The sequence below is a fragment of the Heptranchias perlo genome, chromosome 19 (assembly GCF_035084215.1).
Source record: "Heptranchias perlo isolate sHepPer1 chromosome 19, sHepPer1.hap1, whole genome shotgun sequence".
Taxonomy (NCBI): domain Eukaryota; kingdom Metazoa; phylum Chordata; class Chondrichthyes; order Hexanchiformes; family Hexanchidae; genus Heptranchias; species Heptranchias perlo.
Window position 1 is genome coordinate 15767681 of NC_090343.1, and position 144179 is coordinate 15911859.

At 41.7% G+C, this 144179-nt stretch overlaps 3 protein-coding genes across 6 annotated transcripts; 1 reads left to right on the forward strand and 2 right to left on the reverse strand.

Annotated features, from left to right (window-relative positions):
• Positions 1-702: 702 nt before the first annotated feature.
• On the reverse strand, positions 703-45574 carry manbal (mannosidase beta like). Of its 2 annotated transcripts, none has more exons than XM_068000377.1 (3): positions 45474-45574; positions 33896-34143; positions 703-4059 (listed from the first exon to the last, which is right to left on the reverse strand). In XM_068000377.1, exons 2-3 carry the CDS (start codon positions 34046-34048, stop codon positions 3952-3954), a joined length of 261 nt encoding a protein of 86 aa, XP_067856478.1. In that variant the 5' UTR covers positions 34049-34143; positions 45474-45574; the 3' UTR covers positions 703-3951. The 2 variants fall into 2 exon arrangements, with proteins under 2 accessions (XP_067856478.1, XP_067856479.1); XM_068000378.1 differs by having other exon boundaries at positions 45462-45565.
• Positions 45575-51269: 5695 nt separating this feature from the next.
• On the forward strand, positions 51270-67245 carry LOC137335188 (glucagon family neuropeptides-like). 2 transcript variants are annotated; one of them, XM_068000381.1, is made up of 7 exons: positions 51270-51383; positions 51554-51639; positions 52525-52644; positions 53482-53586; positions 59634-59759; positions 64285-64367; positions 66189-67245. In XM_068000381.1, the coding sequence occupies exons 2-7, from the start codon at positions 51560-51562 to the stop codon at positions 66194-66196; spliced, it is 522 nt and encodes a 173-aa protein (XP_067856482.1). In that variant the 5' UTR covers positions 51270-51383; positions 51554-51559; the 3' UTR covers positions 66197-67245. The 2 variants fall into 2 exon arrangements, with proteins under 2 accessions (XP_067856482.1, XP_067856480.1); XM_068000379.1 differs by having other exon boundaries at positions 51274-51383; positions 59631-59759.
• Positions 67246-90759: 23514 nt separating this feature from the next.
• On the reverse strand, positions 90760-140402 carry rpn2 (ribophorin II). Of its 2 annotated transcripts, XM_068000382.1 has the most exons (18): positions 140303-140402; positions 131968-132155; positions 130383-130478; positions 129535-129710; positions 127281-127356; positions 123663-123797; positions 122147-122323; positions 119052-119170; positions 117816-117921; positions 116598-116689; positions 116330-116444; positions 113766-113960; positions 110927-111013; positions 108473-108568; positions 104490-104565; positions 100458-100587; positions 94048-94125; positions 90760-91053 (listed from the first exon to the last, which is right to left on the reverse strand). In XM_068000382.1, exons 1-17 carry the CDS (start codon positions 140313-140315, stop codon positions 94074-94076), a joined length of 1929 nt encoding a protein of 642 aa, XP_067856483.1. In that variant the 5' UTR covers positions 140316-140402; the 3' UTR covers positions 90760-91053; positions 94048-94073. The 2 variants fall into 2 exon arrangements, with proteins under 2 accessions (XP_067856483.1, XP_067856484.1); XM_068000383.1 differs by lacking the exon at positions 94048-94125.
• Positions 140403-144179: the final 3777 nt, after the last annotated feature.

A 144179-nucleotide genomic window follows, 5' to 3' on the forward strand; every position in this document is an offset into this window, starting at 1 on the left:
TCTGGAGGAGCTGCTGGAGCCTCTGTATACCACTACACATTTAAACAATGGAAGTAAACATTTTTTTCCCTGGAATTTATAAAACTGCTGCTGCTAATGAAATAACCAAAGGTATGGCACAAAACAGGGCCATATATCAATCAGAGTTAGAGAAGGCTACATGATCAACAACAGTACTGTGGCACAACTTTCTTGAAGGAAGAATGATTTGTTGGTAGACAATGGAAGAATGAGAGGTGATCTCATTGAAATATATAAGATTCTAAGAGGGCTTGACAGGATAAATCCTGAGAGGATGTTTCCCCTGGCTGGAGAAGCTAGAACTGGGGAACATAGTCCTAAATGTCTGACCCTTTATCCTGAGATGAGGAGGAATTTCTTCACTCAGAGGGTCGTGAATATCTGGAGGGCTGTGGCTGCTCAGTCGTTGAGTATATTCAAGACTGGAGAGCAATAGATTTTTGGACTCTAGGAATAAAGGGATATGGGGATCAGGTGGGAAAGTGGAGTTGAGGTACAAGATCAGCCATGATCTTATTGAAAGGCGGAGCGGGCTCGAGGAGCCATGGCCTACTCCTGCTCCTATTTCTTATGTTCTTAGAAAATCCAGCTTCATATCCCCAGATGCTTTTTTGTTCTCTCTAATTTAACAATCTACAATATCTGCACATGGAGGGTGAATAAAATAAACAACTTTGCCATTTAATATCATTCATTCCAGTCGTTTATTTTACATAATTGAACGCAGATGGGAAACAAACCATCAAAATAAAACATTTTAAAATCATTCCTCGCAATGTTAACTCATTGCTTGGTAACAATTCATTTCAGCACAAACTTCCTCCAATTTTAACTAGTCAAGAGCAAAAAAAAACATTTTACAAATAAGTTTCCATACAATAATTTACATTTCCAAAGATTAAGTGTTTTGTTATAAAATGGTTTTCTTGATTAGTTTAAGAAAAACAGAGTCTCCTACAAAGCCACAGATTCAATTCTTACTCATCTCTAGTCAGCCTGCTACCATTCATACCATGCAACATCACACAATGGGGCAGAATTTACTGTACCTGGTGAATGAACGGTGCCCACCATTAGTTAGACATGCCCTTGCCTATTTAATCTCCATGAAATCTTACACTGGAAGTTGCTATAAGTGGGAGAGGGAAATGGCGCGCCTCCCTCTACAGGGCATCTGGGGTCTGTGTGAACAGGGCAAGCAACTGTGTATCTCCTTCACCAGATTGAAGGATTGTTAAATGAACAGCACAGAGTCTGAACCAGGAAGTGTAAGTTAGAATAGTGAATTCAAAGTCAAATCAGGTATAGAAATAGAAATAAAGAGGGAAAGAAAGATTGGATTAAGAGTGAGAAAGGAAAAAAAAATAAAATTGAATTTAAATTTTTTCAAATCTCCAACAACAATTAAAACCTGAAGGAATGAGACTCCGCACTTGTAATAATTAATTTTCAGTGCCAGACAGGTTGATTGGCAGTAATTAAAAAGGGTACTTAGACTGAAATGGACACGGCCTAACTTTCTGCAGCGAGTTTAGTCCGTATCTACCGTGCAAATACAGGAATGTCACACCATTCAATGTATTTGATTGGCGAGTCAGACAGCGAGATGCCGTTTTCGCGAAGCTAACAGTGGAACAGCACATCTTGGACAGGAACTTCCAGATTTTCACATTTAACCTCGCATCTGCTCTCACTTGAAATGCTGTGCAATTTGCGCATAAATAATGGTGAGCACCGTTTACCTCACCATTATTTTGACAGGAAACTCGGGGCCATTATATTTCATACAGATTCATGAATATATTTACAAGTGCATCTATCAATTTGTTTCCGCTTCTCTTGACAACTTGAAAGGAGAAAGCTAAGATTAATAAAATAAAGCATGACAAAAATGTAATTAAAGATCTATTCTGAAGCATTTTTTTAACAATATAATGATAGATATGGTGCAGATTAATACCACTTTTGCACAGATATGAAACAATTTGAGTGTGCATCAGTGCAAATTTGGTACTTAGGTCCTGATCTGACCCCCGCCCCACAAAAGCCAAATGGTTGAAACTGTTTCTTGGGGGCCAATTAACACCAGTTTGAGTTCTCAGGTGCAATATAATTCCAGCTGCATTTTATAAACTTACTTTTCATTTATTTTAAATGTTAGGAGAAAGAAATCTTTTTGCCTGTTCTCATACAACAGAGCAAAGCCCTGCACATCTGTACAGGCACTCGTGCACAGAGCTTCTTGACCCCATTGTGACCCGCAGTCAGCAACATTACTCAGAACTACAGATTGCACACCAAAGTCCACAGATATCAATTTGAGACTGCTAGCTGCAATACAACTGCAACCTTAAGCTCCTGGTCCAAATGTTCCAGATCAGATGTGAAACATTCTCAAACAACTTGTATTAATTTGCATTTGTAGTTACATTTGGCTATTGCTTTAGACAATAAAAGCACATTTTGTACCTCAAATAGCTTTGTGCAACATTTTAAGCTAGTGTTAAGCAAGTGTTTCCATTATTAATATAAAGAAAAAAATCTTACAATGCAGAATAAAAACTAAATAAATAAAGTGTACTTTTCAGATATGAAAAATGTTCAGGTGACAATGACAAATTAGTTCCAATACATCTAATTGCTGGGAACAATATTTTTAATTCTAAAAGCAACCATGTCTTCATAAAATGAATGGACTATTTTGATAGATCAGTAAATTAATTCAATAATTAATTAATGGAGTAAACATTAGTGGAAGAGAAATTCTTCACTTTTATTAGTTTCCACAATTGTAAAGGAGAGCTATCCAGTCACCTGGCGATGTATGACATCTGCAGAATTTCCATGTTTGAAGTAGTTATAATTTATGATATGAACTTCTGCCATGAAATAAATGTGAAATCTCAAACACAGTATCAGTGAAAATGTAAATGCAAGAAGAGACAAACTACCCAACAGGTTTTTGCCTTTAAAGGCTTAGTTGGGAGGCTTTTTTTAAAAAGGGATAGAGATATTTCAACAGATTACAGTTCTATAGATCAAAACAGAAAACATACAAAATATATTAACAGGATGGAAGATTCTGGTAGACCAAGTTCAGCCAATACGTTTTTCTTCTTCTGAGCAAAGGTATCAAATGTTGGGCTGCTTAACGCATATTTGCAAACTAATTTCAAGGCGTTTTATGTTATGGTTGTGCTGTTAATTCCCGACAGGTCGGTCTCACTCAGCCAGCGGCACAACTGAAGATAAAATTCTCAATTCTGCTAGCGGCAGAGACCCGGGCTCTGAAATCCCCAGAGAAGGAACGCTAAAAAAAACAAAAATGGCCGTTTATGTTGCTTCCCTGGGGGTCTGCTAGTCTCCTGAAGTTACACAGGAGACCGAGAGAGCCTCCGTGGAATTTCAGAGTCTCAGTTTCCTCTGAGTTTTTGCAGCTCCAGTGCCAGCATTATAAAAATGCCAAGTCATATCTGGTGCATTCGTGCACATGGTGACATCACAATGTACTATTTGGTCCCTGAACATTACGGATAACGTAACATCAATGCTCACACTTACACAGTGGCCAAAGTGTTACAGCCACTTATGCCTTTTTACGATTCAGGAACCATATGAAACAAAGAAGAGCTCCACTGTAGTGTGTAAGCATGGGGGAGTGCTGCATGCAAGTTCCTCTCCAGAGACCAAAGTCCACTGCAATATAGAAGAACCTTTAGATTCATGTGTAGCTATTTTCAAGTATAGGTGAGGTGACTAACACTATTAAGCTGGTTACAAATTGGTAACCTTTCAAATTTTGTGAAAGGCCATTCTACAAATCATACATAAAAACAGCATTGAATTTTTAAAAAGTTAATACATTTTTAGGGACGACAAATACAAAACCAGAACCCCCAGACATTTCCATTTCATTCTTCTTCCAGTTACTTATCTCTTTTTCTTGCTCTCTTTCTTTGCTTTCTTGCCTGATGAAGGAGTTGTAGGCTTCTGCTTTTTAGTGACGTCTGAAGGCTTCGATTCAGTTTGTTCCCATTCCTGACGAGGTTAAAGATTCGGATGAAAACAAACATTTTTAAAAAGTCATGTAAAAATTACTGATCTTAGTTTCAACTTCCTAATATTTGGCACATTGCAATGCTGAAAAAGGTTTTAACATGAACATTTAAGAGGGACCCAATGCAAAGACATTTCTTACAAATCAGCAGCTATTAAAAATTATGCAAGCAAGTGAAGAACAGAAATCATTCAAGTTTTAAAGCGATACTACAAGCTTGCTGTTTCTAAAGAAAAACTTGTTTTACTAAAAAAGTACATTCTGTACTGTTTCCTTTCAACTTTAAAACCCATTTTACTGGTGGCCATACAAAGTTTCCTTCCTTACTGGGGCATTTTCAGAAATCAGACCAAATCACTGGCTCTCAAACCAGAAGGCACAGTGAAACTGTAGCACCTTATACTTTAGATTTCCTTCCTCTCCTCACACACACTGTATATCAGGACTACACCACTGCAATGTGAAGGTATAGTATCTATTTACCCTCTTCATGTTTGTACTTCAAATTGGCTATGGTATTAAGCAACATGGCACTCAACTATATTTCTTTATGTAGTTGAAACTGCCCTCTACTTTCCAGAGTGGTTTGTGTTGTAACAATGACAGTGACAAAAGAGTGTTTATTTTGAACACGGAGATTGAACTTACATTTACATAGCATATCCGATGTTTCAAAATACTTTCCATCCAATGAGTTACTTTTGGAAGTGTAGTCAATACAAGCTGCCAGTGTGAGGTTTGGCAATATTAATGGCGGGGGAAAAATACTTTTCAAAGCCCCATAGAGGCTGGTAATGCTTGCTTCTAAATCAGATTAATTTTGAGTCAAGGGGAAAGCATTTCTGTTAAAATGATCAGGGAGCTCTGAAATGTAATGGCTCAGTAAGTAAATGCAACACTACCAGGTGTGGAACTGAGGTATGCAAACCCACGTTTGGTCCTTGGTCTATGCTACACTAGCTGATCTTAGTTGAGGCAGTGGTGGGTTGTGATAGAATCCCCAGTTACAGGTGACTCCTCCTGGATAGGGCATATGTTGGGCAAAAACAGGATCAGCTCTGTTGCGATCTTTCTACCCCTTCCACCATGGTTAAATAATGTGCAAAAATCTCACCATCTATGCTCACACATAAAATGATTACTTAGATGAAGTACCAGAGGACTGCAGGCAACCTTAGCACAGCACGCCCCATTCCCATGAGGCATCGTATTCAGGGCAGGAAATATCAAGGAACATGAGAATTGCGAGACAAAAAGACACCAAGATCCATCTAGTTCACCTTCTACCTTCCTGGTAGTCGCATGATACAACAATGATGGAGTTGTTGACTAATCGTGGCAATCAATCCTATCAATTAGTGTATAACAGATCCAGGCATGGAGTGAGGAAAACCCTCAATGGAGGAGAGCTTTGGGAACCATAGGTCCGATGTCACCGCCCTTCTGAAGCACGCTAGACTTACCATATATCATGTCTCATATTACACACACATTTATTGCATCCCAAAATATTATTTTCTGAAAGAAATCCATCTAAATTTACATTTGAATGAATCAACACTATCTGCTTCCACTGTGACCCTAAAGGAGCCTGTCCCATAGATTTACCACTCACATACTGATATAATGGGGTCGATATTAACCCAACGACGGGCGGGAGAGGGTCAAGGATTAAAAATGTTCTTAAAAATCACACAACCCGAACCGCTGTGTATGCACCCGCTGCCTTCTTACGGCAGTAGATTGCGAGGCGTGTCTGTGTCCCGCTCGAGAGGCGGGACAGTTTATTATAATATTTAAATCAAGCTCCCACAGTGCAGTTAGGAGCCCGATTTAAATTTAATGGGTGGCTGGCCAGGCTTCCCAGGGCTCGGGAAACCAGGCAGCAAAATGGAGACCAGAGCAGCCGGATCAAGTGCTCTTCCAGCACTGCTTTTAAGCCAGGAGGAGAAGGAGTGCTTCCCCCCAAGCCCCTCAAGCAAACCTTCTGCTGATCGCGGCCTCTCCTCACTGTTGTGCTCAGCCGCACCCCCCTTCAAGATCCTGAGCCTTCTGCCCCGTGATCTGCCACCGCCCCCTCCTTATGCCCCGCAATCTTTCCTTCCCTTCCGATTGCCGGTCCGACCCCCCCCCTCCCCCCCATCTACCCGATTCTTTCCCGGTTGTCGGGGACTGACCCCAACAGTCCCTGGCTGTGGCCTTCTGCCGCAGGCTTTCCCGCCTGACAGGTGGCCAGTTTGTCAATCTGGCTGGTTGCCGGGCAGGAAGCTGAATAAAAAAAAAAGTTACTACGGTCCCGCCATTAATTCGGATGGACCTGTGCATTCCTGGTATTTCCCCGCCCCCCCCCCCACCGCAAATATCGGGGCCAATGCCTTCAAGCGTAGGCAATGTTCTCTGGTTCTACTGTTCTGGACAAGATGAAACAGCTTGTCTACATTATCTAGTCCCTTTAGAATCCTCAAAACAGAATCCTCAAAACAGAAATCTTATCACCTCTTAACCTCTTTCAGTAAGACCATGCCATATTTATGTAATCGCTCATCATAATCCAATCCTTCCACCCCTCAATCATTCTGGTTGTCCTCTTCTGTATCCTTTCAATAGCTGCAATATCCTTTTGGGTCACACCAATGATTTATAAAGAGCCTAGATTACCTTACTATTTTGGCTTAATATTGAGCTTTTCCTATAACCCAACACCTGATTTGCTTTACTCACTGCTACTGAGCATTGTTGCCGTGGCTTCAATTTATTGTCAATCACAACCCCCAGATCTCTTTCATTTTCCACACACATTATTTTCTTTCCATTTAAGTAATAGTCCCGCCTGCATTTTTTTGTCCCCTATATGAAGTACTTTCTATTTCTCTTCATTGAATTTCATCTGCCACCTTTCTGCCCAATTTCCAAATCCTCCTGTCAGTTATCCTGAGCAGCTTTGCAGTCTGCCACCTTCATTAGCTTTGTATAATCTGCAAATTTAGCCACTATGTTTGCGACTCCTAGCTCCAGATCATTATGAAGATATTAAACAAAGATGAGGTTGCAAAACAGACCCCTGTGGGACCCCACTGATAGCTTTCTCCCAGGCTGATGACAATCCCTGCACCACCACCCAATGGGTTTTATTGGTCAACCAATTAAGTATCTATTGTAAAATATTTCCACTGATTATGCTTTCTTCATAATCAATACCAGCCTTTCCAAAGGAATTGTATTAGAGGCCTCACTGAAATTTAAGTACACCACATCCACTGCCAAGCTCCTTTATAAAACCATCAAAGAAAACCAGTAAATTAGATTGGCAAGAACCCCCCCCCACACTTCATGAACAAAATATTGGCTACTTTTTACATTTTTATTTCTATCCAGATGCTCCACGATCTTACCTTCAATAAAGGCTTGCATAACTTTATCCACAATTGATGCCAAATTCAATCTGTAATATCCTAGGTCACTTCTGCTACCTTTTAAGAGTGCCATCTGCTTTTTTCCAGTTGGCAGGCACCTTGCCAGTATTCAGTGATTTCTGTTAGATTTGTGCCAGAGTTCCTGCAATTTTCTCCCTTAATTCCTTAAAGATCCCCAGATGCATCTTATCTGGCCCCCGAGATTTGTTTACCTTAAGTTTGCACAGCTGTTTGGCAACCATGCTGGTAGTAATGTGTATTGTAAACAATTTTACAACACCAAGTTATAGTCCAGCAATTTTATTTTAAATTCACAAGCTTTCGGAGGCTACCTCCTTCCTCAGGTGAACGATGTGGAAATCAATGTGAACAGTGTCACAACTCACTTCTGCAATACCCTCTAGTTCCCTTTCCAGATCAAATAAGTTACCCGTTTCCTCCTTGGTAAAAACAGAGGCAAAAAAAAACTCATTTAGTACTTTTGTAGCCTGTATAGCATCAGTTGTCATGTTCTCACCCGATCCCACTTTCACTGGCCTCACTCCATCCATCATTTTTCTTATTCTCTTAATATACTAAACGCTTATTATCCTTCATTTCTCTTGGCATATTCATTCAATTCAAAAATGTTCTTTTGTCATTCTGATGCATTTTTTTTTCCATGAACACTCCTGGCTGACCTTTTGGAATTGAATCTGTCTTAATTCTGTGCCATTTTCTTTTATGGCCCTAAATGGCTTTTTTTTCTTCTTTGAGTTGCTTGATAGTCCCATTCAACCAGGCAACCGCGCCTTTAAGCTTGGTACCTTTGCTTTGCAAGGGTACACATTGGTCCATTGCATTCAGAATCACCGCCTTGAAGGAACTCTATAGTTCCTCCACTCCCCTAGCCATATTCAAACCTTCCAGGCCTACTCTGACAAGACTTCTCAAGTGCATAAAGTTGGTCCTCTTAAAATTTGGCAATTTTGTGTGTGTTTTTATAACTGATCCAATCTTTAAAATGTCAAATGTGATCACATTATGATCACTTATACTTAAAGCCAACATCTTTGTGTTGGAGATTTGATCAAATCAAAAAAAGTTTTATCCCTTTGAGGGCCTTTACAAATTGAGTCATAAAACAATCCTCCATGAACTCTAGAAATCCCTTCCATGTCTTAATTGGTCTATACTATAGTTGATCCCTTACTAGTGGTCTTCCTTATCTCATCCCACAGTTTCAGATCAAGGCTGTCACCTTAGCCTGGGGGGTCTATAGCATACCCCCAGTAATAATTCACCTGAGATAGTTGAGGAAAAATTTAAAGGTGTAAGATTACCGTACATGAAACACATCTCCTGAATGAAACACAGGGAAATGAGTACGGTTGCAGACAGAGTTATTGTTTCAACACAACTGACAAGATAACATGAAATAATTGGCCTTTTTCATCACACTGGTTTGTTACATTAATTAGCAGCAAATCAAAGAGCTAGAAGTAAAGTTTGTACATGGTGATTACAATTAAAAAAAGGACCAAAATTACTTTAACTGGTTGTTATATTTTGCTCCAAACTACTAACCTCACTGGTCCGATAAGCTCATTAAGACATTTTTAACAGAACTGTTGCTTATGATGTTTTTAAATTCAAAATGTTATAATATTGCCATGCAAGAATTCCCCTCGATACAAGAGCAGAAACTCTACCATAAAAGGAAAATAAAACATAACTAAATTTTGATGGAACATCCTACATAAACAATGACTATGCATTTTCTGTGGTAGGTTGTACGCAGCAAAGATTGATGTTATCACGAGCTGAGTTTATACGGAGGAATTTTATAAAACTCAAAGATCAATTATTTAGTTCTCAAAACATTTAAGCCTAGAAATTACTGGTGGGGATATTAGTGGGAAAGCACATAACATGTTTGTATGATATTCCTCTATGTTACTGTAATGGAAACATTAACCTTTTTAAAGTAATATCTACATTAAAGTAACAGAGGAATGTCATATGAGTACATTGTGCATTCATCCATTAATATCAGTAACAATTTCTAGTATTGACATTTTTCATCTACATGCTTAAAATGGATTTAAAAATCAATTTATAGAAACAAATCAGTGCTATTAGATAATACATATTAGACTTTAATAAAAAGAAAAAATGTTGGAAACAAATCAGGTCAGGCAGCATCGGTAGAGAGAGAAACGTAAGGTTAACATTTCAGGTCGGTGACCTTTCCACAGAACACACTAGACTTTGATAGAAATAAATCTAAGTTTCTGATCAATAGGTTAATGGGGGATTTTAAACATTCATATTGATTGGGATAAGCAGACGAGCTCGTGTCAGAAAGGTAGTGAATTTCTTGAGTGTGTTCAGGACAGCTTTTTACAATAGTATGTCCTAGAACCAACAAGGGGGCAGGCCATAATAGATTTAATAATGAGTAATGAGCCCAGAAATAGTTAACAGCCTAATGGTGCTTGAACATTTATCCAATAGCGATCATAATATGATCGAGTTCAATGTTGTGTTTGAAAGGGAGAAACCCCTATCAGCTACGAAGATTCTAAATTTAGGTAAGGCCGACTTCAACAGGATGAGACAGAGACTGTCCACAGTAACTGGGCAAATCTGTTAATGGGTAAAACGACAGAAGATCAGTGGGAGGTGTTCAAAAAAGAATTTAACATGATTCAGAACCAGTTTATAACCCTAAGGGGCAAAAGCTCTACTTGCCAAAAAAAAACAGCCATGCATGATAAAAGAGGTAAGGGACAACATAGAACTAAAAGAAAAAGCATACAAAAATGCAAAAAATAGCACAGATCCTGGCGACTGGGAGAGATACAAAGAACAGCAAATGGTGACAAAACAGATAATAAGAGCTACAAAAAAAGTGTATGAAAAGAAATTTGCAAACGATAACAAAATCAGCACAAAATTTTTACAATTACATTAGGAAAAAGGTGGTGGTAAAGAGCAATAAAAATAGAAAATGCTGGAAATACTCAGCAAGTCAGGCAGCATCTGTGGAGGAAGAAATGTTTCAGGCCGATGACCTTTCGTCAGTACTCGAAGAAGTTGAAGATTAAACAGTTTTTCAGCAAGTACAGAGCCAGGGGGAAGGAAGAGGAGGAAAGAACAAAAAGGGAAGATCAGTGTTAGGGTGGAGGGCAGGAGTGATTAAATGACAAAAGGAATGATGGTGCAAGGCAAGGAGGGTGTTAATGGGACAAGTAAAGAAACAAAAGGTGGGTCTAGAGGAGCTGTAAATGGCAACATCAGAACCATTACCAGCACTTGCTGTCTAAAAAAATGGAAGCAGTGGTTATGATCTGAAATTATTGAAATCAATGTTGAGTCCAGAAGGTTGTAAAGTGCCTAATTGAAAGATGAAGTGCTGTTCCTTCAGCTTCATTGGAACAATGTAAGAGGCTGAGGACAGAGAGGTCAGAGTGGGAGTGGGGCAGGGAATTAAAATGATAAGCGAATGGTAGGTCAGGGTCACATTTGGGGACTGAGCAGAGGTGTTCAGCAAAGCAATCACCCAATCTGCGTTTGGACTCCTTTGAGCTTCTTAAAAATTGATGATATTGTAAATGAAAATAAGGAAATGGCAGACGTGAAATAATTACTTTGTGTCAGTAATTACAGTAGAGGAAGAGGACAGCATGCTGGACACCCCAAGGAAATTAATTTTGAATCAGGGACAGGGACGCACGATAATTAACATTAGCAAATTAACAGTAGTGAAGAAAATAATGGCACTAATGAGTGACAAATCCACAGGACCAGATGGTTTCCATCCCAGAGTTTTACAGGAAGTAGGTGAGAACATTGCAGATGCCCGAACTATAATCTTCCAAAGTTCTCTCGATTCAGGAACCGTTCATTTAGATTAGAAAATTGCACGTCACTCCGCTATTTAAGAAAGGCGAGAGGAGGAAACCAGGGAATTATAGACCAGTTAACCTAACATCTGTTGTCAGGAAATTACTACAGTCTATAATTAAGGATAGAGTGACTGAACACCTTGAAAATTTTCAGCTGATCAGAGAGAGCCAGTATGGATTTGTAAAGGGCAGGTTATGCCTGACGAACCTGACTGAATTTTTGTTTTGAAGAGGTGACTAAAGTAGTGGACAGGGGAATATCTATGGATGTTTTTTATGTGGACTTCCAGAAGGCATTCGATGAAGTCCCTCATAAGAGACTGTTAGCTAAAGTTGAAGCTCATGGAATTCAGGGCAAATTATTAACCTGGTTAGGAAATTGCCTGAGCGGCAGGAGATAGAGAGTAGGGATAATGGGCAGGTACTCAAATTGGCAGAATGTAACTAGTGGTGTCCCACAGGGATCTGTGTTGGGGCCTCAACTATGCATTGTATTTATTAACGAATTAGCTGACGGGATAGAGAGCCACATATCCAAATTTGCCGATGACAGAGATAGGCAGCAATGTAAGCAGTGTAGGTGGATGCATAAAATTACAGAGATATTAATAGATTAAGTGAATGGGCAAAACTGTGGCAAATGGATTTCAATGTAGGCAAGTGTGAGGTCATCCACTTTGGATCTAAAAAGGATAGATCAGAGTACTTTCTAAATGGTGAAAAGCTCAAAACAGTGGAGGTCCAAGTACATAGATCATTAAAATGTCATGAACACGTACAGAAAATAATCAAAAAGGCTAATGGAATGCTGGCCTTTATATCTAGAGGACTAAAATACAAGGGGGTAGAAGTTATGCTACAGCTATACAAAGCCCTGGTTAGACCACACCTAGAGAACTGTGTTCAGTTCTGGGCAACGCACCTTAGGAGGGATATATTGGCCTTGGAGGGAGTGCAGCGTAGATTTATTAGAATGATATGTGGACTCCAAGAGTTAAATTACGAGGAGTGCTTACACAACCTAGGGTTGTATTCCCTGGAATTTAGAAGATTAAGGGTTGACTTGATCGAAGTTTTCAAGAAATTAAGCGGAACTGGTTGGGTAGATAGAGAGAAACTATTTTCGCTGGTTGGGGAGTCTAGGACTAGGGGACATCGCCTAAAAATTAGAGCCAAGACTTTCAGGAGTGAAGTTAGGAAACATTTCTACATGCAAAGGGTGGTAGAAGTTTGGAACTCTCTTCTGCAAATGGCAGTTGATGTTAGCTCAACTGCTAATATTAAATCTGAGATTGACAGATTTTTGTTAACCAAAAGGTATTAAGGCATATGGGGCTAAGGCAGATATATGGAGTTAGGTCAAAAATCAGCTATGATCTCATTGAATGGCAATAAAGGCTCGAGACACTAAATGGCCTACTCCTATTCTTATGTTAAGATTTGAAACCAAGAAAAAAAATTTGAAATCTTTCCACTATCTAACCTCAATGTTAGTAAAACAATTAATGAAGAAACAAGAAAGCACCATAATAAAATACATTCAATATATTTAGTATAAAAAGTATCACTGTAATTAATGGACAGGAGCTAATGTAGGGATTATCTAAGTGGTGAAACCAAAACCTTTGTACTGATTGTTTTTTTTAACAAAAAGAGACCTTGTACTCAACCCTTTTATTGAGAAGAGGCATTCAAATGATTTGTGTAATAGAAATTCCCTTGAACAGTGTGACATTTTGGGACTTTTACTTATATGCCTGAAAGGAAGTGTGCTTTAATTTATTACAATATTGCTACAAAGTTAGATTCAGCTTACTGAATGGTTTGTGTATTTTTGGGTTGGTTCCCAGGATGAGATACCAGACAGTGTAGATGTCAACTTGTTTACTTTCATATGTCACATTAGTTTTGAGACAATGTAGTTAATTAATTTCTAGCCATTATCGGGGGTGGAGGGGGCATTACATTCCAAGTTGGTAACTTTGATTGGAACCTTGGCAACCCAATCGTTGACACAGAGCTTAGGGAGGGTCAGAGCAATGCTTCTGCTTCTCTCTCTCCCACGTTGATGAAAGCCACAGACACAAAGATGTCTTTCCAGTCAGAGAGTCAGACACTCCAGGCTAAGGCATGAATGTATGTAGCTTGTCGCAGAGGAAGTCACATACCAGTTAGTTCAGGGATGGCTAAATGGTGAGTTTACCCTAAAATAGCAGTAGAATCACATGGTTTGTTATTTAATGATATGAGGAGTGGTAGGGAATTGATTAAATTTGGTTCTGAAAACTGTATTTTGTTCATTCATATTAATGTAAAAATAACAGTTTGTCAGTTTTCAATTGCCTCATCCTACTAGAGTGTGTTTCACTCCACCTACTGAAAAGAATTGTAAACAATTTTACAACACCAAGTTATAGTCCAGCAATTTTATTTTAAATTCACAAGCTTTCGGAGATTTTCTCCTTCCTCAGGCAAATGTTTCAAGATCTTAATTTAAAATAAAATTGCTGGACTATAACTTGGTGTTGTAAAATTGTTTACAATTGTCAACCCCAGTCCATCACCGGCATCTCCACATACTGAAAAGAAAGGAGCACACGAGGTGGCATGTGTGAATCATAATATCGAGTACATACAAAGTGCATGCCTGATCAGAGGACACAAGGTCCGCTTACAGGAGTGGCAGGTGAAGCTGAACCTAAGAAAATATCTACTTTAGACCCACAAGATATGAACACATTGCTTTTGCTGTGCAGCACCGAAAATAATGCAATTGTGATGTTCAATGTTATTTTTCCTGACCTCACTCCTCAGTACTTGGCAAAACAAAGACATTAAAGAACTCAAGTATAAGGCATTCCTTGTACTTACTTTCACACTTTCCCCTTTAATATTGGTAGTGTGGAGAAGCTTAGAAAACTGATCTCCTGAAGAACAATTTTTTTTGACAGTGATAATCAAGCGCTAATCTGTGTTAACAGGTTCTTTTCACAGCAGTGTGCTGAGATTCCAAAGGAGTGAAAGGAATTAGTTAGCTTATTCCTTTGGCTTTCTCCTGTTTATACTCTGGATGTCCTTGCTGGCCCCCAGTGTATAGATTTCAATATCCTCACCATGTTCAAATCCCTCCATAATGTAACCATACTTTAAATTGAAGCAAACTTCAGCTTATGTGCTTGCCTGCACATTCCGTTCCTCCAGTTGTAGATTATCACTTATTCCAGCTCTCTGTGCTGCACTATCAGAGGGTGATCCTTCAACAACTTGCATTTATCTAGCAATTTTAATGTAGTGAACATCGTAAGGCACTTAACATAGCTGGTAGCTGCAGAGTTAGAAGGGACGACTAAAAGCATGATTTCGAAACATATTTTCAGAGGTTTTTACGGAGAGATTGGGGTGTGGGGGGGGGGGGGGAGAAGAAGAGAGAAAGAGAAAAAGGAGGTGAAGGGGTTACCCAGAAAGCTAAAGTCAGAGTCAGACACCTGAAAAGGAATGAGCTGGGACGCACTGCTGGGGGAGATTACAAAGTTAAGTTGGGTAGAGGCTACGGAGGGATTTGTAAATTAGTCATTATGCCATTGCTCTTTGGAACTCCCTTGCAAAATAACTTTGGCTTGCTACATAGCTGCATTCTTTCAAAAACCTCTCTTTTTGGCTGTGTATTCCGTTGCCCCCCCATCCCCTTAATCTTTTGTAGTTGTGTTTTACAAGGGGGAAGAGGAGGACGCTCAGCATCCCTTGTAAAATGACGAGACATTCTTGACATGATGGCTGCTACATAAATGCAACTTGTAGCAGACATAAAGAAGTGACTTTTCTCCTGGCTATTATGTCATTTCTTTAGAAAGCACTAGAAAACGATTAAGATGATGTTATACGATGACCTTTTGATGAGATACTAGAAAGGAACTAATGTGGAGCAATACATCAATGAGGACTCAACACCTTTCAAAACTTATTTGAAGATTTGTATCATGATGTGTGCGATGAAACAATTATACTATATTGTGGAAAGTTGAACAAATTAGCCTAATTCTAGAACTTGAAAAGTAGGAGGATAACAGTAGCCAGATACTCATTAACATACATCAGTTGTAATACTTTTTATTGGGAAAAAAAATACAATTACCATGCTCAATTTTTAGAAAAATATCAAGATGGCAATTTTCAATAAGGGGCAGCCCATTGTGGAAATAGCATTTGTGGGTTCATAAATTACCTCAGATTATCACATGTAGCTACTGTTTCTTTAACATTTAATAAATAAAATAATTTCACCTCACTATTCTTCACTTTCTCAATTTTGTTCTTTTTTCTCCCCTCCACTCCAGAGACTCTTGACTCCGGCAGGGTAGAGCTGTTCTAACGCTGGCTAGCTTCCTGCACCTCACCCAAGTGAAACATAATTCTTGTGTGTCCCTAGGCGATAAGTAACTGTAGCCTGTACAACTGTGGAAAGCATCACAGCTGAACCCTGTCCTGTTCTTATTTGACTTGCGATCTTATCCCTGCTACAAAGTGTGCATTTGGGAGTTGGAGGCCTTCACATTTCCTCTCTGCCAGTGGGTGCAGAGACCCATGCAACACTACAACTTCTACAGCAGCTAAGATCAGTTAACTCTACTCGTCCAGTACATTTTCACACATCAGAAAAACGATTGCATACGGGAATAAGACTGCTTTAAAAAAAATGAAAGCATTCAATTAATGTCAAACGGATACTCTAACTGCATTCAGGAGCTCTCGGTTATAACATTTTATTAATATTGTCGAGAATAAAAAAATCTTTTTCTGCTCAAACACATAAAAATCATAATTGGATTGGAATGAAAAGCAGCCGGAAAGCTTCAAGTTGGTTTACACTCCTTCCACTTAGTCATAGCTGGGTACGGTAGCATAGTGGTTATGTTACTGGACTAGTAATCCAGAGTCATAAGTTCAAATCCTGCCACGGCAGCTGGCGAATTTAAATTCAATTAATTAATTAAATTCAATTAAATAAAAATCTGGAATTAAAAAACTAGCATCAGTAATGATGGCCATGAAACTACCAGATTGTCGTAAAAACCCATCTGGTTCACTAATGTCCTTTAGGGAAGGAAACCTGCTGTCCTTACCCGGTCTGGCCTATATGTGACTCCAGACCCACAGCAATGTGGTTGATTCTTAACTGCCCTCTGAAATGGCCGAGCAAGCCACTCAGTTGTAAAATCTCGCTACGAAAAGTCATAAGAATAAAACCGGACGGACCACTAGGCACTGGACATGACAACGGCAAACCAAGCCCAGTCGACCCTGCAAGGTCCTCCTTACTAACATCTGGGGACTTGTGCCAAAATTGGGAGAGTTGTCCCACAGACTAGTCAAGCAACAGCCTGACATAGCCATACTCACAGAATCATACCTTTCAGCCAACGTCCCAGACTCTTCCATCACCATCCCTGGGTATGTCCTGTCCCACCGGCAGGACAGACCCACCAGAGGTGGCGGTACAGTGATATACAGTTAGGAGGGAGTAGCCCTGGGAGTCCTCAACATTGACTCTGGACCCCATGAAATCTCATGGCATCAGGTCAAACATGGGCAAGGAAACCTCCTGCTGATTACCACCTACCGTCCTCCCTCAGCTGATGAATCAGTCCTCCTCCATGTTGAGCACCACTTGGAGAAAGCACTGAGAGTAGCAAGGGCACAAAATGTACTCTGGGTAGGGGAGTTCAATGTCCATCACCAAGAGTGGCTCCGAGCTGGCCGAGTCCTGAAGGACATCGCTGCTAGACTGGGCCTGCGGCAGGTGGTGAGCGAACCAACACGAGGGAGAAACTTACTTGACCTCGTCCTCACCAATCTACCTGTCGCAAATGCATTGTCCATGACAGTATTGGTAGGAGTGACCACCGCACAGTCCTCGTGGAGATGAAGTCCCGTCTTCGCACTGAGGACACCATCCAACGTGTTGTGTGGCACTACCACCGTGCTAAATGGGATAGATTCAGAACAGATCTAGCAGCTCAAAACTGGGCATCCATGAGGCGCTGTGGGCCATCAGCAGCAGCAGAATTCTATTCCACCACAATCTGTAACCTCATGGCCCGGCATATTCCTCACTCTACCATTACCAACAAGCCAGGGGTTTAACCCTGGTTCAATGAGGAGTGTAGAAGAGCATGTCAGGAGCAGCACCAGGCGTACCGAAAAATGAGGTGCCAACCTGGTGAAGCTACAACTCAGGACTACATGCATGCTAAACAGCGGAAGCAACATGCTATAGACAGAGCTAAGCGATTCCACAACCAACGGATCAGATCAAAGCTCTGCAGTCCTGCCACATCCAGTTGTGAATGGTGGTGGACAATTAAACAACTAACAGGAGGAGGAGGCTCTGCAAACATCCCTATCCTCAATGATGGCGGAGTCCAGCATGTGAGTGCAAAAGACAAGGCCGAAGCGTTTGCAACCATCTTCAGCCAGAAGTGCCGAGTGGATGATCCATCTCGGCCTCCTCCCGATATCCCCATCACAGAAGCCAGTCTTCGGCCAATTCGATTCACTCCACGTGATATCAAGAAACGGCTGAGTGCACTTGATACAGCAAAGGCTATGGGCCCCGACAACATCCCAGCTGTAGTGCTGAAGACTTGTGCTCCAGAACTAGCTGCGCCTCTAGCCAAGCTTTTCCAGTACAGCTACAACACTGGCATCTACCCGACAATGTGGAAAATTGCCCAGTTATGTCCTGTCCACAAAACGTAGGACAAATCCAATCCGGCCAATTACCGCCCCATCAGTCTACTCTCAATCATCAGCAAAGTGATGGAAGGTGTCGACGACACTGCTGTCAAGCGGCACTTACTCACCAATAACCTGCTCACCGATGCTCAGTTTGGGTTCCGCCAGGACCACTCGGCTCCAGACCTCATTACAGCCTTGGTCCAAACATGGACAAAAGAGCTGAATTCCAGAGGTGAGGTGAGAGTGACTGCCCTTGACATCAAGGCAGCATTTGACCGAGTGTGGCACCAAGGAGCCCTAGTAAAATTGAAGTCAATGGGAATCAGGGGGAAAACTCTCCAGTGGCTGGAGTCATACCTAGCACAAAGGAAGATGGTAGTGGTTGTTGGAGGTCAATCATCTCAGCCCCAGGACATTGCTGCAGGAGTTCCTCAGGGCAGTGTCCTCGGCCCAACCATCTTCAGCTGCTTCATCAATGACCTTTCCTCCATAAGGTCAGAAATGGGGATGTTAGCTGATGACTGCACAGTGTTCAGTTCCATTCGCAACCCCTCAAATAAGGAAGCAGTCCGTGCCCGCATGCAGCAAGACCCAGACAACATCCAGGCTTGGGCTCATAAGTGGCAAGTAACATTCGCGCCAGATAAGTGCCAGGCAATGACCATCTCCAACAAGAGGGAGTCTAACCACCTCCCCTTGACATTCAACGGCATTACCATCGCCGAATCCCCCACCATCAACATCCTGGGGGTCACCATTGACCAGAAACTTAACTGGACCAGCCATATAAATACTGTGGCTACGAGAGCAGGTCAGAGGCTGGGTATTTTGTGGCGAGTGACTCACCTCCTGACTCCCCAAAGCCTTTCCACCATCTACAAGGCACAAGTCAGGAGTGTGATGGAATACTCTCCACTTGCTTGGATGAGTGCAGCTCCAACAACACTCAAGAAGCTCGACACCATCCAAGATAAAGCATCCCGCTTGATTGGCACCCCATCCACCACCCTAAACATTCACTCCCTTCACCACCGGCACACTGTGGCTGCAGTGTGTACCATCCACAGGATGCACTGCAGCAACTCGCCAAGGCTTCTTCGACAGCACCTCCCAAACCCACGACCTCTACCACCTAGAAGGACAAGAGCAGCAGGCACATGGGAACACCACCACCTGCACGTTCCCCTCCAAGTCACACACCATCCCGACTTGGAAATATATCGCCTTTCTTTCATTGTCGCTGGGTCAAAATCCTGGAACTCCCTTCCTAACAGCACTGTGGGAGAACCTTCACCACACGGACTGCAGCGGTTCAAAAAGGCGGCTCACCACCACCTTCTCGAGAGCAATTAGGGATGGGCAATAAAATGCTGGCCTCACCAGCGACACCACATCCCGTGAACGAATAAAAAAAAAATAGCTACACAGTCTGCCAACAAACTGATTAAATCTTTAGTCACAAGCCAGCTGTAACTGTAAATGGTTTCTCAGTTGGATGTTCTGGACTGTGATCACAACACGTCAACACACACAGAAAAAGTGATATATTTTATAACAAAAATAAACCATAATATTTTGCAACTCCGTTTTGATAAACTAATCACTGCTTGGTAAGTGGCCGTCAGCTGTAACTGATATTTAAGCCAGAACTAGAAGAAATTATATCTAAGTACAAAACTTTGGTACAAACAAAACGGAACTTTTCCCTCACAATCCGTCTAGCAAAAGACCAAGGATCAGACTTTTATTTTGGTGTATTAGGTGGCATAATAAATGAGCGCAACTGGAGATAACTGTAACAAGGACAAATGCTTCAGGAAAATGACTGCCATGGTTACAGAAAGCACAGGAAAACATGAATAAATTATACTTGGGCACTAAAAGGCAATAGATTCCCTGCAGCATAATGCATGTTCCAGCAACTTTAATTCAGGCAGTGATGATTAACTGTGGTTTTATATTCTTGCAGACGAAGTGGGGGAGGAGGGAAAAGAGTTCCAGGTAATAATGGTAGGTGGAGTTCTACAAGCTGCTAAAGTGTTGTGTGAAGCTTCGACATTTGCAAGTTATGCAGACTTTTTGGATTGTTTAGATGCATCCTTTGCTTCTGAAATAAAAAAAGACATGTAGGTTTGGCTGAAGTGCTTGTGGATCTGATGCAGTTAAATTTTGATAGAAGACGGTCAGTCCAACACTCTCTCTTCAGTGCTGGCAAGGGTGGACTTTGGCAGGGGTTAGATTAATCCCTTGCCTTTGGACTGAACTGAGTCCAAGATATGAATTTTCCCTTCATCTTGCCAAACAATACTGAATGGAAAAAAAAAATCTTGGTAACACATTAAAATTTGCTGACAGTGATAAGTAAATCCTAGCTTTAATAAAGATGTGCACCCTTCTAGCTGCTTCTGCAGGTGGCATTAGCCAGCAGAGGCCGAACGCAATTATCAAGCCAAGAATCTGAATGTTTATAATTGATGAGAGCTTACATTAATGGAGCGGAGGTGAGTGGGCAACATTGCAACCGTTTCTCAGCAAAGTTAATGAAATATTCTTCAGTGCTGAGGATTCAGAAAAAACACAAAAAAAACTGAAAATCTGGGAGATGACAGAACACTCACCTACTTACAAGTAAAAAGAATATGTGTGTTTTTTTTCTTCCAGCTTACTAAATGTAGAAAGAAGTGGAATTCTCCAGGCCTCTCGTGAGGATTGGTGCTGCTTCTAATGGCAGCCAAAGTTTACACCAATAATAAAAAAAAACTAACAGAAGGTATTTTCTAAAAAGAGGCTTGGCAGTGCCCCCCTAGATTAATGATTTAGGAAAGGGGACAGGCCAGTCTACAAAGAAATGAAGGATGCTGAAATGATTGATTGCTCCATATTCATGCATGTACTAGAGTTAGGGTTGCTGATCCTCCAAGATTGTTTTGGAGTCTCCAGGAATTGAAGATTAATCTCCTGGACACTGCTGCAAGTAGCCTGGAAGAAAAATCATACGGGCATTAAAAAAAGTGTTTTCTCATTTTCTTTGAACGCTTTTATTGAAGGAGCGGGGAAAAAGGCTGCTTGACTGACAGTTAAGAATCGTCCATTCGAGTAACAAAGTGTCTGTTCACTTTCCAGTTGCCGAGAGATGGACGTGTTGGAGCGTGGGCAGTTGGAGGCAGGCGGTCATGTGATGAAACCTCCAGATTTGGCAACCCCAACTAGAGTCGGGAGTGGGGAGGGGAATGCCAGTGAGTGCTAGTCTTACTCTCAGCATATTAATTCAAGGATGTTTCCTGGACACCTGAGTTATGATAAGAGCAAATAAGCCCAGCTCTCATTGAGACAAGAATCCACCCCTGTGCTTTGATGGTTATTGGTGCACAAATCAAAAGAAAATTGTGTCAATTGTTAAATACATTGACCAGTGTGGAACTAAGTCAGGTCCCAGATTTGAGCGGTGACAGGTTAAGTGACAGCCAGAGCTGCAGTGGAAAAAGCATCACAGCTGTCCCTCAGCTGGACTATTAAATTGAGGGTGGGGGGGGGTAGAAATCTAGCAATATTCCCAGTCTTCACTGGATCAGTTTATCCCCGCTGGAAGATTCCTGTTCATAGACAAGATCAGATCCAGCTGTGATGCTCCTTATCGTTGAATAGTCCCCTGACACTTGCTGTCTTAGTCATGTGAAAAACGAGTAGCGGACGGCAACCAGCATCCATAGAGCAGGGCCCCACTCAAGTCCGGAAGGAAGGAGAGAAAAAGAGTGGATGGAAATAAAATTTAGAAAGTGAATAAAACTGGGGCAAAAGGTGATGCACACTACACACTTACAATGAGTGAGAAAAATAAGGTTTCTGCTACACTACAAACTCAGTTGGGCAGATACTAAATATTTATAGCCTCACACCCAGCATTATACCTCCCTGGAGAAAACTGCAGGTAGGATCGAACACACAGCTGATATTCTACATGCGCACAATCGGATCCAGATGTGTGTTTGCACGATGTGCAGCACGCACTAATGCAAATAATTTATTAGGTCAAGGGAAATGCATCGTGCATTCCAGAAATCACAAATTGCTGCAAGTCTTTTTTTAAATCCACCGCACCTTTGACTAACTACATAAGCACCCGTATAATAACAATGCCCATTTTTCTGTCTACTTTGTGCTCTCAGGACTGCAACATTTCCGCACGATAATAATAAAGATGTATTTTTTAAGCTTATTCCAATTCTGTGAACTAAGAATGATTCGATTCCATACTTTTTCTTACATTCCTGTGTTAAACATCAGTCAGTTGTACAGTTATTTTTGCATATTATATGGGCATTCCTAAAGATGTAAGATGATTTAGTAGTCAAACAGTTAATCCATTATTGCAAAAACAGTGATGAAATAATTTTGCATGGACATGTTAAATAGTTCGCCATGGTGGAGATGTACACATGATGGTACAAAACTGTTGAAATACATTAGGGAAATTCCTATATACTCAAATCAAAACTGTAATATAAAAGGTCCATTCCATTTTATAAACAGGTTTATGTATAAAAGCATCCTATTGATTTCCAGCTTTTCCCTCAACATTATGCCACATGCCATCACAGTATCACAATTTAATATGGAAGACTCTACTGCACCCTGGTGTCACAGTTATGAAAATGCAGCTGTGAGACATTCAAATTAATGTTACAGAATTCAGACACGTGAATCAATGGGACTGCACTTCAGTGGACAATTGCACCTGCATTCAATGACTGTATGGTAACTGCAGAATGTTATTGCCAGGGTTACTGAGTGTTTTGATGCAAGAGTAGCTGTAAAACAAAGCGATCACTAGTTCTCCACTTTCTTCCACTCTTTAGTGGCAGGCGTAGGGAGACACTGCCCAGGATTCAGTGAAGGGGATACACAGGGTAAAAGATGAGCAATACTGTTAATTATTGAATTAACAAAAAAGCTCAGCCATTTCCTCAACCTGCCCTACCAAGGCCTGTGTCCCTTATTAGAGAGGTCTAACAACGATGCCTGAAAATGTGTTGGCATATCTGAAATCCATATTCAGTCATGTGTGTCCAATAGGATGTTCTGGGAAGATGACCTCATTCCCACACTTAGCAGTTGGTAATGCATTATTCACCACAGAAAGTGTGATGTCCCACACAGCCATTATGTAAAAAAAAAAGACTTGCATTTGTATAGCGCCTTTCACAACCTCTCAAAGCGATTTACAGCCATTGAAGTACTTCTGAAGTGTAGTCACTGTTCTATTGTTGGAAACCCAGCAGCCAATTTGCACTCAGCAAGCTCCCAAAAACAGTGATGAAATAAAGGACATCATCTGTTTTAGGTGTTGGTTGAGGGATAAATGAGGGAGAATTTCCCTGCTCTTCTTCAAAGTGCTGTGGGATCTTTTACATCCACCTGAGGGGATAGACAGGGCCTCGGTTTAATGTCTCAACAGAAAGAAGTGGAAGACATTCTGTTACAAAAGCCTCACCTAATGTAGTTGGTAACCAGCCATCCTCATCTAACAGTGCCCTGGGAATATATCTGTCAACCAAGCCCTCTCTGACCTGGATTGCATAACAGAAATATAGAAATTTTAGCTTAGGTGGAGGCCAAGCAACTCTTATCTGCACTAAACTTAAGCCCCTCTTGGGGCAGATTTTATAGTCACAGCTTCCTGCTTTTTTCCCCTCACACTAATCCTATTATCCTGCTTTCTCTCCATACTCTTATGTTCATAACAACTACCCAGTACCTTTTGAATATTGCAATTAATTTAACATTGATCATCACTTGTGACAAAGTATTCCGATAAGTCTTTGTGTGAAGAAATTGAATTTTCTCCTTTATGCATCTAGTATTTGGGACTCTTGAATTGACTTACCAATGGAAATAATCTATTTTTACCTTGCCTATTCCTTTTATCATTTTGAACACTTCACTGAAATCCATCCTTGATTTCCATTCATGAGAATAAAGCCCTTGTTGCTCTAGCCTTTGCTTATAATTCATACCGATCGTCCTCAGGCTGTTGCATCCCTCGTAAAGTGAGGAGCCCAAAAGTTTTCCAAATATGATGTGACCATCCTTTTATAGAGTCATTATACTTTTGTAGTCAATCCCCCTTGATATAAACCCCAAAGTTGCATTTGTCTTTTAATGGATTTTTAAAATCATGTCCACCCACCACTTAGGATCTGCACAACTGGATACTTTTACTTCTCCACTGCATTGAGACATTTTACTATTTAAGACATATATCTACTCTGTATCTTGTTCCCATAATGTATGCTCACATTTTTTTTTACATTAAATCCACATCTGACACTTATCTCTCCATTCTCCTAACTTGAATTCTGTAGACTCCTGCATTCTTCCTGGTAGTTTGCTATTCTTTCAAGTTTGGTATCACTAGAAAACTTTCCACCCCTTTATGTCTAGGTCCAGATCGAATCAGATAGAGATTACCAGAAAGAAGAAAAAAGAAACACACAAAAGTAGCCCTAAGACCATTCCCTGGAGCACTCCACTCGCTACTGTCAGCCAATCTGAGAAACATCCATTTACCATTAACCCTTTACCATCTTTCATCCACACCACCACTTTTACTTTTATGTCACGGACCCTAATCAAAAACGTACAGAATAAGTATATTCCATTGAAAACGGAGACTACTAGTAGTTTTAGGATGCCATGGATAAATAAAGAGATGAGAAAGCAATTAAAGAGACCCTGTGATGACAATGAGAAGAGATTCACCAAGATGCTTCCTGATATGAGGAAATACAAATATAAAGACTTGAAAAGTTGGGTCCTTTTTCATTAGAACACAGATTACTGGGCAATATAATAGAAGTTTTAAAAATTGTGACAGGGTCGATGGAAGCAGACTATTTCTAGTAGTTGAGGGATCAAGAACGAGGGGCCATAAATAATAGATTAAATGGAAGAGATTTAGAGCAGAGAGAGTTGTGAAGCTGTGGAATTCACTTCCGGGGCTAGTGGTTGAGGCAGAAACTATGTCAAAATTACATTGGATAGGTAGATGAAGAAAAATGGGAACAGGGTTGGCAAATGCGATTAGAACTATTTGCTTGCATGGAGGGTAAATGCCAACACAGACTAGTTGGGCCAAATGGCCTGTTTCTATGCTGTAATTTCAATGTAATGTTCTCATCTAATTTATTATAGGAACATAAGTAGGCCATTCAGCCCCTTATGTGACACTAGATCAAATGCTTTCCAGAAGGCCATATAAACAGTTTCATTTTAGATTGGCTCAGGATTGTACAGGTTTACTCTTGGTGCCTTGAGCTTGTATCAACAGCCTCCAGGTTAATTTTACAATGATTGAATTCCCATCCCCCAAACACACACCTGAAAACTTTAAGATTACCATTTCATTCTCTGAAATTGTGTCTGGTGGGAAGGTGGCAAATTTATGACTACTCGCAAAACAATCAGTTCAGGAGATAGGGTAAGGGGCTTAATGTACATTTTCTGTAGGACAGCAACTGTGATACAACTTGTTACGGAGGGACAAAAAGAAAGAATGAAGGACTGGTTGTGTGGCTTTGACACGCGCCACTGAATGGAGGATAATCACGTCTTTCACAAAATTAATGAGTGTCAGAAACAATGCCCTTGAGGGCGAGTGGAAGTTTCAATTTAATTTATTATGGTACACTACTCCTTTAAAACACATTGCAGTGTTAGACAGAAGGGTTGTGTGGGAAAATTTGATAAGATAGGGCTCTTCAGCTTCAACCAGAGACATCGCATAGGGGGCCATATAAAAAAGGTATATAAAATAATGAGAAGGTTAATACATTCAGAAATGCTAAGACAGCAGGGCAAGTTCGTGGTTGTGAAAGGGAAATTCAGGACAGGGGTCAGATTTTTTTTTAAAGTGGGTGAATAATTGCAACATGGTGCTTGGACACTTCAAGCATCAATTTGTTGGTGTAATGTGAAAATAGTAGGGTTAGTATTCTGGAAGGATGAGATTAAATGGGCTGAAAGACCTTCCTCAGGCTGACCTGTGCAGGATTCACCAAATCTTCTTGTCTTACAGAGAGAGGATAATGCAGGCCATCACAGGGGTGGGATGGCGAGAGAGGCAGAAGGAGAACTAATCATTGCTCAACAGTACTTATCTCACGCAGTAAATTAAATCAAATTTAGTCTCCTATTACAGTATTGCCTACACCACAAGATTACAAACATGGCTGCATAAAGCATGATGGATAGAAATTAATATGGTAAGGAAAAAAAACTTAAAGGAAAATTTCTCAGATCACAGAATTATTTTGTAGCACAGGAGGCTCTTCAGCCCATCACACCTTCACTGGATGTCAAACAGATATTTATTTAGTCCCACTGACCTGCTCTTTTCCAATACTTTTTCCTTTAAACATTTTCCTTTTTAAAAAAAAATTACCCACTTCCCTGTTAAAAGCAATTATGGATACTGCTTCCACCATTGTTTCTAGGGAACCATTCCATGTCCTGATTAACATTCTGCATTAAAAAAAATATTTTCACTTCTGTTCTTTCGGTGATGATAAATGTATGTCCTCCAGTTAGTTATTGACTCATCGACCAGGTTTACCTTATCAAAACGCCACCATTTTAAATACCTTTATCAGATCACCAGTGAAAAGAGCTTCAGTTTCAGTAATCTATCCTCAATTTAAAGCCCCTCATTCCTGCTAACATCTTAGTAAATCTCTTCGGTACACTCCCGACGTCATTAACAACTATCCATCCTAAGGTAGGATGCTCACAACGTACACACTGTTCTAATTGTGGTCTACGCCATTATTTGCAGAAGTTCAGCATTAACTCTTTGCTTTTGTACTCGGATTTTGTAACAAAAACAAAGATCCCAAATGCTGGATTTAAACCTAGGGAAATCAGAGGCAGACGAAATGGAGCAAAGAGAAATCAGAGGTGTGCTTTTAAATGTTTTATGGAACGGTAGAGTATGGGTACTCCTAAATGGCACTTTTAACAGTAGCTGCATTTGAACCTTGGGATTTAATTCATTGGGAAAATAGTTCCCAGCTCAGTAATTCCAGCAGGTAAGGCATCGGGGCATGTATAACATGTTAAAAACTTAGCTGCAGGGCACATACTTTTATGAAAATAAAAGTAGAACTTGAATCACAGCTGCTAGCATAAGTTTCAACAGACAAACACAAGTCAAAACAGACTGACACATATCGGACACAAATACCGATAAATTCAAGATTCATCTGCTGTAGACTACTTGGAAACCAACTATGACTTAAGTAAATGATATGCTACCATAATCCATTAGGTTTTTGTTATAAAATGCTTATTATTGTGTGCTATTGGTCGACTATGAGAAGGTCCAGTGAATTTACTGCTGCACTGCTCAATGAGAAATGAACACGTACTGTCCAAGCTACCTTACGTAACTTGTGAGTAAGAATCACAAATTATTTTTTAAAACCAATTTTTACCATAAATTCACAATTGTTTTTCAATTCCCCCCATCAATTCTGAAAAGCAACTCTGGAGGTGCACGAGCATGGTACTCATGACGTCAGCACTCACACTGCTGATAACACAAGCAATACACATGCATTTTCAGCAGGAAAACTGAAGACAGCACCTATGGTATTTTTTCACTTTGGGTTATACAATAGAATGATTAGTCCTACAACGCAAAACCAAGAACAGAACATCTACAGCCCTAATATTCGATGGAACCCAAAAATCATTTTGTGGCTAAAGTGAAGCTTTTTGTTAGTCAGTAAAATGTTGCATTACTCGGAACTTGTATATCAGGTTATATTTTCGCATCACAATATGAAGTCACTTACTGCAAAAAGGAAACAGACCTACAGTTCCTCAAAGTGTAGCATACCAGACACAATTTTCAGCATCCTTATATTTATTTGGCTACGACATCAGATCCCCCAATATTTGGCAATGCATCCTGGACAGATCAGTAGCTAGAGTATAAATTTGCAGCCATGGCATTGTCTAGTTATGTATCAGACTCTCTCAGCTAAGAGAGAGCTTTTCTCATCCAAGGTTACATGGGACTCTGTTCCCAGCCAGTACATTTTAATTACATTTGAGAGCGCAGATAGGAGTGTCATCTTTCTTAAAACATTTAAGCAAGTTCTACTTCAGATTATAAACTGTCCAAAGGGTCAAACTAACCCTCCCCACCCCCCCCGAATATTTTTTGAACCTGGCACAACACTGTATTGAAGTTATATCCCACCAGTGTCAAGCCTAAGTGGTGAAACCCACTCTGGAGTCAGGTCAGGGCCCAGTTTCAGAGTTACACTGTCATTTTTGTGACATTGCTGAGAATAATTGTACTTGCGGTTGCCCACTGTACTTTCGGTGGATCAGTTTGAAGCTACTAATAGATGACTGAACAATGATGAAGCTTAATTGGCTTGTCAGAAATTGTGAATTCTGGTAGAATTAATCAGGATTTTCCACCTCCAACTCTATGCCACTGCGGCTATTAAGCCAAACACTGGGAGGTACAAAAAGGATTGCACCAGGCCCCCAATTTTCCATCTCTTCTGTGGGGAATCATTGATGGCCTGGTAAGTTCAATAACTCAGTAGAGAATCATAGGTTTGAATTTTGATCCTGCCAGTCCATAATAGAGAATATTGGTACAAACAAGAACACAAGATGAATATGGATGAGGAAGGCCAGTTTATCCACCTTTACTCATCCTTGGGGCACACTATTGAGCAGCCCTACACCCATTTTTGTCATAACACCTGTAACTAGTACCCACAGCTTTCTACCCTTCCACCAATTTCCTATCCAATGCCAGGATTTAGCCTAAATCCCCACCGCTGTAAGCTTATCTGGGAGCCTTTCATACAGAACTTTAACAAATGTTTTTGGAAGTTCAGATACACCACATCATCGGCCTCAGCACAGTCCACTTGGGAAAAGGTTAAGAAGTTTTGTCTGACGGGATTCTTCCCAACTGAATGCATGTTGGCTGCTATTTAATAAATTATCATACAGATAATACTCATGTTTACTGCTGATAATTGATTCCATTATTTTATCATCAGGTATTGTATTAAGACTATTGGGTCTTTAGCTGCTTTTTGAAAATGGGCACCAGGATAGCAATCTACTGGTAGCTCACCAGCAATTATCCACTCCTCCATTAGGACAGTCAATGCCTCACTAATCTTCCCTCATCTCTTTTGGTTCTCTGTTATACCAGCAGACCAGATTTAAAATATTTGGATTTAACCTTTTTTTTAAAAAAAAAGTTAAAATGATCAAACATTGTTTGCCGTATCTTCCATTACTGGCAATGGAGAAAAAAAATATCACCAAATTGTACGAGGGATTTTGAGCTGTTTAAAGCACTTAAGGCAGGTAGTCTTCTGAGATACACTATTCAACTGAATGATGGCACTTTGAGCTTATCTAGTAGCCTTTCATGCAGAATTTGATGATACCCTAATCAGAAAGGTGCTTAGATGAGGCCTTTCCTACACAAACAGAAAAGATCCTTCTCTTAAAAGCAATTAGACAAAATGAAAAGGTAAAGCTAACTAGTACCACTAGTACTTAAAGTGGAATTGGTTAAGAGAGGGTACTTTCCCCCACTCTTCCTTCTCACTTGTATAAAATTGGTCTGTCCCTACAATGTTTGAATCTGCCCACACCTTTTGGCCCTGCCCAAGCTCCAACCCTCAAGCCAATATCAATGGCAAGACAATGCAGTATTATAAGTAGCCGGTCAGACAAGATAGGAAAACCATGCAGGCCTACTTTAATGCCTGGATGCCAGTCATACATCCTGACAGCTGATTATCCCCATGACCTGTAAATGTATATACACAAGATTAACCCAGGGTTGCAGGTGACATGGGGAAGGGGGCTTATACGAAAGAAAATACAATTTTAAAAAAAAGGAAATTAAAAAGAAATACTACTTCTTAAAAAACATGTGATATAAACCCTCTTATCCAGAAAGCAGAACTTTCTGGTTCACTCCATTGTGTAAAAGATAATGAGTAACAAGTAATGGGATAAAGCAGTCAAGGGTTATAACAAATCATCATTATCCAATATTAAATTAAATATTGTCTTCATAGAACTGAAACATCCTCAATCTTCAAATACTCCAGTGCAAATGTTGACATAAAAACTTTATTACACTGGAAATATATTTTGAAATTCAGTTCTCTCCCAAGCAAATATTGAATTCAGATATCATTCATAAAACATAATGCAACTTTTTTGGGTCAATATTCAATTTGAAATATTTATCTTTCTTTACAATTTCAGATGCTTATATGACTGCACTAATTTAAAACCATTCAATTTAGATGTCTGGAATGCAATCATAATGGCTTAATACTGCATGGTGCAGCACAGCCATTCAAATCCAGAAGTTCCCACGTTTGATTGTCTCGTTTGTGCTGGATTAGTTCATCATAGCCTGGATAGCAACATGGGCGCTACAATTAACTTCAGTGTTCCTGGGTGAAAGATTGAAGAGATAAAATGGCAAAGAAACTGCTCCTGATCACTATCCAGTGGGCACTGCTGGAAGTGCGCGTGTACAGCATCAGGAGAGGGCAGACCCAATTGTGACAGCCTACATGGTTGGGTATCCACTGACACTTACCATCAACACTGCATGTGAAAAACAGCCACTTGAGTAATGCATCAGTGGGGTGTAGCTATCTGTGAAACTAAACCCAACATAACTCATTGCCATCAAATGAGGAGAGGAAAGGGTGAAACGAAAACGTTAATTTAAAACAAAGGATGGATTTCAGAATATATATTAGCAATAAAATGCAGTGTGTATTTTGTAACTTCATGTGGGCTTTTATAGTCTGTACATTTCACCAATACATTGAATTTTATGTTACATTACATTTTTTCATAAGGTACCATCCCCACCATTTACATCATCTATATTGGGCAAATGGTGCTTTAAGAGCAGTGTCCTTTAATCATTTTGGCCAGCAAAGCAAAGAACCTAGAGCAGATTCAGGTTCAGAAAGTAAATCTCTCAAGTTTAGACAAAGTATTTTTTTGACATTTTGCACTTTTAACATCCACTGCTTAAAGTGGGCAAATCGTGTTAATACTAATCTGCCCACTATTAGCGTAGGGGACTGGATTTGGAAATAACACGCTGCATTTTAACGCAGCAGCACAAGGTTTCCTCCCTTTGTACCTATGCAAATTCCTTTACCTTGTGTTTTATTTCTCCCATTTTCTTTTTTTGCTCTCCAGGCAATTTTCTCACTGAAGACAGTGATTCCTTGCCGGATACAGTTTCACAGATGTCAGCCATCTGTGGTGCCTCACCTAAGTGCCAGTCATCATATACAAGTGCAAGAACCAATCCTGCCCTCACTCTGTGTCCTCAGATCTGCAGTCACTGAATAGCAATCAAGCAGACGGCCGATTTTCACCTCCTTAACTGTGGTACTATGGCTCAGCCAAAGCTGAAATCAGCTTACTCAGAGATCTGGGATCTAATCCGTATGGTTTAGCTACTTGCTGACTCGGCCAGTTGATAAAGTGAGGAATTTTCTCTTACTTTCTAACCATTCATTAGTTCTGGAAAATTGTGCTCAGAGACACGGCGCGGACACAATGTGCCGAATGGCCTCCTTCTGTGCCGTAAATTTTCTATGCGACTAGCCAGGGAGTGAGTTGGATATTTGTGGGCTCATTCAAATTGACTGGCAAGATGTAAACTAAAGCAATTTATATATGTGCACGTAACACAGGCCTATTTTTATTTACCTCTATCTGACTCAAGGTTTCTTTCCTACTGTGTCTCATCCTTTGAGGCTTATCGTAACTCTTCCCTGTTCCAATTATTAACTCCTCCTGTGAACTGTTTACCTTATTCCTTTCTATATTTATTTTCCTCAGGTTCATCAATAACTTTTAGGGCATCTATCAATTTATACTTCATTTTTCTTTAATTCAACTCTCAAAGCAGGAAGCCATTTTAAAAAGAATGTTTCTCCTGCATCACCACTTCCATAGACCCTCCATTTTGTGGACGGATGATAAATAGGGTTGAATGTTTCCACGTGTAATAATGCTCCGCACTCATTTGCAAACAGATGGATTTGATACAGGACAAATGCCCATTTTTTCCTCATTGAAACATTTATTCCACTGCAGAAATGCATTCCACCAAGTGGCTTAGCTGAGAATTGATTTTTCTGATCATGCTTGGGGCTGGTAGATTTAATTATAAGCTACTAAAAGAAAGCTTGAAATATGACCTGTGAATACATGGGTCCAAGTACCTTTATGTTCACCTACAGTATTTTAGAATTGAAAGTGAAATGTTTCTCAACTAGCAGAAAGCAAAGTGAATTCATTACTTTCATCTCCAGCTGTTACTATGTGAAACCTCTCACAAATTCTGATTGTGCTGAAGACAGAATATTGGTTTAGAAGAACTCACAATCTTATCCTAATACATACGGACACCACCACTTTTGGTAAATATGCACAAATTTGTAAATAAATAGTTTTTGAATGTACCATAGGAGGAAATCCCTTCCTTGATGATTCGTAAAAAATTGCTCGGTTCACACAACCTTTTATTAGCAGAAATGCTACTTCAAAAGCTGTCCTGATTAGTTTGTTTCTCTGCCTTCGGTCCCATTGAAGCAGGGGATGGAATAAGATTCCTCCCAGCCCATGCACCATTTTGCCTTCCCCAGTGAACAGGTCAGGCATAACCCTCCTCCCAGGTCTCTCACCATGCTGATGTTTGATGGACTACTAGCAGGTGCACAAAAGCAGACCACAGAGACACTTCCACCTTATTGGGGGAAGCACAGTGGGGAGTTTTCCTCTGAATTACCACCTAAAAACAGGTGGTGCTGAGGTTGAGAATCGAAAAGAGTGGGGAAGGAAGACCTCCTGCTGAATCACTGCCCCTAAAATCGACCACCAGAATCGCCCTCTTGTCCCCATTACTGCCTGCTCCACTGCGTGGGAATGACATTGATGAGGTGGGGCTTAGGACTCCAGACAATTTTCCTCAGTTCTCACTTCTGCATGCTGATGGAAGGGAGGGCAAGAAAGAAAGAGGGGATAGTCGGAGCGTGGTAGCAAAAGGAGGAAGGATTATCATGGCTGAGAGATAGGAGAGCTGGGCAACTCGCTTTCTCCCAACCTCTCCAATTGCCTGCCGCTTGGCTACAAGGCTCATTCGGGGCCAATTCAAAATTTCATGCCGGATCATTTAGGGGGCTCCTGTCCCTTTTAAAACTGGCCCTGCCCACGTCAGATACTGCAGTGAGTGCCCTCCTGCAGCACCACACCACAGCAGTGGCAGACTCCCACTGAGAATCTGCCCTGCATACCCAGGAAAATGAAATCAAGGTCATGGCAGGGTCAGACCAGCAGGCAGAAATCCCACCCAGACCCACTTCTGGCAGTGTCCCACCCTTAAGGAAAATATCCCACCCTCCTGTAATCTCTGCCATCTTCTCACAATGAAATTGATGAAAATCTACTTGATCCTCTTGTGGCAAATTAGGGATGGGTATGCTGAACATTTAAAGTAATAGGGATTTTTGAATTAAACACAAGTTTATAATATTTAAAAAAAATAAAACTTCATGGTAAAGCCATTGTGTAGAGCTTTATCCAGAGCATTTCATCAACAACTATAACCAATGTACCCCCCCACCCCCCCAGTAACTTCATCTTTTTCAGATGAGAAAGAAAGTGAATGAGTCTGTTCTTACTGGCTCTGATGATTTAGAAGGAGGTGGTAGTAAGATAGATAATATGCAGATAATCTGGAAAATTGCCCCTAGGAACAAGCCATAACACAGGATGTTGTCAAAAAAGGTGGGTTCTGGTACTTCTGGGGGAGACAGATCAAACTCTGTAGCCATTCTTCTGCTGTAGTTGCTGAATTACAGCCAGTCTTTCCGGGAGGTCCTTCACAGAGTTTTCCAATATTTTGGTCTTCCAGTGCCTCAATACGTATCTACGGGGGAAAAGTCAGAAAATAGATGATTAAATAAGACGGTTAGTGTTCCAACAAGATTTATAGAATCTATAACTAGTCAGTGTTAGTTTAAAATTCACTGAATACACAAGTCTTTTCATTCTTTAGGCATGAACCCAAATAGCATCAGCAGGCTAGCTGAGCATGTTCAGCATCGCAGCCAAACTGTTCTCATCTAACGCCCACACATATACACTTTCCAGCTTTTCACCAGGACCTAATCAGGAAGGAGAACCCTGGCTGATTTTTTTCCTCTCCCTAGCCATGAGCTAAATTTTAGTGATTCCACTTTGCCCTGGCCGAGATCGGCCAACTCAACACAGACAAAGAATTGAACTGGGGCTCTCTGGTCTGTACTGCTTAGTACACCACAAGGCAGTGCTATTCTGCAACTGAAGCTTATCCTATCGTATGGGCAAAAATCACAGTAACAAAATCCCTTACCCACAGTAACCTCAAACCTTAGATCCTGTGGTGAGACATTTGGTATCAGTTTGTAATGTCAAGACACCTGCTGATCTCTCAAGCGCTGGGAACCTACTGAACTGGAATAATCAACGGTAATAACTGTTAGAAACAATCTGGCACCCAGGACTACCCAAAACCACCGGGTAGCACACAATTTTAGGGTGGGAGATTTGAGTTGAAGTCAAGTGCAGTGGCAGAGAAATTGCTTGGGGATAACTGAAATAAGTACTTGGGGAGGATAGTTTCTGCACTAACAGTTTAAAAAAAGAATTGTCCAATAGCACTTGGAAAGTTGCATGTCTCTGTCCATCTCATGTCAAAACTCATGTCAGTCTTCCTAGCCAACATAGAAAGGAGATTGTCATTCCATCCAGCTGGGATGGGTTTAAATAATAAAAACAATATGGTTTAATTCATTGAATTCTAAATTTACTTATGATTTCTGGAGATTAAATATACAAATATAATGAACTGGTTATTGTGTACCTTGGCTCAAGTCATTTATTTTGTAACCAAATCTAAACACTGTTGTACAAATAACACCAGTTACAGCCCTTTCCTTTTTGATGCCAATAGATAAACCAAGTAAGTCAGCATAACAGAACTTCAACGTGAATTTCTTCTGAGAAATCTTTCAGATTCACAATTTTTCTATGAAATCAATGTGAAACAGTCAGTCCTAAAAGTGATTGATGCTGCACTTTTGTAGAGGTTTTGATTAAATTGCCTTTTAGAGAACTGTGGCTATAGCTGCACAAGAGCTAAGCAGATGAGTAGACTTTTCTGCCAAGACATTATGCAAGAGCTGTGAAGCAATAGAAAATTCAAAATGACAATTATGAATTATTTGTATGCCTTTAACTGCATGATGTGTGACACTGCTTTTCATTTGTAAATTGTGATTACTTACAAGAACACAGGCCTGAGAACATGATAAAGAGCCAGAATGAACAGTTCCCATCCAAGTGTCACGTCATGTAGCTTAATATATAAATAACCTGAAGTGATATGAGAAAGAGAACATTTTGTATAAAAAGTGGAACTAAGTGCTAATATGAAAAAAGGAAAGAATGGCTAGCTCATTAGGTTAGAACTAGAGACATCCTATAAAGAAAGGGCACATTTTCCATCACTGCACCAAAGTGAACAGAAAACTCGTAGATTTTAGCATTGGAGAAAATGGGAAGACTTCTCAAACAAATAAGAAAAATATGAATTTGCATGGAAGTTAAAGCCTAACATATTTAAAATGTTTCCTTTAAATGATTGTCAGTTTCCCCATTTGCTGGTGTTATAAGTTCTTTTATTTAAACATTGTTGAGGGAAAGAAAATAAAACAAAAATCAGGGAAAGCCAAAATGCCAGGATAGGTAACTGCTAGAATAGCAACAGAGCCATTATCAAAATGAAATGTAAACTATGAGACACACAGTAAGCAAACAAATATTTAAGAAAACAAGACTTAACAAAATTGACTGCAACCATGCCACACGATGTTTCCCCTCAAGCTTTTTAAACCAAAATTCAAGATGTTTGCACTTATTTTGTCACCTTTTGCCACCCAGTGCAGCCATGTTATTCTATAACATGTGCCATGGCCAATATTTATCCCTCAAGCAACACCACTAAAGAGATTATCTGGTCATTACCACAATGCTTTTTGTGGGACCTTGCTGTGCACAGATTGGCTGCCACATTTCCTACATTACAACACTTCAAAAAGTACTTCATTGGCTGTAAAATGCTTTGGGACATCCGGAGGTGGTGAAAGGCACTATATAAATGCAAGTCTTTCTTTCTTATGAACCATCAGCTCTAGTGCCTCTGGAGGTGCCCAAGAACCAGGCCAGGAAGTTGGATTCAGACTGCGTCAATTGGGCTGGGGCCAATAGTTGCAGTCCAGGCTTAAGCCAGGCAGTACCCTTGTTTACGTTGCTTGGGTGAAACTTGAATTCTGCTGTCCAGCAGAGGGCTCTAAACATTTGCTTACATTCAAGCACTGAGCTCCTTGCACCGTAGATGGAAGCAGGTCGGTTTAAAAAGTATGCTGGAATTCCAAGGGACCGTCTAGGTACTTTTTCCATACAGTTTGGCATCAAACTAAAGTGATGCCAGATTACTGTCTCCAGGGAGCCTCACACCACTTTGCTCCAGAGTCAGACCAGCCCATAACTCCAGATTTACACTACAACAGTAGGGTTGGTGTGAAGCAGAAACATAAGTTATAGCGTACATGCACCCGAAGGCTCCACCACAGGCAGTAGTGTCACCATTGGCAAACAAACAGCTGCTACCACAGGGATCAATTTTCATGTCCACAGACATGCCAAGTGTTCAGACCACCCAGTCAGTCCAACCGTCTTGTACAGTATCTGCATTGCTCACCTGAATGGGCCGTGCCCAACATCAGGGCAGGCCCACAGCCAGTAGAACAAAAGCTGCAATTTTGCACATGACAGCAGAGAAACTGTACAGCAGTGCAATGAAGCCCACACCACGGCATCAATGATGGACTCCAAAGCATTGAGAGCCCGAGTACAATGTAGAAAGACTTCTCATACAACCTTAGGTTGTGGTTGAAATTTGTTTTGGAGACAACTCAATGTACTGTATGGGTATAGAAAAAAAAATGCACTACTGATTAGACATTTGCACTGTAACTACTGGTTTGAAACCACTAGCTTTCATTCCGATTTCACTCAGACTGCCCAGGAAAGAGCACTGTGCACACAAGCTTTTAAACATGTGCAAAACTCATCTACCTGCAGTTAAATTTTAAACCTTTAGACACTGCAGGTGGCAGTATTAGCATTGTTTAAATTAATTGCAGGTAGTTTTAATAAGAATCCAGGAGGTCCAAGGAAACACTCGTGTGGTTTCAAACTGAAGTGGTGTGAGACCGAACCCCTGCACTTTGCTCTGGAGTCAGGTCAGGCCCCTGACTCTGAATTTACACCAAAACATCTTTATACTGATGCTACAAGTTGTAGTTACACTAAAAAGCTGTTTTAAGGATATTTGGGAACAGATACAGTATGGTAGTACAGGTATATTGATTACAATCTATAAATCAGTTATATCTGGAAAGAAGCAAAACAACAAAACATTGGGAGAATAAATGTACTCCTTTCTGCATACACACTCTTAACATTTTTCTACTTTACATTCTGACAAGATAGGGTAAAGCAGAAAAATCACAAAAAATCCCCCCCCCCCCGCCAAACTACCATTAGATAATTATGTTACTACATACAATGTTACAGCTGCCTACATCACCCCTGTCCTTCAGCTATCAAACCCACTAGACACACACTGCCCCAACAGTGTCCAATCTACAGCCCCCTACAAAACCCAGGCAACTTAATCCTATACAAGTTTATATTTCTTATTTGCTGGTTTGTCCTGTTTGAACTTGGTGGACGTAGAGGTTTGCAGTTGCTTCATTTGTGGATAAATCCTAAATCACTGTTAGTATCAACAATTTGAGGTACATACTGATTGGAAGAACAAAATAAGTTTATAGCACACGAGGCAGCCATTTGTCCAATCATGTCTGTGTTGGCTCTTTGGCTACAGCAGTCCAAAATTAATCCCACTACGCTGCTTTCTCCCCATAGCCCTGCATCTTCAACTAATTCAAATATTTATTTAATCTTCCCTTAAAAGATGCAATGGTGCTTGCCTCAACTCAGCTCCAGACCTCATTACAGCCTTGGTCCAAACATGGACAAAAGAGCTGAATTCCAGGGGTGAGGTGAGAGTGACTGCCCTTGACATCAAGGCAGCATTTGACCAAGTGTGGCACTAAGGAGCCCTAGTAAAATTGAAGTCAATGGGAATCAGGGGGAAAACTCTCCAGTGGCTGGAGTCATACCAAGCACAAAGGAAGATGGTAGTGGTTGTTGGAGACCAAACATCTCAGCCCCAGGACATTGCTGCAGGAGTTCCTCAGGGCAGTATCCTAGGCCCAACCATCTTCAGCTGCTTCATCAATGACCTTCCCTCCATCATAAGGTCAGAAATGGGGATGTTCGCACACTGTTCAGTTCCATTCAAAACCCCTCAGAAAATGAAGCAGTCCGAGCCTGCATGCAGCAAGACCTGGACAACATCCAGGCTTGGGCTGGTAAGTGTCAAGTAACATTCGCACCAAACAAGTGCCAGGCAATGACCATCTCCAACAATTGTAAACAATTTTACAACACCAAGTTATAGTCCAGCAATTTTATTTTAAATTCACAAGCTTTCGGAGATTTTCTCCTTCCTCAGGCAAATGTTTCAAGATCTCCTTGAAGCCTACGCATTTATACATATTGAACAATAATAAATGGTGTTTACAGACTGCCCCTGCAACTGCCCGTTGCCAAGGCAATCACCGTGTTCAGACAGAGAGGTGTTACCTGCAGAACCTCCGAATACACATTCAATAAAAAAACAAACAGGGAAAAAAAAAACAGAGAAAAAAAAACACAGAGAGAGGCAGAAACATCCGGAAGGCAGAGAGAGCCAGCAAATGACCCATTATATTAAAAACAGATAACATTTGTTCGCTGGTGGGGTAACGTGTAGCGTGACATGAACCCAAGATCCCGGTTGAGGCCGTCCTCATGGGTGCGGAACTTGGCTATCAATTTCTGCTCGACGATTTTGCGTTGTCGTGTGTCTCGAAGGCCGCCTTGGAGTACGCTTACCCGAAGGTCGGTGGATGAATGTCCATGACTGCTGAAGTGTTCCCCGACTGGGAGGGAACCCTCCTGTTTGGCGATTGTTGCGCGGTGTCCGTTCATCCGTTGTCGCAGCGTCTGCATGGTCTCGCCAATGTACCATGCTCTGGGGCATCCTTTCCTGCAACGTATGAGGTAGACAACGTTGGCTGAGTCACAGGAGTATGAACCATGCACCTGGTGGGTGGTGTCATCTCGTGTGATGGTGGTATCTGTGTCGATGATCTGGCATGTCTTGCAGAGGTTACCGTGGCAGGGTTGTGTGGCGTCGTGGACGCTGTTCTCTTGAAAGCTAGGTAGTTTGCTGCGAACGATGGTCTGTTTGAGGTTGGGTGGCTGTTTAAAGGCGAGTAGTGGAGGTGTGGGGATGGCCATAGCGAGGTGTTTGTCCTCATTGATGACATGTTGAAGGCTGCGGAGAACATGGCGTAGTTTCTCCGCTCCGGGGAAGTACTGGACGACAAAGGGTACTCTGTTGGTTGCGTCCCGTGTTAGTCTCCTGAGGAGGTCTATGCGATTTTTTGCTGTGGCCCGTCGGAACTGTCGATCGATGAGTCGAGCGTCATATCCCGTTCTTACTAGGGCGTCTTTCAGCGTCTGTAGGTGTCCATCGCGTTCCTCCTCGTCTGAGCAGACCCTGTGTATTCGCAGGGCCTGTCCATAGGGGATGGCCTCTTTGACGTGGTTAGGGTGGAAGCTGGAAAAGTGGAGCATCGTGAGGTTGTCCGTGGGCTTGCGGTAGAGTGAGGTGCTGAGGTGCCCGTCTTTGATGGAGATTCGTGTGTCCAAGAAAGAAACTGATTCTGAGGAGTAGTCCATGGTGAGCTTGATGGTGGGATGGAACTTGTTGATGTTATCGTGTAGTCTCTTTAGTGATTCCTTGCCGTGGGTCCATAGAAAGAAAATGTCGTCGATGTATCTGGTGTATAGTGTTGGTTGGAGGTCTTGTGCAGTGAAGAAGTCCTGCTCGAACTTGTGCATGAAAATGTTGGCGTATTGGGGTGCGAATTTGGTCCCCATGGCTGTTCCGTGTGTTTGGGTAAAGAACTGGTTATCGAAGGTGAAGACATTGTGATCCAGGATGAAGCGGATGAGTTGTAGGATGGCTTCCGGAGATTGGCTGTTGTTGGTGTTGAGTATTGATGCTGTCGCAGCGATGCCGTCATCGTGGGGGATACTGGTGTATAGTGCCGAGACGTCCATCGTGGTGAGAAGTGTTCCTGGTTCAACTGGTCCGTGGGTACTGAGTTTTTGTAGGAAGTCTGTAGTGTCACGACAGAAGCTGGGGGTTCCCTGTACGATGGGTTTCAGGATGCCCTCGATGTATCCAGAGAGGTTCTCACACAGGGTTCCGTTGCCTGATACGATGGGACGTCCGGGTGTGTTGGCTTTGTGTATCTTTGGGAGGCAGTAGAAGTCTCCCACGCGGGGATTACGTGGGATGAGAATGCGTAGGATGCTTTGAAGGTCTGGATCGAAGGTCTTGATCAGTTTGTTGAGCTGGTGGGTGTGTTCTTTGGTCGGATCTGCGGGTAACCGTCTGTAGTGTTCCTGGTTGTCCAGTTGTCGGTATGCTTCTTTGCAATAGTCTGTTCTGTTCTGTATGACTATGGCTCCTCCTTTGTCCGCTGGTTTGATGACGATGTTGCGGTTGGTCTTGAGAGCGTTGATGGCGTTGCGTTGTGCTCGGGTGACATTCTGGACTGTCTTCTGAGTGCGGCTGATGAATCTGGCATTGACGCATTTCCTGACAGCTTGAGCATACATGTCCAGCTGAGGGCAGCGACCCTCCGGAGGAGTCCAGTTTGACTCTTTCCTCTTCGGTTGCTGTTTCTCAAGCTTCCTGCTCTTGGTTTTCATGTAGGCAGCGTAGTTCCGTTGCCTCGTCTGGTTTTCATGTAGGCAACGGAACTACGCTGCCTACATGAAAACCAAGAGCAGGAAGCTTGAGAAACTCGGCATCACCACCAGCAACGACCAAGCTTCCCCTGGTACCACGGTTGCAACCACAGGGAAGTCTATTGTCAATTTATCCGACCACACCCTTCAACCAGACGAAATCGAAGTTCTCAGCCGAGGGCTCAATTTCTGCCCCACTACCAAAATGGACCCCACTAGTCTCGCGGCGGACACAGAGGAATTCATCAGGAGAATGAGGCTCCGGGAATTCTACCACAAACCCCAAGATTTCAGCAGCGAACCCAATGAGACAATCGACGATCCGGAACAGCAGACAGAGGGATCCGCGGTACAGCAACCGAAGAGGAAAGAGTCAAACTGGACTCCTCCGGAGGGTCGCTGCCCTCAGCTGGACATGTATGCTCAAGCTGTCAGGAAATGCGTCAATGCCAGATTCATCAGCCGCACTCAGAAGACAGTCCAGAATGTCACCCGAGCACAACGCAACGCCATCAACGCTCTCAAGACCAACCGCAACATCGTCATCAAACCAGCGGACAAAGGAGGAGCCATAGTCATACAGAACAGAACAGACTATTGCAAAGAAGCATACCGACAACTGGACAACCAGGAACACTACAGACGGTTACCCGCAGATCCGACCAAAGAACACACCCACCAGCTCAACAAACTGATCAAGACCTTCGATCCAGACCTTCAAAGCATCCTACGCATTCTCATCCCACGTAATCCCCGCGTGGGAGACTTCTACTGCCTCCCAAAGATACACAAAGCCAACACACCCGGACGTCCCATCGTATCAGGCAACGGAACCCTGTGTGAGAACCTCTCTGGATACATCGAGGGCATCCTGAAACCCATCGTACAGGGAACCCCCAGCTTCTGTCGTGACACTACAGACTTCCTACAAAAACTCAGTACCCACGGACCAGTTGAACCAGGAACACTTCTCACCACGATGGACGTCTCGGCACTATACACCAGTATCCCCCACGATGACGGCATCGCTGCGACAGCATCAATACTCAACACCAACAACAGCCAATCTCCGGAAGCCATCCTACAACTCATCCGCTTCATCCTGGATCACAATGTCTTCACCTTCGATAACCAGTTCTTTACCCAAACACACGGAACAGCCATGGGGACCAAATTCGCACCCCAATACGCCAACATTTTCATGCACAAGTTCGAGCAGGACTTCTTCACTGCACAAGACCTCCAACCAACACTATACACCAGATACATCGACGACATTTTCTTTCTATGGACCCACGGCAAGGAATCACTAAAGAGACTACACGATAACATCAACAAGTTCCATCCCACCATCAAGCTCACCATGGACTACTCCTCAGAATCAGTTTCTTTCTTGGACACACGAATCTCCATCAAAGACGGGCACCTCAGCACCTCACTCTACCGCAAGCCCACGGACAACCTCACGATGCTCCACTTTTCCAGCTTCCACCCTAACCACGTCAAAGAGGCCATCCCCTATGGACAGGCCCTGCGAATACACAGGGTCTGCTCAGACGAGGAGGAACGCGATGGACACCTACAGACGCTGAAAGACGCCCTAGTAAGAACGGGATATGACGCTCGACTCATCGATCGACAGTTCCGACGGGCCACAGCAAAAAATCGCATAGACCTCCTCAGGAGACTAACACGGGACGCAACCAACAGAGTACCCTTTGTCGTCCAGTACTTCCCCGGAGCGGAGAAACTACGCCATGTTCTCCGCAGCCTTCAACATGTCATCAATGAGGACAAACACCTCGCTATGGCCATCCCCACACCTCCACTACTCGCCTTTAAACAGCCACCCAACCTCAAACAGACCATCGTTCGCAGCAAACTACCTAGCTTTCAAGAGAACAGCGTCCACGACGCCACACAACCCTGCCACGGTAACCTCTGCAAGACATGCCAGATCATCGACACAGATACCACCATCACACGAGATGACACCACCCACCAGGTGCATGGTTCATACTCCTGTGACTCAGCCAACGTTGTCTACCTCATACGTTGCAGGAAAGGATGCCCCAGAGCATGGTACATTGGCGAGACCATGCAGACGCTGCGACAACGGATGAACGGACACCGCGCAACAATCGCCAAACAGGAGGGTTCCCTCCCAGTCGGGGAACACTTCAGCAGTCATGGACATTCATCCACCGACCTTCGGGTAAGCGTACTCCAAGGCGGCCTTCGAGACACACGACAACGCAAAATCGTCGAGCAGAAATTGATAGCCAAGTTCCGCACCCATGAGGACGGCCTCAACCGGGATCTTGGGTTCATGTCACGCTACACGTTACCCCACCAGCGAACAAATGTTATCTGTTTTTAATATAATGGGTCATTTGCTGGCTCTCTCTGCCTTCCGGATGTTTCTGCCTCTCTCTGTTTTTTTTTCTCTTTTTTTTTCCCTGTTTGTTTTTTTATTGAATGTGTATTCGGAGGTTCTGCAGGTAACACCTCTCTGTCTGAACACGGTGATTGCCTTGGCAACGGGCAGTTGCAGGGGCAGTCTGTAAACACCATTTATTATTGTTCAATATGTATAAATGCGTAGGCTTCAAGGAGATCTTGAAACATTTGCCTGAGGAAGGAGAAAATCTCCGAAAGCTTGTGAATTTAAAATAAAATTGCTGGACTATAACTTGGTGTTGTAAAATTGTTTACAATTGTCAACCCCAGTCCATCACCGGCATCTCCACATCATCTCCAACAAGAGAGAGAGTCTAACCACCTCCCCTTGACATTCAACGGCATTACCATCACCGAATCCCCCAGCACCATTGACCAGAAACTTAACTGGACCAGCCATATAAATACTGTGGCTACAAGAGCAGGTCAGAGGCTGGGTATTCTGTGGCGAGTGACTCACCTCCTGACTCCCCAAAGCCTTTCCACCACCTACAAAGCACAATTCAGGAGCATGATGGAATGCTCTCCACTTGCCTGGATGAGTGCAGCTCCAACAACACAAGAAGCTCAACACCATCCAGGACAAAGCAGCCCATCCACTACCCTAAATAATCACTCCCTTCACCACCGGCACACTGTGACTGCAGTGTGTACCATCCACAGGATGCACTGCAGCAACTCACCAAGGCTTCTTCGACAGCACCTCCCAAACCCGTGACCTCTACCACACAGAAGGACAAGAGCAGCAGGCACATGGGAACACCACCACCTGCACGTTCCCCTCCAAGTCACACACCATCCCAACTTGGAAATATATCACCGTTCCTTCATCGTCACTGGGTCAAAATCCTGGAACTCCCTTCCTAACAGCACTGTGGGAGAACCTTCACCACACAGACTGCAGCGGTTCAAGAAGGCAGCTCACCACCACCTTCTCAAGGGCAATTAGGGATCAGCAATAAATGCCAGCCTCGCCAGCGACACCCACATCCCATGAACAAATAAAAAAAACTAATCCTTCTGGTAAAGCATCCCATGCTCTAAATACCCTTTGTATAAAGAAATCTCTCTCCACACACTCGCAATGATCAATTTAAAATTGATGACCCTTCACTCACTCCCCAACCAGAATAGTCTTTCCCTATTCACATTCGGCACAGGCAGGATGGACCGAATGGCCTCCTTCTGTGCCGTAATTTTCTATAATCCACAACCCTCCATAATTAAAAAAACATCCTCCATTATGTCTTTTAATGGACCTTTCTGCTCCAGTATAAATAGCCCCAGTATCTCAAGTCTCCTCATAACTTATAGTTTACCATTTCTAGTGAATCTACACTCAACACCCTCAATGCCCTTTCCATAATGGGGCGCCCAAAACTGCTCTCTAAATATAGCCTAACCAGTGTCTGAGAAACATTAATTTAAACTTTATACGCTGCCCAACCAGACAAAACCTTGTAAACCCCTACATTACCCAATTTAAAAATGCGAACGTCGATATTGAGCAGAGCCCTGGAGCCCCAGCCGCCGCCGCCTCCCTCCTGTTTCCAGATACTGTAACAAAGTGAAGAGACTAGCAACAATGTCGCGCCACCAGCTCTTCGCCTAGGCCTGGGCCGGCCTCCCGGACACAGAGCTCCAGGTTATTTCAAGGAAATGCACACAATAAAAAGGAGCAACACACGGAGACAATTTATGAAAGTCCGAGAGCTTTACTTTCGAAGAGAGTGGGACTGCCACTACCTTTGAGTTTACCTTTCACTGGCCTTTTCCACACTCCAAGTTCCCCAGGAAGCTGCGGCTCATTCAGCTCGACAGCCGGAAGTAACTCCCACCCTTCCCTCTCTCAGGATAGCGGAGATCTGCTCTGCACTCATTGAATCAACCACTGCAAAGCGTTTAAATATCCCTGCGTTTATGAATGCTAATCATTTATTCTCTAACACTAGTGAAATAAATTAGATCGTTTTGGTCTCTCGTTCTGTATATCTCACTTTATTCATTCCTAATTACCAGTAGTGGTTTTACACTAAAACGTTGTGGTACAGTATTGGTACCGGAATAAAACACTAGTTCCAGAAATCTAACCAGTGGCAATGTTGTATTGGGGATAGCCAGTTCAGAAAGAGTTTGGGACACAGTGATAGTGGTTTATACCCAACATCAACTCAAAACTATGTTTGATATTGGAGCTTTACAACCCATGATTTATCCATAACGTTGCTTTGAAAGTTTTAATCAAGTTTTATTTTCAAAGTCAAAAGGTTAGTTCATCACCATGGAGGATATTTAGACTCGCTGAGAATCGCATTTCTCTCCCGTTGCCAAGTATTGTTCTTATACGTTTAAAAAGGGTAATAGTTACATTTAGCATTAATGTCCATGTTTCTGGTTAAAAAGTAACTCTGATGATGTTAAGAATATGAAGAGAAATGTATGATGCAGTTCGGACTTATCACAGCAATTACAAAGATCCCTGGTGTTAGGAACACATATAAAGACTTATTACATTTTCCATATTACTTTAACACACTAAAGTCTTATTCTTTCCATTGGTGCAATACTGAAATATTTACCCTGTGTTCCTCGCTTTGATTACTTAACAAATACAAAATAAAACCAATTTTCTGTCGTGTGTACAACTGAGATAGGCCAAATATAATTTAACTACCTGTGTCCAAATTTTCATTATAAGCAGGAACAACGACTTATCGTGCTCAGTACTTCTGAACGTAAAAGAGATTGGGCGATTAAACATCGTTAAACCATCAGACGTAACCGAGAGATGAGTAAGAACAAGTGGGTTTAGAAGCTGCGGATATTGAAATTGCTTTCTATTACTGGAAGAACATTGTCGTCTTGGAACTTGCAATTTAACATTTGCAGAGCATATAGAGACATTTCAGAAAGCAGATTGTCTACAGATCCCACCAAACAGCGGTAAACAAAGAGATGCATAATGAATACGTGATTGAAGAACGACTCATAAAAATGACTTGTTCCAAACATTATTGTCAAACTCTGTACACCAAATCCAGAATCAGCATTATGTTTCTAAAAGTGCGTTTCCACTGCAAGGATATCACGGCCGTAAAAATGGTTTCTGCTTCTCACTCACTATAAATTGTAATGTAAATCCAGAGTCAGGACTCGGACGGATTCCGAAGAAAAATCATGAGAAACTCCCTGGAGAGGGCAGTTTCACACCATGAACTGTAAATTCATTACACTGTCCCAAAGCTCATTCATCAAGTGATCAGCGGGACCAGTGGCACTTTCTAAATCTTCCTGATATTAATTTAAATGTTCTCCATGCTAATGTCAAAGAGTATGGGATCCCCTGCAAGAAATTAAATCATTCCGCTTAGAGTTTGCATCGGCTGCAGTATAGTTCCAACCCTGTGTGAAGTTGAATTTTGACAGTATCTGGGCAGTTCATTGAATCTACTGGGAACTTTTAAATCTTGGATGCGGTTTTTTTTAACAAGGGGTGGGGGGAAGCAGGTGCCCCGACATTAAAAAATAATTTCTGGGGGAGCAGTGTTTTGCACATGCATCAAAGCACAGATGTAAAGAGTCTATTCTTGCTGCACCTTCGTGCCAGTCAAGATCAGTCTGCAGTACAACAAATGCTATAGTGCAACTACGAATCTGAGACTGGTATCTGCCACTACAATGTTCAGTTGGTCAGCCCTTGTTACACTACAGACCAAACTCAGTCTAACTGGCATTCTGGTGTAAGGAGGTCTTGCTGCAATTATATAGGGCTCTGGTGAGACCACACCTGGAGTACTGTGTACAGTTTTGGTCTCCTTACTTAAGGAAGGATATACTTGCCTTAAAAGGGGTGCAACAAAGGTTCATTAGATTGATTCCTGGGATGAGAGTGTTGTCCTATGAGGAGAGATTGAGTAGAATGGTCCTATATTCTCTGGAGTTTAGAAGAATGAAAGGTGATCTCATTGAAACATATAAAATTCTTAGAGGGCTTGACAGGGTAGATGCTGAGAGGCTGTTTCCCCTGGCTGGAGAGTCTAGAATCAGGTGTCATAGTCTCAAGATAGGGGGTCGGTCATTTAGGACCAAGATGAGGAAACATTTCTTCACTCAGAGGGTTGTGAATCTTTGGAATTCTCTACCCCAGAGGGCTGTGGATGCTCAGTCATTGAGAATATTCAAGACTGAGATCGATGTATATTTGGACACTAAGGGAATCAAGCGATATGGGGATAGGGCGGGAAAGTGGAGTTGAGGTAGAAGATCAGCCATGATCTTATTTTTTTTTATTCGTTCATGGGATGTGGGCGTCGCTGGCGAGGCCGGCATTTATTGCCCATCCCTAATCGCCCTTGAGAAGGTGGTGGTGAGACGCCTTCTTGAACCGCTGCAGTCCGTGTCGTGACAGTTCTCCCACAGTGCTGTTAGGAAGGGAGTTCCACGATTTTGACCCAGCGACGATGAAGGAACGACGATATATTTCCAAGTCGGGATGGTGTGTGACTTGGAGGGGAACATGCAGGTGGTGTTGTTCCCATGTGCCTGCTGCCCTTGTCCTTCTAGGTGGTAGAGGTCGCGGGTTTGGGAGGTGCTGTCGAAGAAGCCTTGGTGAGTTGCTGCAGTGCATCCTGTGGATGGTACACACTGCAGCCACAGTGTGCCGGTGGTGAAGGGAGTGAATGTTTAGGGTGGTGGATGGGGTGCCAATCAAGCGGGCTGCTTTATCTTGGATGGTGTCGAGCTTCTTGAGTGTTGTTGGAACTGCACTCATCCAAGCAAGTGGAGAGTATTCCATCACACTCCTGACTTGTGCCTTGTAGATGGTGGAAAGGCTTTGGGGAGTCAGGAGGTGAGTCACTTGCCGCAGAATACCCAGCCTCTGACCTGCTCTTGTAGCCACAGTATTTATATGGCTGGTCCAGTTAAGTTCCTGGTCAATGGTGACCCCCAGGATGTTGATGGTGGGGGATTCGGCAATGGTAATGCCGTTGAATGTCAAGGGGAAGTGGTTAGACTCTCTCTTGTTGGAGATGGTCATTGCCTGGCACTTACCTGGCGCGAATGTTACTTGCCACTTATCAGCCTAAGTCTGGATGTTGTCCAGGTCTTGCTGCATGTGGGCTCGGACTGCTTCCTTATTTGAGGGGTTGCGAATGGAACTGAACACTGTGCAATCATCAGCGAACATCCCCATTTCTGACCTTATGATGGAGGGAAGGTCATTGATGAAGCAGCTGAAGATGGTTGGGCCTAGGACACTGCCTTGAGGAACTCCTGCAGCAATGTCCTGGGGCTGAGATGATTGGCCTCCAACAATATTGAATGGTGGAGCAGACTCAAGCGGCTGAATGGCCTACTCCTGCTCCTATTTCTTATATTCTTATGTGGGCAGAAAAGTGGCAAATGGAATTCAATCCAGAGAAGTGTGAGGTAAGGCATTTGGGGTGGGCAAACAAGGCAAGGGAATACATAATAAATGGAAGGATACTGAGAGGTGTAGAGGAAGTGAGGGACCTTGGAGTGCATGTCCACAGATCCCTGAAGGTTGCAGGACAGGTAGATAAGGCGGTTAAGAAGGCATATGAAATATTTTCCTTTATTAGCTGAGGCATAGAATATAAGAGCAGGGAGGTTATGCTGGAACTGTATAAAATACTAGTTAGGCCACAGCTTGACTATTGCGTACAGTTCTGGTCACCACATTACAGGAAAGATGTGATTACACTAGAGAGGGTACAGAGGAGATTTATGAGGATGTTGCCAGGACTGGAGAATTTTAGCTATGAGGAAAGATTGGCTAGGCTGGGGTTGTTTTCTTTGGAACAGAGGAGGCTGAGGGGTGATTTAATTGAGGTGTACAAAATTATGAGGAGCCTGGATAGAGTGGTTGGGAAGGATCTATTTCCGTTAGCAGAAAGGTCAATAACCTGGGGGCATAGATTTAAAGTTATCGGTAGAAGGATTAGAGGGGAGCTGAGGAAAAATTTTTCACCCAGAGGGTGGTGGGGGTCTGGAACTCACTGCCTGAAAGGGTGGTAGAGGCAGAAACCCTCAACTCATTTAAAAAGTATCTGGATGTGCACCTGAAGTGCCGTGACCTACAAGGCTACGGACAAAGTGTTGGAAAGTGGGATTAGGCTGGATGGCTCATTTTCAGCCAGCGCGAACACGATAGGCCAATTTGCCTCCTTCTGTGCCACAAATTTTCTATGATTCTATGATTCTAATAGTACACAAGCTTAAAGATTCAGTGTTTTCCCTCACATTGTCTGCAGGGGTCTTTCTAAATACCTTGCTTTGTGAGTTTCTGGGGAATCTGCAGGAGTATGCATAATTCCTGCTGTAAATATTGGTATATCAGCATTCTCTACATGAGTCGAGACTCTAGTTCGTATTATGATTTTGCCCTTAAATGACTAGTTTTATAATAAATAAATGACTAAATTAAATAATAATTTGGAAGCACTATATTTATTTTAACTCAAGATCTTTGTAGTTTGAGACGACCCTTCCCTTCATGAGCATTGTAAGTATATTGAATACCACCAATGTCACCACCACAAGTACATACAATATGAACAGTCCCTATAAGTGCACAGAATAAATTCAATGTCACCAGCATTATTTAAGAAGGGGTGATTTGGGACATTAGGGCAAAAGATAATTGAAACCTAAAGCAAAATCTTTCGATTTTGGAATGTTCCATGGTGATTTTCTCCAAAAAAAATGATTAATGTATTGTACTTTGTGCATACTTTTAATAGTCAAAGCAATGTTTAAATCATCGCCTAGTTGTATATGTATTTCGACTTGCTGTGCGATGAACAAGTTACTGTTCTAATGATAAAGTCAGCTATACATTCATTTTTTCAGTTTCAGAAGATCATGATTATAACCTGCCTGCAGAATAGTTTTCTATTCACACATGTGTTCTCATAGGAGAATTGTCTTTTCTTTCATCTTTTTCTATTATGGAATCTATTTGAACTTTTAAAATATAGAAACAAATAAATTAAAGTTCGGGGTGCAATTTTCTCTTATCTTTTCAGACTCGCTGTGTATTTCCAACATTTCTTGTTTTTATTTCAGATTTCCAACCTTCATTGTTTTTTTGTATCGCTGTTTTTCTTGTCCGTTTTACTTTCCTAGCTTTGGAATACTGTAGATTTTTAGTACAAAGGTCTAACTTTTCAAGTGCCCCCAAACTTTTAGAAACTCACATATGGTACAAGATAACGATAATCAAATTATGTCAAGAAAGAAAAATTAGTAGTTCGAGGTATCCCTTGTATCTACTAATCAAATGCTTTATGCAACAGGTATTATATACCAATGTCCTCGATGCTTTACGATGGAGAGAGGAAAATATTCATAAGGTACGTACAATTAAGTATTTTTGTTAATCCAAAACTTAAGATGCTATTTGCACTTCAAGTCGGGATCGAGACGCCTATTGGGTGGGAGTATGTACCATATTACCAGTGGGGCGCTGCCCTCCCCCCTCCCCGATATAGCCGGGCTTTTGATTGCTGAACGATTGCAAGGCTTCGGCAGCACTATAAATTCAGCTGTGAAGGGAACCGGTTTTAAAGCACCTGATAACATCCGAGCACTCCAGCAGTAGCAAACTGGAATCGATCTGCCGTCTCATTACCGAAAACCACAACGGTAAGTTATGTTGTACCACTACTTTCAACATTATGTATTTAATATATACTGACAAAAATCAAACTTTTTAGTCAAGGTTTTGACAATTCTATGTAATTTTTAACATTTTCTTATTTCTCGGTACTGTTTTGAATATATTCATGTATGTTACCGTTTCTTCTGTGTAACAGGCAATAATGCTGGACAAAGCCTCCCTCCTGGTGTTCTATTGCCTTACCGTACACACAGTATGTTCACCGGTGTATCCAGCATTAAGGTGGGGTTGATAATAGTTGTTGTACTATACATTGTGTAAGTCAATGCCACATGTATAGCATTCTATAGAATTATTTACAAACACCTAACCTCTCCTACAAGATAATCTAAGCGTATTGGAGAGAATATTGACACCTTAAATATCACTCTGAGTGATTTGAGTTCAATTATCTACAAAGTTTCATGACTTAAATCTGTTTGCATTTTGAATTGGAAACATCCCACTTTCATTAAAACTATGTCACGTTATAAAAATAATAGATGATTTGTTTCTCCAGTCACAACGTATAATTCCCTTCCAGCTCAGTGTAATATATTATTAGTATATTGCTATTGTACAGCCTCTAGATAACGCCGCCCTGCGTTTACTGGTTTTGTCGCGGGCTTTATACAATCTGAACCGGCGAAAGTTAATTAAAGGTTGTCAAACAAACAAGTGTGTATTCTTTGGGGATAAAACTCTACTGGTCACGGGATCATTTTAACAGTCGACCGCAAGACCTCTCCAGAAATGTAAGCAAGATCGAGAAAACAATATAACATTTCTGAATGGAGAATACAAAAGGAAATACTAAAAATATAATAATTGTCCCATCTCTTACTCAGACACAATTTTTCAATTCTTATTGATATCTGAATAGATGGGAAAATACACGGTTTGAATCCCTACCGTATTAAAACATGGATATAATTAATCAATTCAACACAAATAGAAAAAAGTTACATAATTGGTTGATGCACAATCACATTTTGTTTGGTGATTTTAATAATTTAGACTTCAAAGTTTAATTAGACTTCGTTACGGATTGCTATTCATAGCCTTCTTTGTATAGTTAATATATGTTGTGCTGGATTGAAGTTCACGCGTCTTTGTCTCTGGTTGTAGATTTGAAAACAGGTCGACCCCGGGGAGATTGCTTAGTTCCCCAGCGGAGGAGAGCGGCGTTGTCCAAGCCAAAGAGGTCTACGAGGGCAATGAGTCCGCCCTGGACTCCACCGGGAAACGGTAAGTTCTGACATTGTTTTGCATCTTGTGGGCTGACAATGCATTTTAATAGACACATTTATACTTACATCTGTGTATTTAACATCCGTTCTACCCAACTGCGCTATTCATCATTTCACCCTATATTCATTCAGATCCTTCAGTGCTTGAGGTAGATTTCCTCTATTGTGTGTAACCAAATCGTAAACGGGTTTATCAGTTCATTATACAGAGGAACTGTCGCTCCTTCCAACATCTTGTGAAGTATATTCTGCTGTTTGCTATTTATGTCCAGTAGTGTTTTCTAGATTACCAAACTCTGGTTGAATGACTTTTCCTCATTCTTACAGTCCAGCTTTTTGGGCTATCTCAATGTCTATGCATCTGTGTATCAGAGACAGAGTATAAAGAGTTAGGAGGTGAGGGGCAATTCTGGGACTTGCAGCCAGTAGGACATTACCTATGCCCCCACAAAATTGTCTCTCACTCCCCTGGTTGTGCCAATGGAGTTTGCATTTATCATTTAGTCTTAAATTTCTACCGAGAACTTCTGATTACCTCAGTTTTCCATCCGATGCACTTTTCCTTTCACTGTTTCAACATAAACACCGACCACTGTGTGTGTTTGTTGCTATAAAATCTAGCCTCAGTTACAATGCTGCTGTGTTCAACCCCATTTCGGATCTCGTGGGCAATGATCATAAAGTACATTGTGAAAAAGGCATTAAAATGGTCCCCAGATTGTGGTCTGTTTGTTGCATGGAGATGACTTTAAAAAAAAACTTATGTCCATTTTATTGTAAGTTCAATAATTTGAATGTGGCTTTAAGAATCTTTGATGTTTATTTATACATTCAGAACTGAAAGACACGCGGACGCAGTATTCACCAACACCTACAGGAAGGTCCTCGGCCAGATTTCGGCAAGAAAGTTCCTGCAGACAATTATGGGCAAAAGATTGGGGTGAGTTAAAATTTCTCCAACTTGATCAGTTTTATTTGTAACTAGTCATGTTGTTGTAATTTCTCTTCAGTTTAGATTTTTTTCTCTCACCTAATATTGTGGTGGTAATTTCCTCAAGCTATATTCCAGGGAATATTGGATCAAAAGAAATTTCCCGTTAAAATTAATGACGTCGACATTTTATTTTGAAATCCAATGTGTTTTACTATATCCACATAAATATTAATTTCAATTTATGTATGGTATAGTATATGGTATAGTATGGTAACTTAATGACAGACATCCAAAGTGTCCTGGAATACTCCGATGTCTCATTGTGCATATAGATGACAAAAGGGATAACGAAGAGGTGAGGAAAGAAGTCAAAAAAGCAACTAGGAAGGCAAAAGTTAATTAGAAAATGAAATTATCAAAGAATATAAAAAGAAACAGTAAAGCATTTCGTAGACACATAAATAACAAAAGGAAAATTAAGATAGGAATAGGGCCACTAAGGGATGCATAGGATAAACTCTCAGGTAATGACAGTGAAATGGGAGAAATATTGAACAGTTACTTTGCCTCAGTTTTTACCAGGGAGACTAACAAGGTGGAAATGACATTAGAAGAAGAGATCACAAAGGATATTGAGACATTTAAGATAGAAGGGAGGGAGATAATTGATAAACTAGACAAATTTAGAGAGAATAAGACTCTGGGTCCAGATGGATTGCATCTATGGGGCATACTCAAAGATGCTAGGGAAGAGATAACCGAGGCACTAGTGTGTGTATATAGATAGATAGATAGATAGATAGATAGCTATAGAAAAGGAAATAGTGCCAGAGGACTGGCGGACATCTAATGTTATTCCTATATTCAAAAAGGGAGATAAAATAAATCCAGGGAACTATAGACTAACTAGCTTAATGTCGGTGGTAGGAAAGATGTTGGAATATTTATTCAAAGATGTAATGGTAAACATCTGAAAACCAAAATTATAATAAAGAATAGTCAGCACGGTTTCAAAAGGGAAGGTCATGCTTGACCAACCTTATTGAATTCTTTGAAGTAACAGAAAAAGTAGACAAGAGATGGGATGTACATGGCCTTTCAAAAGGTCTTTGATAAGGTACCGCATAGTAGACTCATGACTAAGGTCAATGCATGTGGAGTCAGGGGACAAGTAGCAGAATGGATAGCAAGCTGGCTATAAAACAGAAAAGAGAGTGTAGTGGTTAAAGGCAGTTACTCAGACTGGCGGAATGTGGGAAGTGGCATTCCACAGGGATTGATGCTGGGACCTCTGTTCACTATTTACATAAATGATTTGGAATCGGAAGTACAATATCAAAGTTTGTGGATGACACCAAATTGGGAGGTATAGTTAATACTGAGACAAAATACAAGATGTTAACAAACTTGCAGAATGGGCATATAAATAGCAAATGAATTTCAATACTGATAAGTGTGAGGTGGTGCATTTTGGTGGAAAGAATAAGGAGGCCACCTACTCATTGGAAAATAACAAAACATTTGTTGCCTTTCTTCAATGTTCCCTCATTAAAATAGCATATTCCTTTGAGAAAACTGTAGCCTAAATGTTTTCACTCGCAGAATGAAAACAATTCATCTCACTATATGGTGTACATGCAATCGCATTTTCAGTATAAATTGAGTTTATTTGAATATATAATGTACATAGTTTTTATATAGTGTAGCTGTAGCTTTGGTGTATAATGTATGTATTTCACTGCAGACTGAATGCATTACTCAGCATAATACATATATTCAGTATATGATCGTAGTGCTTTATAAAGAGAAACATGGTTTAGTTACCTTGGGCCCGATTTTAGCAGGCGTGCGGGTTCCCGGCGGGAGCGTGGAAAACGCGGACGGCTAAATGAGTGCACCCCCCGCGCGATCGCGGGATAATTGATGCCATTAAGCCGTGGTTACGGGTTCTCCGCTCCGCAGCTGCGCGCCGGCGGCCTGCACATGCGCATTGACGTTCGCGCGATGGTGGAGCTCTATTTAAAGGGGCAGTCCACCAAAGCCCCTCCAGCTTCAAGCAAGAGGCATCACACCATGGAGCACCCCAGGGGTAAGGCTGCACCACGGTTTTCGGACCTCGCGCTCCAGCTGCTGCTGGACGGTGTGAGGAGGAGGAGGAAGGACACGCTGTTCCCGACTGACGGACGGAAGTGCCCTGGCTCCGCCACCAGGAAGGCATGGGCAGAGGTGGCGGCGGAGGTCAGCAGCAGGGCCAACACCACCAGGACATGGGTGCAGTGTAGAAAGCGATTCAATGACCTCACTAGGTCCGGCAAAGTGAGTACACCAACGCACCCTCCCACAACCCGTCTCCAACATCACACCAAACACCTCACAACCCCTTCTGCACAGCCACCACAGCGCTCCCGCAGCAATCCTCACAGCCACTCAACTACCATCCTCGCCGTGCCTGCACGTACCCACCGTCCCTGTCCCCACTCAAACACTACCACACACCCCAATCCCCATGCAATGGGATGGGCATGTGGCACACGCATCCTCCCATCCATCTGCCCCACGCTCAACCCACCCACACCGATGCTTGAGGCGTCTCACAATGCAATCTGCACTCACTCACGCATCTGTGTTTTGCCTTGACAGGAGAAGAGATGCAAGAACGCCAGAGAAAGGGACCGCACCGGAGGGGGCCCGCCACACCTGCTGGTACTGACGGACACAGAGGTGGAGGCGCTGGATATCAGCCGCACGCAACATTGCCTCTCCGTGGCGGATGGCAAGTCTGGGGCTGCAGAAACGGCCGGTAAAGGAAAGCTGACACTCAGCACTCATGATCGCGAATGACCTTAGCATCACCTGGCATCTGCCGCACCGCAACGTTTGTGCACATGCCTGATATTGCCCTCTGTTCTCTTGCAGGGCCGTCTGCGAGCGCCGTGTGTGAGGAGGGCGATTCCTCAGAGGACATGCATCGTCACATGAGCCAACCATCCACCAGCGCAGAGACACACACCTCGGTGGGTCCCCCTCGCCAACTAGTTGGGGTTGCACATGGTGAGTCACCGTGCACGTGTGAGCATGAGCAGACCCTGGTGGCAGGGGCAGCCGCGGAGGGTCCGCATCGGTGGGAGCACTCTTCTCCAGGCTCTGCTCAGCCGGACCCAGATGCTGAACCCAGGGGGCCACCAGTCAAAAGGAGAGTCGTCGAGGGGCACCAGCACATTGCCGAGGTACTGGGAGAGGTGCCACATGCATTGTCCACAATCGCGCAGGTGATGGAGGAGTCCAACTCCTGCATGCGGGCATTGGTGGCGCAGGTACAGGAGGGTATCGGCAACATAGTGTTGCGGGTAGGTGCGGGAACGTCTGCGGTGGAGGACAGGCTAGCCTCCCTCGAGCGTCACGCACAGCTCAACATCGAGTCCATGCAGGCCCTGACAACGGCTGTTCGGATTCAGGGTGAGCAACATTCTGCCGCCATAAACAGGCTGACGGATACACTAGAGGTGGCCTTGCAAGGCCTCACACATGCCATCCAAACTGTCGTCCAGCAGGGTGGAAGGGGTGATGTGGGCCGAGGCCACGAGAGGGATGATGGTGAACGGGGACATGGAAGCGGGGACGCTACTCAAGGTGCCCCCACGTCTCACCCGTTGCCCCCCTCTCAACCAGTACCCGCAATGGTGCCTCCTCTCCAGGTGGCCGAGTCTGCCCCTGCACAGGTGCAGGAGGAGCAGTCTGTGGAGGTGCCCTCACGGGCACCGAAACCCAGGGGGCGTGGGCCCAAAGCATCTACCCGGTCAGGGCACGAACAGGAGCAACCTGCCACTACCTCTGCTGGAGCCACAGGGGTAGCACCACGTAGGGGTTCCCGTAAACGTAAGCCAAGGGTGTTATAAGCACAAAGGGAATGCACCAGGGTGTCTGTCAATTTGTAATGTTTTTGTTTAGTCGTTCACTAAGTACATAGTAAATACAATCGTTCTCACCACTCCTGCCACCTCTCATCCATTCTTCTGCGGCTTGTGCAATAGGTCCCTTCCGTGCAGTCCATCATGACGACGAACACCTGGTCCCGCCCATTGGGCACACTACAGTGGGTGCAGGAGTACTGGCACCACTCTTCTGTGGAGGGGGCTGGTATGGACCCTCGTCTGTGCACGTGATGAGATGTGAACGCCTCAGACTGTCTGATCCTAGGAGAACCGTTGACATATGAGTGCCTCCCTGGCCTGGCGAGCATCCCGGTGAGCCGGTATTTGGCCCATGGGTCGTTCCTCATCCTCGCGCGCCTCCCCCTCCCCCTCCCCCTCCCCCTCATTGTCGTCCTCAATGTGGGTGGCGGGTGTGGATGGGGCCTCCTCCAGCGGCACCCCTCTCTGTTGGGCCATGTTGTGCAGGGCACAGCAGAAAACTATGATTCATCCCACTCTGAATGGTATGTATTGGAGCGCTCCCCCAGAACGATCAAGGCACCTGAAGCGTATCTTGAGCAGCCCTATGGACTGCTCAATTGTAGACCTGGTAGCAATGTGGCTGTCACTGTATCGACGCTGCGGCTCGGTGATGGGGTTCCTCAGAGGTGTCATGAGCCACGTGTGCAGGGGATACCCCTTGTCGCCGAGGAGCCAGCCGTTGCCGGTGTTGGGTGCGTGGAAGAGGGGCGGGACGGTGGACTCCCTGAGGACGAAGGCATCGTGGCAGCTGCCGGGGTATCTGGTGCACACGTGTAGGAATCGCTGGCGGAGGTCACAGATGAGCTGGGCGTTCATGGAGTGATACCCCTTCCTGTTGATGAACAGCCCTGGCTCATGTGGAGGTGCCCGTATTGCTATGTGGGTGCAGTCGATTACACCCTGCACCCGTGGGAAGCCAGCCACAGCATGGAATCCAACCGCCTTCTCCATCTGGCTGCGCTCATCCATGGCGAAGTTGATGTAGTGCGAGGCCCTGTGGAACAACCCATCGGTGACCTGCCTTATGCACTTGTGTGCAGAGGACTGACAGACCCTGGTGATGTCCCCCGTGGCACCCTGGAAGGATCCGGAGGCGAAGAAGTTGAGGGCAGTGGTGACTTTGACGGCGACGGGTAAGAAGATGCTGCTTGGTCCATCCGGGAGCAGCTTGTCATTAAGGAGGCTGCAGATGTCGGCGACTACCTGGCGAGTGACTCTGAGCCTCCGTATGCACTGCTCCTCGGAGAGGTCCATGAAGCTGAGCCTCGGTCTGTAGACCCTGTGCGGAGGGTAGTGCCTCCTGCGACGCATCTCTCTGCGGTTGCCCTCCCTCCTGCTGTGCAGGTGGGTGTGCCACAGCACCGTGTTGGGGGGGCTTCACGTCGCTGAGGCGGATGGCAAGGACTGCGAGGCTGCTGGGGCTGGTGATGCTGTTCGTCCTCCGAGGATGTTGAAACGGCCCCCATCTGGCAGGTGTAGGTCTGAGGGGTTGTGCACGGTAGGTAGGTGTTTCCTCGCACTGGGGCTGCGGTTCCACGTCGGTGAATCTTCTGGCTTGGAGGGGGGGGGGGGTGGAGGGCAGGCGTTGCCCTATGTGACGGAGTGGCCTCCTGCGTTGCTGAAGGGTCTCCCCCCCCCGCCCCCCCACCGTCCGTTTGGAGTGAGACTCTTTCCCCCAGAATGTGAAACAGTCTCAGTTGAAGGTAAAATCCCACACTTCCTAATAAGACAGCTGAATCAAGTCATTCAATGACCTGAAATAGCTAGATAAATACTGTCAAGTGGCATCCCGAGCGCGGAACTCGGAAGTGGGCGGGATCGAGGCGGGATCCGGTTCCGCTCCGGGTTTTCACGATTTTCGGGGCCCCCCCCCCCCCCCGCCGGGAACGCACCCGATAGTGGGTGCTAAAATCGGGCCCCTTGTGTCTGCGTCTGCAGACGATGAAAAATGTAGGTAATAGCCTCTAGGTCCTTCCTTGCTAAGAGATTGAAAAATGTTAATGTATGTTATGTAAGTTAAGTAACACAACTTGAAACCACTATCTCTAAAGTATAATAACATTTGGGAATAATGTTGTCTTTTTTAAATAATGATAGTAGTCTTGAGGAAGAGCCTGAACTCTTAGCCAAGAGGCACACTGATGACATCTTTACAGATACCTACGCTCGATACCAGCGGCAGATGGCAATTAGAAAATACTTGTCTGCAATTCTGGGCAATCAAAGGTATAATTAATAGGTCAAGTTAATTGGCAATGATAAGTCAGAAGCAAAATACTGCGGATGCTGGAAATACTCAGCAAGTCAGGCATCATCGGCAGGGAAAGAAACAGAGTTAATCGGCTCGATGTTACCAGGGCTGCGGGTTCGCGGCAGGGTGGGGGGGGTGCTATTGGGCGTGTGGGTAACACGCCCGGTGAAATCAGTCTGCCCCCCACGCGATCGCAGCCTAATTGGATCCACTTACCTGGTCTTCCGGGTTCCTCACTGTTGATCTGCGCGTCGGGCAGACTGCGCATGCGCAGTAAAGTCTGTCAGCTGGAGGAGCCCTATTTAAAGGGGCAGTCCTCCACTGACTGATGCTGCAACAAATAGAAAAAATTACAGCATGGAGCAGCCCAGGGGGAAGGCTGCTCCCAGGTTTAATGATGCCTCACTCCAGGTATCATCAGATGGGGTGAGGAGGAGGGGGAGGACAGAGATCTTCCCCTCGGCGGGCGGGAGGAAGCGGCCTGCCTCTGCCTCCAGGAAGGCCTGGCTCGAGGTGGCAGAGGAGGTCACCTGCACCACCAACATATCGCCCACCTGCATACAGTGCAGGAGTCGCTCCAATGACCTAAGTAGGTCATCCAAAGTGAGTACATTTACTCATTCCCCTACACTCCATCTGCCACATCACCGCCCCCACCCCACATCTCCTTCTGCACTGCCAACACTACTGTCACATCACCCCTCATACCCACTCAAAGCTCATCCTCATCTTACCTGCACTTACTCACCTCGCCAGTACTCATCCCGCCACGACCACTCAACCCAATCCTCATAAAATCTCATGGCTCTATCTCATACTCACACTCTCGTGCATCTCTTTCACGGTCAGCCTCACTCAACCTGCCATAACCTGTGCTGCAGCCACAGGGCATGCATCACATATGTGCAGTAGGAAGCGTAAGGCAAACGTGTCGTGAGCATGAAGGGGATGCACAAGGGTGTTTGAGGGTTTGTCATGGTTTTTACTTATATTGAATTTCTGACCAACTCACATTACATATTATATTGGCACCACTACTGCCACGTCTTTGCTAATCTTGTCTGGTTTGTGCAATAATGCCCTTTCCTGAGGATCACAATGAAGACCCACAACTGATGCCACCCATTGTGTCACTGCAGTGGGTGTAGGTGTATTTGCAGGGCTCTTTTGTGCAGACGACTGAGAGACGTCGGCGATATCCCCGGTGGCACCCTGGGAGGATGCGGAGGAGAAGTTGTTGAGGGCAGTGGTGACTTTGACAGCGACAGGTAAGATAGTGCTTGGGCCAACCGGGAGCAGCTCGGCATGAAGGAGGCTGCGGATGTCCACGACTACATGTCGAGTGACTCTGAGCCTCCATGTGCACTGCTGCTCAGAGGTCCAGGAAGCTGAGCCTCGGTCTGTGGACCCTGTGGCGAGGGTAGCGTCCTCTGCGACGCATCTCTCTCTGCGGTTGCCCTCCCTCCTGCTGTGCAGGTGGATGTGTCACAGCACTCTGTTGTGGAGCTCCACGTGTCAGAGGTGGACAGCGAGGCTGGTGATGCTGTTCACCCTCCAAGGAGGTCATGACTGCAGCTACGGCGGCCCCCATCCGGAAGATGTACATCTGAGGGGGTCCGCAAGGTAGGTACATGCCTCTGGACCCCGGGGTAAGTGTGCAAGTTTGTCAGTTTTCTTGTCAGGAGGAGGGTGGTGGAGGCCAAACTTTGTCCCAAGTGACAGAGTGGCCTCCTGCAATGAGTGAGTGTCTCCCCCCACCACCTGTCAAATGGACCTTTGCAGCTGCCACAGGCTGATGGCTGCAACACATCCATTTGAACTGGGAGTGTTTCCCACAGTATGGGAAACAGTCCAAGTTGTTTGTAAAATCCCACCCCTCCTCACATAATCCCTTAATCAGGTCTGTTAATGACCTGAAATACCAAGATAAATATTGTCAAGTGGCATCCCGCTGGCTTTAATTGCCTGCGGGATTCCCACATGCGGGGGCTGCGCGCGCACGTCGGCGCGTCTGTGGGGAACCCGGAAGTGGGCGGGTTGGAGCCGGGTTCTGGACCCACTCCGGGATCCCCCGATTTTCGGAGCCCCCCCGCCAGGAACGCACCCGATAGCAGGTGCTAAAATGAAGCCCAATGTTTCACCTGAAACGTTAAGTCTGTTTCCTTCCCCACATATGCTGCCTGATTTGCTGAGTATTTCCAGCATTTTTTATTTTTATTGTGGTATTGATAAGTGTCATTTTTCACTCCTAACACAATGTGCACAAACTCTAATTTTGCTACTTAAAGATTATTGATTTTGATACATAAGACAACTAGAAAGTAGCATATACTAATAATACAAGACAAATAGAAAATCATATCGCTCTATTGTGGACAGTGTAGAACTAAGCTATATAGACCAGAATGTTCCAGGTTCATAGAATCATAGAAAGGTTACAGCACAGAAGGAGGCCATTCATCCCATCGAGTCCGTGCCAGCTCTATGCAACAGCAATCCAGCTAGTCCCACTCCCCCAACCTATCCCTGCAGTCCTGCAAATTTTTTTCCTTTCAAGTACTTATCCAGTTCCCTTTTGAAGGCCATGATTGAATCTGCCTTCACCACCCCCGCTGGCAGTGCATTCCAGATCCTGACCACTCGCTGTGTAAAAAAAAGCTTTCTTCATGTCACCTTTGGTTCTTTTACCAATCACCTTAAATCTATGTCCTCTGGTTCTTGACCCTTCTGCCTATGGGAACAGTTTCTCTCTATCTACTCTGTCTAGACCCTTCATGATTTTGAATACCTCAATCAAATCTCCTCGCAACCATCCCTGTTCCATGGAGAACAACCCCAGCTTCGCCAGTCTATCCACATAACTAAAATCCCTCATCTTTGGAATCATTCTAGTAAATCTCTTGTGCACCCTCTCTAAGGACTTCACATCTTTCCTAAAGAGCGGTGCCCAGAACTGGACACAATACTCCAGTTGTGACCAAACCAGTGTTTTATAAAGGTTCATCATGACTTCCTTGCTTTTGTACTCTATGCCTCTATTTATAAAGCCCAGGATCCCTTATGCTTTTTAAACCACTTTCTCAACCTGCCCTGCCACCTTCAACGATTTGTGTACATATACCCCCAGATCTCTCTGTTCCTGTACCCCTTTTAGAATTGTGCCCTTTAGTTTATATTGCCTTTCCTCATTCTTCCGACCAAAATGTATCACCTCGCATTTTTCTGTGTTAAATTTCATCTGCCATGTGTCCGCCCATGCCACTGGCCTGTTTATATCCTCTTGAAGTCTATCACTATCCTCCTCACTATTCACTACAGTTTCAGCTTCCTAGTTTTTGCTGAGCTGGCTGATTTTAGTCAGGACAGCAGCTGGGACATTACAATTAGTCTCGGTTTCCCTGGGATAAGGAGGGGAAAATCAGCCATGGCTCTAATTCGAGGTTGAAATTCAATGATCCCTTCTGGAAAAGTGCATTTGTGTGGCCATCAGGTGAATTGGGGTCAGTTGGGTATCCCCCATGCTCAAATAGCCTACCAATACTCGCTTTCTGGGTTGGTACATGAAGATTGAAGTGATAGAGGACTGCCAATGCCCATGGAACTATATCCTACCAAGAGTCAGTGCTTTCAATAAAGTAGGGGAAAATCTGCAGATAAAAGTATATCGCTTAGGTAAATAGAAAGAGTATCCTATAATATTAGATATTTTGAAACAGTCGGATGAAAGCAAGGAACTCCTTTCTTATAGGAGCGTCTAAAATTTTCTAATGAAACTAGAATGATGAATTATCTTGCTCTCCCATAAAGATGTCATGCTCTCCAGTTTGGGAGCTTAATTCTACAAAGATGGAAGATCAGCCTATACTGAGCAAGACAGAGAGAAAAAGGTCATTCATAGGATTTGTAACCCAGGATCCCAGCTTCACATACATCCCTCCACCTTATGGTATAGGACCCTATTTGTTGTTATATGCATTAGTGATTTTTGCAAGTAAATTATTTTAATAATATATTTGATATAAGTTTATAAACAAGTTTTAAATTATGTTTAAAACATAATTTCCACTTTCCCAATGGTTAAATTGTTAAAGCTCAGCCATACAGGACAAAAATGTGTGTGTGTGTCTGTCCATCACGCTAAAATAGTTTGCTGATACTTTCCACCTAGGCTCATGCATGAAGCATGACCATTTGGTCCTTTGTAGAAATGTACCCCAGCAAGGGGAGTCAACACTTTCAGGAGAGGAGGTGGAGAGAAAACTGGTCAAAAAAGGAGAGAGAAAAATATCTGCTCACAGCTACCTACAGTATACTCTATTTCTACTCTACTCAGAAACAGTACAGGGAACAGGACTAAAAGCAGACTCTCAATGATCACTGTTACATCACATATACTTATCAATAACATAGGCAAAATAAAAAGTACCAGCAGGGTTAGGATTAGGTTTAAGGTTTTTAAAAATTAGATTGGAGATGAAAATGTTTTGTGATCTATCACAGACTTGAAAATATAAATATGCGGCTGCTGCCAGAGGACATTGCTGCAGCCCTGGAAGCAGATTACAGTACCAATCCCACTTACGGTGAGTTATTTTGCTATTAAACTACTCTTCTCTTCCGCATTCAATTTCCTCACCTCCCTGTCTGAAGACAGTGACTCCTGGTGGAGTCCGGTTCCATGGATGACAGCAGCCCTAAAATACTTCACCAAGTGTACACTTGTCATGGGTGACCTTAGACGGTAAGTGTCAGTGGGCTATTTGAATGTTGGGGCAACTGTACCCATCCTGTATCACTCAGGGTCCACACATAAACTTTCAGCAGGGTCCACTGAATAGTAGTGAGGAACCCTAGTTTATTTTCTTCCTTGGAATTTTGAAGCCAACAAATACAAATGAAGCATCCGTTGCTGCCTACTGACAATCAGCTAACTCAGCATTGACTAAGGATTGAGCCTGGAAATTTTCTGGTCTGTATGGCTTTCAATACATGAATACACATCCACTGAGTCAACAATTGTTTGTTTTCAAGACGTTAAACTTGATTCAAACTCCTAGGCATGCATTGGAATGGCTTTCTTTGGCCCATATGTAAGAACTAGGGTCATACTGTCAGACGGATTTATGGCAAATAAAAGGAAATGGTTGCAGGGAGGGAGAGTTCTAGCCTTTACTGAATGTCATTCAGCACCCTGGAGGGGTAGTCAGCTTCACAGCAAGCACAGTTCCTTGAAGTAAAGAGTTGGTGATCAGTAAGCCTAGTGCAGAACATTGCGCTTTGGCATCTAGCACATCAAGGTGGTTGGCACATCATAAGCAGTCCTGTCTATGTCCTCCCACCATGTATAATGTGGATATCCACTCAACTGATGGGTAAATTCTGAGAAATGGGATGACTCTGGCTAGAAAGCATTCCCTGGAGGCTGGTTATGAGAGCACGCACATATTTAGGATCCAGGGTCCAGTGCCTTCCATGGTTCGGTTGCAGAGAGACAATCAACTGCTGCCGAAGCTTTGCACCTCTAACCGTTGGAACCACTTTTTGATGAGGAATGATGTTAGTCCATGCTGTCACTAGGAGGATGGTGACAATGTATTCGCACATGTTATGGCGAGTTATGCTGCTCACCATAGTGCTCCTACCCATTACCTGCTGACCACCTAGCGGGGGCTCAAATCTGTGCATCTCAGTTGTCAAAAGACTAATATCTGACAGCAAACCTTAGGGAGTGGGATGGGAGATGAATAGGGCCTCCTTGGGATCAAGTTGGCTCACAATGACATTGGAAGATTGGAACCAAGCCAACTCTCTGCAGCAGACTCAGTAATCCAATATCTGATCTAAACATGTCCACAGTAATCCAGGGCACTGTGAAGAATGACCAGTTAGCTTGGTTCATTAATGGGGTTGTAGAGGTAAACCTGTCATGGGGGTTAGAATTTGTCCTGCTTGATTCCAGATGGCTCTGCAAGACAATGCTGTAATGAACAGAATGATCCCGGTGGGACAAGCAGCATAAACCTTACCACTGATCTGTGCTAGTAAAGTGTGCTGGTTTAGCTGCCTAACCTTCAGCAGTACCTCTGTGTAGGCTTGGGGTCCCTAGGCCTTGGCTTTTGCAAACCTGGACCTAAGCTTTCTGGACTTGGGACATCATACCCCGATTACCTAACAGCGAGAGAGTGCGCGCTCCATATTGGAAAAACAAAAATTCAACCTTTGTGGATTTCTTAGTAGCCCAGTTTAGAAATTTTTAAGTGAAGATCCTATGTTTCTGTATGTGTCAGATACCCAGCTAACCAAAAAAATGTTCACCTTAAATCTTAAGCCATAATATCTCATCCAAATAGAAATATACTATTACTGGAATATAAAGTAAACTAAATTCTTTGTTTTTCTCACAGATAACTGATGGAAGAAGTGACAATTCTCCACCCTAATGGTTCCGAAATTTCCTGTCAGAAAGAAATTCTTCGTTAAATTTATTTTTGACGCACAGTATTGTGTACTAAATTTATTGAGAGGGTTGACAGTAAACATTATTTTGGTATAGAAATTTGTATTGTGATATCATGTTTAAGTTATACCTTAATTGATTAGTAGGGTCATATATTTCTCTTCCATTTACTTTTGTTCTTAATTAAATTCTACCACCAACATTCATGAAGAACACCACAGTTAACACCATTGTTGTTATATTGTTCTTCATGGCTGTCATCAAGTCTCTCTTTCATTTTGTGTGCATGGCTGAATCATTATAGTCAAATTCTTGGCTGAAATTGTGTGTTTGCAAACCATGGGACTAATTACACAATCTACTGCTGTACTTGAAAGTCAAATTTAATAATACATTTAAACACCATTTATTGAATCAGAATAGCTCTTCCCAGAATGATAATATAAGACTGTATGTAATGAGCCCTGCTGTATAGAGTCACCATTGAGATTATTCTAAGTGGGTAACACTGAGAAACACTCTACTGTAATTGATAATGACTATGACTTCTTAACAACTAAAGAAACCCACATAAGCTTAATGTGGTGACTAAGTCCAACGGAAATCTGGTTATATATCCAAATTTCCTAATACTGGAATAATGTAAAATATGAGGCATCAATAACATCCTGCTCCAATGGACAGGTTTCCTTGTACACTAATTGGCCATATGTATGTTTACCTAGGAGTTAACTGGTTCTAAATAATAGTGCAAATATATACAAGCTTAAATGTAATTCTTGCAAATACTATTTACAATACATGCTTAAAAATGCAATTTATTTTAATTGTCATAGTTTCATTTGCAATTAATCACAACCTGCCTGAAGAAAAATCCGTATGGTTTTACGATGAAATAGCACACGCCTTAAATTGTCAAGATAGGGCATGCATTTACTATTTGACTTGTATTTGTCTATTTAATGTACTTATAAATGCATTCTGAATATATTTTCCAAACAGCACGCTGCTCTCCTTGTTACACAACTGAACATCATGTTGTAGAATGAATGGTATCAAATTTTTTTGAAACTAGATTTGAGGAAAAAGATTACATTCTCTAAGCATCCCTTGAATACTCTGTCAAAAGAAATCCTTGGATATGTTTTTTTGGAAGGATGAACTAGAATTAAAATAATTTCTTGTCAATTTGGCCCAGTTGGTAGCACGGCCATCTGTGCGTCAGAACGTTGTGGGTTCAAGCCGACTATGGACTTGAATACATAATTTAGGCTAACATTTCAGTGCTGTACTAAAGGAGTTCTGCATCGTTGGAAGTGCTTTCTTTTGGTTGAGACGTTAAACTGAGGTCTTGTCTGCCTGCTCAGGTGGACATAAAAGATTCAATGACTTTGAGGAAGAGCACGGAGTTCTCCCAGCAATTATGTAGCACAATATATAAACACACTATCCTTTTACCTCTGGGAGATTGAACCTAATCTCAATTGATGGAATACAAGTCTCTCTCTGCTAGCTGTAGGTCCAAAAGTAAAGTGAATTTTAACAGCTTCAACATAGTTTCTAGAAAATCCAAAGCACAACACTGAGAAAAGCTTGCATTAAATTGCTCTCTTGTTCAGAATAGCCACAATTGTGGTTGATATGGGAAATGGAAATATCACACTAATAAAATTGGTGCTGGTCTTCCAAGGCTAAAGTCAAAGTAACTGACAGTACAGAAAGAGCCTTATCTTGCACCTCACCTGTGCTTTACTTCATCTTTAAGTGTTTGATGCTAACACTGAACACCAGAAGTAGAAAAATGGTCCATTTCCAAAGACTAGCATCTTACCTTGAAGAATTAATTAAGAAAAGTGCAGATGACATAGAGATTGGTTTAGTTATTCTCTATTATTGCTGATTTTTATCTCCTCTAATAATTCACATTGGAGAAGATTAGAAAAAAAAAACAAGTCTGCTGATCATTCTTTAAATTGCTTTGCTGCACAATAGTTTCAGGGTACGGTAGCATAGTGGTTATGTTACTGGACTAGTAATCTAAAGGCCTGGATTCAAAATCCAGAATCATGAGTTCAAATCCTGCTATAGCAGCTGAGGAATTTAAATTAATTAATTAAATAACATCTGGAATAAAAAAAAACTAGTATCAGTAATGATGGCCATGAAACTACGATTGTCGTAAAAGCCCATCTGGTTCACTAATGTCCTTTAGGGAAGGAAACCTGCCGTCCTCACCCGGTCTGGCCTACATGTGACTCCAGACCCACAGCAATGTGGTTGATTCTTAATTGCCCTCTGAAATGGCCGAGCAAGCCACTCAGTTGTAAAATCTCGCTTAAAAAAAAGTCACAAGAATAAAACCGGACGGACCACCCGGCACCGGACACGACAAAGACAAACCAAGCCCAGTTGACCCTGTAAAGTCCTCCTCACTAACATCTGGGGACTTGTGCCAAAATTGGGAGAGCTGTCCCACAGACGAGTCAAACAACAGCCTGACATAGCCATACTCACAGAATTATACCTTTCAGCCAATGTCCCAGACTCTTCCATCACCATTCCTGGGTATATCCTGTCCCAACGGCAGGACAGACCCACCAGAGGTGGCGGTACAGTGATATACAGTCAGGATGGAGTGGCCCTGGGAGTCCTCAACATTGACTCTGGACCCCATGAAATCTCATGGCATCAGGTCAAACATGGGCAAGGAAACCTCCTGCTGATGACCACCTACCGTCCTCCCTCAGCTGATTAATCAGTCCTCCTCCATGTTGAGCACCACTTCCAGGAAGCACTGAGGGTAGCAAGGGCACAGAATGTACTCTGGGTGGGGAACTTCAATATCCATCACCAAGAGTGGCTCGGTAGCACCACTGCTGGCCGAATCCTGAAGGACATAGCCGCCAGACTGGGCCGACAGCAGGTGGTGAGCGAACCAACACAAGGGGAAATCCTACTTGACCTCGTCCTCACCAATCTACCTGTCGCAGATGCATCTGTCCATGACAGTATTGGTAGGAGTGACCACCGCACAGTCCTTGCGGAGATGAAGCCCCATCTTCGCACTGTGGACACCATCTAACGTGTTGTGCTAAATGGATAGATTCAGAACAGATCCAGCAGCTCAAAACTGGGCATCCATGTGGCACTGTGGGCCATCAGCAGCAGCAGAATTCTATTCCACCACAATCTGTAACCTCATGGCCCAGCATATTCCTCACTCGACCATTACCAACAAGCCAGGGGATCAACCCTGGTTCAATGAGGAGTGTAGAAGAGCATGCCAGGAGCAGCACCAGGCATATCTAAAAATGAGGTGCCAACCTGATGAAGCTACAACTCAGGACTACGTGCATGTGAAACAGGGAAGCGACATGCTATAGACAGAGCCAAGCAATTCCACAACCAACGGATCAGATCAAAGCTCTGCAGTCCTGCCACATCCAGTTGTGAATTGTGGTGGACAATTAAACAACTAATGGAAGGAGGAGGCTCTGTAAACATCCCCATCCTCAATGATGGCGGAGTCCAGCACGTGAGTGCAAAAGACAAGGCTGAAGCGTTTGCAACCATCTTCAGCCAGAAGTACCGAGTGGATGATCCATCTCGGCCTACTCCCGATATCCCCACCATCACAGAAGCCAGTCTTCAGCCAATTCGATTCACTCCACATGATATCAAGAAATGGCTGAGTGCACTGGATACAGCAAAGGCTTTGGGCCCAGACAACATCCTGGCTGTAGTACTGAAGACTTGTGCTCCAGAACTACCCGTGCCTCTAGCCAAACTGTTCCAGTACAGCTACAACACTGGCATCTACCCGACAATGTGGAAAATTGCCCAGGTATGTCCTGTCCACAAAAAGCAGGACAAATCCAATCCGGCTAATTACCGCCCCATCAGCCTCCTCTCGATCATCAGCAAAGTGATGGAAGGTGTTGTCGACACTGCTATCAAGCAGCACTTACTCACCAATAACCTGCTCACCGATGCTCAGTTTGGGTTCTGCCAGGACCACTCAGCTCCAGACCTCATTACAACCTTGGTCCAAACATGGACAAAAGAGCTGAATTCCAGAGGTGAGGTGAGAGTGACTGCCTTTGACATCAAGGTGGCATTTGACCGAGTGTCGCACCAAGGAGCCCTAGTAAAATTGAAGTCAATGGGAATCAGGGGGAAAACTCTCCAGTGGCTGGAGTCATACCTAGCACAAAGGAAGATGGTAGTGGTTGTTGGAGGCTAATCATCTCAGCCCCAGGACATTGCTGCAGGAGTTCTTCAGGGCAGTATCCTAGGTCCAACCACCTTCAGCTGCTTCATCAATGATCTTCCCTCCATCATAAGGTCAGAAATGGGGATGTTCGCTGATGATTGCACAGTGTTCAGTTCCATTCGCAACCCCTCAGATAATGAAACAGTCAGCGCCTGCATGCAGCAAGACCTGGACAACATCCAGGCTTGGGCTCATAAGTGGCAAGTAACATTCGCGCCAGATAAGTGCCAGGTAATGACCATCTCCAACAAGAGAGAGTCTAACCACCTCCCCTTGACATTCAACGGCATTACCATCGCCGAATCCCCCACCATCAACATCCTGGGAGTCACCATTGACCAGAAACTTAACTGGACCAGCCACATAAATACTGTGGCTACAAGAGCAGGTCAGAGGCTGGGTATTCTGCAGCGAGTGACTCACCTCCTGACTCCCCAAAGCCTTTCCACCATCTACAAGGCACAAGTCAGGAGTGTGATGGAATACTCTCCACTTGCCTGGATGAATGCAGCTCCAACAACACTTAAGAAGCTTGACACCATCCAGGACAAAGCAGCCCGCTTGATTGGCACCCCATCCACCACCCTAAACATTCACTCCCTTCAGCACCGGCACACTGTGGCTGCAGAGTGTACCATCCACAGGATGCACTGCAGCAACTCGCCAAGGCTTCTTCGACAGCACCTCCCAAACCTGCGACCTCTACCACCTAGAAGGACAAGGGCAGCAGGCACATGGGAACAACATCACCTGCACGTTCCCTTCCAAGTCACACACCACCCCGACTTGGAAATATATCGCCGTTCCTTCATTGTCGCTGGGTCAAAATCCTGGAACTCCCTTCCTAACAGCACTGTGGGAGAACCTTCACCACACGGACTGCAGTGTTTCAAGAAGGCGGCTCACCACCACCTTCTCAAGGGCAATTAGGGATGGGCAATAAATGCTGGCCTCGCCAGTGATGCCCATATCCCATGAACGAATTTTTTAAAAATTTAAAAATTAAAAAAATTAAATGAGTTGAAACTGACCTCAAAAAACATCCACATAGTGAATAGAATATCACACCATGAATTAACAACTTTGTTTTACTTGTGACTTATGAGGATTTTTTTAATTTGTAGAATAATAATTGCACTAAAATCACCTGAGATTCAAAAACTTAGAAAACATAATAGACATTTTGATATTTTCCATAAAACTAGAACGCTAGTATTTTTATTTTTAGTTGAGAAACTTTGTTGAAGAGCCTAATTCAACAGTACAGAACACAACCAATGTTGAAATGAGTAAGATAGTCTATAAGATACTTCAAAACATTATGATTAGTCCTTACCAAGTTTCGGTTTTAGAAGCCTGTAGATTATAGAAAGAAGAGAAGACAACATCTCAACTTAAAGATCCTTTAATGTGATCAAATGTCCCAAATTGCCTCAGAAAGGGGAAGGGGGAAATTCAGATTTCAAATGGCAGGAGGAGTAAAGTATGGACAGATGTAATACTTCTAATAGTATAGAAATATGGAATATTATGAAAGTAGAAATAAGCAGTCTTTGTGCTGGAGTGGATGTAAAGTTTAAAGCTCAATTCAGGGTTTGACAGAGTACCAAGTTGGATATCTTTGGATTCACCCTGAGTGAGTAGCTGGACAGGGTGATAGGAACAAGGGGTTAGGTGTAGAGGTCTGGTGAAAATTAAACAGGATAGCTTTTGTTTTGCCAATGTTTAGTTGATGGAAATTTTGGCTTGTCAGGCAGTCAGACAGCACAGCAACCATCACAGAGTCAATGGTGTTGGTGGAGAGGTAAAGTTGGGAGTCCTCAGAATACAGTTGGAAGCTCACCCAAAGATTACAAATAATGTTGCCAAGAGGCAGGACGTATATAACGCATAGGCTGAGAATGGAACCTTTGGGCATGCAGGGAAGAGAAGCCATTGCATGACATGTGCTGGCTACGTTGGAAGAAGTAGGAGTAAAGCAATGAAAGGGTAGCACCATGGAGGTGTTAAATTTAAATGAGACGGCAAACTAAGAAGGAGTTGTTGTCTGTATCAAAGGATGCAGAGAGGATGAAGAGAAATAATGCTGACCACAGTAAAATTGATGAGATTTCCAAGGTGGTTCAGTGCTGTTGCCGTGAAGCCAGACTGAAGATATTCAAACAGGGAATGGTCAGAGAGGTGGGCAAAGAGTAGGTTGGCAATGATGTGTTTGAGCAGGAGGCTAAGGCAGACAAATGAGTGGCCCATGATCTCTTTGTACCTGATGGAGCTGAAGATGGAAGATGGGAGGGAGGTGGAAGGAGGTGGTTTGTGGTAGAGAGGAGTTTGGGGAGGTCATTACCCTTCAGGATGAATCTGGAGAAGAAAGAGTTGGAGAAGTAAGAGAGAAAGGCAATATTGCTTGAGATGGTCAAGCCAGATCTGCCAATGGACAATCAGGTATCATGTGTGTTGAAGCCTGTCGTCTTCAGATTTGAGGCATCAAAAGTGAATAGTAAGTTGGATGGCCTTGAAGGATCTGGCACAAATTAGGGTCTTGAAAGTGGAAAAGAGATAAAAGCAATGTAATAGCATATGTATCATTATGTGTGATAACATCAAGTCAGCGACTAGCTTTTTCCCAAAATAGTGAAACTTCAGTTATCTGCCACCTCTATTTGCACTCTCCACCAAAATTTTACAGAAGCTAAGATTTTAGGTCAGGAAACCAGCAGCGTATGAAACTGTCGCCACATCATAAAAAAGACTGCCAGCTTGAAATAAAGCAAAGAAGTTCATTTATAACACTAGTTCAAAAGAGATTTTGAAACTCTCAATTACCTATTAGCTCCCAGTATCCAACCTGGGGGTTTCTCCCAGCACAGCAGATATTCAAGATTCTACAGTAGGTGACAAAATGAACCCTTTGAAAACCTTTTGGAGTTTACACCAATCACCAAATCAAAATTAACCTCCCCACTAAAAAAAAACACATTTTGCACCTTAGATATGTAGCTAACAAAATCATTACAAACTCAGCCCAACATAGCTCCTGTATGTCAATAATTATAGTGCCCTCCACACGCCCACATCTAGCAGGTAGATGGTCTTGCAAGCAGGATTCAACATACAGCTCAATCTGATATTTCATAGTAACACCTCAAAGCTGCTTGCACAAAAAGTAGTCTTAAAATTACTTAGAATGCATATGGGATCCTGGGCTTTATTAATAGAGGCATCGAGTACAAAAACAAGGAACTTATGCTAAACCTTCATAAAACACTGGTTAGGCCTCAGCTGGAGCATTGTGTTCAATTCTGGGAACCAAACTTTAGGAAGGATGTCAAGGCCTTACAGAGGGGGCAGAAAAAAATTACTAGAATGGTGCCAGAGATGAGGGACTTCAGTTATGTGACTGGAGAAGCTGGGGTTGTTCTCCTTATAACAGAGAAGGTTAAGGGGAGATTTGATAGAGGTGTTCACAATCATTGTTAAAGGTAAATCGTGTTTAACTAACTTGATTGAGTTTATTGATGAGGTAACAGAGAGGGTTGATGAGGGCAGTTGATGTGTATATGGACTTTCAAAAGCATTTGGTGAAGTGCCACATAATAGGATTGTCAGCAAAATTGAAGTCCATGGAATAAAAGGGGCAATGGCAGCATGGATTCAAAATTGGCTAAGTGACAGTAAACAGAGAGTAGTGGTGAATGGTTGATTTTTGGACTAGAGGAAGGTATACAATAGTGTTCCCCAAGGGTCGGTACTATGAACACTGCTTTTTTTGATATATATTAATGACATGGACTTGGGTGTACAGGGCACAATTTCAAAATTTGCAGATGACACAAAACTTGGAAGTGTAGTAAACAGTGAGGAGGATAGTAATAGATTTCAAGAGGATATATTGAGGCTGTTGAAATGGGTGGACACATGGCAGATGAAATTTAACACAGAGAAGTGCGAATTTTGGCAGGAAAAATGAAGAGAGACAATATAAACTAAATTGTACAATTCTAAAGGGTGTGCTGGAACAGAAAGATCTGGTAGCATATGTGCACAAATCCTTGAAGGTGGCAGGACAGGTTAAAAAAGCATATGGGATCCTGGGTTTTATAAATAGAAGCAGAGAGTACAAGAGCAAGGGAGTTATGTTGAACCTTTATAAAACACAGGTTTGGCCACAACTGAAGTATTGTGTACAATTCTGGGCACCGCACTTTAGGAAGGATGTGAAGACCTTATAGAGGGTGCAGAAAAGATTCACTCGAATGGTTCCAGGGACGAGAGACTTCAGTTATGTGGATAGATTGGAGAAGCTGGGGTGGTTCTCCTTAGAGCAGAGAAGGTTAAGAGGTGATTTGATAGAAGTGTTCAAAATCATGAAGGGTTTAGATAAAGTAAATAAAGAGAAACTGTTCCAATTGGCAGAAGGGTCGAGAACCAGAGGACACAGATTTAAGGTGATTGGCAAAAGAACCAAAGGCTACATGAGGAAACATTTTTTTTTACACAGCAAGTTGTAATGATCTGGAATGCACTGCCTGAAAGGGTAAGTGGAAGCAGATTCAATAGTAACTTTCAAAAGGGAATTGGATAAATACTTGAAGTAAAAACATTTACAGGACTATGGGGAAAGAGCAGGGAATGGGACTAATTGGATAGCTCTTTCAAAGAGCTGGCACAGGCACGATAGGCCAAATGGCCTCCTCCTGTGCTGTATCAACTATGAATAAAATAATTCTTCATGGACATATGTAAAGAGACTTTTTTTTGTAAAAAGGATATTAAAACAGCATACTTCATTTGTTGCAAGGTATAATGGTTTTGAGCTCGGTGAAGTTCTCCAGAGTGTTTCCGCACTCATGGCACAACATTGGTCATAGAATAAAAAAGTTAATAATAATAATAGATAATTAGATAATGCACAGATAAGAGCAGCCAGTAGTTCAAGTTGTTGAATGTTGAGCTGGAAAGCTTCAGATGGGAATTCTACTGAAATGATCCAGTGACACTAGAAATGGGAAAGTGCTGCCCGCAGCTACTGTACTTTTCATAATAAGATGTTCTATATAAAGTTACAGGTCCCATGTGCTTCTAACTAGCAGTTTAGAAGTATAAAAATACTGTATCAAAGAACAACTCAAGACCAATTCAATGAATTAGAGTCCTGTGGAATTGGAGGGCAGGGGGCTTGTATAGGAATTTGGTTTGTTCTTGTAGGCTAAAGGTTATCATTAATGATTGCAGCTCCATGTGGAAACCAGTTACAAGTAGAGTCCCGCAGGGATCAGTGTTAGTGCCGTTACTCTTCTTGATTTATATCAAGGATGTGGATGATGGCTTTGGGAGCACTATCCACAAGTTCACGGATGAGATGAAGACCTGCGCTGGTGTTAGAACTATTGAGAAGAAAAAAAGATTCTAATCTGATCTGGATGCGATGGGGGAATGGACCTACAACTGGCAGATAACATTTAATGTAGATAAACGTAATGTGATGCATATGGATAGGGTTAATGACAAGCACATGTATACCATGCTCAGCTCTAAATTGAAGTCTGTTGTGAACGAGTGGGTGTTATACTGCGTGAGACTCTAAACATCCATGACCAGTGCAGAGAGGCTATAGTAAAAGCGAACAGAGTATTAGCTAGGACAATCCAATAGTGTCCTTGTACAAGACCTTGGTTATGCCAGTTCTGGTTCTATCAAATGGTGGGAGATATAAAAGCCCTAGGAATGGTTCAGAGGAGGCCCACTGGATTAATATCTAGTTTAAAAACATTAGCTTTAAAAACATAGGCAGAGGAACTGGGTCTTTTTACTCTAGAAAAATGTCGACTTCGGGGAGACTTAATGGAAGTATTTGAAATTACGAAGATACTAGACTGTTTACATTTTGAGAGATTATTTGAATTAGATAGGTTAAGGAGAACAAATGGACATGCATACAAACTATGTAAGCTTGAAAATAGGCTAGATATCAGAAGGTTTTTCTTTTCCCAGAGGGTCACTGACCTTTAGATTATGTTGCTGGCTTGTGCAATCGGTGCAGCTTCGCAGCAAATGTTCATAAGGGAGCTGGACAAGTTCCTGGAGGAGGCTAATATCACTGCGTACAAATGGTAGGTGGGATGATTGATAATGTACCTCTTGGTCATTGTGATCTGCTGCAACTCGTTTTTGATCACCTCAAGAATCAGAAAGGAATTTCCATGAATTGGCCTGGGTTTTTTTTAATCTGTTTTTTGCCTCTCCCAGGAGATTATATGGTTGCTGGTGGGTGGGTAGTATTGGGGCTCATGTTGCCTAGTTGCAACATGGCTGAATGAGACAGACACCATGCAACAGCTGGTCTTTTTCTGTCCATCTTTTTTGAATGTTCATGTTTATCCTGGGGGAAATTGGATGGCGCAGAGGGTTAAGTGCACTAACCTTTCACTTCTTGGACATAGGTTCAAACTTGGTCCAGGCTAATGGGATGAAGGTCCATTTTCTCTGTTGGCTATTAGTATCTTGCGTGAAATGAGTTTCGGCAACCACAAATCCATTTCCCAGGGAACATGGGATCACAGTACTGCCCCTAACTAGAAATCTCAATCAAGAACACCACAGTGTGGCTGGTGTGACAAATAGAAAAATATCACAATGGTGCAATGGTGGGTGCTTTTCTGCAATTGGGACAGAATAGAGGGGACTTTACTTTATATGTATCCATAACATACATGGTCTGTGACTGCTTCATGCTGTTACTGGATGCTGAAATTGAAAGTGTTCCATTACTCAGTGCTAGGATCTTTCATCTTGACCATAACATTTACATTTAGAGCCATAGGTATTGACAGCTCAGAAGGAGGTCATCATGTCTGTGCCAGCACTTTGTTAGAGTAATTCAAAACTAATCCACTGCCCTTTTCTCTTCCCATAGCCCTGTATCATGCTCTGCCTCAAGTGTTCATCTACTTTTCTCTTAAAAATGCAACGGCTTCTGCCTCAAGCACTTGCTATGGCAAGGTATTCCATGATCTAACAAATCTCTGTGTAAAGAAATTTCTCTTAATCTCTCTCCTCGCTTTCGTAATGACAATTTTCAATTGATGACCCCTCATCACTAATTCCCCAAGAGGAAGTTGCATTTTCCTATTCACACCATCAAGTCCTTCATAGTCTTAAATACCTTAGCTTTCCCTGCTCCAGAGGAAACTGCAATATAGTCATTTTCTCCACACAGTTGACATCACTCTACAGTAGTGATAAGCTTTTCGGGGTGGGCACATGTTTATAAGTTGAACATTTTTGGAGTTCAATTCTAAGAATGAAATCTATAGCTCAAATCTTATAGACTTTTAGGAATGAAAAGACACTTGCTGAATATTACCACTTATGCAATAGATTGTGTTATAATACTCATAATATGGCCTGAGGCATTTGCAGACCACTTTCCCTACATTTGTGGATCTTGGTCCAAACCACTTGTATCTGGAGTTCCATTCATGGTTTTCCCGACTCTGGGATGTTCACTGAGATGAGATTCAGTGCTGTTCCCTCTTCTTGCTCTGCACTTTGGCAGTTGAAGGTAAGATGATGCTATTGTAGGTGATTTACACCATCCTGCATAAGAGTCCTGTTAAAATATAGATAAAATTAAAAACTGCAAATAGGAAATAAAAATAGAAAACCCAGGAAATAAACAGATCAGTCAGCACCTAAAAAGAGAAAAGGCAGGTTAACATTTTGGACTGAGTTCCTTTGTCATAAATGGATTGTACGCCTGACCTGATCACAATCACAATCACATGGTTACTGGGAAGGCCAAACTTGGTTTTAACCTTTCATCCCTTGAATCAATCAACCTGTTTATCATGACTAGTTAAGTTGCATTTGTTCAAAATCTGAATTTCTCACCATGTAAAACCTTCACTATTACTATTAAACTGGAACTCAGAAAATGTAACCTCCTGGATGTAGGCCAGAAACTGAGGAAGTGTCTTGATGTTGCAGAATTAAATGAAAGGCTTTGAACTCAAAGCCAGAAGTAACTTGATAGCTTGTCACATCATAAAGGTGGCACAAAAATTAATGCCCACACTACAACTGAAGTATACACTGCCTGTGCGAATCCTGTAGTTGCCTGTGAATGCAAAAAAGTATTTGCAGTAGCAACTAGTATGGTTCTAGTGATCAGAAATATTAATGGGCTGCTTGGCATTATCCCAAAAGGTGTAGAATATAAAAGCCAGGGAACATTACTACAATTATACAGAGCACAGGTCAGACCACATTTGGTATATTGTGTTCAGTTTTAAGTTTTGGAAAGATACACTGGCCTTGGAGAGAGTACAGCAATGATGATACCAGAGATGGAAGGACTGATGAGAGACTGGGTAAACTGAATTATTTTCCCCCGGAGATAAGGAGGTGAACAGGTGATTGGATTGAGGAGTTTAAAATAACGAAGGGAATTAACAGAATAGTTAGGAAATAACTCTTTCCTTTAATAAGCGGATCCTCAGAATGCAAGCTAAACCGGTTAAAAGCAAATCCAGGAATAACCTCTTTGCATAAAGGATTGTGGGAATATGAAATACACTGCTCCAGAAGGTCATAGATGCAAAGTCAATTGAGATTTTAAAAGGGAGATATATACTTACTTGGCAAGCAACAGTTTTAGGGGTTATGGAAAGAAGACAGGGAATTGGAATTAAAATAAAAGAGCTGCCACAGCTAACAACAATGGTAGAATAACATATTCCTGTTCCTATGTATGAATGCAAATGTTCAGTGCTGGAATGAGAACAAGAAACTCACATGAGGACATAACTCAGTAACAACTGGGTTACTTAGCCTAAGGAACCCATTCCAAAGTTCAGTATGTAAACATTTTTAAAATCACCTTGCACTTCAAGAATAAGTGTAAATAGGGGCAATAATCCAATTACATCACTTCAGTCTACTAATTTATCTTAATAAGAAAAGAACCAAACCTGTGTCTACTTTGTAAATTGGGGTTAATCATTTGTGTCCAAATAGTAGTATAAAGCAGGTTTTCTAAATGTGAAATTCATTATCTAGGTTATAAGAAAGGTCTGAGTAAATCATTCTAAAGACAATTACTATTACTTTGGCTGTGGTTAAACGCTATGATAAATACATAATTGCCTAAATTCCAGCAATAACACATTAATAACCTGTTGGTAACACGGATGATTATGATTTCTAAGTGATTATTCACAGCTTTCCCCACATCACAAGAATGACTATACCTCAAAAGTACTTTCCATTGTCTGTGGAGCAGTTTGGGATATCCTGAGGTCATGAAAGGCACTATATATAAATTCAAGTATTTGTCTCTATCTCAATAAATCCAGAAAAACTGATGCAGTAGGAAAGGCTACCCAAGTATCCTTCAGAATCAGTGGCTACTGAGCTGCAGATTCTACTTTATCCAGAGACACTGGGGGGAGTTTTTACTCTTCCGCGCCCCCACCCCACCCCCAAAGGAAGGGCAGGAGAGGAGGTTTAAATTTTTTAAAATGGGAAATTGGACCCCAACCCGCTGTGAACACGCCGACTTCTGGTTTAACCAGGGTGGGTTGGGGGTCGACCGAGTAACCCGCCCTCAAGAGGCAGATCAGTAATTATAAAACATTAATGAAGCTCCATGCCTCAAGATTTTGTCAGCCATTTGGATTTAACGCTTCCAGCATGGGTTTCTCAGGGCTCGGGAAACCCGGCAGCTAAAGGGAGGCGAGAACTGCCGGATCCAGCCGGTAAGTGCTTTTCAGGCACTGCTTGTGAGCCAGGAGGAGCAGGAGAGCTTCTTCCTGGCCCCCCAAGCAAACCTGCCGCAATCTTCAGAACCCCCCACCCCCGCAATCCAATCTCTTTCTCTCTCTCCGCACCCACCACCGCCTCCCCCCCCCTCCGCTATATGATCCCTTCCCCCCCCTCACCCCCGCCTGTTAAATTTGGCAGGGCCTCTGCCTTCCCGTTATTTCCAAGTTTCCTGGCCGCTGACAGGCGTCCCCGCTCCCTTCCCGCAAATATCAGACCCACTGAGCCTATAGCAGCACAAATTTAAAGGAGATCTACTCATGGAGGCAGAGGGCATAGCCGAGGTACTAAATGAGTACTTCGCATCTGTCTTCACCAAGGAAGAAGATGCTGCCAGAGTGTCAGGAAAGGAAGATATAGTTGAGATACTGGATGGGCATAAATTGATGAAGAGGAGGTACTAGAAAGGCTAGCTGTATTTAAAGTAGATAAGTCACCCGATCTGGATGGGATGCATCCTAGGTTGCTGAAGTAAGTAAGGGTGGAAATTGCGGAGGTACTGGCCATAATCTTCCAAACATCCGCAGATAATAGGGGTACGGTAGCATAGTGGTTATGTTAGAGGCCTGGACTAATAATCCAGAGTCATGAGTTCAAATCCCGCCACAGCAGTTGGGGAATTTAAATTCAATTAATTAAATAAAATCTGGAATTAAAATACTAGTATCAGTAATGGTGGCCATGAAACTACCGGATTGTGGTAAAAACCCATCTGGTTCACTAATGCCCTTTAGGGAAGGAAACCTGCCGTCCTTACCCGGTCTGGCCTATATGTGACTCCAGACCCACAGCAATGTGGTTGATTCTTAATTGCCCTCTTAATTGCCCTCTGAAATGGCCGAGGCAAGCCACTCAGTTGTAAAATCTCGCTTAAAAAAAAAGTCACAATAAGAATAAAACTGGATGGACCACTAGGCACCGGACACGGCAAAGGCAAACCAAGCCCAGTCGACCCTGCAAGGTCCTCCTCACTAACATCTGGGGACCTGTGCCAAAATTGGGAGAGCTGTCACACAGACTAGTCAAGCAACAGCCTGACATAGCCATACTCACAGAATCATACCTTTCCGCCAACATCCCAGACTCATCCAACACCATCCCCGGGTATGTCCTGTCCCACTGGCAGGACAGACCGACCAGAGATGGCGGTACAGTGAGGAGGGAGTGGCCCTGGGAGTCCTCAACATTGACTCCGGACCCCATGAAATCTCATGGGATCAGGTCAAACATGGGCAAGGAAACCTCCTGCTGATTACCATTTACCGCCCTCCCACAGCTGATGAATCAGTCCTCCTCCATGTTGAACACCACTTGGAGGAAGCACTGAGGACAGCAAGGGCACAGAATGCACTCTGGGTGGGGGACTTTGATGTCCATCACCGAGAATGGCTCGGTAGCACCACTACTGATTAAGCTGGCGGCAGTCCTAGAAGGACATAGCTGCTCGACTGGGCCTGCGGCAGGTGGTGAGCGAACCTGGAAAAACTTACTTGACCTCGTCCTCACCAATCTACCTATCGCAGATGCATCTGTCCATGACAGTATTGGGAGGAGTGACCACCGCACAGTCCTCATGGAGATGAAGTCCTGTCTTCGCACTGAGGACACCATCCAACGTGTTGTGTGGCACTACCACCGTGCTTCAGAACAGATCTAGCAGCTCAAATCTGGGCATCCATGAGCCGCTGTGGGCCATCAGCAGCAGCAGAATTGTATTCCAGCACAATCTGTAACCTCATGGCCCGGCATATTCCTCACTCTATCATTACCAACAAGCCACGGGATCAACCCTGATTCAACGAGGAGTGTAGAAGAGCATGCCAGGAGCAGCACCAGGTGTACCTAAAAATGAGGTGCCAACCTGGATGAAGCTAAAACTCAGGACTACATGCATGCTAAACAGGGAAGCAACATGCTATAGACAGAGCTAAGCGATTCCACAACCAAAGGATCAGATCAAAACTCTGCAGTCCTGCCACATCCAGTCGTGAATGGTGGTGGACAATTAAACAACTAACAGGAGGATGAGGCTCTGTAAACATCCCCATCCTCAACGATGGCAGAATCCAGCACGTGTGTGCAAAAGACAAGGCTGATGTGTTTGCAACCATCTTCAGCCAGAAGTGCCAAGTGGATGATCCATCTCGGCCGCTTCTCGATATCCCCACCATCACAGAAGCCAGTCTTCAGCCAATTCGATTCACTCCACGTGATATCAAGAAACGGCTGAGTGCACTTGATACAGCAAAGGCTATGGGCCCCGACAACATCCCGGCTGTAGTGCTGAAGACTTGTGCTCCAGAACTACCCGTGCCTTTAGCCAAACTGTTCCAGTACAGCTACAACACTGGCATCCACCCAATAATGTGGAAAATTGCCCAGATATGTCCTGTCCACAAAAAGCAGGACAAATCCAATCCGGCCAATTACTGCACCATCAGTCTACTCTCAATCATCAGCAAAGTGATGGAAGGTGTCGTCGACAGTGCTAACAAGCGGCACTTACTCACCGATAACCTGCTCACCGATGCTCAGTTTGGGTTCCGCCAGGACCACTCGGCTCCAGACCTCATTACAGCCTTGGTCCAAACATGGACAAAAGAGCTGAATTCCAGAGGTGAGGTGAGAGTGACTGCCCTTGACATCAAGGCAGCATTTGACCGTGTGCCACCAAGGAGCCCTAGTAAAATTGAAGTCAATGGGAATCAGGGGGAAAACTCTCCAGTGGCTGGAGTCATACCTAGCACAAAGGAAGATGGTAGTGGTTGTTGGTGGCCAAACATCTTAGCCCCAGGACATTGCTGCAGGAGTTCCTCAGGGCAGTGTCCTAGGCCCAATCATCTTCAGCTGCTTCATCAATGACCTTCCCTCCATCATAAGGTCAGAAATGGGGATGTTCGCTGATGATTGCACAGTGTTCAGTTCCATTCGCAACCCCTCAGATATTGAAGCAGTCCGAGCCCGCATGCAGCAAGACCTGGACAACATCCAGGCTTGGGCTCATAAGTGGCAAGTAACATTCATGCCAGAAAAGTGCCAGGCAATGACCATCTCCAACAAGAGAGAGTCTAACCACCTCCCCTTGACATTCAATGGCATTACCATCGCCGAATCCCCCACCATCAACATCCTGGGAGTCACCATTGACCAGAAACTTAACTGGACCATCCATATAAATACTGTGGCTACAAGAGCAGTTCAGAGGCTGGGTATTCTGCAGCGAGTGACTCACCTCCTGACTCCCCAAAGCCTTTCCACCATCTACAAGGCACAAGTCAGGAGTGTGATGGAATACTCACCACTTGCCTGGATGAGTGCAGCTCTAACAACACTCAAGAAGCTCGACATCATCTAGGACAAAGCAGCCCGCTTGATTGGCACCCCATCCACCACCCTAAACATTCACTCCCTTCACCACCGGCGCACTGTGGCTGCAGTGTGTACCATCCACAGGATGCACTGCAGCAACTCGCCAAGGCTTCTTCGACAGCACTTCCCAAACCCGCGACCTCTACCACCTAGAAGGACAAGGGCAGCAGGTACATGGGAACAACACCACCTGCACGTTCCCCTCCAGGAAAAACTTTTTTTTTACACAGCAAGTGGTTCGGATCTGGAATGCACTGTCCGAGGGGGTGATGGAGGTAGATTCAATCATGGCCTTCAAAATGGAACTGGATAAGTACTTGAAAGGAAAAAAATTGTAGGGCTAGAGATAGGGCGGGAAGTTGCATTAGCTGGATTGCTCTTGCATAGAGCTTGCGTGGACTCGATGGGCCGAATGGCCTCCTTCCATGCCGTAACCTTTCTATGATTCTATGAAAATGACCTGTCGCATCTCATCAATGGAAATTAAAAAGAGATTTTCTTATAATTTTAAATATGACCCAACTCCTGGGGTTCACATATCCTAGTGATTTGTGAGGGGATTCCAAGGGTTTTGCAAGTGCATCAGATTTCTGTCTATTGTCAGATTAATGCACTTTTGACTTACTTGCAAGTTATTCCTGTTAGTCATAACTAAACGTTTTCTGCAACGATAGCACTGTTCTCCACCAGCCCCCCCCGCCTGCCTTACTTGGCTCAGTGTCCACTCAATAACCAATGCCCCGCAAATTGTACTCCGACTTCTCTTTGTATGTAATGAGTGCTAGAGAAATGCAAGCTGTTTTATGTAATATAAGTCTTTTTCTGCTGTTGTATGCAGAGTAGGTTCTCTCGTTTTGCCTGCTGACCTATTGCTGGCTTAATAAATTGCTCAAGAAAAATATTATGTTGTAAAGCCATTAAATCCCATTGAGCACAATCAAAGCCTGAGATATTACTCGAGACTATTGCTTGTGGCAATTGTCTGATAATTCAGCTTTTCTCCCTTGTGAAATCAGTTTCAAGTCCAGAAAGCAGTGCTGTGTTATGTAGAGCATCAGTAGGAATTGTTTAAGAACATTGATGAGATCTGTTTAAGTGATAGTGGAATAACTTTGGAGAAGTAAGCACATTGCACATTGCAATAGGACTGCTTACCATTACAATGAGTATACAAAGATCAGCTCTGGTTAAAAAATATAAAATATAACAAGTAGGAATTGATTTTGAAATTGTGTGTACAACTGGGGGTTATACTTTGATTAAAATGTCATGGTAAATATGAATTCTATTAGAGAATTTTTTTACTACAAAGATCAAAGTCTCCTTTCTAAACTCCAATAACCTTTTTCTGAGTAACTCCAGTCTGCACATGTAATAATTAAACATATATAGAACCGTGGTTAGACCACACTTGGCGTACAGTGGACAGTTCTGGTCTCCATATTACAAAAATGATATAGAAGCACTGGAAAAGGTTCAAAAAACATTTACAAGGTTGATACTAGAACTGAGAGGGTACAACTACAAAGACTGAACAGGCTGGGGCTCTTTTCTCTAGAAAAGAGAAGACTGAAAGGTGACCTGATAGAGGTCTTTAAGATTATGAAGATGTTATATGGGGTAGACATAGAGAAGATGTTTCCACTTGTAGGGGTGTCCAAAATTTGTTAATATAAGATAATCACTAATATAGAGGGGGAACACTTCAGCAGTCAAGGACATTCAGCCACCGATCTTCGGGTAAGCGTTCTCCAAGGCGGCCTTTGAGACACACGACAACGCAAAATCGTTGAGCAGAAATTGATAGCCAAGTTCTGCACCCATGAGGACGGCCTCAACCGGGATCTTGGATTCATGTCACGCTACACGTAACCCCACCAGCGAATAAAAGTTATCTGTTTTTAATACAACGGGTCATTCTCTGTCTTTCTCTTCCTTTCGGATGTTTCTCCCTCTCTCTCTCTCTGTCTTTTGTTCTGGCCGTTTGTATATTCGGTGGTCCTGTAGGTAACATCTCTGTCTGAACACTTTGATAGCCTTGACAACGGGCAGTTGGAAAGATTATCTGTAATCACCAGGTATTGTTCTCTGACTATAAATGCGAAACGTTCAAGGAATCCCACTCACTCACCTGACGAAGGAGATAATCTCCGAAAGCGTGTGATTTTCAAATAAAACTGTTGGACTATAACCTGGTGTTGTAAGATTCTTTACATTTGTCAACCCCAGTCCATCACCGGCATCTCCACATCATAGAGGGCTTGGGGGGGGGGGGGGGGGGGGTGGCGGTGGGGAGAGAAAGAGAATAATTAGCAAAGCTCACAAAACTTTCCCCTGGAAAAACAATGGGCCAAATTTTGGTGCAGCAGGGCATCTAACGAGTTCTGCCATTAGTTAGACTTGCCCTTGCATGTTTAGGTTTTTAATTTTTTTGTGTGGCGAATTGCTCAAAGTGCGAGCTGATAACGGCGTAGCGAGAGAAACAGAGCATCTGGGACCTGAGTGAACAGGGCATGCAACCGTATACAATCAGATTGAAGGATTGTGAAATTACCAGCACAAGGACTGAGAAGGACTAAATTTGAATGGGTGAATTCAATGTCAAATCAGGTACAGAAAGAGAAATAAAGAGAAGGAAAGAAAGATTGCATTAAGAGAGAGAGAAAAGAGACAGAAAGGAAAAATAAATAAAAACTTTAAATTTTACATTTTTAAAATCTCCAACAACAATTAAAACCTGAAGAAATGAGACTCCACACTTGTAATAGTTAATTTTCAGTGCCAGAGGGGTTGACTGGCAGTATTTAACACTTATCACGTCATTAAAAGGGTACTTAGACTTGAAATGACAACTTAACTTTCTGTGGCGAGTTTAGTTCATATCTACCGTGCAAATACAGCAATTTCACGTCATTCAATGCATTTCAACGGTGAGGCAGGCAGTGAGATGCTGTTTTTGTGAAGCTAATGGCAGAGCAGTGCATCTCAGAGAACAACTTTTGGATATTCACTTTTAACTACGCATCTGCCCCTCGCCTGAAATTGCTGCACCATTTATACATAAATATCAGTGTGCGCCATTAGCCTCACCTTTATTTTGACAGCAAGATCTGGTCCATTGTCAGATTTCGTGTTATAAATAAAAGTATTACGAAAATGCTCCTCTTCCCACCTCCCCATGTGTTCAATTGGTTCTTGACAGTAGTCATTTCAAGATCCTTAACTTCCAATTCCTCTGTGGCAACCATCAGCCTATTTGACCGATCTTCTCCAGTTATATATTCCTACTTGCACCCTCTGCTCCTCTGACTTGTTCACCGTTCCCTCCAATCCATCACGCATAACTTATCATTTAGGCACCATGTCAACTTTCCCCTCTTCACCTAGCTACCTCCCTACCCTCCTTCAAAAGCCTCCTAAAATCCTTCTCTTCAACTGTGGCTTTTGTGTCCTCTGTAAATTGTCTTCTTTGTCCTCCTCGGCACCCACAAATTAAAGTTGTTTATTAAATTAATACAAGCCTGACTCCTCCAATGGCTCAGCAAGTTTATCCAGTGAGTAGCTGAATTCAATAAACCAGGAAAGACCCATATTTGATGGTCGGTCTTTGCAGTTTAAAAAAAGTTATCCTTCGCTTTGAGGCAATAACTGATGTAATGGAGTCAGCATGATTAAAGTGAGATGTTGGAGAACTACCAACTTATTATGTCTATGGTAACCTGGATTTAAAGGTAAGGAGTCTTACAACACCAGGTTATAGTCCAACAGTTTTATTTGAAATCACAAGCTTTCGGAGGCTTCCTCCTTCATCACCTGACGAAGGAGGAAGCCTCCGAAAGCTTGTGATTTCAAATAAAACTGATGGACTATAACCTGGTGTTGTAAGACTCCTTACCTTTGTCCACCCCAGTCCATCACCGGCATCTCCACATCATGGATTTAAAGGGCAACTGGTCATTTTAACAATTCAAAATTACACATTGTACAATAATTTTTAGTTAAGCAATTGATATGTACCTTATACACGCAAAAGAAATTGGGACCCAGGGCTTTAACAGACATGCGAGTAACAGAGGCTACAATCAAGTCATTGGGGTAATTTTAACTTGTTGAGTGTAAAACAGGTGATCTCAGATCGGCCGTCAGTTAAACACCTCTCCCGATTTTCCTTTCCATTGACTTCCAAAAAACCCGACACACCAAAAAACCCCAAAATAAAGGCATTACAGCACGAAAAAAGGAGTTGGACTGAAAGTGCAGTGGGACATAGGCTCATCCTAACTTAAACTGAGGGTATGCCCAATATGCTATTGTTTTTATTGCAGGAACAGTAATTGCAGGGAGAGGTGTGCCAAAGGCATGTGATTAATATTGTAAGGGGACCTGGAAGCATCCCCAGAAAATTTTAAATTTGACATTTCATTTGGTGCGTTTCCTGATATTTTGGAGCCTATTGTAATTCTGCCTCTTAAGCCAAACATTTTAGATATGAAAGTTAAAGTAGTTGTAAGGTCTTCAATACAACTTGAGAGTCAAGTAAATCTGACCCCAGATACATCATGTTAATTGACCCCCTAGCAGCCCAGAGGCAGGTGCAGGATTACATGAATTACATGTGTTAAGGATTTTTAAATCAACAACTTTTATTTTTAAGTACCTTTGATGGGGTAATTGAGGGTGAGTCAATATAATTGATAGCTCAAGAGAGATGCCATCATATTGTATTGCAATTGTCAAACTTTTTAAGCTGACAGTTTGTCAGCTTATTTGTTCCTCCACCTACTGCTTGGCACCAGAGCTGCCCTTTTACCAACTCCCTCCAAGGCAGATTGCAGGGACACCCAGATTCCTGTTTTACACACAGCAGTTCAAGAAGGAATACCACCACTTTTTCAAGGGCAACTAGGGATGGGCAATAAATGCTGACCTTGCTAGCGATGCCCTTATCCAGAGAATGAATTTTAAAAAAGGACAACACCTTTAAATAAACGTGAAGACCACTGACGTGCAAATCACAGCTTCTGGGAGGCATGAATGGATTTAAATACATGCTGTTATTCATCAGCTGTCCAAATGAAAATCCTACTCCCAAAAGTATGAAATTCCACATCCTTCAGGCTCTATCATGGGGCTTCCATTGTTTCCATCCCTACAAAGGGCAGCAGCAATCTAAGGTCCAGGCAGCATCTTTAACTTCCTCCTCTTGTTCCGATAGAACGCTCCAAGCATGCCAGAAATATTGTTCTGAGGCCTAACAGGAAGTTCAGGCACTAAGGTTGTTCACCTGGTGGAACGTACTTGTGGTGCCCTGCTCACAAATTGCCCCAGGAAAATCCACCCGTATATATTTTCTCTCCTTATTTCCCATCACAGATTCGTAGCTACTACTGAAGTATAAGCAGGCCCGTTTGGGGTAAATTTCATTCAGGTATTTCTAAAATTAAATGACCAATTTTATGGTTAAATTTAGTGTTCGAGTTCAGAAGTGTGTGCTTATGTAATAAATGTTATTTTAATTGTATAGACCAATTGGCCGGAGTGAAGGAGGAAAATGGCAGGTGAACACAGTATGAAAAAAATTACTTAAGTGACTTTATTGTTTGGTTTTGTGGTGCTTGCTTGTTACCAAGTGCCAGTGAATGGTAGCGATTTTTGATTCCTATACATTTAGTTACTCGAATATTTCATCTAATCAGGGTTACTAACTGAACGGACGGTAGTTATTTCAGCCAATTAATTTTTGCCCTATGGACACTTTTGAGGTGCATCACCCTAAATGCAGTGTGCACTACATCTAATACTCTGTATTGCATTACTTGAGACAAGAAACTGTAATTGAAAAAGAACCAACATGTTAAAATGTGCACAAATACCAAACTGTGATTGAACCCAAATTGGTTCATCAATCTATCTGTAAAAGGATCACTTGAAGTGATGGACCACATTAGAAATTGTCTTTTCTTTTACATTATTTCCGCCCTGAAACATAAATGCACAAATCAAAATCAATATAGTTTTGAACTATGGACTCTAATCCAACATTTGATGGAATTATGCAACGGTTCCAAGTTATTGATGGCTGAATACAGTGGCCTAAGGTTCACTGCTTATATTTCTGCAGTACTCTATAATTAAAGTGATACTACAATCCAATTTATTCAGAAAACTTCAATGGTAAATTCAAGCAAATGGAACAAACATTTAAGTTGCTTTTACTATAGTAAACATTTAACGATCATACCCATGTCTTCACTGTATTTCTTCAAAAGCTGCCATACTTATCTAAATTTGCATTCAAGTATACCCAACTATAACTAGGCATCACCAGGGCTACTGAGAAACTGTTTTGTACAACACTTTTATTGCATGAGGACAAAGCAATTGCTTTCTTTTTGGTTTAATACAAGATACCCATCTACTTATTTCAACTGCACATACCTGCATCAGTGTAGAGATTGCAGTGTTAGCTTGGTTCCATTAGAAGACCATGGATTCAAGCCCCATTCTAGGTATTGTACATATAATCTAGTCTTAAACTCCAGTACCGAGGAAAAGCCACATTGTTGGAGGTGCCACCTTTGGATGAGACTTTAAATGAAGGTTCCATTGGCCTGTTCTGCTGGTTCACACTAAATCCCATGGAACTATTTGAAGAGCAGGGAGTTCTCCCATTGTCCTGGTCAACATTTCCCCTTCAACCACCAGCACCAAAAACATTAGCATCTTGATGCAGCTGGCACGTTTGCCTACATAAGTCACAATGTCAACTTAACTCTATGTATGTGAAACACTTTAAAATGTTTGAGAGAATATAAATGTGCTACCTAAATGCAAGTTTTACTTTGATCCTTGAAATGCTAAGTTCATCTGCATTTTTTATTGTGTATTGATCAACTGTTACTTTAAGTTATATAAATTTAAGGGATAAGCCGTCAATGCTGGCTGACAGTCAGATAGTCATGTTGTAAAACAAGTGACAGCAAACATTTCAGTAGGGTGTGCTCAAGCGGAACTTTAGAAGAATGATGTGGACACTTCAAAGAAGGTGGTGACAATATTTCATTTCCCGCTCAGGTTTATTGCAGAAAACATAACTGATATTACAAAACATGTACCATCAGAGAGCGCCAAAAGGGAAGCCAGCACACGTTTGAGGTGCAGCCAATTACTTGCAAAAATCAGAGGTGGCCTCATATGGACCAAAAGTCAGTGCACTTAAAAAAAAATACCGTCACCACTTCAAAAAGGAAATTACAATCAGATTTCAAAGTTTGGTGGCAATCTTCAGGCTTTAGAAATATTTTTCATCTTCAGATTTTTCCTTTTCATGGCCTTCTATTGATTCCCTGATCTAAAACAAGAAAACCAGATATATTTAGCCAAGAAAATCACCATCAGTTCTTAAAGTCACATGGCTCTTAAAGTCACAGTTACATAAAATAACGAGAACAGCTAATGTGCTAGATTCCTTTTTCTGCTGGTCAATGACTGACCATTTCTCCTGAACCAAAAATGTAGTAAATCCTTTTAAGACAATGCTAATCAACAAATCATTTACTTTTCTAGCTCAGACACTGAGTTTGAACAAATTCTGAACCTAGCCCTTAATTATCTTCCACAGGTATGGATGATTTCATTTTAAGTGCAGTTTGTCATACTTAACCTATCCACATTGCAACATGTTTGCTTTGAACAGCCAAACTTCCCAGTCAAAACATATCTCTAATAGACAATTTATACAATCTTAGGAATTTAGGTATGATGAGGTCAGAGCTTTAAAACACAAGGTTAAATAGCCACATTTCGTAAACTACATGACTGCCCTTACTGCTTCACATTAACCAAACCAGAGATCTCATGATTTTAAAAATTACTGTGGGTCCCTGTTGAGGTCACTTTCAATCTGTCAGTGTGAAAAAGTGACATGGTCAAAATGTGGTTTCCCTTCAGAAGTCTTCGAGAGAAACCATTTTACATTAACATTAGCTTAAAATAGTCTACTCACCTTTTGTTTAATGCAGGTTTAACTAAATTGCTCATTTAGTAAGCGATCCAAACATTTGAATTTGACTGATATTGTTTTTGTGTGCATGAAAAATTGACACAGAACTGATCAGCAATTCATTTGAATAAATGGGATGCACTGAACATTTGATATTCAAGAAAAAAAAATCGAAGTACAATACATCCACTATAACACTGGTTCATACAGTAAGTTCATTAGAATTTCATTTACATAAAGGCAACTTATTTAAAAAACCCTAAAGATTTATAGCAATACTGTAAAGTAGGATCCATGTGTTCTCATCCGGTCACGTAGTTTGTGCAGCAAAATTTCAACAAGACAACAGGACATTTTTAGAAAACTAAGGAACTTTGGGGGTTCTATTATGCAAAATAATTAACTGGAACCAGATCAAGACATTGAGAAGCACCAAAAGTTCTGCAACATGCAAGTCACTCCCTGCAATAATATTCTTTCTAGAGAAAGATCTCAGAGCAATAGCGAGTTCAGGTTGCACCTCTTCAAGCCAATTGATTTTAACCTGCAACAATACTGCTATTAGTACCCATTCTGAAAAGCAATGCAATTATTATTGTTCACTTGCCTCAAACTTTCCAAATGCTATGAGATTTTTAAAATATGATTTAAGAAGGTGGTAAATGAAAATCTGAGCAGTGGCCAACAAAATTAACCTTGTGCTTATGCAGTCTGAATTTACTGGCATATAAGAATGTTGCATTGTTGTTAAAAACCACATAACTGAGCCAAGATTAGTTAATTAAAAATGTCCACAAATTTGGCTTCAGTAAATTGGATTATGTCTACAAAGTAATAAGCACACGGCTGTTCCATCAAACAAACGCCAGGCCGTATATACTTCAAATTAGTGGAATTACTGTCAAATTAGGTAAAATGCAACTTGAAGTGGCACCTTACAAGCAAAAATTAAACTCAAAAGCTAAAGATACTGAATTCTTAAATCACCTCAGTCTACAGAATGCAATCTTTGCTATATTTTGAGTTTCTACTTAATGCAGCCACCAAGTTTTTAAGCAAAGGATATCTTCAATAATCTTTTCTACTAGAAATGGAATCTGATTCTTTTCATCTAGAAAAGTTAAATACTAGACCTTGAAACGATCATTAATTCAAGTCAATTCACATGGATGGCAAAATGTTTATAACTATTGCTTTTCCTGTGTCCTATTAGCAATTTGAAAAATATATAAATGGAGCACAGTACAAATGACCAAATATGAAGTTTAAACATAAAAATGTAGCATGCAAGACAACATGCAGCAGATTATAATCAACTCAGGAGAAACATGCCCCATTCAACAGAACCAGGATTAAGGACAAGTACGGCTCATCAAACAAGTATGATCAAATTGTTGCAAATTCATTAGCTTCAGTGTCCAAATATTGTTTATTGTCGGTTCCATTAAGTTAACTGATCATTGTACAGTCTCAGATCATTACTGTGAAATACTAATCCTTATTGCATTTTTAGTTCCTGCTTTCCTGTTCTTGACCAAATTAGTACAAATTATAGCATGCATTTTCAAGAATGTCTTGCAATGTCACGAGTCACTATATTTTTCATTCCTTTCTAGATTTACTCCCTACATCCCTTATCCAACTCCAGAAATATTTATCATGTATCTAGGTTAGTTAACTTTAATAAAACAGTATTATAAAGCAATAAATTTGAAGGGCTATGGGGAAAGAGTAGGGGAATGGCACTAATTGGAGAGCTCTTTCAAAGAGCCAGCACAGGCACAATGGACCAAATGGCCTCCATCTGTGCTGTATGATTCTATGAATATACTGAAAGCTACTAATTTTCTACAGCAGACATAACTCTTCAATGTCAAGCTGCTATTTTATGCTAATCTTTAAATATAATCCTATGTTCAACAATGGGAAGTAATTGTAAATGGGAATATATCAAAACAATTTGCACTTTGGCACCTCAAACCTACAGCATTGCAATATTTTTGCTTCCAATTCTAACCTGACCCTTATGTATCTGATCAATAAGATGTAAAGAAATTCTGTTTGTAACGAGTATCGAACTTCCAAACAAGGTCATTCACTGCTTGGCAGCAACTGCACTTTTGGTCCAAATCGCATCTAATGAGAGGACTGGATGATCCCAACAACAACAACATTAACTTTAATAATGAGCATGTAAAATTAATGTAGTTTTACCACTAACTTCAGTAACACGTCTTTTGTCATGCACAGTGGAATGGGAAATGTTTAATGGTTCATGCATATCAGATAAGCTAATTTTCCACATACATATATGTACACAACCGATGCACTTAAAACCCTTACTTGGGTTAAGTTGATTAGAAACCCTTCTACCGAAGAGTCCTATATTTTGCCAATCTACTGCTTTGTTCTGCTGCAATCCTGGCAAAGGAGAGAGGAATATAGATTTAGAAAGACAAAGGTCTTAAGGACAGAGCAATATGATTCAAAGTATTAAAGTTCACAGAATAAGACAATCTCCACTGAAATGCCACTGATGATAGGTTGAGGCTTCACAACTGTACACACTAAAAGGTCAAAGCACTGAAGCCCACATGGATGGTTTCTACCAATCCCTGGAGGTTTATTAGTGACACTAATGCTAAGTCATTTCATTTTTAATCGCAAGATTTCCAATGTATCGCCTACTATTAAAACAAGCTGCTGGAGAGGCTGCTATTGCAGACACTTGATTTTTTTTTCTTCATCGCGTACACACTTCGTTTGAACAAATTTAAACAAAAAAACTATTTTAATTAGATGTGAACTTGAGTTATAGATATTGTTTCAACAAGCCATAATGGATATAAAAGAAAACAGTGATTTCCACTCCCAGTTTTCTCCTCTCCTGAAGGCACTGACTCATGTTAGGATTGCAGCAGCCCCTCCAGTACCTCACCAAGTGGCCATTTCTTGTCCCTTGACAATCTTCTTCGGTCAGTCTCCAGGTGTTCACTAGAATATGGTTCCATTGGCATCCTCAGTTACTTCGCCCAAGGGGCTGTTATGTATTGACAGTAGCTATTGGTAAGATATTCAACCATTGGGGCATCACAGCAGGACCCATTCTGTCCTCATCGTACATATGTACTTCCAGCAGAAGCGCTGGATAACAATTACAAGCAGGAACCGTGCCCTCCAATTCCTTTCCCTAAGCCAGAGGCACTGTCATGAATTGTAGCATTCCTACTGCTATCATGTGTGAGCCTCAGTGAGCTATTTGACCTTGGGGAGCATCAGAGTTGAGCCCAAACTTGTTCTCCAATAAAATGCTGTAGAACAAAATTCTCTACTTTTGCTGGACAAACTAACCACTGAAGTATATTAGTCTTATTTTGATTTAGAAGATACTAAAGAACTGTCAAATATCACAAGAAACTTATCATTTGCATCCTTCCATTTTCAAACACTGCACCTTGGGTGACTTTAAAAAGAACTTCCCCCGTGGCTCACAAGTTCCTATGAGCCAACACAGGTAATCTATTTCTAAATACCTACAATACCTTCAAGCTGCATTTCTAAAATTATACAACCAACAGGAATTCATCAACACGACATGATCAGTCATCTGCGGACAAAGCAGCCTGCAGCATAAACAAACATTTACTTCTAATAGTTACCCTGTTTGGTTATAAAGATTAACAGAGGGAACAGAAGGGCAGGACAAGTTGATAAAACTGTTTTAAAAAAAAAACATACAAAAGCTATGGCTTTATAAATAGAGGCAGAAAGTACAAAAACAAGGAAGTTATGCTAAACCTTTATAAATCACTGGTTAGGCCTCAGCTGGAGTACTGTGTCCAATTCCGGGCACCACACTTTAGGAAGGATGTCAAGGCATTGGAGAAGGTACTGAGGAGATTTACCAGAATTATATCACGGATGAGGGACTTCAGTTATGTGGAGAGACTAGAGAAGCTGGGACTGTTCTCCTTAGACCAGAGAAGGGAATGGGGAAATTTAGTAGAGGTGTTCAAAATTATGAGGGGTTTTGACAGGGTAATTACAGAGAAACTGGCAGGGGGGCCAGTAACCAGAGGACAAAATTTAAGATAATTGGCAAAAGAACCAGAGGGGAGACGAGATTTCTTTTACGCAGCGAATAATGACCTGGAATGTATGGCCTGAAAGGATGGTGGAAACAGATTCAATAGTAACTTTCAAAAAGGAATTGGATATATACTTGAAAAGAAAAAATTTGCAGGGCTACGCGGAAAGAGCGGAGGAGTGGTACTGATTGGATAGATCTTTCAAAAAGCTAGCACAAGTACAATGGGCTTAATGGCCTCATTCTGTGCTGTATGATTCTATGAACTCTCACCCCCTCATGAGCTCAACGGATGAAGTTAGATTGTGTAGTGTGGTGCAGGTTTGATCCTTGATCTGTGCTATGGTAATTAATTTCAGGGTGATAACGGTCACTACAGTTTGGACCAGTGTCCCTGGCCCAAAATGGGGAAAAACTGTCCGCTGCTCATCTTTATCTGACATTCAGTTAACAGATTTTGGCTTGGCTGTGTGTGTCACTATGGTTGAACAGCCTAGCAAACTCACTGTCTAGGTTCACGTGAAGAATGGTAACTTACACTTGGACAAAGTGCTGTTGAATGACTTTCACACATCATTGCCTTCAAGAGAGAGGGTAAAGGGGGAGCAGAAAAAGCGGAGGTAATGATCACAGACAAATCAAAAACTTGCTTTTAAAGGGCAAGCAGCATATTAGTGCATGGTATAAATACAGAAATTATAAATCCATGGTCACGTATTTTAAGATTTTTAAAAACGAGAAGCATCATGTACATAAATTTCCTGTAATTCAGAATTTTCAAAGCATATAAAACCACATTCTGTATAACTGAAAATACAAAGCTCTCTGACATATCAGAAATATATTTTAAAAATGCTTATGCTATAGCACATAAGCAATCCCATTATTCCAAGATTCTTTTGTAGGTGCAAATTTGTATCAATGAAATAGAAAATCAAATACATTGAAATTCTAGATATAGCTTATGAGCCAACATTTGTTGACGAAGCTAACAGACATTTGAGCGCTAAAACATTACTGTACACAAGTTACTATATAAGCCAAATAACAGATGCACAAGCCACTGTAGACAGCTTTAGTACCCTTGCCACTGATTCAATACCCCTCCCACCTCTGAGCACAGTTTCAAGCTGAACCAGACTGTTTTGAACTGTAGCATCCTATTCGATCTTGAGCTGAGCTTCCGACACCATATCCTCAACATCTCATCCAAAACACTGTTGCCCATATCCTATCCTGCACCAAGTACTGTTCATCCATCATCCCTGTCCTTACTGACTACATTGGCACCTGGGCCCCCAATTCCTCAAATTTCAAATTCTCATCCCTGTGTTTAAATCCCTTCATGGCCTTGTCCCTCTCCATCTCTGTAACCTCCTCCAGCCCATAAACCACCCTCAGACTCTCCATTCTCCTGTTTCTGGCCTCCTGCATACCTCACCACTCGAGACCATGCCTAAGTCCCATGCTTAGAATTCCCTCCCTAAATCCCTCTGCCCCTCCTGCTTTACGACCTTTCTTAATACCCATCTCTTTGACCATGCTTTTGGTTACCCTTCTAAGTATCTCCTCCTCTGGCTCGCCATCTATTTTGGTCTGATTACACCTCGGTGAAGAGCCTTGGGATGTTTTTCAATGTAAAAGGTGCTATATAAATGCACGTTGTTCTTAAGTTCAAATGCTATGGATTGTCCTAACTGCATATTAAACTGCAGTGTATTTATTCTAAATGGATGCAACAGGAAAGCTCTACATAATGAGCTTACCAAAGAATGAAGCTTTAGCACACAGATTATATACAATACCACTATTCTGTGAGTTTTGAATAGTGCCTAGAATTAAGGGAACACATAATTTCTAGTCTTAGCATTCTCTAAATAAAAAAAGTTACATTTGCATCCTTGCAGCTGAAATGCCACAGTCCTCAAAGGGTACAAATATCACTTTTATTTGATTTGTGTGGGTACAAAATGTAGAAAATGCTTTTCCTTTGGCTAATTATAAGTGAACAGCTTTTGAAAATACGCCATTTTGAAAAATGAAACAGTAGTTGAGGAAACTGACCATTCATTAGGCCATGTATCACTAAGTAACTGGTTTGATTGCATAAGTGACCACTGAACCACATTAGTAGTAGACAGCTTTAAAACGCAGATTATTCAAATTCTTCAATATAACAGTGAATGGTTACATCTTTGTGTAACATTTCAGGCTCCTGAAGCAGGATACATCAAAATGACATATCAAATGTATAAAATCAACACAATGAAGTGCCATTTATTTTTAAACTGCGTAGCACGTTCGGTGTACAAACACACACTAAGCAGGGGTGCTCAGCACAGCATATCAATCACACTGGCTGAGGAAGGGGTCAAGTAGCAACTGAGTGTTGAAAGGTACTACAAAACAATGTTAAAAGCATTTTTTGCATTTTCCCTCACAGTTCTATAACAGCAGTGAGAAAAGTATTTGAAAAATATCAATATTTAAAAATAAACTCATTATGGCACAATCTTTTCAAAAATGCTCCACTTTTCTTCCTACTTCCAAGCAATCATCCTTCAGATAAAAAGGTGAGTCAGATTGGCCACAAATTTCTACAGCCATTTTTAGAACTGACCATCACCGGATAAGAGGCAAAAAAAAAGAACTAATTCCTCCAGCCAATTTATTTCCTCGATATGACTCAATGCTATATTACAATGAAAAATTTCATCCCACAGACCCTGGATGGGATGCAAATCCCCAATATGGGAATCCAGCACTACAGATTCCATTCATTTTATATTTTTGTCTGAAGAGAGTTTTGTTCTGTTGCTTACTGCTTTTTGTTACAAAAATTATATTCATCAAGGAGTGTCAGTGCTGGAGGATGGAACACCTTTCCATTGTGGGTAACCACTGCCTTTGTCAATCATTCCCAGGTTGTACAAAAAGTTGAAACTAAAGCTCCCTTGCACCTGCCTCAACTTGGAAAGAACATCCCATACCTTGCCATTAGAATTCCCTTCCACTTTTCTCCCCCACACTAATGCTCCGTATGGATTCTCTATCATCATTTTGCATCAAACTGCCAGCCAGAAGGGATGAAACTTTCATCCCAATGGTCAGAGCTAGGTCCCAACAGTAAACGGACATTGTGCTAATCCTATGCATTCCTCATGGATACTTAATTTGCAAGAGAGCAAGAAAGAACAGGCATTTATATAGCATCTTTCACGTCCTGAGGGTGTTCCAAAATACTTCACAGCCAATGAATTACATGCAAAACATAGGAGGGCTGAAGAACCACTCCACTCCAGAACTGCACCCAAAAGATCTCCTCAGGAATTCTGACCTGTTTTGTCCAACATCAATATTTCTGAATTTGTTTGGAAACAATCAGGACCTCGGCGTAACGGCAAATAATTGTAAGGTAATAGTGTTTGTATTTTATGTTTCAAGAGTAAGTACCAAGTGAACCATCACTTGCAGAATTAAGCTTCAGCTACACAGACTTAAATTCAATAAAACTTTTAACCTACGTTCACTGTGATTGCATATACTGCAGTGAAGTCACACTACAGTCCCCACCACTTAAAACGCCTACATTTAAAACGGGCAGTCGTTTATATCGGCCAAAAAGCGAAAACTATTTACCATTTGCAATAACGTCAATTTCGAAGTTGCCAGTTATAGCATCTTTAGTGCCCCGTTTATTTCGGGCAGAAACAGCTGGAGGCCAGTGATTTATTGGCAAGTATGTCAATAATTGTCAGCTCCAAACCTCCTATAATAAATTGTTTTCTTTTCCAGTCACCATGGTGAAGCGAAACTTGCCCGAGCTGGACTGGTTCATGGCGAACCCTCCGTCAGCCTGGACTTGGAGCTGGCCACCATCAGCTTGCTGCATGTGTTGGGTCACCCTGTTCACAAGTTTTATTAAAGCTGAAACTATCTCTGGATAAGTGCTGACATAATTTCTTGCTTGGGGGATTACATTTCTTTTTTAGAACAATGTATTTTAGGGAGAATAATTACAATACATTGCACTGAACTTTAACTTTTTGATAATTAACTCCACCAATAAGAATGCTCCGTGCATACTTGGACGCAATGGCCATCGCCTATAGTGGGCAGATTGCGTTCACACAAGCAGTGGAGACTGTATATTTAATCTATTGCAGATACCTAGATATAGTAATTTTAAATATTAAACGCTATTAGTATTTATTTTTTGCTAATAGTGGAATCTGCCTTCAGTGATCTTGAGGATCTTACATGCTCAAAATTACTCTTTGGAAAATTATATTAACTGCATTATCCATCAATTTTACTGTTCAGTACACATCGGTTGATCAAGGCTGTGCTGGACTCCCCAAAGTCTTCTATCATCCCAGTTATGCTGAAATTCTAATCAGAAGGTGGCAATCCCACAGCACGGCAGGGCACTGCAGAATTGCCACCTTCTGACATACTGATCATTTGGGGACCTTCAAATCATGATCACTTTACCTGGGTACGACTTGTACTGGATACAGTTCCTGTCAATTTAGCATGGCGAGAGTTAAAAGCTTCATTTTTTTTTTAAAACACCGATAAAATATTAACTTCAACAGTGATAAAAATAATCAATCCTTTAAATGCTTTCGGTATACAGCTACAAAGAACACAGAGAATTTCTTACCTCTTTACTGCCTTCTGAGCTAACATTCTGTTCCCAGCAAAGAATGTGATGCTGCCAAGTATAGCGAGATACTGCAGAGTCTGGAACATGTTCAGTTGAGTCCAGTATACATACATGAGTCCCAACATACCTGGAAGAGGACAGGGGAAGGGGAATATTTTAGGCTGACTTTGTGTAACAGGGGTATTGGTACAGAGGTTGCTTATATTGAACAAATATTGGACCTAGTCTAGAAACAGCTAAGCACATCACTCACAGGCCTGGTCAAAGTGATGATGCAATATACGGTCGTCAGGTTTCTTCAATTCATCAAAAACTGCTAGTTACATTCAGAATCTCATTTTAACAAATATAAATGTTTAAACTTCAGCTAGTCGTATGTAGCATTTTATTTAATTAGTTCTCTGAAACACAAGACAATTAACATATTTTCTCCACAATGCCTCAAATCTGTAACCTACTTCACTTTGGAGGACCAGCTGATCAAGGCTGCAAATTTTACAGCATTACAGCAATGAATGCTTGTCTGCAATTAGGCCAACTGACTGTCTGCCTGAAGCTCACCAAATATAGATTGGCCTGGTCTTAAGTCACAATTTGACTCAGATTATCAAATCAGAATAGATTCAAACCAATAAAATAAAAAGAAAGCACTGAAAAAGAATTTGATTTCAGCTCAATCTTTACATATTTGTGCCATTTAAGATCAATATCTAGGCTTTGCAGACTCAATGGTCCCTTATCTGTCTACAAAAGTCAATTCCGGGGATTGTTGCTGACTTTTACAAGCACGTACTGAACTGGGGTTTAAATAAGTTAATTTTATTGCCATGGTTGCATGTGTTTTCTTGTGATTTGTTCATTCTTTTCATCAATATCTATTCCACCAAGTTGTATTAGTTGACACGTATCATTTCCTTGATGCACAAAAAAAAGAAACAATTTTATAAAATCAGGGAATAAAAACAGAATGATTCAATGAAAGTAGAATGGTCAAAATTAATAAATCACGGGACAAAAGGGTGACAAGTATGTTTGAAGCAAATGTAATTTTGCACAATTGCTGAATGTCAAGCTATTAAATTACTCATTCAATTGATTTTGAGGTTATTTCATGTAGAGATAGTCAAATGCCTAAGTTCACAATTTAGGATTTTAGATCTCCCATAATGTTATTTACCGTGATTCAGAAGATACACTATTTCATAAAAGGGATGCAATGAGTCAAGTGTGATGGGAAAAATGTTACTGAAAGTGACACTTAGAGGAAGCAAGCACACTACGCCCAAGATATTTAATTACTAGATCTCCCACGGTATTGCTCACGGTCAGAGGATTCGCTGTTTTATAATAGGGGTATTTGTGCCATGTATAGAAGATAATGTGGGCTGCTGATCTAGTGACCAAAGAAGTCAAATTCCATTTAAAAATAAATAAATTATGGGATTTTTACTGATGTTTTGGGAATTGAATTTCACAACTCCGTTCATTATTCTGTGAAAACTGAACATGATTGGGCTTTATATATTCCTTTATCATTGTAATTAATTTTCTTCCTTTATCATTTTTCAAGTGGAGAATACACAGCCAGATAGTATGCAAGATGCATCAATTGGAGGTAGATAGCTGGACTTCAAAACTCCACAGGATGGCACATCCCACTCTGGGCCTCTGCTACCATCTCTGCCAAAGTTCATGAGGTCAGGGGAGGTTCAGTGATTTACACAACTTTGGCAATCATGGGGAACATCTGGAGCCAAAGAGACCCTGACTAGTGGCCTGCCAGCTTCCCCCTCGCCTGTAAGAAAAATTTAGATGCTCTCACAGCCTTACCAAGGTTGCTTTAAAACTGTAAAATAGAATGTGTTGGCCAAATCTTTGAGTGTACGGGCCTCAGAACCCCAGGGGCTTCCCATGTAATATGACCAGGCATACCTATGCTGGGGCCATTTGAAGGACCAGGAACTCCTGATGTGGGGAGTCCCTGCCCCAGCCCTGCTCCCTTTTACAATAATGGCCGTGTAAGAGGCAGGCTCATGTCCCAGCCTCACCAGGCCATCTCAGAAACCTTGTCACAAAGTATAACCAGGTCCTGGCCTGGCTTCCACCGTACACCCATCAAAATTATGCCAGAATGGCAGCGCATTTTCAGGACCTTTGTAAGTGGCAGTAACGGGGAGGGAGAGCGGGGGTTTAGCAGTACCTGGGGGTAGTGCCGTGCCTTAGCAGCATTGTGGAATGGCCGTGGGAATTTGGTAGACTTTGAATGGGAGCCTGGAGTTTGGCAGTACTGCTGGAGTCTGGCATTATGGGGATCGGGAGTCCTTTGATCTTGCAGTTCGGTTTGGTAGAATTGAGGATTAAATGTGAGGTTTGGCTTACTGGTGTCTGTTAGCGGCGATGGGAGGAGCAGCGTATAGGCCTGGCAGCATTGGTTAGGGGAAAATCCTTTTACCAGTACCAGTTTAAGACTTTCTAAGGGATTTCTGTAAACACTGAATTTGGCATTTTGTGATTGGCTCTTGGAGGTGTATCTCTATGTCTGTCTCTGTCTTTCACTCACATACACTTTCTCTCTCATAGCTATAAGAAAATTTAAACATTGTAATTATCAAAATACATTAGTGCTTTCAAAATACAATTTCGTTTTTTTTTGAAAAATTCATTCTTGGGATGTGGGCGGCGATCGCAAGGCTGGCATTTATTGCCCCTCCCTAGTTGCCCCGAAAAGGGGTGGTGGGCCATCTTCTTGAACCACTGCAGCAGCGGTTTAATACAACCAAGTGGCTTGGCAAGGCCACTTCCGAGGGCAGTTAAGACTGGAGTCACATATTGGCCAAACATGCGGGTAAGTACAGCAGGTTTCCTTCTCTAAAGGATGTTAGTGAACCTGTTGGGTTTTTACGACAATCTGATAGTTTCATGGTCACTTTTTAAAATAAAACTGAATTCAAATTCCCAAACTGCCACAATGAGATTTAACCTCATTCCAAGCCTCTGGATTACTAGACCAGCAACAAAATCATTACATTACCATACCCCCATAAATTAAATGGGGAAAGACATAGTGCCTTTCTTTCCGTGTCTGGCAGCTGTTAGTAATTAGAATGTTTACATTTTGTGTCAATATAACATGATAATTAGGTGAGATAATTAGAGACGGTTTGTTTCAAAATTCAACTAATTTTTTTGAAAACTGAATTCAATTACAATAAGGAAAATGTTTTCTCTGAGCTTAACGCACTTTTTTGAAGTTTATAGTATAAAAAACAAAAGCTACAACAGTAATCAAGTCATCTTTTCTCTTTCTCTTGTGCATGCAGATACACAGCCAGCCCCCACCCATTAAGGAAACAAACACTAAATCTATTGTACCTGACTAAAAGTTTTGAAATTTCTTTTCTAGCTTTCCTTCAAATAATTTTGAAAAACCTTTGAGCAGAAACTTCTACAATAGTCCATCAGTACAGCTAACTGAATGATACTGATGCACCTTGAGAAATTAAATGCTCTGTACATGTTCAGGCTGCACAATCCAAATTCAGCTCAGTCACAGCTCGAGGCACAATATCAAGTTCATGCCCAGGTTTGAGAGAGAAACTAAGGTTTTCAAGTAAAAACTTTAAAGAAGACATTAAAAGATTCAAAAGACAATTCAGAGAATAAATTTAACAGTGTTATTGTGACATATGCAACTTTTGTTTTGATTAGTTTGAATCTTTATTTTGGACATTTGAAATCTCAATTAGAGAAAATAAATGGCAGATGAAAAAAGTTTTCAGAAAGCATTTTGAGGAACTTGCAGAGGCCAGGTTGCATAATCACAATAGAATAGCAGCAATTGTGTGGGACACAAGTTATGACAGGTTAGTGTGACACCTTCAATATCAAAAATACCTATTACAAGTATTTATAATGAGTTTTCAATTAAATGTGTGCCCGCGTACCAAAATTAGTGTACAATAGATTATATGATAGATTTTGACAATTTGTGCAATGTTTTAGTTTCCTAAGAGGCATAAAAAAACTCACCAGCATGGCCTAAATGGAAGATGATGGTACTCGGAGAAAAGGTGAAATTGGAGATGTTGACACCAAGTTTGATCCACTGCAGAAAACATTAAAAAAAATATATACACAAGGTCCAAAAGCAAAGCACAACTTTTAAAAACACAAACACATCTCAAAGTAGGTCACAATTTAGAGTTTAACATTATGCCTTCTTTAAAATTACATATTATCACATCCTTCGGACTGGCACAGTTTTAAATATGAACATATGAAAAAAAAAAGGCAAGGAAAATCCATCAGACCCATCCATTAGGTGATGCAACCTTGTACACCACCCTCTCCAACCACCAGTAATGCTAATTCCTGCGGGAGGCTCCGTATGGCAACAGGCAGACAATGGTTAGCAATAGCATTCGCCAGACATTCTTAAACTAACCCCTTCTCTTAATATGTCTCAATTCATCTAAGAACATAGGACTACAAAGGAAGATCAATGATCTCAAAGTTAAGGCCTGAAGACACAGTTGTAAGCATTGTGGCCTTTAGGTTTTGTCACAAATTTTGATTCTGTAATTGCCTTTCTGTGCAGCTAAGTAAATAATCCATATAATTACTAATAAATCAAGATTGCAATTTTGTAGCATTAGCAGCATGTCATCTCCTGGACATCTGGAGACACCCGGGTCTATAGTTTTTGTGTACTCGACTTAACTGCTGGCGATCAGTGATTTCATTAATTATCGTAGGGATTTAATTTCAGTGCCAGTCTTTGCAGAAGCTCTTTACGTGCACCACCTCAGAAAAATCAGTCACTTCCAACTCGAGTCATTCGTTTCATAAACAAAAATAATGCTGACATTACAATTCAATGTTACTTCTTACTGCAATACATTATTCTGTAGCATTTTTAAAAAAAAAGAGCTCCACACAAAGTAGCCTTTATACCTGGAACAGATATTAAACATGTCATTTACTTGGATTGTACTCAGTTAATGAGATTCAACATAGGAATAAAACCTTTTAGTGATGGCCAACTATTCATTTTACACATTCACATGCAGTCTCAGCTTTTACAGTTATCAAAAATGGAGACAATTTAAAAAAGGTTACATTCTTGCAGGAAAAATGCATACAATCCATGAGCATAATCCTGAATGCATCAATAGCTTTTTTGGAAGGCATGTTCCCAAAAAATGTCTACACAAAACAGCGGTCAGAAATATCACTAGCCCCAAATTTACCATTTTAAGGCAGGATAAAATAATCTTTGGAAACCAACAGACCCAGTGGATGCACAGAATGAGATTCAGATTACAGTTTCTTGATTATTTTTTCCAATTTACAATATACACATCATGGTTACCAAAAGGAAATCCCATGCAATAGCCATTTATTTAAACATATAAATCTGTGTACTATTAAAATTAAAAGTCAACAAATCTGCATTTCCTCCATATATTGTTTTGTTTTTAAACAGAGGCTTGGTGAACTGTGACACTTAATGACGTGTCCAACAAATAAATGCATGAAACTATTGTGATTGGACCATGAGCAATGATGTTAACACAGCTTCATGTCTGAATGTTTCTAAAGTACAATATAGCCAAATAATCTGACAGGGCTAGAACAGATCTCTTCTGCTGTCGCCAAACTACAGTATTTCCTGTACACAATAGTTTTAACATTTCCTCTTTTTCACAAATTGTATTTTACATCATGATTTTAATTCCTGCTTGTAAGTTTTTCTTTGAATGTACAAAATACAGGAGCAGTCAGCAAAACCCCATTGTAAGTTTTTGATTAATTGTAAACCAAACTCATCTTTGTTTAATTTGGATGGGAAATACCAATCATCCCTAAAAAGACAAAAGCTTTACAGGATCAGTGTGTGAAAAGCACCCTACAAGTTTAAATTAGACTCCCCATTGAATCTAGATGTTTAAAATTAGCATTTTAAAAATCAAGATACAAAATGAATATTCAATAAGTTATTGTACATCATTCATATTCCGATTGTCACAACTGGCAATCATTGTTAGGCAATCTTCTTCACTCTCAGGATTAAAAGTGGAATCTAAAATTACTAATTATTCAAGCATCCTATTCAATTTGCCATCTCTTATCTCAAAACTATGAGAATAGTCAGATTGATATACGTTGTTATATTGTCACTGTGGTATTCGGTATATATCAGGATAATGAAAACTGCATGGACATTACTCTACAGGACATTGAGCTAAAAAGAATAATTTACAACATGCCATGACTGTTGAGTAAATGGGTTTTGGATGATCAGTTCAATTCCTTATGAAGTTCTGAAATGATCCAATTCATACAGAGGACATTGTGGACTATTTGCTGGATAATTCTTCACAGAATATTATAATAATCCATTTCAAAATACAATCGGAAACTAATTTCAACATATTTGGACTCTTCACTCCAGAAAGTCTGCCTTACTTTTGCTGTGACTTTCTTCTTTCTATCATTTCCATGGGAATTGGGGGGGGGGGGGGGGCGGGGCGGTGAGGGTGAACAGCTGCTGATTTGTAAACAAGGTATAGCAACACCTACCATTTTGGGTCTGCATCACCAGGGAGATGATCCACCGATAACAGTTATAGGCCCATCAATATCAGTACCACAGGGAGTGAGAGATCAGTATCCTTCTGGTCCTGGATATGCATTCAAAAACATCGGAGCCAGAAATGCCCAGTACCAGATGCTGAAGTATTTAGGATTAGATGCCAACTGGTTCTGTACTCTTTGAAGGCACTCCCTGAAGGGCTCCATAACTAACTGAATACTTTTGCATGCTCTTGAAGACAACAGTATTTTACTAAGGTGCTGACTTTTTTTTTGCATTGTAATAAGTGATGACATCAAACCTAAAGATCCTTGATGTTGAGACAAGTGTAATGCAAAACTCACTACAATACCTCAGCAGAAGAGCTACTCATGGCTAATTCTTATGGCCTGAGTAATATACTATTATTAAGCTGGTATCAAACTCAAGAGCAGTTTTATGATTATGGTCTCTCTGTGTCCACCAAGAATTGAATTAAGACTGGTAGAAATTGATGTTGCTCAAGATCAACAGCCAGGAAAATAAACTCTTGGCTGACTTCAAACCCAAAAACCAACAGTAAAAGGACAATGTTCTCTAGGAAATATCATCTCTCACATGTGTACAGACAGGAAGTATTCAAATACAGGGAATTCTTGGGAGTATTTTTAAAATATACATTACAAAAAAAAGACTAACATACATGAATAAGGGAAAAAAAATTAAAGGGCTATGGGGAAAGAGCAAGGGAATGGGACTAAATGGGTCGCTCTTTCAAAGAGCCAGCACAGGCATGATGGGCCAAATGGCCTCCTCCTGTGCTGTACCTATGATACAAAAGAGGGCTCCCAGACATCTCATTGGATAAATGGATTGCCTGCCGTGACATCAAGCAATGTCAACTAGGAAGTTCAGCTTTGAACTTTGGTTCATTTGAGTTAGCTGATCTCAGCATTACATTTGGTCTCAGTAACCATAAGCAAGGGGGTGGGTGGGGGAAAGCAGACAAAACACATAAGTGCACACGTGAATGTTTGGTGAGAATAGGATCAGGATCACGCTCATCATCTGGGCTCAAACCTCATCAACGGCCATTTGACTGCTGACATCAATGAAAATAACACCCTGGCGTGAGTCACTGTTTTCTTGGGCCAATGGGAGAAAATTGGAAAAAAGACACAAACAGCATACACGGCACGTAAAAAGCTAATTTTCTTAAAGAAAAGCATTCTTAAGTTGCCTTATGATTGAGAATTTCAAATGGTAGATCAAAAGGAACCTGTTCAAAATAAAACCTTAACTTGTACAGTAGGCAACCTTTAGCAATAACTTTGAAAAAATTCTTCCCTCAATTATGTTGAAACCAGATAGCTGTAATCAAAATTCCAGTCATTCTTAGCAACACAATCTTAAAAACTTTGATAAAGCCACTACTTACCAGAATTACAAGCAGTAAGAGGGGTGCGAGAACAAGGGCTGTGAAAGTATTGGAGACTGCAATGGGTGGCTTCTTTTCAGGTTCCCTAAAGAGGTGCTGCAAAAAGAATAATGTTTAAAAGTATACTGCATAACAAAAAACATTGTAGATTTAAAATATCAATTGCTACATTGTAGCTAACATAGCAAAAGATAATGAAACCAAGTTAAAACAATGAGTACATTTACTTCCTATGATAGGTGCTGTTGTCAGTTAAAAAACTTGAACTGTACTGCCATTCAGAAACACGTATACAATATCATTGACTAAATGGGTTGATAGGTTTCCCCAATATTCACAGATTTGCTTAAAAAGCAGTGGCCTGCAAACACAGTTGTAAGGGTAAAAGGTTAATCAAAGGACAACCAAGTACAAGTTTCATCTATCATACAAACAGAAATGCAGACAGGCCCAAACTTTTGTAAACAAACAATGTCCTGTGTGGGTGAGCTGGCCACCAGGGCGAGACACGAGGTCAGTGAATGCAGCAGGGGATGGGGCACATTATGAAAGCTGGGGTGGGGGAGGGGGGGGGGAAGGGGAAAGAGAGAAAGTGTGCCCAATCATAATAAAAAACAAAAACAGAAAAAGCTGGAAATACACAGCAGGTCAGGCAACATTTATGGAGAAAGAGAGGTCGTCGTTTCAGATTTTAAGACTCTTCCTCATGGCTGGAAGATATTACAGATGAGCAGCATTTAAAAAAGGAACAGAACAAGGGAAAGGGGGAAAACACACACACACAAGAAACAGAATGACCTGTGAAGTACTTGGGTGGAGAACGGGAGATGGTCAAATGGCAGTGATATTAGCAGGAGGCAGAATGAGAGAAATCGAAGAAATAAACGACATATACGAGACACAGAGTGTGAGAGTAGCTAAAATGGGGATTGGTAGAAAGGGAGGCATGAAAAACTAGCAAGGTGGAGCAGACTCCAGTGGCTCTGGAGTCTAGCGGAAGAAAAAAAGCAGGTCAACACCAAGGGTGCAGATCACCCTGCCAGTAGTATTCCGATAAGGGGTACCAACCTTCTTCAGGTACCAACCTTCTCCCTCCCCCCATGCCTGGAAATGACGGCACACGCATCCCACATTGCCAACATCTACTGCCAGAGAGAACATGGGAGCTGTAGTTAAGGTCTGAAGTTGTTAAAGTCAAATTTTAAGGCCAGAGAACTGCAAAGTGCCAAGTAGAAAAATGGCAGGTAGGCTGAATGGGTAGATGCAATTTAACATGGAGCAGTGAGAGGTTTTGGGAGGAAAAACAAATGGAAAGGCACTGAAGGATATGGATAATCCTAATGCAGAGAGACCAAGGGGTTTAAATCCATAATTCCCTGAGAGCAAGAGAGCATGCAGACAAAGCCATTAAAAAGGCCAACAGCATTTTGGGTTTTATAAATAGGGGCATCAAATAGAAAAGTAAAAAGTAATGATAAAGTTGCAGTTTTGGATGCCCAATTATTGAAAGGGCATTAAAGCCATGGAGAACATACAGCATACATTGACCAGAATGATGTCAGGGACAGGAAACTATAGTTATAAGGAGAGACTTGAGATACTGGGATTATTTCCACTAGAGCAGAGAAGGTTACTAGGAGATTTATTAAGAGGTTTTTAAAATTATGATAAGTTTTGATAAAGTGAATAGTGAAAGGTTATCTCTTCTGGTTGGGGAGTCAGAGATGAGGGATCGTCAATTTAAAATTGCCATTAAGAGAGTGAGGAGAGGTTATAAAAAAACTCCATTAAGCAAAGGGCTGTTAAAGTATGGAACGTTTTGTCACAGGGAGTAGTTGAAGCAAGAAACCACTGCAATTTTAAAGAGAAAATTGGATAAATATTTGACTTGGAACTATAATTCAATATGGCTAAGCATATTTGAAGAAGACAGAAGTTTACACAGACTGACATTTAATGCACAGTACTTCAAACTGAACTGCTTTTATCTTCTTAAATTTAGGTTAACAAATTGTACGCAGTATTAATGACAAATGGGCTGGCCATAACAAGTGGACCTGGATCCTGTAACTGTAGTTTTCATTATGTATTTGTTTTCTATCACTCATTTTGTAATTAAATGCATCAAAAGTTATATGCAAATTCATTTTAAAATGGAAGTTAAATTGATGCATCAATCAGTTTTGGTGATGTCACTGTAAATTTGTCCCCTCTTCCCAAATGTGACATCACCTCCATGAAACGCAAAAGAACCTATGAGAATGTCACCACGTTGATAGAAGTCATGTTATTAATGCAATTCATGAAGAAGAATTTTAACTACATGGCATGCAAGGTAGAGAACATGAAGTGTAAAATGTCTTGCTACTCTAAAACACAATATAATATTAGCTGGACAAAATTTTATTAGAATGGCATCTGATATTAGTAGCCGAATCTTACATAGGCACTTACCTGAATTTCAGGCTTGGGGGCAAAGAGATTCTGAGACTGTACGGGGGACGGAGCCTCTTCGTCAGGAAACTTAATTGCAACATCAGCCTATGATGGGAATAAAACAAAACTGAACATGGATTTTTTTTAAAGTTCGAGCTACTGTTTCTTATAAAAAGTCACCATCATGTTCTGAATTTCCATTTTTTTTTGCACTGAATTTCAAATATCTGAAGTAATTCATGCAAGGTCAAGCAGTCCAAAGCACAGCTTTAGAACTGTAAAGAGATTTTTAAAAAATATGTGCATGGGATGTTGGCGTCGCTGGCAAGGCCTGAATTTATTGGCCATCCCTAATTGCTCGAGAAGGTGGTGCTGAGCCGCCTTCTTGAACCGCTGCAGTCGGTGTGGTGAAGGTTCTCCCACAGTGCTGTTTGGTAGGGAGTGCCAGGATTTTGACCCAGCGACGATGAAGGAACGGCGATGTATTCCCAAGTCGGGATGGTGTGAGACTTGGAGGGGAACGTGCAGGTGGTGTTGTTCCCATGTGCCTGCTGCCGTTGTCCTTCTAGATGGTAGAGGTCACGGGTTTGGGAGGTGCTGTCGAAGAAGCCTTAGCGAGTTGCTGCAGTGCATCCTGTAGATGGTACACACTGCAGTCACAGTGCGCCGGTGGTGAAGGGAGTGAATGTCTAGGGTGGTGGATGGGGTGCCAATCAAGTGCGCTGCTTTGTCCTGGATGGTGTCGAGCTTCTTGAGTGTTGTTGGAGCTGCACTCATCCAGGCAAGTGGAGAGTATTCCATCACACTCCTGACTTGTGCCTTGTAGATGGTGGAAAGGCTTTGGGGAGTCAGGAGGTGAGTCACTCGCCACATAATACCCAGCCTCTGACCTGCTCTTGTAGCCACAGTATTTATGTGGCTGGTCCAGTTAAGTTTCTGGTCAATGGTGACTTCCAGGATGTTGATAGTGGGGGATTTGGCGATGGTAATGTCATTGAATGTCAAGGGAAGGTGGTTAGACTCTCTCTTGTTGGAGAAGGTCATTGCCTGGCACTTGTCCGGCGCGAATGTTACTTGCCACTCATCAGCCCAAGCCTGGATGTTGTCCAGGTCTTGCTGCATGCAGGCATGGACTGCTTCATTATCTGAGGGGCATACCAATGAATTTTTTTTAATGAATTTACAAAAAGTGGGATTTACTAGAAAGCTTAGGTAAATTCACAAGTAGTTAATTTTGGGACTGCTACAAAAAATTATTTTACTACAGATGGTACATTTTTCCATTATATTTTTATTGCAACCAAACAAAATCACCCAGAATTCTGAAAACATGTTACATTTGAATAAAACGTGGGTTAAAAATCTAGTTGGTGCAACAAAAACTACTAGACACTCTGGCCCTACATCAGCCACCTCGCCCTGTGCAGGCTGCCAATATAGCATATCCCAGGATCAGGACATCCCTCTCTCAATGGAAAAGGACCCCGGGATGGCAATGAACTGGGAAACTCAACGAACAAAAAATGAACTGAAATCACATTGCGCTGGCAGGGCTCCAGAATTAGCAACAATCCCAGGTGAGGGCGAAAAAAACCAAACTCTGCAGGAGATACAGTCAATCCTGGGATATTTGGCCCATCTTGTTTACTGTATATACAATGACCATTTTGAAAATAAGGACACCTGATGCAAGTCCCTTAGATGTCCCTAATTTACATGTTTCACCGGACATAGAGCTCAACAACCCATAAACACACTGAACTGAGAGCAATGATAATCCAATATATGACAATGGGATTCCTTGGCCTTTGTCACTTCATTAAGATAGCAGTATTCAGTAACCAAAACAGAGGGAACTACAGGTTCCCATGGAGATACCTGTAACTGGGATTAGAAATCAAATGATGCAAAACACTAAATTTCTTACCAGGGACAAACCCTTGCCATTCCTACTATCTCGATATTATAGTTCCACTTTGAAAATATTAAATAGACGAACTATAAACTGATTTAGAATTGCTACTTTTTGAGCAGGATGCAAAATCTTATCTGGAATGTAAGCACAAAGTTACTCCTCCAACACAACCTTCACCCATTGTTCAATGTTCAATCAGATGGAGTTCTGACTGTCCTGAATCTTGGAACATGTCCTTCCTTTGCACTGTGATATTTAGTTCTCTCAGAGATAACCAATTAGCATTGAATACAGAACATGTGAACTCTGTTCTGGACTCATGCAGTAGAAAAGTAAGCTCAAAATATAAATCTCAATGACTAATTGATACAGAAAATACTAATTGATACTGAAAATAATAAATAGTGTGGTATTATTTGAGCTCTAATGGTTGAAGTTTGCTGAGTACAATAGGCATTATGCATGAGGGGATCAAAGATATATCCAACAATGTTGGTGGTTATATTTTATTTTTCAGTTTAATTTTATTCTTTAATGCAGGTAAATTAAGTTCACGTGGATCAACAGCGAATGGTTAATCAACAGTGGTCATTTTTGGAAGGCCAAACTTAAGCACTGTGTTTTGAACTCTACTTGCAGCCAATTTTTGTAACAATGTCAGTACATGGTAAATTAACCAGATGAAGCGATGAGCTTACACGCACCATATTACGATGAAGCCATTGCTTTGAATGACTTCAATGTAAACATAGCAGCATCAGGAAAAACACAGGAGCCATGGGACTTTAAACTTATGGTTTGACAAACATGTCGAAGCAGTCCAACAACATTTTCGGCAAATTACAGCAGTCAATTCAACTGCGCAGGAATCTTCTCCATTAGCAGTACCATTACGCACATCTTGAATAGTAAACAATTTTCAATTGAAGAACACAGGCTTACCAGGTGCCACAAAATTGGGTTTTCAAGTGTTGCATCGCCAATAATCAAAAAGAGGGAATAGGTTCCAGAGACTGAATTAAATTCAGACTTTCTCTCGGCCACATCCAGGTCAAACTTGTATACATTTTTACTGTCTGGTTCAGCCACAAACACCACTTCCTGTTCAGTTTTCTGGTTGTAGAGACGTACAAAAGTCTAAAACATACAAAATTAACAATGTATCCTGACATTTAACAATGTATGATTAAGGTATTGAGAGAAGGTCAACATTTCACTTGAGGTAAACAATCAATCACTTTATAGAAAATGTGGCATTTTGCACAATTGACTACTGCAGACTGTACTTACAATTCCACAGATTAAGAGTCCTGCAGCTCACAGGCCTTGCTACTGTGTCAGGAAAATTCGGGTTCTCAATTTGCAAGTAGCACCAGTGTGCTTCCCACTTCATTTCCTTCAATTTGCTTTGCTCAACACCTTTGACCTCTTGTATCCCTCCCAACATCCAACTTGTTTTCAATACCAAAAAAATGCATTATTACTTAGCAAAATCATTCCTTTAAATTACAGTTCAAATACTATTTGGCAAGTGACACGATAATTGTGAGGACTGCCATTACTCTTCGTAGCCAAGGCGATCAATCACTAGTGAAGGGAGGAGGTGGACATCCCTGCGAGTTCGTGCAAAACTCTGCTTTTGACGGTCAACCAGTTTCAACCTTAAACTAGGCAACACAGCACAGCTGCTCTAGTAGTGTAGCAATTTTTTATAAAAAAAGGAGAGTTCAGAAACTCAGGTTTGTAATGCTTAAATCCTTCATTCACTAATGGACAGCTTCACAAATTGTAAGTTTCAAATAAAGTTGTAAAGGGGGAAAAGCAGTCATGGGATCTAGTTTAACAGAATTGATAACCATCAGTAATAATGCTCTCAAAATAGATTAATTTTTCTTTAATTCATTCATGGGATGTGGGCGTCAATGGCAAGGCCAGCATTTATTGCCCATCCCTAATTGCTCTTGAGAAGGTGGTGGTGAGCCGCCGCCTTAAACCGCTGCAGTTTGTGTGGTGAAGGTTCTCCCATAGTGCTGTTAGGTAGGGAATTCCAGGATTTTGACCCAGCGACGATGAAGGAACGGCGATATATTTCCAAGTCAGGATGGTGTGATACTTCGAGGGGAACATGCAGGTGGTGGTGTTCCCATGTGCCTGCTGCCCTTGTCCTTCTAGGTGATAGAGATCGTGGGTTTGGGAGGTGTTGTCGAAGAAGCCTTGTAAATGGTACACACTGCAGCCAAAGTGCACCGGTGGTGGAGGGAGTGAATGTTTAGGTGGTGGATGGGGTGCCAATAAAGCCGGCTGCTTTGTCCTGGATGGTGTCGAGCCTCTTGAGTGTTGCTGGTGCTGCACTCATCCAGGCAAGTGGAGAGTAGTCCATCACACTCCTGACTTGTGCCTTGTAGATGGTGGAAAGACTTTGGAGAGTCAGGAGGTGAGTCACTCGCCACAGAATACACAGCCTCTGACCTGCTCTTGTAGCCACAGTATTTATGTGGCTGGTCCAGTTAAGTTTCTGGTTAATGGTAACCCCCAGGATGTTGATGGTTGGGGATTCGGCGATGGTAATGCCGTCGAATGACAAGTGGAGGTGGTTAGACTCTCTTTTCTTGGAGATGGTCATTGCCTGGCACGAATGTTACTTGCCACTTATCAGCCTAAGCCTGGATGTTGTTAAGGTCTTGCTGCATGCAGGCAAGGACTGCTTCATTATCTGAGGGGTTGCGAATGGAATTGTCCACTGTGCAATCATCAGCGAATGTCCACTTCTGACCTTGTGATGGAGGGAAGGTCATTGATGAAGCAGCTGAAGATGGTTGGGCCTAGGACACTGCCCATGAGGAACTCCTGCAGCTATGTCCTGGGGCTGAGATGATTGGTCTCCAACAACCACTACCATCTTCCTTTGTGCTAGGTATGACTCCAGCCATTGGAGAATTTTCCCCGATTCCCATTGACTTCAATTTTACTAGGGCTCCTTGGTGCCAAATTCGGTCAAATGCTGCCCCCTTGACGTCAAGGACAGTCACTCTCACCTCACCTCTGGAATTCAGCTCTTTTGTCCACATTTGGACCAAGGCTGTAATGAGGTCTGGAGCCGAGTGGTCCTGGCGGAACCCAAAGTGAGCATTGTTGAGCAGGTTATTGGTGAAGTGCCGCTTGACAGCACTGTCGACGACACCCTCCATCACTTTGCTGATGATTGAGAGTAGACTGATGAGGCGGTAATTGGCCGTGTTATTTGAGTAACATTTTCTGGCAAAACCTGTCCCTTTTTTTGAAGTCTTGTTTTAGATTGTCAGGAACCTTTTTGATATCTCAATTGACATTTTTTCCCTGAAATGAATTGGAACACATCAACTCTTCGTCATGTCTTGGTTAACGTAGTGTGTGTGTTTCCGTTTCTAGAACAGAAACTCTGCAAATCAAAAAATAACCCCATAATAATGCATCCTTTTTTAAAGGTGAAAAAAGACACAGCCAGTAGTAAACTGTACAGTACATACTTGATGTGGAGTAAGCCCAACTCCAGTGTTCACATCAGCCAACTGGAAAGATAAAGCGATGTTCTGGTGACTGTCAGCCGCAATAACCCCCTTGGCTTTTGATGGATAAACCACTCTAATGGAATGAACATTGAAGGCTGAATTAAAAAAACAGTATTCCTAAATATGTACTTTAAAAAAAATTCAGAAGCTCTACTATATTATTTCCAGAAACAAGAGCTGTCATTTTAAAAGTATTTCAGCAGATATAATAATAGTGTTGCTTTACCTAGTGGTCTTTGGTGCAATGCTCTGATCCTTGTCAACTACTGAAAGGTCAACATTAGTGATACCGACTTCAGTGGCAACCTTGACTTTGAGCTAGAGTTAAAACAAGAAGTTGCATAAGCCCTACACTTATAAAGCAGAATTGGTGTAACATAAATCATGTATAAATGTCTCAATAGATAGGAAAAGCAGCATATGTATATAGTTCCAATGAGACATTAATACAATGAGACAAAGAAATGAAACACCTGAGCTTTCTGGAGCCGTGTTGCAGTGTCTCATTTTAATAGGTTCTTGAAAGCAATCCTCACATTATATCATTTCAATCCTTCAATCTTCCTGCTGACCTGTTCTCCTCCCTCCATGCCCCCCACAAAGCTTTCACTCTTTGTCTCAGATTCTTTTTCTAATTGTCTCTCATTTATTGTGCAAGTCTCTCATTTGCTGCATCTCCTGCCTCTTTTGTATGCTTTCAAATTTCTCTGTATGGCTCCCAAATGTTAGTTTATTGATGTTCTCAATTGCTATCTTTTACATTTTTTTCTGGCCCAAGGTACAACAGCTTGCATTATATAGTGCCTTTAACTGAGTAAAACGTCCCAAGGCGCTTCACAGGAGAGATTTTCAATCAAAATTTGACACTAAACACGTAAGTAGATATTAGGACAGATAGGTTTTAAGGAATGTCTTAAAGGAGGTATAGCAAGGAAGAGCTGTCTAGGAACCGCTGAAGCGCGCACAAGTGAAAGGGTGTAGGCTAGGGACTTAGGCTGGGGGCAAGTGGGGGGTGAGAGGAAGAAGGAGAATTAAGGCCAGAAGTAAACCAGGGGAGATAGGATTGGTGTGTGGGAGGCAGCAAGCTAAGAGGACCAAAACCAAGGCGGGAGGGTCTAGGATCTGAAAGTACTCACAGAAACAAATTCTGGGAGCACACAATGGGCTGGGCTGTGAGACATTAAGGGAAGAGATGGTTGAGTTGTGCACTCAGAGAATACTTAGTTGGGCACAGGAAGGGTGGAAATTAAGGAGTTGGGGTCTGGGAGCACTAGTCAGGAACAGAGCTGGGCCTGTGAGCAATCGGGGTGGAAGAATTGCATGCAAAATGTAACAAATTACACTAGATTTATCAAGATAAATATCAGTAGAACTGTTCTTGATATTTATGAATGCACTTTTTAATAAAGATTGTATTCAACGTCACTTAAAACGATCCACATACCTCCACACGGTTTCCTATAAATCGGCTATCACCCTCCACATTGACAGAGAAGTCATAGTATCCACTTGGTGGCTTTACCTCCATGAAATTCAATTCAAAAAGATCACTGTTTTAAAAAAAAGAGAATTACAAATGCTATCCTTTATTGGTCAACAAATATTTAAAAGCCGTTTATTTTAGATATAACGTCAATGACTTCCTGCATTAATTCAAGAAGCATTGTTGCATGTTTACCATGGGATTTTCTGAAACAGATAATTATCAGAATAGATGCTTAAATTTTGAAATAGATAAGTTTTTTTTTTTTAAAAAGTACAGTATTTTCTTTCCATTCCATCAGACAGCTTCACCATGCAACGTATCATTCCAGGACAATAGTGGGCAGATCATCTACTCCCATCCCCAGATGATGTTCCTTCATAGCCAGCCTAAATAAGAGATATAAACATATCCGAGTGTGCCCCTTCCTTGGAGCCTCCCAGAGTACCATGGCTTTAGTTCAGGAACTTGGGTAGGAATTGCAGATATGAACCTGCATCCCAATATTCCATGGCACAGATGTACTGAACAAGGTGCTAAATATGCAAGTTTCTGAATTCCTCCATTCAAATGTACCTATATTGGAGATGGACCAATTCAAGATCACTCTTTTTTAAAAACTATTATTTTTTCACAAGAATTCTTGCACTTAAGCGACTAAATAAAGCTTCTGATCAAATCTAATCTTGCTCCAACTTTAAATATCCCAATCATATTGTTTTTCTTTCAAAAAAGAACACAAACCTAACAATAGATTGATTTTACTGGCAAAGAAGAAGGAACTAAGCTTTAAGACAATATGCCATGAATTCTTATGGTACGGCACTCAAGATAACCACTATCAGCATCAATAACTTTCAGGTCAGGTGCAACAAGGGCCCCCTCTGCTCTAATACAACATTCCCTAACCATAATCTTGGAGCAGTATCTCCTACTACACCAGTTCAAGCTTTCCACTTTCATTATCAGCCATGTTTTAATGCCTCTCTAATGAAGAAGCTCAGTATTGCGTCATGGACTCCCACCCAGTACTAATTGAGAGTCAGACTGCCCATATATGAAATCATTACATACAAGACCCTTACTTACATCTACAATAATGTGGCCTTGACATGGTGTAATTTAGTATTAATCATTTCATGCAGTCTACACAAAGGAAATTATCTGTATGTGTTATCCACAAAATCTCATTCTTACCCTTTCAAAGCAAAGGATGATTGCGGAAGAACTGTGTTTTTTGTCAATACAGACTTGGCATAGTCAAGCTGAACATCAGCTGAAGTCAGACTCTGGGACATGACATTTGTCACACGCAACTGGAAAAATGCCAAGAAAGGAAACATTAGAGCAAAAGACGACTAAGTTCTCAAATATGCCATTAGGAATACAACTCAAAGAAGATTCCTTCTAACTGCAAGCCAAATACTGTTGTTTCATCTTAAAATACATCTTAGGCAGGGATTAGCTTAACTGGCCACTTGAAATGGACATAGAAGATCAATCTCTACAGTACATCATATGCAGAGAACTCAGCTCAATGCCATGATCAAATTTTGTATCAAAAATGATTTCCCTAAACACAAGGAGCACACAGAACCCTGTAAAATATTGATCCCGTTGACAAACTTATTTGTTTAAGTTATAATCCAAATTTAAACTTAATTATCAACAATCCCACCCATTAAAACCCCACAAAGGTTATTAGCTGTTGTCATTAAACTTCCCATCATTTACTTTTAAATACCAAGAACAAATTTACACAATACAATATTAATATTTCCAATTACACACTCATTCCATAAAAGAGCTATCAATTTTGTTCAGCGACCTGAACAAGTTTAAAGTGCAATCCTTTCCTACAGTCACGAAACAGTTATACAATACACGCATTCTGTATTGAAATTACCAAGCACTTAAATGGTGAGTCATCTGGCCAGATGGATTCATATCCTTTTTAAAATCGATGGAAATAATAAAACAGCAAACTACACAAAATTAATGTCAATTTTTTCAGATGCAGTCTTGCAAACATTAAAAAAAAGTGTAAAGGGTCTTCTGTGATTCTTATCCTTTAGGTGCCCACAACTCCCACATGCTCTTCTTTGGCCCAAAAGTGGTCCAAAACTGGATGCCAGTTCCTCCCTAGTAACCATCAATGTTGCTCCAAAATTAGTTGTGACGGTGAGCTTCTCAGCCAGAATTGGTGCCACAAATTTGCTCTCATTTCGTAAGACAACAAGAATAGGCAAATCTTTCCCAGTGCATCAGTCATGTTAAAATGATAGTTACTATACTGATTTTACTTTGGTGCTTCTGGAAACTTACCAAGTACTACCGGGGCTGACCTTTCCTAGAATATATATTTTATCTACATTTAGTTATATCTATCTATAATTTACTTATATAATGCTAAAATCATACATGGGCTGTGGGCAACCTTGAAAACTAAAACATCTCTTAGAGGACTTCTAATATCAAAATGTCAAGTTAGCTATCATGATTACCTATTATGTCTTTAGGTGATGCTTTAATAGGATTTCTCATTTTAACCTGAACATTGAAATAACATGGGCTTCGATCACACGTGGTGCTCTTATCTTTTCGCCACAAGTTACTTAAAATGCTTTCAGAAAAAAATGTCTATCTTTCCTCTCAATGAGAACTATACTTTCTAATGTTCAAAATACATATTGAAACAAAAATTCTAAAAATTACACTTTCAACAAGAATAAATTGATCCACTGAATTGCCTTTGTGCCATTTAATGGCTTCATGACAGTTTTCACTTGAAGGTCTCAAACTCTCCCAAAAGCCCGGGATTGATATTTTTCCCAAGAGTGGTGATTGTGCAATATGCACATGCGTAATATACGTAATCGGCTGAACTGCTGGAATATTTTTCTTCAGCTTCTAGCAGTTTCTGCTCAGCTGCTTTTTAAAAAACCATTTGAAGAAAACAGAAGACAATTTTCAAATGTTAAATTTAGGTAAAATTGTTGTGTTATTGTAAAAAAAGAGAAAAAATTGTATTGATTATACACTTGGGGCATAATTTTAACTTGGAGAAACAGGTGGGATGGGGTGGGAGCAGTAAAAATGTTCAAAATCTTAAACCTGCCCATTTCCGGTTTTAACAGAGGCAGGACGAGGGGCAGGAGACCAACCCGCTCTCAGAAGGGGGGTTGGTCACTCAAAGCTTTCAAAGAGGCTGTGCACCTCCATTTTAACAGCTTTTTTGTTTTTAACCCCTAGGTGCCGGGATTCCTGGGCCTTCTACTTCACGCCACGTGAGAGGAGGTGAGAAGGCCCGAAACAGCAGGTAAGTGCCTTTATAGCACTGCTTGTGGGCCTGGAGGAGCAGGAACGCTTCCCCCTTCCCCCAGGCCCAACAAGCCTACCAGCAGAAACAACCTCCCCACCGCACCCCCCCCACGATCTCCAAGCCCTCGACCGATAACTATGCCCTGATGACTGACCCCCGCCCCCCCCTTCCTACCCCGGTTGGGGGCAAGGGTGCTCTGGCCTCTTGCCACTCACCCTGAGAGGAGCGAGTGGATGAAGGTCCAAGTGAGTGACAAGGTGGTAGGAAGGGGAGAGGGTAGTGAGCAGGTAAATTGATATGGGATATGTGAAGGGAGGGAATTGGAAAGCAGCTGCTGATAGCTACATTTTCCCCACAACCCTCACCAAAAAATGCAGCTTGCAGCCATCGGCAGCTCCTTTCCCTGCCTCTGCAACCATCGCCTCCCATCCCAAAGAAAAGAAAGAAAGAAAAGCAAAAACGGGATGGAGACAGTGGCGAGGAAATGCAGAAAAGAGACAGAAGTGGAAGGGAAGAGACAGAGAAACAACACAAAAACAACAGTAAGAGAGAGATTATATTTTCTGGCTTACCATGTGCAACATCACAGAAGATCTATCAGTAATCCATTTAAAGTCTTGCATTGCATGCATTTTCTATAAGTGTATCTTCTGTTTCCTATTACTGTTACTTTTAATCATAGTTAAATTTATTATACTTATCCCTGGATTTCTTAAATTTTTCTCTGATTCTAACAAATGATTGAATCCCAGTCCTAACTACCACTTTTTCCAAGACGTGCAGCAACAAAGTAAATCACAACAAACTAAAAACAAATGTACAGCTTCAACTTAGGTGCAGCAAAAAATGTTAACTTTTTAAGCAATGATTCTTACAATTAATGTAAAATTTCCACATTCTACACTTGGCTTACAGTTGCAAAGCAACATTAAAAAGTTAACTCAAGATATGCAGATGTAACAGAAGTTACCTTCAGGCTGGGCTTCTTATGGGAAACAGAGGCAAGTCCTTCAGCCACTACAATAATTGGAATGTGGTACTGATTCTTGGACAAAGCTGCAGCAGCACAGGCAACGCTGAAAGCTTCTGACAGTGTGGTATAATGTTTCTTACTGAAAACAGCATTAACAAGCTGAATGACTTGATCCTGAAATTAAAAAAGCAAAGCTAAATTTTTCAGATTTACTGATGTGCATAAAACAAAACAATCAATACAATTATCTTGGCACCCCAGTGATCTATTTGTGTTGATAATCTGAAGATCAGAATCAATTAGTTATTCTGCATACCCTTACACAGTATGTGCATCATCCAAAGCAATATTTAATATGACCAACAGTTAAAACAGTGATTCTTGCTATAATGATACGGTTACTTTTTTGTGTACAATTTTCAGCCACAAACTACTTAGTGGTATAACACCATAAATCTATTGACATTCTGGTGTCCGAGTGAAGGTCTGTCCATAGTGCTTTGGGCTGTCAAGTCCCTCCACCCAAATTAAAACAATCTCAGAACAATGGCCCAATACCAGTCCAGGCCCTCTTCCTCCTGTGCAAAGCAGTGAGGAATGGACAAAGCTTGAGCATATCTGTGGCTGTAATGGTGAATTTATATAAAATCTTAGTAAGACCAAAATTGGGGAACTGTGCGCAGTTCTGGGCTCCGGAGTGGGGCTTGAACCTATGATCTTCTGACTTGGAGGCAAGAGTGCTACCACTGTGCCAAGGCTGACAAACTAAAGTGACTTCACCCATATTAAGCAGGAAGGACGAAGTTACTGCAATTTTGACTAGTGCACCATGATCCAGGAGGTAAAAAAATTTGATCTGAAAATAAACTTAAGGGGATGAGAATATCACCATAACATTTTGAATCAGTGCCTCCAGATCATGATCACACTTTTCCTGCAGACTACATATTTTCATCCTGATTTTTCTAGATAATTTTCTTGTATGACCACAGGAGTGAAAATACATTATTTATGAAAGAATCAAACTATTGTAGTTATATATTATATCACTGCTCAGCTACCCCCAAGTGTTTTTCCCGAATTAGACAGTTCCAGGTCAACTTGCAGAGTGGTGCAAAATTCCAGTCCTAATAAAATGGCTGGAGCTGCTCGAGATTATGCTGCTCTTCCTTGTACCTGATGTCACTAAAGCAACCGGTGGGTTGGGTGGCATAGTTATGAAATGAGAAGTCTTATAAAGGGCAAGCATTCATTTGTAACTATTTTTTTCACACAAAAACACATCCCATGAGGGGTATTTTAAATCAAATATTCCAGAAACCTGGATGTATCAATGTACTCCTCCTGCTCGTACATGCAATAAAAATGTACAGTACTGTTACAATATATATTTATGTGGAAGTACACATTTAAAAATTCAATTAAAAAATATACTCCCTTGGCCTTTTCCTTTTAAGTGAACTCAACGTTAACTTTTCAATAGGCCCAGTTTCTTCAGCTTCACTGTCCTTACCTCTTTGATTGCTGGCTCCATTCCAGCATGGTCAGACAGCTTATATGCAGCAGTGACAAACAAAGCTGTTGTTTCTAACCCCTCCTCAAACTGAAGATAAATACCTCCCAGATCATCAAGACGTGCAACCAGATCCTAAAAAAAAAGCACATTTAGTTAAGGTAAGGTACCGATATTTTTTTTTTAAAAACCTAACACTTGAACCTGTTCCATGTTACCGGTCACATCCAACATCAGTTTTTGTCTGGTACATCAGTATAAAGTTTAAAATCAAGAAAGTTGATGTAAAGTTTAAGTAGCAGATTAACTACATTAATGATGAATACATACTATTACACCCATAGAATGTGAAGAAAAACATCAACTTGATTTCTTCAGAAAAAGCTACCAAACCATCACTATCTCACACCCTGCATCTATGAAGTCTGTCTTTGAATAAGCTTTCACTGGTATTACTACTCCATTAGTACTAGATTTAGCACTCTGGCATCCCCTGCCAAGAGTGAAAGTCTTACCAACTTTGGAGCAACTAAAGAATGGTATTGATGTTGATTATCCAAACCAAGCATGGCATGGATTTCATATTTGGGGGAATGGCAGAAGGATGGAGGAGAGAGAATAACGAGAAACTATTTAACAGATTCGACATCTTTCTGTCATTGAGGCACCCTGTTCAGAAACACTCAAAAGTTACTGTAATAAAAATAAAACATTTATTTGTCTAAGAATCAGAACTGTATTGGCTTCTTTAATTTTGTTATGGTACATAAGGGGTAAAAATGAGCTTTACACACAAAAGAATGTTTTAACTCATTTTGTAACAATAACCTTTTGGTTTGTCTAAAAATTTATAAACATGCTGTGTGATTAGTTTAAAAATGTATTTGATTAGCAGCTTCTTTTGAATGTGTCAGTTACATTCACAAGAGCCTGGTAGTTGTTTCAAAAGTATTTATGTGCCTGCTTTTTCACCCCAAATCAGAGTGCCTAGAACTTGCGAACAGAGAGACCGTAAGAGATAGAAGCAGGAGTAGGCCATCCGGCCCCTCGAACCATTTAATGAGATCATGGCTGATCTGATTTTTACCTCAACTCCACTTTCCCCATATCCTTTGACTCCCTTGCTGATCAAAAATTTGTCTAACTCAGCCTTGAATGTATTCAGTGACTCAGCCTCCACAGCTTTTTGGGGTAACGGACACCAAAGATTCACGACCCTCTGGGAGAAGAAATTCCTCCTCATTTCTGTCTTAAACGGGCGACCCCTTATTCTGAGACTACGCCCCCTAGTTTTAGATTCCCCCATGGGGGGTAATATCCTCTCAGCATCTACCCTATCGAGTCCCCTCTGAATCTTGTATGTTTCAATAAGAGCTAGTTAAGTCATAGCTGGTGAGAAGAAAGAACCAAATGTGCAAGAAAATGTATTTCAGTATAGTTTAGCAAAGAGGTCGCTACTAAGTTTTAATTACAAGGAGCTAACCAGATTAAACAACAGTTGTAAAATGTACTATTTGCTTGTTCTGTTACTATTTAGTAAATTTGTTTGGCAGTTAAAGCCTAAAACAAGGTCCAGTATAGGGTTATTTTGCCATCTTCTGAAAAGGTGAAGGCATGGAATATAACCAGCAAAAGGTTTGTTTCCCAGACACACGATTCATTTTACCTAGGTATCAGGACATGTGAAAACACTGAAGAACACAGGGACCTAGGGCTCACCTACAAAAGTGTGAAACACAGAATGAAAAAATACCTAGTTAAAAAGATAAAATAAACCCTGTGATGCAACAGTTACCCTGAGCAAACATAGAACACATTTACAAAGGAATACCCCACAAAAATGTTTGATCTTTGACTGAACCATATTATATTTCAAGCCTGTTGCTGAGTAAAAAAGTTTAATCTCAGTTCCACTATAAATCTGAAAGATATAGCACTGAAATAATCAAAAGTGGCACCTCTCCTTCTATTTCCATAGAAACATAGAAAATAGGAGCAAGAGTAGGCCATTCGGCCCTTTGGGCCTGCTCCGCCATTCAAAATGATCATGGCTGATCGTCTAACTCAGTACCCTGTTCCTGCTTTTTCCCCATATCCCTTGATCCCTTTAGCATTAAGAAATATATCTACCTCCTTCTTGAATACATCTAATAACTTGGCCTCCACTGCCTTCTGTGGTAGAGAATTCCACAGGTTCACCACCTTCTGAGTGAAGAAATTTCTCCTCATCTCAGTTCTAAATGGCATATCCCGTATCCTGAGACTGTGACCCCTGGTTCTGGACTCCCCAGCCATCGGGAACCTCCTCCCTGCATCTAGTCTGTCTAGTCCTGTTAGAATTTTATATGTTTTGATGAGATCACCTCTCATTCTTCTAAACTCTAGTGAATATAGGTCTAGTCGACCCAACCTCTCCTCATACGTCAGTCCTGCCATCCCAGGAATCAGTCTGGTAAACCTTCGTTGCACTCCCTCTATGGCAAGTATATCCTTTCTTAGGTAAGGAGATCAAAACTGCACACAATACTCCAAATGTGGTCTCACCAAGGCCCTGTATAACTGCAGTAAGACATCCCTGCTCCTGTACTTAAATCCTCTTGCAATGAAGGCCAACATACCATTCGCCTTCCTAACTGCTTGCTGCACCCGAATGCTCGAAAGGATAGAAGGATAGAAACAAATAGGATTTGACAACTAAATCCCACCTCATTTTCAACAAAAAAACTTTCAAAGTTCTGCTCCAGTTTCAATAAGATATGAATAGGGAAGCCTCCAGAGGCATAAGACAAACTAAATCTTCCAAATTAGTTTTCTGTCTTGACTACCTGGTGCTAGGAGAGCTCCACTAGTTCTGTTGTTCTATCATGGAGCTAATATACGTATTTAAGAAAATTAAGTTAACAAGCAAATTGGAAACTGTAAATGGACTTGGGAGCATCTGGGAAATGATTGATTGGATAGGGAAAATGGTTCAACAGATTAAGTCACAAATTGACAGCTATTCTGACAGCGAATTGTAAATTCTGCCGGTCATATATAAAACACACACACACACACACACACACACACACACACACACACACACACAACACACGATTGCAGATTAAATTATATTTAAAAAGGAAAAAAATGATTGGAATTTGTAATACTGAATATATAGTTAACAAAATGTACAGGCTCACACAACTTTTTTTTAAAAAGTTAAAATTTTTTGAAACAAATACAAAGCTTAGTTCTGGCACGTAAAGAATATCAGTTGTGAACTACATTTATCCAACTGGTCAGAAATACACACATACATGCATACAAACAGTATACATTTTTATAATTGTTTTAGAATCAGTATATGTATAACAATCATTGCTCTACTCTTTGTAGCCATATTTTCATTATTTATCCTGCAGGTAGAAATATTTTGTGCTAAAAAAAAATCTAAAGATTTTTTCAAAAAGCCACAATGCAATCTCCTAAGTAACTCACTTCATTACCCCCCAATGTTTCATGTCAAATTCTTACCTATACACTAACAATTCAGAAATTAAAATTTCATGCCCATTCACTTCAAGTGTGTTTATCTTTTCAATCTGCCCAAACACTGCTCTGAAACAAAGTTTTTACCTCAATCTCCTCTACGATGCTTCTCAGATCAGCCTGCTGAGATAGATAAGAAGCTGTAAACAATGCATGGATAATTCTGTAAAGAAGAAAAACACAATCAGGGCTGTCTAATTTTAAGAGTATATACAAAAAGGTCTACTGTTCTGTACTTGAAGTGCTAAATACAGATTCAATCTGTACTGTAACTTAGATCATTTTAATTCAATTTTCACCATGGCAAATATAACAAGTTTCCATTTATATATCTGCAATCTCATACTATTATTGTACATTGAAAAAGGTCAGGACAACCAAAATAGCCTCCATTTAATATTACCACAATGTACTGAAAAAAGAAAATTGGAATAATCAGACTATGTTCATTTAACGTATCTGTAATCTCACACTATTACTGTATATCAAAAGGTTGGAAGGGATTACAGTAATTTTATCAAGACAGTCAAGAGTTTGAGATTGCAAAGTAACTATCTTGTGTATTTTGTATTATCTATTTAGACAAGATTCTTTTTTCATCATTCGCATATAACTTTCTCTATACACTTCAAAAGAATGGAATACTTTCCTACTATTTGAACTCAGTCTCAGTGTGGTACTGTCAGGTGGGACGCAGAGTAAAGCACATCTCCCTCCTCTCTGCCACAACAACATATGAAGCCTTAGAACAGCATTCCCGACTACAGGAGTGTCCAAACCATTGTCTTCATGGATCACATAGGTGTCGAGTTTTAGGGGCCACATATAAAGTTTACAGCCATGTATTCTTATTCATTTGTATTTCTCTCAAACTGCCAATACTGTTCTGATTTTGGACTATTCACTGATGAGGTAACAGCACTATAAAGAGCTGTTTGCAAACTTCCAAGTATGCAAACTTCAAACAGGGCAAACCAACGAATAAGAAATATAAGCACAAATAGGGCTGAATAGCCTGGGCTTCGTGGATTGGATGTCAGGGGTCAGGGCCAGAGGTTACACACCCCTGTCTCCTACACTTTCATTTCCACTATTCACCTTCATTATCATCTCACTGAGCGAGAATGTTAACTTAATGTCTAATGGTGGAGAACTATGGAGGGTTTTGGGTTGTTGACCAATGGCCAAGCTTGGAACTGGTTGAGTGTGTTACGAGACTGGTTGACACAATTTTAAATCACAAATCTAAAGGCAAAAAGGTATAACCTAAAATTATAGTGAAAGTAACAATTTAAACTTGATACATAAGCAATGCTTACAACTATCAACCAGATGTACCAAGAGTTTATGATATGACCTCCCTCATCTGTAATTTAAAAAGCAGTCAAAACTTCAAAAGGACACAAAGATAATAAAAAGGTTATTCCAACAGAGGGACTAATTTTCAAAAGAATATAGACAATGAATAACATTTTGGGCTGTTTGTGCACTCTTCTAAATGAGTGAAGTTGTCCAAGCACCATTTAGATCACAAGTCTGTTTGTAGGCCCAAAAATCATATATAGGTTTGGCTTCCAGCTTGCCTGATGGCAAAAATCAACCAGATATACATGTTCAATTTCAACTAGTATCTAACATTAGGTGAAAGATAATCTTTGAAACATGATTAAATACATGTATTAAGTTACTGGTATGACAAGTCAGTGCCCAGGTATGACAGACGGCCAAAGCAGCAGTCAAAGTCCCCCACCCCAAACTAATAGCACACCAGGGAATTTGAAAAAAATTACTATAGGAGATTTAAAAAATTATTACGGCTTTGGTACAGAAAGTAACAAGATGGCAAGAGGGTTGGTAACCAGAGGTCACAGATTTAGGATAATTGACAAAAGAACCAAAGGGGAGATGAGAAGAATTTTTTTTATGCAGCAAAATGTTATGATCGAGAATTCACTGCCTGAAACGGTGGTGGAAGCAGATTCAACAGTAACTTTCAAAGGGGAATTGGATATATACTTGAAAAGGAAAAATTTGCAGGGATATGAGCAGGGGAGTGGGACAAATTGGTAGCTCTTTCAAAGAGCCTGCACAGGCACAATGGGCCGAATGGCCTCCTTCTGTACTGTATGATTTTATGATATTATTAAAAGAATTTAAAAAACACACACATATGTTGTTTCTTTGCAAAGTAGTTACAAACTTACACACACTTGGTCACATAAGAATTTAGGTAATTATCTACAACTGATTTGTAAAAACACTGATTTATATAAAGGTTCCAGAACAGTCTGCCTTAAATTTCCAGTGATTACCAATAACAGAAATACAAAGCATGGCATACCCCAAAGAGCCATCATCTTTAGAAATGTGAGCAGCAAGGGCTCGGAGAACTTCCTGAGATGCCAGAGGAAGACCAAGGTTACTCAAAGCTCCGACTGCATGGTAAATCTGGGTAATTGAAGAATCATCGCTCACTGTTGATAATAAGAGATCTCTGGTCTCATTGCTGACTATAATCTGTGAATGAATTTTGAAGAAAAAAAATTAAGTATCTGCTTAGTCACAGTTTCAAAGTCATTCAAGCATATAGGACACCATCACCTCTCCATGTTTCAGCAGGATAAAGGCATACTTTTATGGAATAAAGGGACTATAATCTTAGTTAATAGGCTGCACTCCAACATAAAAATATCCCTGGCATGAAGACTATTACTAATACAGTGACATCCTTTTCAGCATCACCATATGGAAATAGTCCATTATGGACTGTAAACACTGCTTCACTAACTTTCCACTACTGTGGAAACAATATGGAAGCCTCTCAATGTAAAGTTGGCAGTATAAATGCTATTATTATTATTATATCTCCCTTGTACAAACATTCAGGCAGTCAAACCAGTATCAGTTTTAGCCTTTGCTTACAACTCACGTTACTGAATAACTGTGCAATGGCAGAAATACAGTTTATAACATCGGTTTTCCTATACTACTACTTCTATGCTTTCATACAGGCCCATCAGTAAAGTGGAACTACCTCATTGCAAACTCAGACATACCCTCATTTCATTACTGCAATTACTATTGTGGAAAGAGGTCCTGCAACTGGATAACAGAGAAATTACTTTCTACATGTTTTTCATACGAAAATAAACCACCTCTTCGTAAGGTATTTGCTGCATTATTACTTACCTTGCAATTAGATAGGGCTTGACTTGCTTCAGCGGCATAAAAAAGGGAATCAACATTGCTGGAGTCCACTTGCGATTTCAAAAAGTTACAAGCAGCCTGTTTGGAAAAAACACTTTCAGAAATAACCTTTTACTACTGGGCGTACAATTCTTTCTATTTAAGAATCATCAACAGAGCACAATTTAATTGCTTATATGTTTTTAAAAACTGACAGAAACTTAATCCAGTCATTAAAATTGTTAGGGTATGATTCTGTGAATTGGATATCTGGTTAACTCTCATTACTAATCTTTGGAGACATTGATCGGAAAACAAAAGTAAATTATTAAAAGGCAAACATGGATTAACCCACGAAAACAGCACTGGCAGAACATGTTAAAGATACTGGATTTGCATAGATTCTATATTACTTCATGAAAGCTGTTCTGTTCTTCAGGCTAATCTGTCTTTCTTAAACTTGGAATTTGTAAGCTTTCAAAGCTCTAATAACCTTGGGTTTCTTTCTTATTTCTCCCAGTATGTGGTCATTATTCTGCAGCAACTACATTTAGGAGGAAAACCCTTAAATATGCAAGGAATCTTGCCCAAAGACTATCGCGAAAGAATCTGAGATGTATCATGTCTCAGCTGTTGGACAAGCTGCACATCAGCTTACTGAAAATTCTGAACTACCTATTGTGGAAAAATGCCAATTCAACCATCAATTCCACGCACTGGTAGATTGTTAGTAATGGCTTCTTGTGCAACTCAGGTTGGCTGTCCACTTTTTTTGGACTACAAACCTGTGACCTCCACCACTTAGAAGGACAAGGGCAGCAGCTGGATGGGAACACCATCATCCCCAAGTCACACACCATCCCGACTTGGACATATATCGCCGTTCCTTCATGGTCACTGGGTCAAAATCCGGGGACTCCCTACCTAACAGCACTGTGGGAATACCTTCATCATATGGACTGCAATGATTCAAGAAGGTGGCTCATCACCACCTTCTTAAGGGGAACTTGGGATGGACAATAAATGCTGGCCTTGCTAGTGATGCCCTTTGTGATTGCTTTTTATATCTGTGCACTAGCTTGTATGATTTGTGTACATGGACATCTAAATCCCATTGCACCGCACAGCTCCTAGACTCTCCCCATTAAAAAAAATTCCGATTTGTCTTTCTCAGATCCAAAATTATATGTACAGGGCATTAACCCAGAGAGGTCTCCCATTCAGAGAGGCTAGTAGTTCTAGTTGTTGGGCACTGACAAGAGCAAGCATTAATCCAGAAACAGGGATGTGCAGGTACAGTCTGGTAGTAATGGATCTGCAAATACCATCTGATTAGGAGTGTATTAATCCAGACGAGGATTTGCAGGTACAGTCTGAGCAAGAAGGGCATTAATCCAGAAAAATGGAAGTACTTTTACAGTTACTTCTTTTGTTTTATTAAATAATAATTAGGTAGGTGCCATGGATTTTTTCAATGAGGGAGGAAGTACCCCAAGTTTGAGAATTTTGTATTAGACAGAAATCCGTATCATGATTTGTATTAATGAAATCTAATTAAGTTGTACATTCTCTTTGTGCAGCTGCTTACCTGTTCATCTGGTATTTGTTCTCCGAGCTTTTGCAAACCTACTATGGTGTAATAGGCATTCTCCAAATTAGAAAATGGCTGTTCTAAAGTTTGTGTTAATCTTTCAACGTCAGAATTTGTCAAATAGTGCTTCAGAGTGATGGCCTGAGTGATGGCCAACAGGGCCAAGGTGAACAGAGTCCCTGAACCTGAAAACAAGACGAAAAATACAGTTTATGTATCAAGTATAAGAGAGATTACACATGCATGTACTAAGTTCACAAAAGCAATATTTTTGTAATGTTCTGCAACTTGAAACGCATTAACAATTCTGGGCTGCATATTTATCAGTTCAATACAAATAAAACAGCACATTGTAAAGATATAGCCAGGCCTGTGGACTAGTCTGACCCACAGATGTGTACAGGATTGACTGATGTGAACACCACTCTAAACAAATAGCAGTCAAGAACTGAAGACAAATGCGTACCATTCTTCATGATGACAATGAAGACCTCACATTTCTGCTCATTACTCTTTCAATAGGAGCTGAATTAAGACATGGTGAATCTGAACAGAACAAGTCATAAGCGTCAAATCTGCAACTTATTGATCAGAAGCTATTTTCCTAAATTTCTTGTACCACTGACCAGCTATCTGTATAGCAGCAGGATTTGAAAAAAAAACACATGGGCCAGACATGTAAAAGCATCTAGACATAAACTGAAGTTAATTTCAGTAAGTCCCAAGAATAAGTTTTAGCTGCATTCCAGAAAGAAGCTGTCATATTTTTCTATCCTACGGATGACTGGTATCATGATTATCGTCTATTAAATGCAGGGGACATAAAGACACCCAGACCAGAGTTTTCACCGTGAAGTCCGGGAGGGTCACACTTAAGCCAATGCGCTTAAATGGGAGATACTGAAGTACATACCAGTTTAAGTCTGCCGGTTTTAATCAGCAGGTTTGTGAAATGTGAATGTTCAAAGCCACTTTCATAGGCAATTCTTTGCTGTAAATGTATTTAATCATCTCTAGGTAAAGAAAGAATGTGCATTTATATAGTGCCCTATCATATCCTCAAGGACACTGCAAAGGAGCTTACAATCATTAAATTACTTTTGAAATAGTTATTGTTGTACTTGCAGCAAGGCCCCACAAAAAGCAAATGAATGAATGACCACAAAATCTGTTTTTTGTCGAGCAAAAACAGAAAATGCTGGAAACATTCAGCAGGTAAGATGTTTTTGGTGGTGATAGATGAGGGAGAAATGTTGGCCTGCTCTTGTTCGAAATAGTGCCACTTGTTCTTTTATGTTCACCTGAGCAGGCAGGCAGGGCCTCAATTTCGCATCCAATTATCCAATTTCCCATTGAAAGTTACTATTGAATTTGCTTCCACCACCCTTTCACACAGTGCATTCCATTTAACAGACAGAAAAAAAAATATCAACCTTTATAGTTCCGGTCACATTCCTGTGATTTTCAAATGGTATTTAGGTTTATTTAGTTAGATAAGGGCTACAGACGGCCATTCATCAGCTACTCTTACACATGTATTGATTTCTGTGTTCCACACTTTATCACACAATACGATCTGTTTAATCAATATGGTTATATATTTTGTGCATAGCGACACAAATAAGACTTACACAAATCTGAATGCATCCAGGTACAAAAAAAGTGACAAATGAAAAAAATATAAATTACAAGTGGCTGAAGAATTGACAAGGTCCTGTATTCCTCAATGACATTCATGCCATACAATACAGTGCTCTTTAAGTAAACAAAGGTGCATCCAGCATGGTTTGTAAATACATCTACAGGCTATATATCAATGCGGTTCAAACTCTCCCATTTCAAAGTGTGTCTATGCGTATTAGGAAAGGAAACATTATTTAATTACTCAATAAGCTTTGTAGTATAGCGTTTCTCATCCTTGTTTTCAAACCACTCCCTATCTCTGCAACCTCCTCCAGCATCTCTGCGCTCCTCCAATTCTGACCTCTTGCGTATCCCCGATTTTCACTGCTCCATCATTAGCTTCAGCTGCCCAGGCCCTGAGCTCTGGAATTCCCTCCCTAAACCTCTGCCCTTCTCTCCTCCTTTAAGATGCTCCTTAAAACCCACCTCTGTGACCAAGCCTGTCCTAATATCTCCTTACGTGGCTCGGTGTCAAACTTTGTTTGATAACACTCCTGTGAAGCACCTTGGGACTTGTTACTATGTTAAAGGCCCCATATAAATGCAAGTTGCTGTTGTTGTGAATTCAGTTATTTTGTGTGCGTGCACATATGGGGGAAGTGTGGAGATAGATGTATTTCATGCCGTTTTAATACAATTTCCCTTTAATGTATTTAATAGATAACATTTGAAGAGAATGCTCAAAGCACGAACATTCTCAACACTCCTCTATGCCTCTAGCTGCAATAGAACCAAACCAGAAGAAAATGCCTATATTTTGTTTTGAACAAAAATACTTCTCTACTTATTTATCTAATCCACAACATAATACATTATGCATAGGGCCACTGGTTTATTGTGACTGTCAATTTCCATTTTATTACATGTGATTCTAGGATTTTTACCAGTGCATCAGGGGTCAAATTCCATCATTTCATGAATTTTTTCAGAGAAAACTACAAACTAATTGCCATGATTATGAAATCCCAATGAAATACAGTTTGGATCCTTTTACTAACAATGATAATTAATTTCTTGTGAGTTATCAGGTCAGCCCACTCCGAGAATATAAATCTCAACCTTCTTTTCAAATCCCTCCATGGCCTTGCCCCTCCCTATCTCTGTAACCTCTTCCAACCCTCCGGGATCTCTGTGCTCCTCCAATTCTGGCCTCTTGTGTGCACCCCGGATTCTCTCTGCTCCACCATTGGTGGCTGATGCCTTCACCTGCCCACGACAACTTGTATTTACATAACGCCTTTAATTTGGTTAAATGTCCCAAGGCACTTCACTGGAGCGAAATCAAACAAAATTTGACACCGAGCCACGTAAGGAGATATTAGGACAGGTGACCAAAAGCTTGGTTAAAGAGGTAGTTTTTAAGGAGCATCTTAAAGGAGGAGAGAGAGGTAGAGAGGTTTAGGGAGGGAATCCAGAGTTTAGGGCCTAGGCAGCTGAGGCACGGCCGTCAATGGTGGAGCGATTAAAATTAGGGATGCGCAAGAGGCAAGAATTGGAGTAGCACAGAGATCTCGGAGGGTTGTAGGACTGGAGGAGGTTACAGAGATAGGGAGGGGCGAGGCCATGGAGGGATTTGAAAACAAGGATGAGAATTTTAAAATTGCCGGACCGGGAGCCAATTTAGGTCAGCAAGCACAGGGGTGACCGGTGAACCAAACTTGGTGCGAGTTAAGATAGGGGCAGCAGAGTTTTAGATGAGCACAAATTTACAAAAGGGTGCAAGATGGGAGGCAGGCCAGGAGAGCATTGGAATAGTCGAGTCTGGTGGTAACAAATGCACGGATGAGGGTTTCAGCAGATGAACTGAGGCAGGGGCGGAGTCGGGCAATGTTATGGAGGTGGAAGTAGGCGGTCTTGGGATTGGAGCAGACATGGGTTCGGATACTCATTTCAGGGTCAAATAGGACACCAAGGTTGCAAATGATCTGGTTCAGCCTCAGATAGTGGCCAGAGAGTGATGGAGTCGGTGGCTAGGGAACGGAGTTTGTGGCAGGGGCCGAGGGTAATGGCTTCAGTCTTTCAAAGTTTAGTTGGAGGAAATTTCTGCTCATCCAGTACTGGATGTTGGACAAGCAGTGTGACAAATCAGCGGCAGTGGAGGGGTCGAGAGAGGTGGTGGTGAGCTACAGCCTAAGCCCGAAGCTCTGGAATTCTGTCCCAAAACCTCTCCACCTCTCTCCTTTAGACGCGCCCTAAAACCTACATCTTTGACAAAGCTTTTGGTCACCTATCCTAATTTCTCTTTACGTGGCTCGGTGTTAAATTTTGTTTGATAATCGCTCCTGTGAAGCGCCTTAGGACGTTTTACTACGTTAAAAGGCGCTTTATAAATGCAAGTTGTCGTTGCATCTTTTGTAAGCATTCTTATAAATAAATATTGGATATCCAACAATCGCACTCAGAACCAGTAGTGAAATAGGTTGTGAAAGCAACTTTAATTGACAACGCATCCGATATTCCATCCCCAGATGAAGTGAACCGAAGATTTTACTGAATTGTCCAAATTTTCAACAGGTGGCTCAGGAAAGCCTGCATTATGAAACTAACTGTCATTTTACCTCATTTTCATTAAAATCTGGTAGCCCCTCAGAAGTAACCTGCTTTTGTTCATCTGACAATACAAGAGATGAGAGATTTGTTCTACCAACTGTGGCACAGCAAGTCAGCCCATGAAATACTACACAGGTGTCAATAGGATGAAATCCACTATCAACAGAACATGGTCACTGTTTTTGGAACAAGTTGTTTTAAGAACATAACCTGCCTGAAAACTCGATGCCAGTTGTTAACTTTGTTCAGATGGCAACACTCTCATTGAAGAAGTCAGAAGACTGTACGTTCAAGCCGCACAATGGAGCTTGAATTCATTATCTAGGCTGTAGGTTTTTTAAAAACTGTCTACAAGGAGGTAGCATGACTGTAAAGTTGACAGATTTCTGTCCGTTCTGTAGGCATCATCTCAAACATTCAGTATTTTTTCTGCAAATTGTTGATTTACCAGGATGTTATTTTTGTCGCTGTATACTAAAATATTTTCTGCATCTATAGCACTGTTTTCCTTTGGTAGCTGACACTGTCCCTTGGAGGTTATGTGTTGCAAACCGCAGGGGGTCTCCGACACAGTAAAGTTTGAAAACATTGATATAAGCTGACACTCCAGCACAGTAGAGGGCGCACTGCATTGTCAAAGGCACCAATCTTTGAACTTACTCCTCGTCTGCTAGTTCAGGGGGAAGTTAAAACATCTCACTGCACTATTCAAAGAAAAGCAAAAAATTTCCCTGGTATTCTGGCCAATATTCCTCCATCAAATCAGTACCATGTACAAACTGACTGGCCATTCATCTCATGACCATCTATGCGGCGTTACTAGCATGGAACAGATGCCAGATTTACTTAATTGTGACAGTCAATGCACTTCAAAAAGTAATGCCTGATGTGAAACTTTGAGACATTTTGATATGACTAGCACTATAGAAATACAAGTATTAAATTAATTTTACAACAAACCTCCTGCAACAAAAACCTTTGCAATGTGGGTGTTACTTTTAAGTTTTATAATAAAGATATAAAGTTATAGCACAGATTAGATCAGTGATCCATATCATTCCATTAGAAACTACAATAATGCATATTCCTCTGGGAAGAAAACACTATACAAGGCAACAATGTGTTAAAAACAGGCCTGACATCTCTCAGCATTATATGCATATTCCAAAAGCACCAGCATTTAGAATTTTACTTCCTGGAAGTAATTTACATGTTTCGAGAAGCTTTAACATGGCTGCCTATAATGACACCACTATTACCAGCCAGAATGAGATGTTTGGGTAATACTCCCACCAATCATGCCTGGAGACCACACTGCTGTAAGTGACTGGGATTGATTTTAAGCACATAATTTGTATGTAACTGTCCTCAGCTCACTGCATTTTACTGGAAAAATCACCTTGCCTCGGTCACTAGTTGTTTGTAGTTTGCAGAAACTTTTTTTAAAATAGACTCTAACTGTTTGCTATAGTGTGCTGTTTAAATAGACTGTTTGTTGTAAAATAGACTGATTGCTGCGACTCCTGCCTGAAGTCCTGCCAACCTCCAGCTCATTGGCTGACACAGTGGTGTCACTGGAGACTCTGCTTGAACATAGCAAAAAATCCTAAGGCTGGAGGTCAAACTCGAGCAAGAGGCAAATAAGGGCAGGTGGCAGAAGGCACGGTTGAACAGGTAAGTTTTAAAGAGGCTGTGGAAGGTGGGGAGAGTTCCAGAGCATGGTGGCACGATGGCTAAAGGCTCTACCACTAATTAGAGTTGAGGGAGGGGAGGGAGCGCACAGCAGATCAGAGTTTGAAGAGCAGAGGATGGGAGCAGGGATGTAGGGCCACAAGAAGTTGCAGAGATACTGTGAAGTAAGGCCATGACAGGATATATACATGTTGAGGATTTCCAAGACAGGGAGCCAATTGAGATTGTCAAGGTCTGGGTGTGATAGGTGAATATGTGTGTAGGTTGGGATGAAGTTGACAGAGTGCTGAATGAGATGGTGTTTAATATATATATATTTTGCTTGGGATACTGGTGAGGAGATTGTTGGCAAGCTAAAACCAGGAGATGACACAAAGGCACAAATATGGATTTCAGTAACAGTGAAAGAAAGGGACAGACATTCCAGAGGGTGGAAACGGGTGGCTTTAGTAATGGACTAATGAGGTTTGAAGCACAATTCAGGATCCAACAGGGCACTGAGGCTGTGTAACATCATGTTGAGCAGCAGGAAGCAGGAATGGAACCAGGGGATTCCAGCTTTGGTATTGAGCTGCAAAAAGTTCTGGCTCATCGATGACTTTTTTTTGATGTTTGTTCATGGGATGTGGGCGTCACTGGCAAGGCCAGCATTTATTGCCCATCCCTAATTGCCCTTGAGAAGGTGGTGATGAGCCGCCTTCTTGAACCGCTGCAGTCCGTGTGGTGAAGGTTCTCCCACAGTGCTGTTAGGAAGGGAGTTCCAGGATTTTTACCCAGCGACAATGAAGGAACGGCGATATATTTCCAAGTCGGGATGGTGTGTGACTTGGAAGGGAACATGCAGGTGGTGTTGTTCCCATGTGCTTGCTGCCCTTGTCCTTCTAGGTGGTAGAGGTCGCAGGTTTGGGAGGTGCTGTCGAAGAAGCCTTGGCGAGTTGCTGCAGTGCATCCTGTAGATGATACACACTGCAGCTACGGTGCGCCAGTGGTGAAGGGGGTGAATGTTTAGGGTGGTGGATGTCAGCCAAACAGTTAAGTGAGCATAACAACTGTGGTGGAAGGGTAAAGGTGGGAATCTAGGGGAAATCAAGGATCAGGCAGGAAAGTGGAGTTGAGGGTGAAGATCAGCCATGATCTTATTGAATGGCGGAGCTGGCTCGAGGGGCCATATGGAATAGTCCTGCTTCTATTTCTTATGTTCTTAATTACCAGTATATTTATGCATAATATCAATGACAGACAACATACAGATGAGGAATAGGAAGTGGCTGAGGTTTGAAACTTTGTTGCACACCAAGGTATGCATGTGGAAGAGGAGAAGGCATTGCAGATGTGTTGACTATATTGGGGCAGGTAGACCATGGAGGAGAATCAGTGGTGGAGGATGATGTAGTCCAACACATTGAAAGAGGAGAGGATTTAATGCACCACAGTCACATTGACAGAATGTTGGTGGCTTTGACCAGCATGGTTTTAGTGCTGTGGGCAGGATGGGGTGCGCACATTAACAGGTGTAGTGGGAGAGTTAGACGTGGAGTTGGGTGGAGACAGCACATTCCAGAAGATTAGAGAGGAATAGGTTGGAAATGGGGAGCATAATTAAAGAACTGAAAAGTCAATGGTAGGCTTTTTAAGGAGCAGAGTAATTATAGTTTTAAAAGGTGATGGGAGGAAACAGTACCTGAGGGGGAAGAATCAATGAAGTTGGTAAACACTGGATTGAGAAAATAGCTGATTGGTCGGGGGCTGCGCCAGGAAAGGGCAAAAACGAGAGGTGGCGAATGAGAGTGGTGAGGGCTGCGTTAAGGGTATCAGAGAAGCTGGTTAAAGTATTGTATGATCAGGGGTGCTCAGGAGGAGAGCAAGAGTTAAGGCTGTAGAGATGGCCCCAATTTTAGAGATTCAAAAACACGTGTGTTCCTCACAACTGAGAGAGAAGGACGGAAGTGGGATCGAAGAGGTGGGTCCTTCCGACCAGAATGTCCCACAACCTCGCCATTATAACCTGGTCTGGGAGTGTTGAATGGGACGGCACCATCTGCGTTTCCTGATGTCAAACTATATGCAGATGGGCGAGTTTTGGAGCGGCTGGTGGTGAAGGTTCGGCCTCCGCCCGCAATTTCCCCGACAGGTTCACATCCTGATTGAAGCTGGACCCGGGCTCGGGTCTTCCTTCCTCCCGCCCGCCGGCTGCTTCTCACCGCGCCCCGGCCCCCGAGCTCCAAACAAGAGTGAACCGATAGGAAGGGTCGGGGAAAGCCACGTCCGCACTGAGGCGCTGCCGCTGCCGCCGCCCCCGTTACCGGCAGCGGTCAGCTTATAGGCACGATGCCCCTTGGGGTTGGTGCACCGAACCGACGGAGCAGCGCCCGCCCGCCCCGCTCCCCGGCCATTTCACTCCCATTACCTGCAGCTCCCATTGTCACCGCGTCTCAGGTCGTCACCCAGCCGGAGGGAGGTCAATCTGTCCGCACATCCGCTTCCGGGTCAGCGGACTCATCCATTCCACTCAGAGGGTAAACTAAGATAAAAGATTTAAATATTTTCAGCTTTAAAGATCTGAGACAGTTTGACCGTTTGATAAAATATCTTTAACTTGAAGGGATGTGTCACAAATAGCTCTCACTTTTGATTAAGAGGCGACGAGATTGAACCATTCCCCCCCCCCCTCCAGTCCACAAAGTTGGTAGATGGCTGATAATATTAATCAATTTTGTTAAATATTTTAATTTTAAATGCGTTACTGATGTCAAAATGTTTCTCTTCGTCAGAAAATTTGTTTTTTATATTTTTGAAAAGTTTTAATGTTGGGCGGGACGTATTGTGGATGTGTTTTAATTCCATTGGCTGCTCTGACCTGTCAGTCATGTAGAGCGGGAATGAAGAGCCACGAGCACGAGAGAGGCAGCAGAACCAGAGCAGTGAAGGATTAATCCAACTAAACAGATTATATAGTCTGTCTGAGATCTTTGGAAATAAACCTGAAGAGATTAATATTGAGTTTATTTTTTATGTCTTGCAGAATTTAAAGGATTGCAATAACAACAACTTGCATTTATATCGCACCTTTAATGATTTAACAACGTCCCAAGGCGCTTCACAGTGTCACAAATGGATGTCGAGGCAAAGAAGACAATAGGAGGAGGAGGGGAGAAGCAGAACAATTGTGACCTGTGTTGTGTGAATCTTGCTGGATGTGGGAGTTTGGGGATGGTTTGAGTGACAAAGTCACAACGCCAAGTTATAGTCCAATGATTTTATTTGAAATTTACAAGCTTTCGGAGGCTTCCTCCTTCCTCAGGTAAATGTCAGGAACTCCTCGAAGCCTACGCATTTATAAATCACAGAACAATACATGGTGATTACAGACATTCCTTGCAACTGCCCGTTGCCAAGGCAATCACAGTGTTCAGACAGAGAGGTGTTACCTACACAACCCCTGAATATACATTCAACAACAAAAAAACAAACAAACAGGAAAAAAAAACAGAGAGAGGCAGAAACATCCGGAAGGCAGAGAAAGCCAGCAAATGACCCGTTATATTAAAAACAGATAGCTTTTGTTCGCTGGTGGGCTTACGTGTAGCGTGACATGAACCCAAGATCCCGGTTGAGGCCGTCCTCATGGGTGCGGAACTTGGCTATCAATTTCTGCTCGACGATTTTGCGTTGTCGTGTGTCTCGAAGGCCGCCTTGGAGTACGCTTACCCGAAGGTCGGTGGCTGAATGTCCCTGACTGTTGAAGTGTTCCCCGACTGGGAGGGAACCCTCCTGTTTGGCGATTGTTGCGCGGTGTCCGTTCATCCGTTGTCGCAGTGTCTGCATGGTCTCGCCAATGTACCATGCTCTGGGGCATCCTTTCCTGCAACGTATGAGGTAGACAACGTTGGCCGAGTCACAGGAGTATGAACCATGCACCTGGTGGGTGGTGTCCTCTCGTGTGATGGTGGTATCTGTGTCGATGATCTGGCATGTCTTGCAGAGGTTACCGTGGCAGGGTTGTGTGGTGTCGTGGACGCTGTTCTCCTGAAAGCTGGGTAATTTGCTGCGAACGATGGTCTGTTTGAGGTTGGGTGGCTGTTTAAAGGCGAGTAGTGGAGGTGTGGGGATGGCCATAGCGAGGTGTTCGTCGTCATTGATGACATGTTGAAGACTGCGGAGAACATGGCGTAGTTTCTCCGCTCCGGGGAAGTACTGGACGACGAAGGGTACTCTGTTGGTTGCGTCCCGTGTTAGTCTTCTGAGGAGGTCTATGCGATTTTTCGCTGTGGCCCGTCGGAACTGTTGATCGATGAGTCGAGCGTCATATCCTGTTCTTACTAGGGCGTTTTTCAGCGTCTGTAGGTGTCCATCGCGTTCCTCCTCGTCTGAGCAGACCCTGTGTATTTGCAGGGCCTGTCCATAGGGGATGGCCTCTTTGACGTGGTTAGGGTGGAAGCTGGAAAAGTGGAGCATCGTGAGGTTGTCTGTGGGCTTGCGGTAGAGTGAGGTGCTGAGGTGCCCGTCTTTGATGGAGATTTGTGTGTCCAAGAAAGAAACTGATTCTGAGGAGTAGTCCATGGTGAGCTTGATGGTGGGATGGAACTTGTTGATGTTATCGTGTAGTCTCTTTAGTGATTCTTCGCCGTGGGTCCATAGAAAGAAAATGTCGTCGATGTATCTGGTGTATAGCGTTGGTTGGAGGTCCTGTGCAGTGAAGGTCCTGTGGTTGGAGGTCCTGTGCAACCCCAGTCCATCACTGGCATCTCCACATCAAAATCACAATGAGCAGAGAGAGACTAGAGTGACTATTGAAGCTGTTGGATTGTCATAAAAACCCAACTCTTTGAGAAGGAAACCTGCCAGCTTTAATCTGGTCTGGCCTATATATGATTCCAATCCTACAGCAACATGGTTGATTCTTAACTGCCCTCTGAAGTGGCCTAGCAAACCACTCAGTTGTATCAAACATTCTCAGGGTAACTAGGGATGGACAATAAATGCCAGCGATGCCCACAATTTAAAAAAAACGAATCTACTTTTAGTTGTATTGATTGAAGAATGTTGGGCAGGATACTGAGAGAACTGCATGTTCTTCAAAAAAACTTCTGCCAGAACAGGCAGCATTGGGTTTAACATCTTACCCAAAGATGGCACCTCTGACAATGCAGCACTCCCTCAGTACTATATTAGAATGTTAACCTAAATTATGGGTTGAAATCCTGAAATGGGGTGTGAACCCACAAAAAAAAAATCATAAAACTTACCCAATCTTCCAATACCTTGAAACCCTTTCCCTGAACCGGCCTCTGCTCTCATATGCTTTTCCAGAGCTTAGATCCTTGAGCTGGGCCATGATTGCTGGTGATTTCCATACCTCTGTCAATATACATCCTAAGAACTTAGTGCAGTGTTGTTCCCCCCCCCCCCCGCCCCCCCCACTTGCGTATGTTTCAGCCTTGTGCTGTTTTGTTGGGACAGGTGTGACCTTAGTTCGGTGTCCTTCAGAATCAACCCTGCACTTAGTACTACATCTGAGAGGTGGCATGCAGATCTTTGTGAAAACCTTGACTGGCAAAACCATCACCCTTGAAGTGGAACCCAGTGACACCATTGAAAATGTCAAGGCCAAAATTCAAGATAAGGAAGGAATCCCACCTGACCAGCAATATTTGATCTTTGTTGGTAAGCAACTGGAAGATGATCATACGTTGTCTAACTACGATATTTAGAAAGAATCAACCCTACATTAGTGCCTCATTTGAAAGGTGGCACGCAAATCTTTGTGAAAACCCTGACTGGCAAGACCATAACTTGGGGAGGGGAGGGGAGAGGGGAGGGGAGAAGGGAGGGGAGAGGGGAGGGGAGAAGGGAGGAGAGGGGAGGGGAGAAGGGAGGAGAGGGGAGGGGGGGAGAGGAGAGGAGGAGAGGGGAGTTGTTAAACTACTGTTGTACTTGGTTTCATTGTTGTAAGTAGTGTTCTTGCCTCTAGCTTAAAGTGAGTTCCCATGTCATTCAAAATAAAATTGTTGCCAGCTAAATAATATACATACAAATGCAAGTGCTGCTTTCTTTTCCTTTAATGGTGTGCGGGGCTTTGCACATGATCAGTACCTTTGTGCTTGCTGACTACTTTCAACAGCAGAACCTTCACCCCACCCCCTAAAAAAGGCACGAAATCCAAAAGATAAAAACACACAAGGTAAGACCAGAAACAAAAATAAGAAGCAAAGTAAATCCAAAAGATTAAAAGAAAAGCACAAAATGAGAGAGAAAACTGAAGTGAGAGAGAGGAATACACAACA

What these genes read in the sequence shown, in the direction of transcription:
- LOC137335188 (XM_068000379.1), top strand. Translation starts at nt 51,560, where the DNA reads ATGCTGGACAAAGCCTCCCTCCTGGTGTTCTATTGCCTTACCGTACAC. An exon ending in CTGGACTCCACCGGGAAACG is followed by an intron (nt 52,645 to 53,481) that starts GTAAGTTCTGAC and finishes TTATACATTCAG; the next exon opens with AACTGAAAGACACGCGGACG. An exon ending in ATTATGGGCAAAAGATTGGG is followed by an intron (nt 53,587 to 59,630) that starts GTGAGTTAAAAT and finishes AAATAATGATAG; the next exon opens with TAGTCTTGAGGAAGAGCCTG.
- rpn2 (XM_068000382.1), bottom strand. An exon ending in GCATCGTAGAGGAGATTGAG is followed by an intron (nt 123,798 to 127,280) that starts GTAAAAACTTTG and finishes CTTTTTTTTTAG; the next exon opens with GATCTGGTTGCACGTCTTGA. An exon ending in TTATAGGAAACCGTGTGGAG is followed by an intron (nt 116,690 to 117,815) that starts GTATGTGGATCG and finishes TTTTAACTCTAG; the next exon opens with CTCAAAGTCAAGGTTGCCAC.
- manbal (XM_068000377.1), bottom strand. Translation starts at nt 34,048, where the DNA reads ATGGCTACAGAGTTTGATCTGTCTCCCCCAGAAGTACCAGAACCCACC. An exon ending in CTTCTAAATCATCAGAGCCA is followed by an intron (nt 4,060 to 33,895) that starts GTAAGAACAGAC and finishes TAACCTCGTCAG; the next exon opens with GAATGGGAACAAACTGAATC.